At 40.2% G+C, this 112,423-nt stretch overlaps 2 protein-coding genes across 4 annotated transcripts; both read left to right on the top strand.

Annotated features, from left to right (window-relative positions):
* Positions 1–22,573: 22,573 nt before the first annotated feature.
* LOC120301862 (cysteine-rich venom protein catrin) lies at positions 22,574–36,333 on the top strand. Its single transcript, XM_039329581.1, has 8 exons — positions 22,574–22,839; positions 23,973–24,034; positions 28,209–28,322; positions 29,984–30,071; positions 30,786–30,934; positions 31,825–31,919; positions 35,095–35,183; positions 35,684–36,333. The coding sequence occupies exons 2-8, from the start codon at positions 23,975–23,977 to the stop codon at positions 35,809–35,811; spliced, it is 723 nt and encodes a 240-aa protein (XP_039185515.1). The 5' UTR covers positions 22,574–22,839; positions 23,973–23,974; the 3' UTR covers positions 35,812–36,333.
* A 4,792-nt stretch (positions 36,334–41,125) lies between these two features.
* LOC120301863 (cysteine-rich venom protein catrin-like) lies at positions 41,126–100,676 on the top strand. Of its 3 annotated transcripts, none has more exons than XR_005555052.1 (8): positions 41,126–41,301; positions 72,637–72,735; positions 73,868–73,929; positions 79,182–79,295; positions 81,933–82,020; positions 91,031–91,125; positions 99,667–99,755; positions 100,364–100,501. XR_005555052.1 is itself a non-coding variant. In XM_039329582.1 (8 exons), the coding sequence occupies exons 2-8, from the start codon at positions 73,870–73,872 to the stop codon at positions 100,489–100,491; spliced, it is 783 nt and encodes a 260-aa protein (XP_039185516.1). In that variant the 5' UTR covers positions 72,533–72,735; positions 73,868–73,869; the 3' UTR covers positions 100,492–100,676. The 3 variants fall into 3 exon arrangements, 1 of the variants encoding a protein (XP_039185516.1); XM_039329582.1 differs by lacking the exon at positions 41,126–41,301 and adding an exon at positions 89,933–90,141 and having other exon boundaries at positions 72,533–72,735; positions 100,364–100,676; XR_005555051.1 differs by lacking the exon at positions 41,126–41,301 and having other exon boundaries at positions 72,543–72,735.
* Positions 100,677–112,423: the final 11,747 nt, after the last annotated feature.

Consider the following 112,423-nt stretch of genomic DNA (forward strand, 5'->3'; position numbering starts at 1 on the left):
ATTTTTGCTGCACACGGGCTCCCAGATGTCATCGTCTCTGACAATGGCCCTCAATTTACTTCCTCCGAATTCCAAGCTTTCTTACAGGCTAACATGATTCGTCATGCCACGTCTGCACCCTTCCACCCATCCACCAACGGTATGGCTGAACGCATGGTCCGCATCACAAAGGACGCCTTGAAAAGACTCACCTATGGGGACTGGCATCACAGGTTGGCTGACTTTCTCCTTTCTTACCGCACCACACCGTCCACTTCTACAGGGAGAAGCCCAGCTGAACTTCGCTGGGGGCGCAAACTTACTACGAAGCTTGACCGGTTGCATCCGGACAGACTGTCTTCATCTACCTTACATCCTAGGACACCTAGACAACTACTTGTGGGTGCCCCGGTTTGGACTCGCAATTACGGGCCTGGTCATACATGGGTCCCCGCTTCTATTTCCAGGGTCACAGGTCCTCTATCCTACGAGGTAGCCCTGGACAACGGTCGCGTCCTGCGTCGGCACATCGACCAACTCCGCCCTAGGCGGGATCTTTCAGATGAGACTCCTGAGTCTTTTCCGGGGGGGAGGGGGACCCTTTAGAGCAAAGGGAGGGGCACGAGCTGCTGCCCACCTCCAATGATGGAGCCACAAATGGCCCATTCCAAGATTCCGCGAGTGCCCCAAACAGGAATTCTAAGAGCCTATCCAACTACCAGGCATTCACGCCTACTCCAGCCAGGGAGTCACCCCGGGGGTACAATCACTATTCACCTGCACAGCACAGTACTCCAGTCAGGGAGGATACCCGGGAGCATCCCAATAAATCATACCCCGCAAGAGAGCTGGCACATAATCCCCAGAGTTGGCCTGACCTTACCACAAGTCCTACAGGGGGTCAAACATACAGGGAGGTGGTCGAGGAACCAAGTCCCGACCGCAACACCTCTAGCCCAAATCAGGGAGTAACTGAGTTTTGGGAAGGTACAGAAACCCACACGAGCCCGGACACAGAACGGGGTTTAGGGATTGGACAGCCTCCTGACAGGTCTTGGACGGACCTAGGAGGTTCTACAGAGACGCCCAGCAGTGGCTATCACTTCAAGGGGCCCGAGGGCCTACAGCTAGGCAGGTCAACCAGGTCACAAAGTGACAGAAGCCCTGGCCTGACGAGCCCGGTGGGCGAGCAAGCAGGCCAGGCATTGGGGCATAGTCCTTGGAAGGCACCAAGGCAAGATAAGGAGAACAGGTTCACGTCTCCCTTCAGTCAGGATACACCTGTCAGAAACCCAGAGCTGAGAAGGTCACAGAGAGCAAGGAAATCTCCTAAGTACTTAGAGGATTACATAACATTGCTGGCTAAACAAAAGCCAGTAAACAGAAGGAGCACTGGGGAGTAGAACACTGCATCAAGAAATAATTGTATGTTGGTAGTAGTCTTAGCCCGAGGGAAAGGGGTGTTATGTCCCGAGCCTTGCAAATGGGCTCGGGGCGTTTGCAGGCAGTCCCGGGCAGGTGCAAGCTGCCCGGGACCAGACAGGCTGTCGCCAGCGCCTGTGCGCATGCGCGGGTGCTGGCACGGGAAAAGTAACACATTGACCCGGGAATTGCCTATATAAGAGGCTGGGAGGTTTTGGGCATTGCTGAAGCCTTCACCTGTAAGCTGAACACAGAATAAAAGAAAACCTGAGAACTACAACTGCTTCTCACGTCTGCTTTTTGCCAAGGACTCAACAGTTTGGGTGATCATCTTCAGCACCACGCAGAGGAATTTGTTCAACACCTAACAAACAAAGTTGCTTGGATTCATTTCCAGTTGGAATCATGTGTGATGCAGGTCCATGTGAGATGCCTGGGGAAATGTCTGGAAACAGTTTGATCCTTTGGATCTGATAAAGTGGGCAGGGTCCTCAAGGCTATCACTGCAACCTCCTGTCAATTAGATCTTTGTCCCTCTTGGTTCTGAAAGCTTCCAGAATGGTGACTGTCAGGTGAGTTCAAGCAGTGGTAAATCCTCTATTGTAGAAGTGATGTTCCTAGGGCATTTTAAGGAGGCCCTGGTTTACCCCCTCCTTTAAAAACATCACTTGATCCCACTTGCCTGGACAATTTCCATCCAGTTATTTATCTTCCCTTGGGAAGATGATAGAAAAGTTGCTTGGCAGCTTCAGAGGATATTGGATGAAATAGATTATCTACACCTCTTCCAGTCAGGATTCAGGCCTGATAATGGGACAGAAACAGCATTGGTCACACTTGTTGATGATCACTATAGAAGGTGGAACGGAAGTAGTGCAAGCATCCTTGTTCTCCTTGACCTCTCAGCAGCCTTCAGTACCATCAACCATTATATCCTTTTGGACCTGCTCTAGGGTTTGGGTTGGGCAACACAGTCTTGCACTGGTTTGGCTCCTTTTTCCAAGGCTAGTCCCAATCAGTTTTGATAGGGAGTGAGAGGTCCAGCCTATGGCCATTCCTTTTTGGCATGCCACAGGACTCGGTGCTGTCCCTACTCCTTTTTATCATGAAGCCACTGGGTGAGATCATTCACCACCATAGACTGAGGTATCATCAGTACGATAATCCTCAACTTTATACACATACACAACAAACACACACACACACCAGTGATCCAAGTGATGCAGTTGCTGCCCTCTCACAGTTTTTGGAGGCTGCAGGGGTAACAGACTTTGACTGAACATTGGCAAGACCAAATGACTTTGGGTGCATAGAGCTTCAAGATACAGGATTTTAACATTCTTAGTTCTGGACAGGTTGCACTACCCCAGACAGACCTGCTCTGCAACTTGGGGTTTCTCCTGGCCTTGCAATTCCAGCTCAAAGACCTGGTGGCTAGGAAAGCCTTTGCACAGCTTTGTGTTATGCACCAGTTGTAACCTTTCCTGGATCAGGAAAGCAGCAGCCAATCACTGTCCTTCCTGCACACTGATCTTTATCTATCTACATATTTATGTATCTGTATGTGTGGGTGCATGCACTCATCAAACAAACCCAAACAGAAGCACACAAAGATAAATGTGTATTTACTAGGTTGAAGTATCAAAGTATAGATATGTCCAAGCACAAGAAATAAAAAAAATTGCTTTCCATCATGCACTCTAATAGGTTCTATACCACTCCTTACCACACTAAAGAAATACCAGAGTGATTAAGATTTTTGCTATCTCATAGTTTCTATTGAAATGATTGTAATAGTTTTTATTGAAATGATTGTAATTCTTGATGTGATTTTAGACTGGTAAATGACTGAAATAAATATAGATATGTATATACACAATCTTTATTAAATATTGCTGGATTTGTTTTTTATAAAGTAATGTGACCTCTTTTACATATACTGACTAGGAAACTCGACACTTGCTTGCCTTTCTCTCTTTTAAATTATAACAATTGCAATAGCACTCAGACTTATATACCACTTTATAGTGCTTTACAGCCCTCTCTAAGCTGCTTGCAGAGTCAGCACATTTCCCCCAACACTCTGGGTCCTCATTTCACCAATCTTGGAAGGATGGAAGGTTAGTCAATCTTCAGCCGGTCAGGATCAAACTGCTGGTAGTTGGCAGAATAAGTCTGCAATACTGTATTCTAACCACTGTGCTACCATAGATGTTATCAAAAGATGTAGAGGAGATACTTGTACTTGTACTTTTCAGGATACCTCTCAATGGGTTTAAGCAGTGTTTCCAGTAGCATTTGAGAAATGAGAGCAGACCCACCAAAACTGCTTCAAAACTGCTTCCTATGATCAGTAATAGTAAAAGGAACTGAGGGATCTCCAACTAGTCTCTAATGCAGACTGTCTAGAACAGAGGTCTCCAATCGTTCCAGGCTCGCAGCCCAAAGGGAAGGAGAGCAGCTTCCAAATTGGTGTATGTGTTTATGTGGACGCAAATGGGTCCATGCGCACTGGTGCGGCACTAGCGGCCTCATTTGCGCATACGCAAACGGACCACACAAATTTGAGAAGTCCTTAAAAGCTCATCCATTGAGGTCTACAAAAGGGAAGTAAGGAAGGGGTATCACACTGGAGTTAGTTGATAGATTAAGAGAAAGTCACACACACACACACACACACACACACACACACACACACACACACATCCTGCTCCCATCTTTCAACTGTAATTTTATTTTTTGTTGTGATTCTATTCTATTTTATTCTTTTTAGACATATTTATGTTTTACCATTTTACAGCTTTTACTATCAAGATCAGCAATAAATAAATAAATAAACAAGTAAGTAAGTAAGTAAGTAAATAAATAAATAAATAAATAAATAAGAGACTTATTTAGAAACTCTTATATGAAGACAACCTAATTTACCCCAACATGTTGTAAGTTTAATGTTGCAGCTAAATATATCACAACACTGGCAGAGTATTTAATTTGTATGTAAGACCTTGATATACTTCTGTGAAGTTTGATGTATATAATGTTCAATCTTTTGAACATTAAAGTCATGACTTACTGCGTAACTTTTCCCACTGTTTTCACTTTCTGATCCTTTAAGTAGGGAGAGTTATTTTTTTAAGGAGAATTGGACTTGGTCCCAATATAATTTTCCATTGCAACACTAGCTAGGTTATTAAATAAAATTATAACAAGTCTGAAGATAGGGCAAATTATTACAAACTATGACTGGGACAGTATTGATCCTTTCTTCAACCAATAATTGAATACTTGAACAAACTGATAATACAGAGGAGTGGTTGGTGAATGAGATTGCCAAATTGACCTGTTTGATGAGAAAAAGACAATTATCTACATTTATTGCTGACTGGAAACCTTATGGATTTTTTGTGTAAAGCAGAAAAACATACTTAGGCACTATAGTTTTGACAAGTAGATGGGATAGATTACACAAAGAAGAGAGTCACAACATAATTTTTGAGAAATAGGAAAATCTATAATTGTATTTATAAGTGCTACAAAGCAGATTGGAAGACACTTACCTTTTTTCGTTATTTTTTATTTTTCTTCTGTCTTTTTTCTTTTTGCATTTTAGCTTTCTCTTTCATTGCTTCCCTTTCCCTTTTCTTTTTTCCTTTTTACTCTTATTTTTAGCTTGCATTAATGTTTACTCTTTTAAAAATATTTCAATAACATTACATTTGTAAAAACGTGGTACAGAACAAGTTTCATAAATATTAGTTCAGTCCCAGCAAACAATGGTAGCTTTCAAATTCTCGCATTGCTGCATAGTTGGAAAAGGCTAATTTTCTTTTGGTTCAGATCTTTTTATTACTACCCAAAATTCAAGTAAGTTGCCAGCAAAATGTGGCTCTAAAAATAAAAAGCCTGGAGGAGCAATAGTAGAATGGGAATGAAAGGACACTTTCCTCTGGATGCTCCTAGTCGTTTGATAAACATCTGATTCTTTATGCCTATTCAGTTTAGTGTAGAACAGGGGTAGTCAACCTTGGCTCTTTTATAACTCGTGGACTTCAACTCCCAGAATTCCTGAGCCAGCTAAGCTGGCTCAGGAATTCTGGGCATTGAAGTTCACAAGTCATAAAAGAGCCAAGGTTGACTACCCCTGGTGTAGAACATTCGTAAGAGAAATCCCACAACTGTCCTTTAGAGATAACCACGAAATGGTTATATACATCTCCAGCAGGTGATGCCCCCTCTCATAATGGGGAAATTCTTTCTGGGTTGTAATAAAAGGAGCCCTGTGAGAAACACTGAATCTTCCTTTATTTTGATATAATTTGGCAAAAGCACATAGCCCCCCTCCCCCATCTTTTTCTTGTCTTTCTCACTCCCAGTCCTTGCTTTTATTTTACAAGGAAAAACTGATTCTAGATTTTCTCAGGTTGTCAGAAGAAGCAAAAAAAAAAAAAAAAAAGGATGTAATTTGGAAAGAAGATGACATTCCCTTAAATGAGCATGGTAAACTTTGCAAATATTTACAAAATATTAGATGTTCGATTTTATATGACATGTATGTCATTTCTTAAGCTTTAAGTAAACCTGCTCTGATTTGTAAGCCTTAAGCTTACTCAAAGACCCGAAGAGCGGTGTAGCCTGGATGTTGTAGCATGGCCATGGTGAAAAGGATGGAAGATGTGGCAGCATCCCTGGTATGGTACTGAGACCAAAAGATACTATGAATATCCTATGTATAGATTTGACAGCAGTATCCAAATAGTTACAAGTGTTTGGGGTCCATATTAGGACAGATGGTTACTATGACCATTCTGTGGCTAAATGTGGTTGAGATAGTCAGACTAATATAGGGGTGTTTGAGGATCAATGATCCCTAGCCTAAAATTTGACAGAAACATCTTCAGACTTCCTTGAGTCAATCCCGATAGACGTCCTTAGCAGGTAAAGCTGATTTATGAGCCCCAGGTTTGTGGGAAGGCCAGAGAGGTATCCCTGGTATTTGTCAAGGGGTAAAACAGAGCCAACTACAACAGCTGAACCTGGCAGGACATGGAACTTCAAATCTGTTGTTATGGTAAACAATACATTGAGGGTGGTAATGAAAAGAGGGTCCATATTATTGCTTGTCATGCTACCACTAAAGTTTAGATGGTATGGTTGGCTAAGATTACCTAGCTATTCCGTTTGGGAATTAGGATATCTAAACCCAAGACTTTCTGAAGAGCATCTATTGTATAAGGTTGAATTAGAATAGAGCTGGAAGGGACCTTGGAGGTCTTCCAGTTCAACCCCTGCTCAAGCAGGAGAACCTATACCATATCAGACAAGTGACTGTCCAGTCTCTTCTTAAAAATCTCCAGTGATGGAGCGCCCAGGATTTCTGAAGGCACGCTGTTCCACCGGTTAATTGTCCTCACTGTTAGGAAGTTTCTTCTTAATTCCAAATTGCTTCTCTCTTTGATCATTTCCAACCATTGTTTCTTGTCCTGCCTTCTCGTGCTTTGGAGAATAATTTGACCCCCCTCTTCTTTGCGGCAGCCCCTCAAATACTGGAATACTGCTATCATGACACCCCTGTTTCTTCTTTTCTTTAGATTAGGCAAACCCAAGTCCTGCAGCCATTCTTCGTATGTTTTAGTCTCCAGGTCTTTGATCATCTTAGTTGATCTTCTCTGAGTTTCTTCCAAAGTCTCAACATATTTTTTGTAGTATGGTGACCAAAATTGGTTGCAGTATTCCAGGTGTGGTCTTACTAGGGTTTTTTTAAGTGATAATAATACTTAATGTGATCTTGATTTGCCACTTTGCCAGGCCATAGATGGGTGTGCCTCTAAAAGATATAATGTGTCTTAATGGCCTGGCAAAGTGGTTAAGCCTAAAATTCAAACATCTAGTCAGTAACTCTTCAACCACAGTAAAATCCTCTGAACATTTTGTAATGAAATTGCGTCCAATAAAGGTGAAGAATGATGAGATTGTGATCTCATTTGATGTAGTATCCCTATTCACCTCCATTCCCCAAAATCTAGCCATCTCTACTTTTAGAAACCTTCTACAAAAAGGAGAACTACAATACCCCAATTCTCCTAACACAGAGGATTACATACAATTACTGGATTTCTGCCTTCAAACCTATTTTACTTTCAAAAACACAATATATGAGCAAGTAAAAGGCACACCCATGGGGTCACCCATCTCAAGCATTATTGCTGAAGTGGTATTACAAGATCTAGAACGTGTGGTGATGACTGATTATCAACCCAGTTTTTGGGTTAGATATGTTGATGACACCTTTGCGAACATCAAGTGATGTGACACCACCAAATTTTTGCAAAAACTTAATTCCATCTATCCAGACATTCAATTTACAGCAGAAGAAGAGAATAACAACACTTTACCCTTCCTGGATGTATTGATCCATTGCCTTCCGGATAGCAATCTGTCAACCACCGTCTATCGTAAAACCACTCACACAGATAGAATTCTTCACTACCAAAGCTGTTGTGTCCTGAGCCTGCAAAGGCAGGCTCGGGACATTGCAATGGTCCGGGCAGTTGCAAGCTGCCCGGGACCAGACTGAGTGGCGCCAGCTTTGCACACATGTGCGAGGCACGGAAGCGTGCAAGAATGTTACCTTTTTGCCCAGGAATTCTATTAAAGGAGTCAGAGAGGCCTGCGAGCCTCAGAGCTGTGACGGAGAGAGAACTAGTTAAATAAAGGGCTGTTGGAATTACAGAATGTGCTGTATTCATTCACCATTAACTCGAGGACTCAACACTGGCGACGAAGGTGGGATGGCTTACAAAAACAAAAAAGAAGAATTGTAAGCTTACCCCAAGAGTCCTGGAGAGAGGAAGACGGTGTTAAACTCAGCACCTGGCCTGCCAGTACAGCGTCGCTGGAGGTAAGCTGGCTGATAGACCCCTTCCTAACATAGAAGCAAGAATGGCGAAGATAGGGAGACTGTCTGAATTCGATGTCACACACCCAGAAAGATGGGAGTCTTATGTTGCCAGAGTAGAAAATTACTTTAGAGTAGATCAAGTAAGAGAAGATGGCTTGAAGGCCGCTACTTTGCTGTGTGTCTGTGGTCAAGATGCACTTGAAATTGCTGAAAATTTGGCAGCCCCTGCTCCTCTTGAATCTGTCACTTACACAGATTTAAAAAAATTATTGAAGGAATACTTTCAGCCCAAGTTGTCTGTTATTGCGTAGAGACACACACTTTTGAACAGAGGGATCAAAGAGCTGGTGAATCAGCTAAAGAATACATTGCAGCCTTGAGAAGAGCAGCTAAGCCTTGTGATTTTAAAGACTTAGAAGAAAGGTTGAGAGACCGATTTGTATGTGGGCTTAGGAACAGAGACTTGCAACAGAGACTCTTTGCAGAGGAGGACATTTCATTCCAAGATGCCTTGAGAGAGGTCACTGCAGAAGAAGCAGCAGGTGGGCAGTCAAGAACATTAGACCTATCAGGAACAACCCAGAAGCCGTCTCCGTGCACCATAAGGGAGTCCAGGAGAGCTCAGAAGAAGATCCTGAAGATGAGGTGGATCATCTCTACCCAGCCAAAGAAAGGAAGCAGAAAGAAGGCAAAGAAAAGTCTTCAGCTGTACCCAAGTGCTTCGGGTGTGGAGGTCGCCACAAGAGGACCGACTGCAGGTTCCGTTCTGCAATCTGTAGAGCATGTGGGAAGCAAGGCCACATAGCAGCTGTGTGTCTGGGCCATCAGAAGGTACAACCCCGAGAAGAATTGTGCCTGAAAGGTACCAGGGTCCCCAGACAAAACAGGGTGGGTTTCTGTGCATCACGTAGAAGCATTTATAGGACAGGCATACACAGGCCACTTAAAAAGAAACTGTCACTTAAGGTGAAGTTGCAAGGAGTTCCATTGGTTATGGAACTGGACACTGGGTCTGCCTTTTCAATCATTTCTATTCACACTTTCAGAAAGATTTGCTCTAGCAGTGGGTTCCAGGCCAAGCTTAGGCCATCCAATATAGTCTTAACAGACTTCCAAAATTCCAAAGTGTGCGTTAAGGGGGAGGCCACCCTTAAAGTACAATACAAGGATTTTGAAGGACCATTAGATGTATTGGTAGTTGGGGGTGAACGCACGAGTCTCATTGGATTCGACTGGTTTGAGGCCTTGGGAATACAAGTTACAGGGCTTCATAATTTGCAAACATTAGGTCTACAAGAAGTCTGCAAAGAATTTGCAGATGTCTTCATCCCCCAGCTGGGAGCATACAAAGGCCCCCCAGTTTCCTTGAAACTGGACCCCACTGTCACTCCCATTAGAGTGAAAGCAAGGAGAGTACCCTTTGCTTTGAAAGGGAAAATTGATGCTGAATTGGACAAATTGATTCAGCAAGATGTCTTAGAACCTGTTGTCTCCAGTCCATGGGAAACTCCCATAGTCACGCCTCTCAAGGCTAATGGGGACATTCGCATCTGTGCAGATTACAAATGCACTCTAAACAAGGCATTGCAACAGCATGTATATCCTGTACCTGTAGTCAGCCACATTTTGGCCTCCCTCAAAGGAGGGCGTGTTTTTGCAAAGCTGGATTTAGCACAGGCTTATCAACAGTTACCTGTTGATGAAGCTGCTGCTGAAGCACAGACTATTGTAACTCATGGGGGGGGCATTCAATGTCAAAAGACTACAATTTGGAGTGAATGTAGCACCTGGAATTTTCCAAAGTGTAATGGAAAACACCCTGAGAAGTATACCAGTGGTTTGCCCCTATTTTGATGATGTCCTAATAGCAGGAGAATCCACTCAAAATTTAGCTGAGAGATTGAGGGCTGTTCTGCTGCATTTCAGGAAAACAGGTCTCAAGCTTAAAAAAGACAAATGCAAAATTGGAGTGTCTTCTACAGATTTCCTGGGATTCAGAATAGATGCCAGGGGCATTCATCCTGCTGAGTCTAAATTAAAGGCTATACTGCAAGCTCCTAGGCCTAAGTCTAAAGCTGAATTACAAGCTTTTCTGGGCCTCTTGAATTTTTACAATGCATTCATACCTAACAAAGCTAATGTAGCTGAGCCACTTCATAGATTCTTAGACAAACAGGCATTGTGGCATTGGTCACAAGCACATGAAGAAAGCTTCAATGAGGTCAAGGCCTTACTTACATCAAATGATGTGCTTGCACATTTTAATGAAACTCTTCCTGGGTGCATCGCTTGTAATGCTTCCCCTTATGGGGTGGGAGCTGTACTTAGCCATTTAAGAACTGATGGAACTCAGGTTCCTGTTGCATATTACTCCAGAACCTTGTCCTCTGCTGAGCGAAACTATGCTCAGATAGATAGAGAAGCCTTGGCCATTGTTGCTGGAATTAAAAAATTCCATGATTTTCTATATGGCAGATACTTCACGGTCTATATTGACCATAAGCTTCTATTGGGGTTGTTTACTACAAACAAACAAACTCCCCATATCATCTCCCCTAGAATGCTGAGATGGCCTATCTTTCTGTCAGCCTATGACTTTTCCCTGGTTCACAAACCTGGCAAAGAAATGGGCCACGCTGGTGGCCTTAGTAGATTACCTTTACAAATGGTAGAGGCTGACCCTGCCCCTGCCATCAACATTCTTTCCATTCAGGCGTTGCCTGAGTCTCCCTTAAATGCAAGGGATGTGGCTGCTGAATCAGCCACGGATCTCACACTCACTCATGGATTGTCCTGGGTCTTGTCTGGATGGCCTGAGAGTTGTCCAGGTACTGAGTTTCAGAGTTTCTGGCTCAAGAAGCATGAGTTATCCACTTTTCAGGATTGTCTGTTGTGAGGCAGCAGAGTTGTTATTCCTATCTCAATGAGATCTAGGGTCTTTGTTTCCCTTCAGGAGGGCCATCCTGGCATTGTCAGGATGAAGGCGCTTGTGCGCAGCCATTTATGGTGGCCATAGTTAGACAGGGAGATAGAGGCTCAAGTGCATGGATGCCACTTGTGTCAGCGCTCACGCCCGGAAATGCCTCAGGCTCCTGTACATAGATGGGAGGAAACACAGTCACCTTGGTCTAGGGTACACATAGATTACGCTGGGCCGTTTCAGGGTCAATTCTTCTTGGTCCTTGTTGACAGCTATTCAAAGTGGCTTGAGGTTGTACTGTCTCTTCCACCACTGCTGCCAAGACCATTCAAGTACTGAGAGGGATTTTTGCTGCACATGGGCTCCCAGATGTCTTGGTGTCTGACAATGGTCCTCAATTCACTTCTTTCGAGTTTCAGGCTTTCTTGCAGACCAACATGATTCGTCATGCCACCTCTGCACCATTCCAACCTTCCACCAACGGTATGGCTGAGCGGATGGTCTGCATCATCAAGGATGCTTTGAAGAAACTGACCTATGGGGACTGGCACCACAGGTTGGCAGACTTTCTTCTTGCTTACCGCACTACACCTTCAACTTCCACTGGGAAGAGCCCGGCTGAACTCTGTTGGGGGCTCAAACTGATCACCAAACTTGACAGGTTTCACCTGGACAGACTGCCTCCTAAGGTCATCCAACCCAGGGCACCGCGGTGTCTGCAAATGGGTGCCCCAGTATGGACCTGGAACTACAGGCCCAGTCACTTGTGGGTTCCTGCCGTAGTATGCAAGGTTACTGGTCCATTATCCTACAAGGTCTCCTTGGACGATGGTCGTGTCCTTCGGCGGCATATCGATCAGCTGCGTATGAGACTGGACTTACCCTCTGCAACTCCTGGGCTTCCTCCAGGGGGGAGGGGGACCACTATGGCCAAAGGGAAAGGTGTTGGCAGCAGCCGGGGCCAAACGGAGAGGCCAAAGATGGCCTGTTCCAGGGTTCCGCAAGTGTTCCAAACAGGAATCAGGAGAACAAGAAATAATACAGGCACCAGTGCCTACTCCAGCCAGGGAGTCACCCAGGGGGCATACTCATCATTCACAACTACCATTCAGTACTCCAGTCAGGGAGAATAACCGGGAGCATCCTAATAACCCAAACATTGCAAGAGAACTGGCACACAAACAGTCAAGTTGGCCAGTACTGCTACTGCTTCCAAAAGGAAGTCTTCACACAGGGAGGTGGTCAGAGAGGCAAATCCCAATTCTGGCACCTCCGGCATAGATTGGGGGGCAACTGAGTATTGGGGCACTGCAGAAACCCCAGACAATCCCGTTACGTGGCTTGGGAGTGAAGGGATGCATTCCCTTGATAGGTCCATTGTCAACTTGGAGAGTTCTACAGAAATGCTAAACATTGGCAGGCATACAGAGGAGCCCGAGAGCCTATAGTTAGGCAGGTCAACCAGGTTCATGGGGGAGCAAAGTCCTGGTCTGACGAGCCCGGTGGGAAAGCAAGCAGACCAGGCAACTGGACACAGTTCACGGGGACCACCAAGGTTTGAAAGAGGGAGCAACTCCACTTCATCCTCTGCACAAGAGGAAGTAGGGGGTTCTCAGAACCTGAGAAGGTCACAGAGAGTAAAAAGATCTACCAAGTATCTTGAGGACTTTGTAACTCTGCTGTCAAAGCAAGGAAAGTGAGAGGGTGCCTGCTGTTGTTGGAAAACTGGGAGTGTGAGTATTGGGTAGTTAATTCCAAAACAATAGCCCAGTACTATTTGTGGTGTGGCTAGTGCACAGCTGCAATAGATGTGCAGGTTTTGGGTTGGCACACCACGCTCATGTTGAGGTCGCGTATAACTACCTATATAGTTAATAAGTCTCATCCGGGGGAGAAGGGGTGTTGTGTCCTGAGCCTGCAAAGACAGGCTCAGGACATTGCAATGGTCCCGGGCAGTTGCAAGCTGCCCGGGACCAGACTGAGTGGCACCGGCTTCGCGCGCATGCGCGAGGCACAGAAGTACACCAGAATGTTACCTTTTTGCCTGGGGATTCTATTAAAGGAGTCAGAGAGGCCTGCAAGCCTCAGAGCTGTGACGGAGAGAGAACTACTTAAATAAAGGGCTGTTGGAATTACAGAATGTGCTGTATTCATTCTCGTTAACTCGAGGACTCAACAAAAGCAATCATCCCATATCACATAAAACCAGCTGCATAAGAACACTATTCAAAAGATTCAAGACCCACTGCAGCACAGAAACAGCAAAGTCTAAAGAGAAAGCATATCTCCTCCGCATATGCAAACAAAATGGTTACCCACCAAGTTTCATCAGACGTTGCTGCAAGGATAAAACACCACGCACAAACCATAATTCTCCAACCACTACAACTTGGGAAACAATCCCATATATCAATGGAATTTCAGAAGCAACTGCTAGGATTCTTGCCCCATACAACATCAACGTCGCACACAAACCTAACCAAACATTACATTCCAAGCTAATGCGACTTAAAGAGCCATCACCAACAAGTGATTTGTCTCCCATCATATACAAAATTAACTGCAACACATGCCAGTGTAACTACATTGGAGAGAAATCTAAAAGGCTTAAAACTAGAATATATGAACATATTCTAGCAGTAAAAAGACAAGAACAACGCTCCCAAGTCTGGACCCATATAGCTGAACATGGCCATACTTTCAACTTCAAAGGAGCAGAAGTCATCGCTCAAGACTCCACCAAGGCGGCCATCTTTAAAAAGAAGCTTGGTTTTCTTTTTCTTTTTTTTAAATATATTTTATTAGATTTTATATGGGTAGGGAAAGGGTAGGATTGGTGCAGGTACAGGAAATTTTCTTCTGATGTTTCTAAAAAGTCTTTTCTATTTTCAGTATTGTCACTCCTTTTTCTGATTTTTCTGTTGGCTGGATCTGTTGATCAATTGGGTCCTCTGTCTTAGTTTTTAGTTGTTCCACTTTTCTTGTTATTTTCTGCATTGTTAGTTCTTTGGTTGTAGTCAAGATCTGGGTTTATATATTTAAGCTGGCATCTTGTTCCTTTATGTTGAATCTTATTTTGTCACAAGCTGAAAGAATGGTTTTATGTATTGATTTCAACATGGAAAGGGTTTTTTTCCTGATCTTCATCCATATTCTCTTGATAGTACGTTAAGTTGAAGACTTTAGAATCAAACAATAAAAATTGTTTTTTTATAGCTAGATATGGGAGACCTATTTCACATGTTATAGGTGGTCTTTATAGTTGAAATTGTTTGTCAAGTAAGTTTTTGTAGTCCAAGGTATTCCATCATCTCATATAACAACAAATGCTTCTCATGTAAAGAAATAGAAAAGCAATTCCCCAAGTATAGCTCTGAAACTCAGTAAAAGTTTACATTCAAAGTTCAAACAGGCCAGATATGCCACCCAGAAGTTCCTTCTTTGCAGATGAGTTTTGCACAGGTGGTAACTGTCAAGGTCAGAGAAGTTTTTTCTGGAGTCTGGGCTTCAAGCCAAGTATTTTTAGGCAATAACAAATTGTAATACCATACTTCGCCACAAGCTATCACCGATACCTTTTAAAGCTTTTTATGATAGTTTTTCAAGTCTTATTTTCTTTTTAAGATAAAAACAAACATCTCCAGTAAGAATAGGAAAACCTTTAGTCCCCAAGTTTCAAAAGCATATACATCCAATTAGATTAAAATTGTTCTTATAGTTGCTCTGTTTCCCCTAGGTAGTTAGCTGCCGCTTGTCTTAGAGTGTGGGATAGAAATTCCTTTCCCTTTCTCCTCACAGGGGGAAAAATACTTTGGGCAACTTTTACAGGAAAAAATACTTAAAGTCTTCAAGAGAGGATCAGATCTCACCTAGTTTCATCTGTGTTGCTTTAAAAATGCTTGGTTGGTGATTCTGACTGTCAGCAGCTTAGTGATAAGCCATATTGCTATAGCCGGTCTTTCCCCCGCTGGTTTAGAGGGCTTCCCCGGATCAAACAAAAGGGTCCCCTCCTTGCTCGTCACCCCTACAGGGTGACTTTCAGATGTGAAAGATGAAGCTCATCTTCTAGTGTCCACAGCACTGCGATGGCAAACTGGAAGTCCAGCATGATCTATTTTTAACAAACCCGTGCTGGCTATTGGTTATAATTTTGTTTGCTTCTAGTTGTTCACAGATCTGTTTTTTGATTATCTTTTCCAGGATCTTGCCAGATATTGATGTTAGACTGATTGGTCTGTAGTTTCCTACGTCTGGGTTTTTTTTTTCCCTTTCTTGGAGATGGGAACCACATCAGCCCTTTTCCAATCCTCAAGTACTTCCCGGGTGCTCCAGGATTTTTGAAAGATATGGTGCAATGGTTCTGAGATAACATTTGCCAGCTCCTTCAGAACTCTGGGATGTAATCTGTCGGGTCCTGGTGATTTATATTTGTCAAGGTCGGATAGCTGTTATGTTACCATTTTCTTGCTTATTTTAATTTTTGTTTCTAGTTTATCTTTTGCAGTAGGTTTCTTTTTTTTTTTGGTAAATCAAGGTTATCATTCTCCATACTACACTATTAGCATATGAGTATAGAGTTTGAATGATCACAAAGCTACAGTTTATATACTTTCAATATTTTTACATTATCTTGAAATGTAACTGCAGGGGTGATAACATTATAAGTAGTCCTTGCTTAACAACCACAATGGACCCCAAATTTTGCTCATATGTCATTGTGTTACTGCCAGTAGGGAAAAGAAGCGTATTACTAAAATAATCAAGAATGCCAGCAAGGACTGTGATGTGGAGGCTATTGTACATCTTGGTACTAATGATCTATCCCAAAAAGATGTACTCTCTGTGCAGAACGATTTCTAGAGCTTGGGGCAGGAACTTAGCAGAACAGGCTGTAAGCTTACTTTTTCAGAAGTTTTACCAGTATATAAGGAGCAAAATGGAAAAGGCCAGTGTATAGCACAATTCAATATGTGGCTAAAGGAGTGGTGTAAAGGGGAAGGGTTTGGATATATTAGTCATGATCTCTGTAGCTGGTCCAATGAAAAAATGTACAAAAGAGATGGTTTGCATCCATCAAAGAAAGGGACTGAGTTACTCGGCTATAAATTCACAGATTTTCTGGAGGAATATTTAAACTAAACAGCGGAGACAATGAGTTAATTGATACAGAACATCCCTGTCCCGGCAATTTAAAAACTATAGGGCTATCAGTGCATGTAACATAGATGTATGTACGGACAAGAATATCTACCTTGCTGTCAAGCAAAATCAAGCTTCTAATAGCGAGTGTCACACAAAGTGTACTAACCAAATAGTTAGTAAGACAATAGGGGAACTCAGGCACCACACAGGTTACATTGAAAGTAAACACACGGTCAGTCATGAAGGACTCGAATGTCTATATACCAATGCACAGAGTATGAACAGCAAACAGGGTGAACTAGAAATTCAGGTTAATGAGGGCAGATATGATATTGTTGCCATTACGGAAACATGGTGGGATGAAACCCACAAATGGAACACACAGCTAGAGGGATTTAAATTATTTAAAAGAAACAGACCAAATAAAAGAGGAGGCGTAGTTGCTCTATATGTAAGAAATAACTACATCCCTACAGAAATAGATCACAACAATGATGAAAACTGTCTTGAATACATTTGGGTTAATATAAAAGGGGGGGACAACATTACCATAGGTGTATACTACAGGCCACCTAACCAAACAGAGGAAATAGATGAACTTTTTGCTAGTCAGCTAACTAAGGTATGTAGGAAGCACATCACAATAGTAATGGGGGACTTTAACTACCCTGACATCAACTGGGAGACAAACTCTGCACCAAGTGGAAGATCAAACAGATTCCTGTCAAACCTAGCAGACAATTTTATCTCCCAAAAAGTAGAAAAGGGAACTAGGGGATTAGCCATTTTGGATCTAATTCTCACTAACAGAGATGAAATGATAGAAGGTGTTGAAGCCACAAGAACCTTGAGAGGAAGTGATCATGCAATATTGGAATTCAACATTATGGAAGCACAAGCAATAGAACACAGTCAAATTAAAGTCTTGGACTTCAAGAGAGCTAATTTCAATAAACTTAGAGAGGGCTTGGGAAGGATTCCATGGATTAGAATCCTCAAGGGGAAAACAACTCAAGAAGCTTGGGAAATTTTGAAAAATGAGATAATAAAAGCCCAGTCCAACACAATACCAACAAAGAGGAAAAATAACAACTCTCAAAAGAAATCAGTATGGCTGCATAAAGAACTCTCTGATAAATTGAAAGATAAAAAGGACAAGTATAGAAAGTGGAAAGAGGGGCAAATAACTAAGTCAGAATGTCAACAAATAGCCCGAGCCTGCAAAGATGAAGTGAGAGCTGGGCGCTATCTAACAAGATGAAATTCAATGGTGAAAAAAGTAACGTTCTACGTTTAGACAAGAAAAATCAAATATACAGGTATAGTATAGGGGGTACCTTGCTCAATAGTAGTAACTGTGAGAGGGACCTTGGAGTCCTAGTGGACAATCACTTAAATATGAGCCAGCAGTGTGCTGCAGCTGCCAAAAAACCCAACACAGTGCTTGGCTGCATTAACAGAGGGATAGAATCAAGATCACATGAAGTATTAATACCACTTTACAATGCCTTGATGAGGCCATACTTGGAATACTGCATCCAGTTTTGGTCACTGCGATGTAAAAAAGATGTTGAGACTCTAGAAAGAGTACAGAGAAGAGCAACAAAGATGATTAAGGGACTGGAGGCTAAAGCATATAAGGAACGGCTGCTGGAATTGGGTATGTCTAGTTCACGGGTTGGCAACCCGCGACTCCGGAGCCGCATGCGGCACTTTGAGCCACCTCCTGTGGCTCCGGAGCCTTCTCCACCATTTTCATAGAGAGAGAGAGAGACAGAGACAGAGAGGCACTTGTGCTTCCCTTCTCTCTCTCCCTCTCTCTCTCTCTCTCTCTCTCTCTCTCTCTCTCTCTCTCTCTCTCATGCACATTTGCTCCTTGCTCCCGATTGGCCCTGCAGCCGTCTGCCCTGCCCCCTGGGAGAAGGGTGGCCAGGAAGGGCCTTTCTGGGGCTGGCCCAGTCTGAGGTGCATGTGGCCAGAGAGCCGCGCGGGGAAGCCCCAGGATCCATGCTGGGAGCGGCCCAGCAGAGCCTCCGTTGAAAGGGCCAACCCTCCCGCAAGCTGTGGCCCTAGTGGGCCAAGCAGGAGCAGAGCCGGAGATGGAGGGTGAGTGGGGAGGAGGGAGGTGGCTTACCTGCACTAGGTGGAGGGGCAGCCGAGCCCGCCTCGTGTCTCCCCGGGCTGGGCAGCAGGCCTGGCGGGGCCAGCGGCCGGCAGGGGCATTGGTTCCTGCCCTTCCCCGGGCCGGGCGGTAGGCCCAGTGGGGACAGCAGTTGGCGGGGGGATCGGTTCCTGCCCCTCCCCGGGCCACTGAGCCAGTAAAATCAACGGACGTGGAGGTGCTGCACCTGGCTTTTTGATTCGCCGCAGACCTCCATTGACTTCCATGGGGATTCTTGGCAATGAATGGGGCCGATTGAAATCGCTTCAAGAAACAAGCTGCAGGATGGCTTTGAGTGGCAGAGACACAGAGAGCTGCAAATGATCTCCACAGGAGATGCAGCAAGGGCAGGAGACGAGAAAGAGTCCGCTATGTCTGTGCACAAGCCCCGAAAGCTTTCTTCCTCTCCCTGCCTTTCTTGCTGGCCCTCTGATGTAAGCATCTGCTGGGTTTCCTCAACCTCCCCCCCCCTGTTTTATTTTAATCCCACCATCGCCTCCCTCTTTCGCAAAGTTGACATTCCGAGGACTCGTAGCTCGCTTCTCTCCTGGAATCACTTGGCAAAGTTTGAAAGAGAGGCTGCCTGCTCCCACCTCCCACGGAGCAGAGTTGCTGCTTCCTCGCCTCCCAGCGAAAGAACCCCAGAGAGCTGGAAGGTGTCCTTTCTCCCACTTTCCGCTTCCCGTCCTCCCTTTTCCAAGCACCCCTCCCAGAGCCCACCAGAAGCCTCAACTCCAGCCTCCTGCAGCAGGCTGAGATAGGCGAGCCCCAGCGACCGTCTGCTGCTGCCTCAGAACATTCACCACAGCAGCTCTTTCTCCCCGTCGGCTTCCTCCTCCACTCCCTTGGAACCTTCGCGCCAAAAGGCAGCAAGAAGAAAGTCCCAGAGAGGGAGAGCGCAGGGTGAGGGGATGGCGGTCTTTTCCGAAGGGAGGAGAAGCCAGGACTGCAGAGCCGTTCATACCAGAGCTGGATGGGGGGCAGGGCCGGCGCACGTTTCGCCTTAAGCTCCACTCTTCAATCAAGCCCTGTGTTCTGTGCGCATGCGCATGCGCGGGCATGCGCGCACACATTTTGCGGCTCCCAGGGGGTTTTTTGTGAGGGAAATGGATCCAAGTGGCTCTTTCACTGTTGCAGGTTGCTGACCCCTGGTCTAGTTTAATGAAGAGAAGGACAAGGGGGGATATGATAGCAGTATTGCAATATCTCAGGGGCTGCCACAAAGAAGAGGGAGTCAAGCTATTTTCCAAGGCACCTGAAGGCAGGACAAGAAGCAATGGATGGAAACTAATGAAGGAGAGAAGCAGCCTAGAACTAAGGAGAAACTTCCTGACAGTTAGAACAATTAACCAGTGGAACAACCTGCCTCCAGAAGTGGTGAATGCTCCAACACTGGATGTTTTTAAGAAGAGACTGGATAGCCATTTGTCTGAAATGGTATAGGGTTTCCTGCCTGAGCAGGGGGTTGGACTGGCTGACCTCCAAGGTCCCTTCCAACATTATTATTATTATTATTATTATTATTATTATTATTATTATTATTATTATTATTATTATTCTCAATCATCGCACAGTCAGCCAGATGTTCAGACTGGATTTGGCATTTTGTCTACCTATCGAGTCCTTACCCAGGACCTGGGATAGGCAGATATAGATGTTTGATGGTATTACAGGTATCGTCGCAGGATGGAAGCAGTTCCTAATAAGGCCGCCTTTTGCAATTGACTAATAGCGAATTTGTCAATGCCAATGGTGTTCAAGTGGTGCTCCAGTTGTTTTGGGATTGCACCCAAGGAGCCTATGACTATTGGTACTACCCTTGCTTGCTTTTGCCACAGTCTTTCTATTTCTATTTGTAGGTCTTTGTATTTTGTTATCTTCTCCAGTTCTTTCTCTTCTATTCTGCTGTCTCCAGGCACTGCCACGTCCACTATCCAGACTTTTTTGTCTTTCTTATCGACAATTGTTAAGTCTGGGGTGTTATGTTGCAGGTGCTTGTCTGTTTGAATTCTGAAGTCCCAGAGCAGTTTAATTTTATCATTTTCTATGACTTTCTCTATTTTATGATCCCACCAGTTTTTGCTTACAGGCAAATGATATTTTTTGCAGATCTTCCAATGCACCATTGTTGCTACTTTGTCATGCCGCTGCTTGTAATCAGTCTGTGCAATCTTCTTGCAACAGCTTACCAAGTGGTCCACTGTTTCTTCAGCTTCTTTGCATAGGCGGCACTTACTGTCTGTTGCTGTCTTCTCAATTTTGACTTTGTATGCATTTGTCCTTAAGGCTTGGTCTTGTGCAGCCAGAATTAGTCCCTCGGTCTCTTTCTTCAATTTTCCTGCTCTTAGCCATTGCCAGGTTTTATTATTATCTGCTTTCCCAGCTATTTTTTTAATGTATTGGCCATGTAGTGCTTTGTCTTCCCATGCCTCTATTCTGTTCTTCATTTGGTCTTTCTTGTAGGCCAGTTTGGTCTCTCCAGTAGTTAGTAAGCCTTCCTGATATACTAATTTCAGTGCATCTTCATCATTGTTCTTCAGATATTCTTCCAAAGCCATTTTTTCTTCTTCAACCATCTGATGTACTTGTAGCATTCCACGCCCACCTATTTGCCTTGGTAGATAAAGTCTATCAATGTCACTGCGTGGATGAAGGGCATGATTCATTGTCATTATTTTTCTGGTCTGCCTATCCATTGCTTTTAGTTCTGCTTGAGTCCAGTCCACTATTCCAGCTGTGTACCTAATGACTGGGATTGCCCAGGTGTTGATTGCCTTTATGGTATTTCCTCCATTGAGTTTGGATTTTAAGATCTTCTTCACTCTCTTGATGTATTCACCTCTAATCTTTTTCTTGACTTCAGTGTGCTTGATGTTGTCAGCTTGAAGGATACCCAAGTATTTGTAGTACTCTTCCTCATCCAGACTCTTAATGTTATTTTCGTGGGGCATCTTGATTCCTTCAGTTTTCACTATTTTTCCTTGTTTGATAGTAAGTGTGGCACATTTGTCCAAGCCAAACTCCATTACAATATCTTGGCTATATATACGGACAGTGTTGAGCAGCGATTCTATTTCAGATGATGTTTTTCCATACAGCTTCAGATCATCCATGTAAAGGAGGTGGGATAGTCTGGCAGATGTTTTTGATGTTTGATAGCCATGTCCTGAGTTATTCAGTATTGTTGACAGAGGAAACAGTGCAATAACAAATAGTAATGGTGATAATGAATCTCCTTGAAATATTCCTCTCTTGATATTAACCTCTCCCAGCTTTTCACCATTGATCTGCAACTGTGTCTTCCATTGTGCCATCGATTTTTGCACAAATTTTCTGATGTTTCTACTGACTCCTGTTATTTCTAGGCACTTGATTATCCAGTCATGTGGCAGAGAGTCAAATGCCTTTTTGTAGTCAATCCACGCCACATTCAGGTTATTATTATTATTATTATTATTATTATTATTATTATTATTATTATTATGGATCATCGCACAGTCAGCCAGATGTTCAGACTGGATTTGGCATTTTGTCTACCTATCGAGTCCTTACCCAGGACCTGGGATAGGCAGATGTGGATGTTTGATGGTATTACAGATATCGTCGCAGGATGGAAGCAGTTCCTAATAAGGCCGCCTTTTGCAATTGACTAATAGCGAATTTGTCAATGCCAATGGTCAAGTGGTGCTCCAGTTGTTTTGGGATTGCTATTATTGGTACTACCCTTGCTTGCTTTTGCCACAGTCTTTCTATTTCTATTTGTAGGTCTTTGTATTTTGTTATCTTTTCCAGTTCTTTCTCTTCTATTCTGCTATCTCCAGGCACTGCCACGTCCACTATCATTATCATCATTATTATTATTATTATTATTATTATTATTATTATTATTATTATTATTGTAGTCATTAAGCAAATTCAGTATATCCAATGTGTATTTTTTGCCACTTTTGCTGGAAAAGGCAAAAAAGTTGCAAATCATAGTCACATGACTGAGAATGACTGGACATAAATTCAAGCTGGTTGCCACATACTCAAAATACGATCATGTTACCAAGGTGGAAGGCAGGTAACAGTCGTATTTTCAGTGATGGGTTCTAAGTAACTAATTTTAGTCTGTTGCAACATCAGTTGTTAAGGGATTGATTAACAACCAAGAAGAAAAAAAGAACTTGAGACAAATCCAAACTTCTGTCTTACAAGGCTCACTCTGAATTACAGGAAGCAGTGAAGGTACATAAACCTGGTACTGTCTGTCTGACTTTCACGATTTTCTGAAAGCAACAAAGAAGTTATCTTTACATTTATTCAAAACAATAGGTAAGATTTATTATTTTACTGCAGGTTGTTTAAATCCGTTGTTTGTAATTAAACAAGCTTGGATAACTTCAGGGGGAGAAGAGCAATTAGTATTTATGCAACTTCTATGAAATTGTTTTATTTTGTTCTATTTTTGAGAATATGTTACATCTATTACCATAATACATTAGGTTTTATACTAGCTTAAATAGCATGGCTTTCTTTTTTAAAAAAATCTGACACTGCTGGGTTTTTTTTTAGTTTTCCAGTGATCCTTTTAGGCATCCCTGGGATCTTCCCTTAGTAAACTAACATTTCTAAGATTCTCTGGAAATAGCTGGTTTGATGCCCCCAAATATTTTATGCATAGTGCTATCGTTCTAACCAAACAATTTTAATTTTTTTAAAAAATGTATTATTAAATTTATACACTGCCCATTCCGCTCTGTGTTTTAAAGTTCATCTCAGTTTCTGCTTTATGTAGTTTCTCACTGGATGCTACAGCCATGGAAAAGGGCCACAGAAAAGCCAACTCCACATACAATGGTGTCACACCATTTCTTAGCACACCTGAGATGCTGAAAAGTCAATTAAGTATCAAATTAATCCAATCTCTTTCCATGCTTTCAAGATAAAGGCTGCCAGGGCAAATTCTTGCAATCAGGAACAAATTCTGATTGCATTGTCTCAGGAGCAATCACTATTGCCAAATGTGTTAGTGTGTAGCTTTTGCATCTGCTGATATAGTTGATTACACTTGATATAAGGCAAAAGATTGAGAAGCAACATATTCTAAATGAGCTGTTTCCAACCTGGAATCCTTCAGACATCTTGAACTTTAGATCCAATAATCTTTGATCAGTGTGATTTTTTGATTGGCTTTTATGGAAAGGGCTGGGGTGAAAGTTATCTTTTACTGCAGCAAATCAATAAGGGAAAACTTAAGGAACTAGTGTGGGTTTATAGATGATTTACATATCCATGGAATGAACCATGGATATGTAGGATGCCTATTGGAGTACAAGGGAATAAAAGAGAAAACACATAGAGTAAGTTTTGTGTCTAGGAGGTATCTGAACTATTTACAGAAAGTTGAGACAAATCCCATTAAGGAGATAAAACATTGATATGTCTCAATGTTCTTTTGTTTTTAGAAATGATTGCCTTCATTGTCTTGCCAATTCTTGCTGCAGTGCTGCAACAGTCTTCTGGAAGTGTAAGTTTAATAATTTTGTATCACGTATAGCAGATTTAATATATACAGTACATAACTTTCTCCTCTTACAATTAATCATTCATTAAACTGCCTAATATGTGTTGGATTGTTCCATATGTGTCATGAGCGGTAGAAATAACCTTGAGGAACAAGAGGAAGAGATGTAGCTGAGACAACAGTCAGTTAAATATGAATCTAGCACGTAAATATAATTTGAGAAAGCTTCTCAGACAAGACCACTCTTAGCTTTCAGTAAGAAGAAGGCTGGAAAATGCATTCAGACTTTCAAGACTCTTGCTGTAACACTGTAACTGTCATGGTTCCATCTAATGAAACACTTCAAAGAACTTCCAGGCATTGTTTATCCTAAAAAGACTTTTTCATTCATGCTAGCATTTTCCCTCCCTTATTTTGCTGTCATGATTCACGTTCTCCAATTAGTTTGAAGGGCAAAGGTTCTCTTCCATTTGCAACTCATACATTCTTCCTTCTCCCCTCCCAGCGTCTTCTGAGTTAATTCTAAAAATACCACACAGCTCTGCATATTTTGTCAGAGCAAGAACATCCAATGTTAGCAGCTTTGACATCAACCTTGTAATCAAACGGAATTAGATTCATTACTATGGTTTCTTGGTCTGGTCGGTGAAGCTTGATCAGTCTAACTGTTCATTTTAATTCATAAATATATTACAGGACTGAACACACAAAGCAAAACACAATCATGCTGAACAGGGCAGTCAAATAGATTTAATGAAAAGAATAATTTTAATTCCTGTGGTCTATAATAGAACTCAAGTCCCAATCTGCTGGAATAGCCCCCCCACAACTGAGATTTTAGGGATCCCTACCCTTTTAAGCCTTCTGGGGGGCAGTGAAGATCTGGTTTTGTCCCCCTCTCCAAGTGTAGGGCTAGGATGGGGGTTCAATGAGGCTGCTTGGTCTGACACTTGGTGGGTAGGATTGCTCTCTTTTTATTCCTGTTGTGAGCCACTTAGGATCATTATATAGACATCCATATAAGTTCTTGATATAAATCCGTAAATACCATTGCAGTATTCCTTTGAAGAATAGATTAGGGGGAAATGATTAATTTATTTTAACTTGGTTCTGTGATCCCCTTTTCCTATCTTATGGCTAGTCTCTTTTCTTTTCTTTTTTTTTTTTTGTAAAAAAAATTTATTTTCAATTTTGCAATACAATACAATTTTAAAAATACTTCAGATAAAAAATAAAACAAATTAATACACACCATCTTCGGTATTGCTCACCCATTTCCCCCAAACCGCATCCGCCCTCTAACCAACTTGCCTCTTTCCCTCTTCTTTCTCTCTCACCCCTTCTCCTCCACCTTCCTACTTACTTCTCACCTTCTTCTATCCTTTCACTCCGGATGCGGTCCAGGGGAAATGCCCGAGCAATTCCTCTCTCCAAATTGAAACCTCAATATTATATACAATAAAAACTATTTCTACTTATCTGAATTACTAAAATTTCAACCTATCCTTCCCCCACCCCCCTCCCCCACCCCCCTCCCCCCTGACTTCCCAGAGCTAAGTACAGGGTTATACAAATATACTAAACATAATCTATTTAAGTTTACTAATTATACAATAACCAAAATCATACTAACCCTTAACTCTCTTCAAACTTTAACATCATAAGTTTATAAACAAATTCATTACTCATAAAATAAATGAAACTTTGTAGTTCCATACTTCTTCTGAACATATTCTATCCATCTTCTCCATACATTAAAATATCTCTCTTGTGAATGGTCCTTTAAATAAGCAGAAATTTTGGCCATTTCTGCTAAATTAGAAACCTTAAATACCCATTCTTCTAAAGAAGGCAGAGTATCCTTCTTCCAATATTGACCCACCAATAATCTTGCTGCTGTTATTAAATTCAACATTAAAATAGTTTCTTTAACATCAAAATCCACAAAAATACCCAAAAATAAACTTAATCTTCCTTTTAAAAACCTTTTGAATGTTCCACAAAATCATAATCCAGAAGGCTTTAATATTTTTACAAGTCCACCAAACATGAAAATAGGTTGCATCCAAGCAACCACATCTCCAACATTTAGGTTGCAGGTTCGGGTACATACAAGACAACTTTTTAGGATCCAGATGCCAACTATAAAACATTTTATAAAACTTTTCCCTCAAATTTTGAGCCTGCATAAATTTAATATTTCTAATCCAAATTACCTCCCATAAGTCCAATGAAATCGGTTCCTGAATGTTCTGGGCCCATTTAATCATACAATCTTTTACCAACTCTGAATCCAAATCCAATTTTATTAACTCATTATAAATTCTTTTAATGTGGGTATGTTTCTGGTCCTTAATCTGAATTACCAAATTTTCATCTACTAAAGTAATTCCCATTTTCTTATCTAAAGTCCATCTCTCCACTATTTGCAAATATTGAAACCATGATTGTAAAATATTTGCTTGCCTTAGCACATCTGAAGACTTTAATTGCCAATCAGTACCCGATCAAATAAGTAACTCTTCATACGAAATATTATCAAAATTCACCCCCTTAGAAACTCCCTGAATTGCTTGTCCAGGAATCCCCCAAATAGGTATTTTATAGTTTAATTTACAATAATACTTCTTCCATTCTCCAAGTTAAGCATTTCTTAAAATATGTGACTTAAAAACCCAATCTACTTTCTTATCAAAAATTAAATATGCATGCCAACCATATAATAAATCCCAACCTTCAAGAGCAAGAATATTTTTATTTGTTAAATTAAGCCAGTCACTTACTAAAGTTAAAGTGGCCGCATCATAATATAATTTTAAATTAGGTGCTTTAAGTCCACCTCTTTCTCGAGCGTCTTGTAAAATCTTAAACTTTACCCTTGATTTCTTCCCACTCCAAATAAATTTATTGATACCCTTCTGCCACTCATCCAAATTAGCATCCTTTTTTAAAATAGGTATCATCTGAAACAAAAAAAGAAACTTTGGTAGAACATTCATCTTTACTACTGAAATTCTCCCCAGTAATGATAGTTGCAGTTTTTGCCAATCATTTAAATCTTTTTGAACTTTAACCCACAAGCGTTCATAATTATTCTTATACAATTTTCTATTAGATGTTGTAATATATACTCCTAAATACTTAACCTTATTAACTACTTCATAACCTGTTGCTTCAGCTATAAAATTTTCCCCTTCACAGACATATTTTTTAATAATATTTTAGTTTTATTCTTATTCACCTTAAAACCAGAGACCTGTCCATACTGTGCTAAAATTTCAACCAAATCTTTGACCGAATCTGTAGGATGGGATAACATCACAACCAAATCATCAGCAAAAGCTCTCAGCCTATAATCAATCTTACTTATTTTTATTCCTTTTAATCTAGATGAATCTCGAATTTTAATAAGTAAGATCTCCATTGTTAATACAAATAACAAGGGGGATAAAGGACAACCCTGTCTTGTACCTTTTCCTATTTCAAATACGTCTGTTAGTCCCCAATTAATTATAATTTGTGCCGATTGTTGCTGATATATGGCCTTGAGAGCACACAAAAATTTATCTCCAAAATTCATTTCCTCTACAACTTTCAATAAAAATTTCCAATCTAATTGATCAAAAGCTTTCTCACATCTATAAATTTTAAAGCAGCAGGGATTTGGTTGTTCTTATCCAAATACTCTATTAAATTGACAATTTGTCTTACATTATTTTTCATATATCTTCCCATTATAAATCCAGATTGGTCAGTATGAATCAGTTGTTTCAAAACCTGCATTAATCTATTTGCCAATATCTTTGCAAAAATCTTATAATCTGTATTTAAAAGAGATATAGGCCTGTAATTTCTGGGTTGGGACAGATCCTGGTCTTCCTTTGGAATCAATGATATAAAGGCCGTTCTCCAAGATGGAGGTAACTCTGCTCCAGACAAGATATCATTAAAGAGTTCCTTTAATGGTTCTGTCATTTCTTCATCTCTTTTCAAATACAAAGACAAATGGGGCCACTGTTTGATAGCTGGGGATCAGAAGAAAGTTGCATGGAGTAGAATCGTGATAGAAGGAGATAAGGCAAAGTCATTCACTGAGTCCTGAGACCACTAGTTGCTTGTTCTGTTTAAAGTCATACAATTTTAATTGTTTTTATTTTATTTTGCTTGCTATCTTAAGGTTGATTTTGATTCTGAGTCACCCAGGAAACCAGAAATACAAAACAAGATTGTTGATTTGCACAATTCTTTAAGGAGATCTGTGAATCCAACTGCTAGCAACATGCTAAAAATGGTAAACTAAATGTAATTGTATTTGTCAGAGAGTTTGGAAGTATAATTGTCTTACTAGTGTAAAAATTATGTGATTTACCAAATAGGATAAGAGAACATACCTACTATTTATTGATTGAGTGATTCTCATTTTGGCCCATATGCATTTAGGTGCATCTGTATTTATATTTGAATCTGTCAGTTATAATATCACTCAGAGAAATATACAATGAAAAAAAAGATCATGAAAACATATAATCAAAGTAGGAAATTGAGAGGAAATTAATAGGGTCTTCAGCAATATTAAGTATCTCCCCATAGCTGTATTTTTTATATCTTTTCCAATATTGGCTATTGTACCTTTAATTGCCATAATCACAGCAAAGGCTAGACTTGCAGAGTTGAACATTTCACATAAATTGCAGTCTCAAGGTCCTTTAGTTTGATATAAATCCCATGGAAATCAATAGCACGTGCTCTAGTAATTTTACCTACACTGCATACATACATACATACATACATACATACATACATAATTGTAACTACATAGCATAGGACTCACTGGAGAAGGGCCTAATGCTGGGAAAGATTGAAGGCAACAGAAGAAGGAGACAACAGAGAATGAGGTGGCTGGATGGAGTCACTGAAGCAGTAGGTGTGAACTTAAATGGACTCCAGAAGATGATAGAGGACAGGAAGGCCTGGAGGAACGTTGTCCATGGGGTGACGATGGGTCGGACACAACAAGCATAGTACAATACCTACGACATCTGGATTTTCCTTCTTTTACATGAAAATTAGTTAAAATACTGCCAGTTACATCCAAGCACTGTGGTTTCAATTGCCATCAAACATAAAATAATAGGGTTGGAAGGGATCTTGGTGGTCTCTGGTCCAACCGCCTGCCCATGGTAGGAGATCCTATATACCATTCCAGACAAAATGGCTGTCCAGTCTGTTCTTAAAAAGGATAATACCAGTTTTCTGTACTGTTTTGTACAATGTGATTTTTTTTATTTTATGAAAAAACTTGATTAGCTTTTTTCAAAAGTAAAACCAGTTTTACAAAGTATTTTATCCATTAAAATAACAATGCATATTGGCAAAGCAAATGGCCCAGGTAGATCTTTGATTTACATGGCAATATCACCAGAAAACAGAATAAAAAGCCCAAATGTAATGATTTATGCACACCACTAGAGTTTTGTGAGATAGACATCTATATATATTTGAAATATAAATATAAATAAGCAAGCTACAATAATAATGGTTGAAAGGTTCCAACCATAATTATCATCTCTTAACCTTACTTTTTCTTGGATTGGAAAATACCATATTTTTTTGGGCTTCTGCATGCAGGAGCATTCAACATACACTCATTAGAGAACTCCATCTTAATCAGAATTTTAACACTGCTGGTCAGAAGGAAACATTAATGGCATTCATCAGGGTGCAACATAGGTTGCTTGCACTTGGTGTCAAAAAGGGTGGGGAGGAAGCCATACACTCCCACTTCAACTATTCAAAGGATGTTTTAGTGAATATTGCTGTAACTTCTGAGTTCTTAACTACCAGAGTTGAAGGAAGCCAAAAGGTAGTAAAAAAGGATCAAATGTTTTCTGCAATTTTAAATTATGCCTCTTTCATTGATTGATTGTTGCTGTTGATTTCTATTCTGTTCAGGAATGGTATCCTGAAGCTGCTGCTAATGCAGAACGTTGGGCATACAGATGTATTGAGAGTCACAGTCCACGCGATTCAAGAGTTCTTGGTAAGTCAATCTAAAAACATAGTATAGCTATAGCTGGTTAGAGGATTAATAGTATATTTCACATTAAATACCACTTACAATCAATCTTATTCGTCAATATTAGCAGCAAGAGTAATACCTATGAATCACTCTATAGTTGCCACTCCCATGTAGATAATGAATAGAATAGAATAGAATAGAATAGAATAGAATAGAATAGAATAGAATAGAATATTGAGTTGGAAGGGACCTTGGAGGTCTTCTAGTCCAACCCCCTGCTCAAGCAGGAGAACCTACGCCATCTCAGACAAGTGACTATCCAGTCTCTTCTTAAAAATCTCCAGTGATGGAGCGCCCACAATTTCTGAAGGCAAGGTGATCCACTGATTAATTGTCCTCACTGTTAGGAAGTTTCTCCTTAATTCCAGGTTGCTTCTCTCTTTGATCAGTTTCCAACCATTGTTTCTTGTCCTTCCCTCTGGTGCTTTGGAGAATAATTTTACTCCCCTTCTTTGTGGCAGCCTCTCAAATACTGGAATACTACTATCATGTCACCCCTATTTTTTCTTTTCTTTTTTCTTTTCTAATTGGGGGGTAGAAGAATTGAGAAGGTAATAATTTTCTTAATTTTCCTCCCCCCCCCCGTGAGTTTTGCTGTCCTTCACTTCTTTCAAAACATGTATTCACCTGTGGTTTTTTTTGCTGTTGCTTTTTTTCAACCCTCCCCATTTTTAGAAGGAATAAAATGTGGTGAAAATATATATATGTCATCTGTTCCTATAAAATGGACTGAAATTATTCACGGTTGGCATGGTGAAAACAAAAATTTCAAGTATGGCATTGGAGCAGACCCACCATATGCTGTAACCGGCCATTTCACTCAGGTAGTACTTTTTCATATCTTTGCCATTTCTATGTTCACAGGTATAAACCCACAAAAATGAATAAGATTAAAAAAGTAGACTCCCTTGAATCAAGTTCCAATCCTTGGCTGATCCTGAATCACTGAGCTAAACCAGGCCTGGCTGCTGCACAGGAAAGCCATGACTTGAAGGTAGACTTGAAAATTGAGAAAACACCCCACAAAAAGATAATAGCACAATATGTGTGGTGCTGTGGCCATGAAAACCAAGCAACTGTGTCCTTACAATCATTAAGTAATTCCATAAACATGAGCATCTGGGCTAAGAGCCATAGTCCCAATGCATGTTAAGGAAAGGTAAAACTAGACTAGATTAAAGTGTTGTACTGTTTTGTTTTTTGAATTCTGATATAGGATTGCAAACATACTAAATGTGTTATTTGTTATTCGCATTTAGTGCCTCAGATCTTGGCTTTCATGCAGCTAGGAAGGAAGAACTAACTTGCTGGTAATAGCAAGTTACTCGGCTTGCTTTGGATGTGATGGGGCACTTTAGAAAGAGATGGTCTATAAAGTTCAGGATGGAGCATTTTCATATTTTACATTTTAAATACATACATTTAAAGCACACAGGATGAAGCCTCATTTGTTCTAATATTTATTTGCTTCTGCAAACTATAGAAATGAACACACTTTTTAATTCAGAGAAAGAAAATGATTGGAAATGTTCATTGTACACTCATTGTTATTGTGGTATCCCACTTCACTGACTAGGAGCAGGCAATTATATATAGTACATTTTCTTACATCCCTTATGCAATTTTCTTTACATGCCCCTATACAATCCGAATGTTTATTATCAATATTAAGCTACTAGCATGTTAACCTGTGTGCATATTTTTGTATCTACAGGTAGTTTGGTACAAAAGTTACCGTGTTGGTTGTGCTGCTGCCTATTGTCCTTCATCGGAATACAGCTACTTTTATGTTTGTCAGTACTGCCCAGCGTATGTATCAACTATGATTTCCTTATTTGTCACATTTACAGCAAGTCTAATTAGAATGATTCTGATTGCCCTGGAAAAGAAAACAATGGGCTTAAATCAAATGTTGTTTACTATCTTACACTCAAACAAAATATAAAGCAGGGTATGATAAAAAGAACAAAATAAATGCGAATGTAGCAGTAAAATATCACTACCCTAGATCAGTGGTTCTCAACCTTTTTAATGCCCCGACCCCCGACCGGTCGTAAGTCGAGGATTTCTCAACCAGTCATAAGTCGAAAACTACTTAACTGGTGCAGCACCGTTTGCAGAATGGGACTTTTGGCAGGCTCAGCAGGGCAGAGACAGCCTGGACAATTCCTATTGGCTTTTGAAAGCCAATAGAATTAGACTCTATTCAAGAGAGTCTATTCTATTGGCTTTCAAAAGCCAATAGAATAAAAGGGAGTAGCACAGCTAAGGAAAAGGGGAAAACATGGTGGACTGCGTTGTTTGGCGACCCCCGTGAAATGGTCGTTTGACCCCAAATGGGGTCCCAACCCACAAGTTGAGAACCACTGCCCTAGATAGACTTATACGTCAGCTAACTGCAATATTTTTTGCATGCTAATAATTCAAGTTTAGCCATTGTATGTGAGTTTTTGGAGAGGGCATTTGTTCAGTATAAGATATTGAAGATGAAACATATCAAGACACCAAGGATTACCTGAAATAGGGGTTCCAACAAAGAATTTCTAAGAGTTCTAAGCAATGGGCCTGAAGCATATGGACAAATCCTTTCTATGTAGGTAGTTTTTCTAAATCTGCCTTTGAAGTTGGCTGATGGTAGAATATGAAATTGAAGCAATGAAAAATCTCCCAGATCATTTACTGACCTTGCCACTTTGAAAGAATATAATTTCCTAACGCTATCCTCAAAAGTAATTTACTATGTTCCACTTGTGCTTCTACAAGAAGAATCCTTTTTGCTAAGAATGAACATGGCCTCATCCTGTCCCAAAGCCAGTGATGCTCTAGGATAGAATCCAAAATGGCACAGGTTTTCTTCAATAGTCTTCTCTAGTTGCTGTGGGCTGAAATGTTATCTAATAAAAAAAGTTTGAACTGCTAAAAAATACTGGTCTACAATAAGAAAATGGATCCAAGAAATAATAGACCAACCCATAGACTGGAAACCAGAGATTTCTTTGTTGGATATTTTAAATAGAAAATATAGTAAAGAAATATGGTACTTAATTTTACATATAATAACAGCGGCAAGAATAGCATATGCACAGTGCTGGAAAAATGAGAATATACCATCAGAGGAAGAAGTGATAAGGAAAATCCTGGACTGTGCTGAGATGGACAAATTAACAAAAGAGATAAAAGAAAAGGAAGACGCAGAGTATTATATAATATGGAACAAGTTGTATGTCTGGTTGGAGACTAGAATTAATAGAGGAGAATAAATATGGAAAGGTCAAAAGTGAAAATATGTGTATAATAATGTATAATAATATTAATATGAATTATTCTTAGTAAGAAGTAGAACATGAAGGTAGAAAAATGTAAATAAGAAATAACAGGGCTATAAGGACAAATATTCTAAAGAAGAATAAGGGGGAAATGTAAATATTAGATTACCGTTGTATAATTGCTGTAAAAAAAGAAGTATATGTACTGTATGACAGTACAATGCAAATCCCATCCTTTTTTTCTTGTGCCCTGATTAAACACAACATGTTAAGCCACAAAGTTGTGCTCTAACATCACTGTTCCTTCCTGCAGATGCTTTTAGCAAGCAATAGAATCAAAAATACTTAAATTTTCATAAGATTGGCTGACATACACAGTTATATTTCAGGAATATATCTTCCAATTATTTATCTGTATTGTTTCTGTGCTGGGTTATGAATAGATTTAAATCAAAACTGACTTTGGAATTTTTAAATAAAAGGCTATACAGGTAGTCCTCATTTAATTACCACAATTTGGACTAGCAACTCGGTCATTAAGCCAAGTGGTCCCAAAGGGGAATCTTGACTGTGTTACAGTGTCGATCTTACTTTCCTTTACTTTTACAGACCTGCAAAGTTGTAAAAGCAAGGATTGACTGCAACGTTAATTTTTTGTTGCCATCAAAAGTTTGCTATCTAAGTCAATCACTGAATGAAGACTACCTATATAATTCTGCAGACAATTTCCCTTCTGTGTTGGTCATGATGTGGTAGGATGTTATGATATTGCTTGGATATCTGTTTTTAATATAATACTGTTTCTTTAATTCGTGAAGCTGAACAGAGTCATTCTGGAATGGAGTAGCCAAGAAACTCTTTCAATTCATCCATCCATCCAGAAAATAAAAAAAAAATAGAAAGCTGTGGATGAATAGATATTTTCTTTCTCCTTCTAGACCTGGATGTAACCCAAGTATTGAATGCAGCCCCCAGAACACCAAATTACTATTTTTGATATGAGTAAAGGGACAAATTATTTACTACATGGACATATACAATATACAATATTAGATTTTACTTATTTTAATTTCCTTAATTTTTCATTGTTTTGTATTCATTTTGCTTACTTTTTCATTCATCTTATTCTTTTTAACTTGAGTGGCAATTCCAGGAACGGAACTGGAAATCTTCAATCTGCAGTCACATGTTTGTCACATGGTCCCTCTCCAACTATGGGCAATACATGGGAAATAACCTGCAGAGAGACAGCATGGATGATAGGCATAGAAGGCAGACTTGCATCCTCAAGCTATCATGGCATATGATTGGCAGGAAAGGGGGAAATCCTTTCTGTATTGGTTAGAGAGAACTGAGAAAGATGGAGAGATGGGAGAAGGAGAATGTTTCGGAGGAGAAATGAAAGAAGGGAAGAAGGAAGACATTAGGAGGAAGTCAGAGTTTCCCTCAATTCTTTCTCTAACAAGCCAGAAAAATCCTTTTTTGCTCTCTCATAAAACTTGACAGGGTTTACTCCCTTTTGGAGAAGACTTCAGAAGTCAGGTCTTCCCCTCTGATGGTAGTGCTGTCTGCTCTCTCAAAACTGGAAACTCAAACCAGAGAAACCAAGACAACGCAACCAAAGTCAATTATCTATTGAAATGGCATGGGTGTTTCATCAATAACAAATGGAACAGTAATAATGTATGGCACCTTTCTGTTCATCTTTTTCATTCCAGAGGAAACATCATAGGTAAAACTGCTACTCCATATAAATCCGGGCCACCTTGTGGGGATTGTCCTTCCGCTTGTGACAATGGACTATGCAGTAAGTTTTTTTTAAAGTCAATTATTAAACCAACATTTTTAAAGGTCATGTCATGTCAGCAAAGAACAGATTTCATATGAGGAGCTAATCATCTCTAGGTAGAATAACAGGTTTAATGGAAGATAGCCAACTATCCAGTAAGATAGTTGATGAGCCCAGGTAATTGAATCAGGGAAGACGAGGACGATATCAATCCATTTCAGCTTAGAAAGAACTTAAAATCCATACCAGCTTTTTGTTAGATTTTGTTCAGGACTATTGATGAAAGTAATAATTCAGCAGCTGCATATAATTATTCTAATATATACTCTAAAATAATTACTCTAAGTACTATTTTCATTTTTAAAAATCTTCAGCTTTGAATCCACCCCTTAAGAAAAAAAATAAGTTTGATGTTGAGCTCTAAAACACTGCATGAAATTGTAAAAGAGTCCCTAGCAAGCTGTACTTTTAGTGATGTCTCACTTTTATTTACGTTTTTCTCTTTTTAAAATTTTCAGCAAATCCTTGCACAAAAGAAGATAAGTACACGAACTGCAAAAGTTTGGTCCAACAATCTGGCTGCCAGACTAAACAGATGCAGTCAGACTGCTCTGCTATTTGCTTATGCCAAAATAAAATAATATAGTGGGCTTCCCATTCAATATTTTTTTATTTTTGCCAGAAATATCTTAAAATCATGGCATCTTTTAGTATCAGCAAATTCTTACTTGACATTTGATTTCATATACTTTGCATGAATGTCCTATGAATGCCTAAGGGAAACAGCAGCAGGAGTAAAGGCTAGGGATGAAAACTGTAAGTTCAAAGAGTCACAGGAAAAATCACAAGCCTATGTAGCATCAAAAAAGGTTGATTAAAAGAAAATACTGAAGGCCTGAAAATAACATCACCAAAATTCTTTGCACTACAACTATACCACAAGGATTTCTTAAATGCTTATATTAAAACTAATCTAGAACTGATCTGATGCCATTCATGCAAAATATATGCCAGGATTTGGTGTTTTTCATGTTTTAATTGGTTATGGTTCATAGTTTGATATGATTTTATATTATTTTTAATTTTTGATTGGGAGCCACCCAGATGGGCAGCTTTATAAATGTAATAACTAATTAAATAAGTAAACAAATAAATAAATTCTGTAGAAGAGCAAAATGCCTCATTGATTGGTCAATGTATTGTGTATATGTATCTATATGTCTGTTTGTGTGTTTGTAATTTGATATAACAATCATCTATCAAAATATTATAAAAAGGTAACCTTCATAAAGCAGTCTAATATCCCTGATGGCACTCTTAAACCAGACATTTTAAACAAAGTCTTCCTCAGTGCTGTGAATCTTCTGGATAATTTGTAGTAGTTTTCTACTTAAAACAAAAATAGTTACATAAAAAAAACCCACCTTGTAATGCAGAGTTTAAACATCACAAATTCAATATCATTTTGAAACAAACATGAAAGGTAAAATCACCCTGTTGTTAGACTTAGTGGTGGGATTCAGCCAGTTTGCACCAGTTCAGGAGAACCGGTAGCTAATTTTTTGTTGCCCAGACACAGAATGGACTTCCGGAAGTGGCATCCACACAGAGAACCAGTTGTTCATATATTTGAATCCCACCACTGGTTAGACTCAACACCTAGTGACCGTGGAGCTATGTCTTTATGATTTGCTTGGCAACATATGGAAATGGCATTGTATTGCCACCTTCTATGTATTTTTAATTTCCCAGTCTTGTTCAACCTAGCCCTAGAAGTTTTTCATGGCTTCCCATCCAATTACTAACCCAATCTGACTCTGCTTAACCATCTCACTATGATTCCGTTTATGACTGAGCTCTTTCTTCACTGAAAACAGAACTGCCAGTATGAAATTGCTCTGACAGAAATCCATGGTGAGCACATTCTTGAAGTACTAGATATAATTTTTATTAAAAAGGGCATTACAGAGCTTAAAAGATACAAAAAGTGTCAGCAAAACTCCTGTGAGAAAAGATTTTATATAGGATATGTGTTTGTGTGCGCACACGGGGAGGGGGAAGAGTATATTCTCAAGTTTGTATAGCTATCTATCTCACAAATGTGACTCAATAGCTTAAAACAATTAAATACAACAACATGGGATAAATGGATCAGCATTTGATATACAGTGTAACTATCTCATAAGATCCCCATTTCTTTGGGGTCCCCAGTGCTGCTGAAGAGGGATTTCATAAATGCCAGTAGGATTGGGGCTAATATCATCTCAGGGAGATTGACATTCCAAAGAACGGGTGCTAAAGCAGAAAAGGCCTTCCTTCTTAGCAGACAATATCCACAATACCCATAACATGCCTCTCCTACTAGGCCTCATGGAACCGGAATATGTAATTGGGGAAAGTCAGTCCCTCAAATAATCTGGGTTCATGCCTGTGGGATTTTAGAAATAAAGCCAGCATCTTCAATTGAACAAGAAAGCAAACCAGCAACCAATGCAGCTTGCAGAGCAAAAGTGTAACATGTGCCATTCTTGGGAGTACACATACTGTAATTGCCTGCACCATCACATTTTGTACCAGTTGAAGCTTCCAGATGTTTCTTCAAGGGCAGCCTTTTCTGGAGTGCATTACAATAGTCCATTTGGTCAGCATTCAAAAGGTAATGAGGGCATGAGTATCTATAAACACCACCCAGGAATGGGCACAACTGGCACACAACACAAAGCTGTGCAAAGTTCCTCCTATCCATGACTGCCACCTGCTCTTCAAGCAGGATCTGTGCATCCCAAAAGGATTCCCCCCCCCAGATTGTGCACCATGTCTATTTGGGGCAGTGCTATCCCTCCATTAGTAAAGATGGTGAAGTCCTAAATCTAGAAGGCCCTAAAACCCCCAACCACTCAGTCTTTCCAAGGTTGAGTTGAAGCCTATGGTTTCCCATTCAGAAATACACAGCTTCCAGGCATTGACATAGGACATCAACAGCATTTCTTAGTTTGCCGGGGTAGAAATATATAATTCCCCCACAGCTTCATGTAGATGTTAAACAGGAATGGAGAAAGTACCAAACCCAGTGTCGTTCCACATAATAAAGGGACTCTCATTCCCAATCAATACCAACCAGTGTCTGCCCCGTAAAAAAGAAGAGAACCAGCACAATACAGTGCCACCCACTCCCAGACCACATAGCCATTCCAGAAAAATACCATAGTTGATGGTGTTGAGGATGGCCAAGAGATGAGATAGAGCCAAGATGAATACACTATCCCCATCCTGCTCCAACCAGAGATCATTCAAAAGCATGACCAATACCATTTCTATCTTTTTAAAAAAGTTTTATTGATTATTTTTAACAGAATTCAATGGTAATTATTCAATAAAACGTGTTGTCTGAATATCTTATTCACTAATACAAATTAAATTCCTAATCCCTAAATATTTTCTCTAACCATTGATAAAATAGGTCCCAAGTTTGATAATATTCTGTTTCTTCTTTTTCTTTCAGTCTCATAGTCAGTCTATCCATCTCTGCGCATTCTAGTATTTTTTTTAATTATTTCTTCATCTGATGGTATTCCTTCATTTTTCCAGTATTGCGCAAATATAATTCTTGCCACTGTTGTGACATGCAAAATCAAATATATGCTTTGTTTGTTAATCTTTTCTGGCATTATACCTAATTTAAAAAGTTCAGGTTTAAAATCTACATGTTCTCCCAACATCTTTTCTAGCCAGACATGTATCTTTTTCCAATAACTCTTTACTTTGTCACAAGTCCACTAAACGTGATAATGAATGCCTGACTTATGTTTACATTTCCAACATCTATCTAACATGTTTTTGAACATTTTTGCTAGTCTTGCTGGTGACTAGTGCCATCTGTAAAACATTTTATATAATTTTTCTTTGTAGGAAGTTGACATTGTCAGTTTGTAATTTCTTTCCCATAAATTTTGCCATTTTTCTAATTCTATATTGTATCCAAAATGTTTTGCCCATCTTATCATTGTTTCTTTAACTTGTTCGCTTTCCATTTTCAAAGTAAATAGAAAATTATACATTTTCTTAATTAGTTTCTCATCAAAAGTTAGCAATGTCTTATCAAACACAGTTTGTTCCTTATAAAATCCATACAGTTTAACATCTTTATGATATCTAGCTTGCATTTGTAAATGTACCCACCATGATAAATTGATACCCTGATTTTCCATTTCTTGTTTAGATTTAAAATTCCCTTCAGAGTTTAGAATATTTCTATATGTCCAGATTTTTTCAAAGTTCACTAAATTTGGGTGTACAAATTCTTCCATGATTGACAACCACCCTGGAATTTTCAAATATATTTTACATTTTATTTTTTTCCATGTTGTTAATAATGCATTTCTTATATATTGATTTTGGAAATATTTATGAATTTTATTTTTCCCATACCATAAAAAAGTGTGCCACCCCAATTGTAAATCATGCCCCTTCGGATATAACAGTTATCCATTCTTTTACCCATGTTAATGCAGATGCTTGATAATATAAAACCCACTCTGGTAAACCAAGACCTCTATTTTCCTTGGCATCTTGTAACATTTTCATCTTAATTCTAGCTTTCTTTCCTTGCCAAATAAATTTCAAGATTAATAAATTTAAGCCTTCAAAGAATTTTTTCTCAAGTTTTATAGGTATTGTTCGGAATAAGAATAAGGTTTTCGGATTTATACAAGAAGTTTTATAGATGGCACCTTCCCCCTACAAGGCTAGCAAAAATAGATAAAAAAAACCTCACTGACATGCTGGAAGTGTAGAAGGCTTTTACTATCACATGTGGTGGGAATGTTCAAAGGAGCAAAATTTTTGGAATGGGATAAAAAATTGGCTGGAAGAAATATTATTACAAAAAACTGATTTAAAACCAGAAATCTTCTTATTGGGGATTATTAATGATAAACTCAGCAAAGCATCTTTTTACTTACTATTGCATATTTTAACCGCAGCAAGATTGACATACGCCCAAAAATGGAAAGGAAAGGAAACCGCCACTGAGGAAGAAATAATAAATAAAATTTTATCCTGCGCCAAAATGGACAACTCTAGAGATGAAAAATAAAACTGAAACAGAGTATTATGAAATTTAGAAAAATTGTACGATTGGTTAGAGATAAGGAGGATCGCTGAGATGATTATCGATTGACTAGTTGATATTATAAGGACTTCTTATTAGTACCTATATTAGGACACAACTGAATGATATGTAAATACAACATTGATGATTGAAAGATGGTTTATCAAAAAATTTACAGATGTTATACGCACAGTTTGTTATACTCTGTCCTGTTATAGAATGTATTTTAAGTTTCTGTTTTTCTTTCTGTAACATAAGGTAATATTAATAGCAATGTTGAAGCCAGGGAAGTTGAAGTCCACATGCCTTAAAATTGTCAAGGTTGAGAAACACTGGACTAGAAGAACTCCCAGGTCCCTTCCAATTCTAATATTCTATGTTCTGTAACCCAAGGAATTACAAACTCTTCATTCTGATTTTAGTGATGGGGAAATTACTAGAACATACCTTGGTATTCCTATGTTTATGTGGTAGGTTAGCAAGAATCTATCGATTTTTTTTTTTTCTTAAAACAGCAACGCAATAGAACAAGATCAGGGACTTAGCCCTGGCTGGCAACTAATGCTATACACCCCTCATTGATCATGGAGAAGAAATGCTGGCCAATCTGCTTACGTTTCTATGCTTATGTCTGAAATAATTACATTTATTTCTGAAAATTAGAGAAATGCTTGAAACATATCTCCTTTATAGGTTATAACATAAAAACCACAAATACAGTAAAACAAAATGGCATGGAGTGTCTGCTTAGGTAAGTAAATAGTTAAGCAACAGTGCTAGAGCTACGGATGAATTTTTGGCAAAATCCCATATACCATACAGCAGTGATGCCCTCACTGAACTTAATATATTACTTGGTTGAATCATTACCTAATTGGTGAGCACCAGACTACCATACAGTCTTAGCCCAAACCATTCCTAAAAGTGCACTTAAAATTAATCTAAGGAGGCTGGAGGAACATTTGTGGATTCCATTGACCAAAAAGCTTCATTTGACGGATCCAGGAGAGAGCCTTTCTGCTACCGGTATGTCACCTCCCTCTAGTCTAGAACATCATTCCCCTGAGGTGAAATTGGCCTCAACCCTCTTGCCCTCCCAGGAGGCCCTTAAAACTTGATTCTGCCATCAGGTCTGGAGATCTCATGGAACTATGGAGCCCTTTGAATGGTTGCATGCATATAAGTTGAGAATGTACTCTCCCCATCTTTTTGTTATTATAGTTATTTTAACCATTTTAACTTTATTTTACATGTTTTAATTCTGTGAATTGTTTGGCTTTTACTTGTGTATGTCACTCTGATCACAAGTGTAGGATGGGTGGCTATATAAATTGAATAAATCAGTAAATAAAACCTGAAAAGCTAGCTGAGATATTATATTTAAAAAGTCTATAGTGCTTAAACACTTTACCCTATCCTGTAATGCTGGACATAAAGTTGTGACAACCTAGAAATCACTACTTTATTTTGCTCAGTTACGAAAGGGAATTCAAAGAGAAGTCTGTATTTTTATGAGGAGATCTTGAGAGAAAAAAGAGTGAATTAGAAGGAAATAAAATACCCGGTTTGAGTGGTTAATCCGCACAGGATTACCAAAGCTCACTGTGGTTGTATTCACATGACAAACTTCTTAATGCTTTAGCTAATTAACCCAGCAGTCATAAATTAACCATGGCCTCACATGATAGTATTTTCTCGTTCAATGCAACACATCCTTCTTTCCTTGACTGTTCAACCATAGCAGTAGCATTTAGCACTTAGACTTCTATACTGCTTCACAGTGCTTTTCAGCCTTCTCTCAGCATATTGCCCCCAACAATCTGGGCCCTCATTTTACTGACATTGGAACGATGGAAGCCTGAGTCAACCTTGTTTACTTTTACCTTTGGTTTTGTTTGGATATTCTACAGCCTTTATAATCCCAGGAGAAAAAGGATTAAATTGCTGTTGAAACTGTTCTTGCTCTTTTAATCTCAGACAGTCTTTTTAAACTAAAAGCTTATCTCAGAAAAATAAGCTATATTCTTATTCTGAATATATTTTTAATGTTATTCTATATTTTTGCATGATAACACTTTATAGTTTTTCTTCTGTTTTTATTAGTGTTGGATTAAACTTCCTCATATAAGAATGTCTCTTCTGGAGATTGGTAGTCTTCCTTTTTAATCTTTAGGACTGGCAAGAATGAATTGAGTGATATACCTGCCTTATTTATTTGTTTATTCGCTTGTTTATCAAATTTATTAGCTGCCCATCTTACCACCAGGTTAACTCTGGCAGATTACAATAATAAAAGATAAATATATACATATATTAAAACATAAATAAATACTTTCATAAACTACTTTGCTGGTCAGCAATCCCTTTTATGGTGGCCTGCATGAGTAATCATCAAACCAGCAAGAGAAGCAGGTGCCTTCAAAAAATTGACATGCATTTCATAGTATCATTGTAAGGTGGTGCTGATAAATTTGCATAGGCATTCAAGGAATGATAAAGTGATAATAGAAGAGTTGGACCCTGGGCTTGATCCCCAGCATGAAATAAAACAATCATTACTGAGGGAAACAATTAAAACTTATATGGAAGAATTGAATTAAATAGACTTTGGTGTTTAAAATATTCAACTAAAAATGAATATACATTTTATTCAAGAATGCATTGGTATTTTTTAGGCTTGATTTTTTTAAAATATCATTGACTTTAAATCACCAAATTCAAGAATGCAATATTGATGTTTGTTATGTATGCAATCATAGTGCAGTTACCTTTAAATTTGTCTTTCAGAAACTGGTTAAGGTATCAAGAAATTACTATATCAACATTTCCCTATTGAATGATAAAGAATTTGTACAACAAATGCCAGTAGAGACCTTACAATATTCTGATTTGAATTCAGAAACATCAAGTGCCCAACTTTTTGAATGGGAAAGATTTAAAACATTTATTCAAAGTCAAATTATTCCTTATGCATCATATAAAGATAAGATTAAAAATAAAAGAGAAAATAATTTGGAAGATTAAATACTACTACTACTAATAATAATAATAATAATAAAGTTGGAAGGGACCTTGGAAGTCATCTAGTCCAACCCCCTGTTCATGCAGGAAACCCTATACAATTTCAGACAAATGGCTATCCAATCTCTTCTTTAAAACCTCCAGTGTTGGAGCATTCACCGCTTCTGGAGGCAGGCCCTGAGATATTGGAACACTGCTAGCTTTTTTTGTTATTTTTGACTTTGGTCGCAAACCTTAATTCATTTTGAGCCTTAGCTTTCCTCACTTCATCTTTGTAGGCTCGGGCTATTTGCTGATATTCTGCCTTCGTTATGTGCCCCTCTTTCTACTTTCTATACTTGTCCTTTTTATCTTTCAATTTATCAGAGAGTTCTTTATGCAGCCAGGCTAGTTTCTTTTGAGAGCTATTATTTTTCTTCTTTGTTGGTATTGTGCTGGACTAGGCTTTTATTATCTCGCTTTTCAAAATTTCTCAAGCTTCTTGAGATGTTTTGCCCTTGAGGATTCTCATCCATGGAATCCTTCCCAAGCCCTCTCTAAGTTTATTGAAATTAGCTCTCTTAAAGTCCAAGAATCTAGTCTGACTGTGTCCTATTGCTTGTGCTTCCATAATGTTGAATTCCAATATTGCATGATCATTTTCTCCCAAGGTTCCTATGGCTTCAATATCTTCTATCATTTTGTCTCTCTTAGTGAGAATTAGATCCAAAATGGCTAATCCCCTAGTTCCCTTCTCTACTTTTTGGGAGACAAAGTTGTCTGCTAGGTTTGACAGGAATCTGTTTGATCTTCCACTTGATGCAGAGTTTGTCTTCCAGTTGATGTCAGGGTAGTTAAGGTCCCCCATTACTATTGTGATGTGCTTCCTACATACATTAGTTAGTTGACTAACAAAAAGTTCATCTATTTCCTCTGTTTGGTTAGGTGGCCTATAGTATACACCTATGGCAATGTCATTTTTTCCCCTTTTATATTGATCCAAATGCATTCAGGACAGTTTTCATCATTGTTGTGCTCTATTTCTGTAGAGATGTAGTTATTTCTTCTACAGAGAGCAACTCCACCTCCTCTTTTATTTGGTCTGTTTCTTTTAAATAATTTAAATCCCTCTAGCTGTGTGTTCCATTTGTGGGTTTCATCCCACCATGTTTCCGTACTGGCAACAATATCATATCTGCCCTCATTAACCTGAATTTCTAGTTCACCCTGTTTGCTGTTCATACTCTGTGCATTGGTATATAGACATTTGAGTCCTTCATGACTGACTGTTTACATCCTACATAACCTGTGTGGTGCCTCAGTTCCCCTATTTTCTTATCACCTGTTTGGTTAGTACACTTTGTGTGGCACTCGCTATTAGAAGCTTGATTTTGCTTGACAGCAACTGAAATATTTATGAGCACAGATGATTAGATGCCCATATTTTGTACAGAATGAACTGGTTTTTTTTCATTTCTGTTAAAAGCTGAAAGCATTAAATGGAAATCTGATTGTGAGAAGCTTTCCAAAGGCAGACCTGATTATTAAGGGGAAGGAATAGATTTTATCTAATGTCGCAGGTTGATATGAGGTATTTATCCATCCCTTGGTAACCATTACTTATGTCTGATCAATATAGTTTAGCTTGAAACAGTTTTCCATGTATGTCCCACTTTATGCAAGCTTACAAATGCCTCATCTTGCCATCAGATTGATGCAACATTCACCCAGGCACAAAAAGAAGCTAAAACAAGGTCATTGCTAATTTTTTAAAAAGAAAGTTAGTACTATTATAATTAAAATTAACTATTACATCATTAAAGTGCTTGTCTGATTTGGCAATGTATTAGCCCAGCCAGCCTGACATTCATTTTGAAATAAGAAACACTTGTTGCATTTTTTTGCTGATGATCATAATTATTAAAGAACATCTTATTTGTCAAAACAAGGCAGGTGTTTCCCTTTCAGAGATGTGGCCAGGCAGGTTTAGGATTAGGCACCAGCTGGGACCCCAGGGTAGGAGAGGTGGGATGAAAGTGGTCATTCAGAATCTCTCTTGGCCTTCAGGGGCCTTGCTTCTCAAGTCTCATGAGATCAGTTTGAATTGTTGCTAATGCACCTGGCTGCACAGCAACCTCTCTGCTTCAGCTCCTGGAGACCATCTCGAGGTTGGCAGTGGAGCTCCCCAGAGTTATGGTTCTGGGGGACTTCAACCTACCATCTCTTGGTTTGGCTTTGGAAGCAGCCCAGAAGTTCATAGCCACCATGGCAGCCATGGGCCTATCCCAGATCATCTTGGATCCAACTTAGGACAGTGGTCACATACCAAATATGATCTTTTTGTCAGAGCAATGGTGACATGATTTGGTAAGGGAATCTAACCTTATCCCCTCTGTCATGATCAGATCATGCCCTGGTATCCTTGGGATTCTCCTATACCACCACCATCCCTTCATAGGTGTTATGTCCTGAGCCTGTGCAAGCAGGCTCGGGGCATTGCAAACGGTCCTGGGCAGGTGCAACCTGCCCGGGACCAGACAGGTTGTCGCCAGTACTTGTGCGCATGCGCAAGTGCTGGCGCGCCAAAAGTTGCAGATTTACCCGGGGATGGCCTATATAAGAGGCCAGGAGTTTGGGCGTTGTCGGCGTCTTCTAACTGTAAGCTGAACACATGAATAAAGAAGTTTCCTGAGAACTACAACTGCTTCTCGTGTCTTGCCATTTCGCGAAGGACTCAACACTGGCGACGAGGATGGGATGCCTTACATCAACAAAAAGGTGTAAGCTTACCCGAGTGAGTCCTGAGCGGCAGGAACGGCGTTGACTCGGCAGCTACCCGCCAATTCAGTGTGCATTCGGGGGTAGGCTGGCTGATAGACCCTTCCTGATACAAAAATGGCAAAGATTAGAAGGCTTTCGGAATTCGACGTCTCACATCCAGAGAGGTGGGAGTCCTATGCAGCCAGGGTGGAAAACTATCTCAAAGTGAACCAAGTGAGGGAAGAAAGTTTGAAGGCTGCCACCCTGCTGTGCATTTGTGGTCAAGACGCATTCGAAATTGCTGAGAACCTTGCAGCACCTGTTCCTTTAGACTCTGTCAGCTACGCAGATCTAAAAAAGCTACTGAAGGAGCACTTCCAGCCTAAGATGTCCGTCATCGCATGGCGCCACACCTTCGAGCAGAGGGATCAACAACCCGGAGAATCGGCCAAGGAGTACATCGCCGCATTGAGGAAAGCCACCAAACATTGCGAGTTCAAGGACCTCGAAGAACGACTGAGGGACAGATTCGTATGCGGGCTAAGGCATCGTGAGTTACAACAGAGACTTTTTGCTAAGGAGGACTTGTCTTTCCAAGATGCCTTGAGAGAGGTCACCACAGAGGAAGCAGCGGGCGGTGCCGTCAAGAATATGCGGCCGATCAGGAACAGTCAAGATGCTGCATCCGTGCACCAGGAAGAAGTCCAAAGAAATTCTGAGGAGGATCCGGACAAGGAAGTCGACCGTCTTCACCCCACAAAGGAAGGGAAACAAAAAGGAAGCTCTTCAGCTCTCCCCAAGTGCATCGGTTGTGGAGGTCGCCACAGGAGAACCGACTGCAAGTTCCGCTCCGCTATCTGCAGGGCGTGCGGAAAACAAGGACACATTGCAGCTGTGTGCCTGGGCCGTCTGAAGGTACAACCTCAGGAAGAATTGCGCCTGAAAGGTACCAGGGTCCCCAGCCAGAAAATAGGGTGGGGTTTTGCGCTTCACGTAGAAGCATCTATAGGACAGGTACACACAAGCCAATTAAGAAAAAGCTGTCACGTAAGGTGAAGCTACAAGGGGTTCCATTAGCTATGGAACTGGATACGGGGTCTGCCCTTTCAATCATTTCCATGCAAACGTTTAGGAAGATTTGTTCCGGTAGTGGAACTCAGGCCAAGCTGAGGCCTTCTGACATTGTGTTAACAGACTTTCAAAACTCCAGAGTGTGTGTTAAGGGGGAGGCCACCCTTAACGTACAGTATAAGGATTTTGAAGGTCCACTAGACATATTAGTAGTAGGGGGTGAACAACGAGTCTCATAGGACTCGATTGGTTTGAGGCCTTGGGAATACACGTCACAGGGCTCAACAGCCTACAAACACTCGACCTACAGGAAGTCTGCAAAGAATTTGCAGATATTTTCAGCCCCCAGCTGGGCACATTCAAAGGACCTCCTGTGTCCTTAAAGCTAGACCCCTCTGTCACTCCCATTAGAATTAAAGCAAGAAGGGTCCCTTTTGCTTTAAAGAGTAAAATTGACACTGAGTTGGATAAACTGATCCAACAAGGAATTCTGGAACCTGTTGACTCCAGTCCCTGGGAGACCCCCATTGTCACGCCTCTCAAGGCAAATGGGGACATTCGCATCTGTGCTGATTACAAATGCACTCCGAATAAGGCATTGCAGCAACATGCCTATCCTGTTCCTGTGGTCAGTCATATTCTGGCCTCCCTCAAGGGGGGGGCGTGTTTTTGCAAAGCTTGACCTAGCTCAAGCATATCAACAGCTGCCTGTTGATGAAGACGCTGCTATAGCTCAGACTATTGTGACCCACAGAGGGGCTTCCAAGGTAAAGAGAGTTCAATTTGGAGTAAATGTCGCTCCTGGAATTTTCCAAAGCGTAATGGAAAACACACTACAGGGTATACCAGGGGTTTGCCCCTATTTTGATGATGTCTTAATTGCAGGAGACTCCACACACATACCTGGTATTGGGAAGCATGGCACTACACTACAGATTATCCCTGCCGGTAATAGAAGCTGACCCTGCGCCAGCTATCAATATTCTCTCTATCCAAGCCTTGCCCGAGTCTCCCCTGAATGCCAGGGATGTAGCCGCTGAATCGGGCACAGATCACACACTTTCACATGTTCTTTCTTGGTTTTTGTCTGGATGGCCTGAGCACTGTCCTAGTCCTGAGTTTCAGAGTTTCTGGTCAAAAAGGAACGAGTTGTCCACCTCTCAGGGTTGTCTGCTTTGGGGAAGCAGAGTTGTCATTCCCACCTCAATGAGGACTAGGGTCTTAGGTTCCCTCCACGAGGGTCATCCTGGCATTGTACGAATGAAGGCTCTTGCGCGCAGCCACTTGTGGTGGCCTGGCCTAGACAAAGACATTGAAGCTAAGGTGCATGCACGCCACCTTTGTCAACTCTCGCACCCTGAAATGCCCCAAGCTCCTGTGCATAGATGAGAGGAAACACAATCTCCATGGTCTAGGGTGCACATTGACTACGCTGGGCCCTTTCAGGGTCAATTCTTCTTGGTCCTGGTTGACAGCCATTCAAAATGGCTTGAGGTTGTACCTGTCTCTTCCACCACCACTGCAAAGACTATTCAGGTACTGAGGGGGATTTTTGCTGCACACATGAGTTATGTGTTATTATGGTGAAAGGAATAGTTTTAGCCCAGGGGGAAGGGGTGTTATGTCCCGAGCCTGTGCAAGCAGGCTCGGGGCATTGCAAACGGTTCCGGCAAGTGCAAGCTGCCCGGGACCAGACAGGTTGTCACCAGTACGTGTGCGCATGCGCAAGTGCTGGTGCGCCAAAAGTTGCAGATTTACCCGGGGATGGCCTATATAAGAGGCCAGGAGTTTGGGCGTTGTCGGCATCTTCTAACTGTAAGGTGAACGCATGAATAAAGAAGTTTCCTGAGAACTACAACTGCTTCTCGTGTCTTGCCATTTCGTGAAGGACTCAACAATAGGGAAGCCAGATCCATTTAAGCGGTCCACCCCAGCAACTGATGAACTCAAATGGGTTCCAGAGGAAAATGGGGGATATCCCAGGGGCTTTGCCACACGACCCTGCTGAAGCCTTGATGTAATCCTGGAATCAAAGGGTGGCCAAGCTCTGGAAAAAGATCACCCCTCTCTTAATCCATCACTCCTAACTCTCCCATGTTTCACAGAAGAGATGTGGGTTCTGAAATATGTTATGGACACTGTAGGAAAACAAAGGATGATTCCTACTGAACATATTAGAGCTGCTATTAAGGCTTATCAATGGCAATAAGAGCAGTGAAACAGCATTATTTCTTGTTGCATCTACACCTGGAGGTCCAGTTCCAGAACACCAGGTCCCTCCTGGAACAGGAGGGTTTGGGTGATCATCTTCAGCACCATGCAGAGTAATTTGTTCAACACCTAACAAACAAAGTTGCTTGGATTCATTTCCAGTTGGAATCATGTGTGATACAGGTCCATGTGAGATGCCTGGGGAAAAGTCTGGAAACAAGTTGATCCTTTGGATCTGATAAAGTGAGTAGAGTCCTCAAGGCTATCACTGCAACCTCCTGTCAATTAGATCCTTGTCCCTCTTGGTTATGAAAGAGTAGAAGTAGTGTATACCTTTTTTAATGAAAATTATCAGCACTTTTGATCAGTGATGTCATCAAAGTAAACAAGCCCACGTGCTGATTACGTCAACAGGTCATGGCCCTAAAAGGAAGTGACGTACTCAGCCCCCACCCTCTGGATGTGACGTTTTGGCTTAATCCCATCAAGATTGGCAGTCAATCCTCTGGGTACATGATTAGGTTAACCCTAGACTAATTCTGTTATTGTTGTTAATTGCGAAGTCGTGTCCGACCCATCGCGACCCCATGGACAACGTTCCTCCAGGTCTTCCTGTCCTCTACCATCTTCTGGAGTCCATTTAAATTCACACCTAATTCTTTGGACATTCAAAACCAAAAAAGAGCTAAGTAAAAGTGAATAATTAGCAGAGGCCTGTGTTTTTGGGAAACAAGCCCTACTTTGGGGAGCTGTTTGTGTTTTTGGGAAACAAGCCCTACTTTGGGGAGCTGTGAAATAAAAAATAAAAAAGCTTTTTATTTCTAATCATTCTAGCCTAACGATGCTTTTAATTTTTGTGGAGTTTTAAAAATCAGTGCCTCAAAAGCTGGGGAAAAAGAATCCCCTGAAAGGCAGCCAGAGCCTGCATTTAACCCCTTTTTTCTAAAAGATATTTTTTTCTAAAAGGTATTTATTTCTAGGTGGCTTTAAAAACATTATCTCGAACGCAGGGGAAAAAACAAACAAACACAGCCCCTTTTAAAACCCACAGCTGGTTTTTACCTTTGTAAAAAATCTAAAGACACATATTTTGCCATTTGCACCCTGAATAAAATTTATTCTGCCCCCCTCCCCACTATAGCAAAAGACAAGGAATATTAACAGGAATTAAAATGCTCACAAGAGGCAAGCAGCCAACCAGGCTCACAAGAGGCAAGCAGCAAGCAGCCATGCGTGTTTCTGTCTGTCTGCTAGTAAAAAAAAAGGGGGGGTTAGGCCTTGTTTGGGATGTGCCTGGGCATATCATGCTCCCCGTGATCTGGGCATGCACAATGCTCAAGGGTATGTCATTGCAAGGGGCAGGGGAGTTTGTGCAGGCAGGGACATGCCCGGGCATGTCATGCTCCCCGTGATCTGGGCATGCACAATGCTCAAGGGCGTGTCATTGCAAGGGGCAGGGGAGTTTGCTCCCCGTGATCTGGGCATGCGCAATGCTCAAGGGCGTGTCATTGCAAGGGGGCAGGGGAGTTTGTGTGGGCAGGGACATGCCCGGGCATGTCATGCTCCCCGTGATCTGGGCATGCACAATGCTCAAGGGCGTGTCATTGCAAGGGGCAGGGGAGTTTGCTCCCCGTGATCTGGGCATGCACAATGCTCAAGGGTGTGTCATTGCAAGGGGCAGGGGAGTTTGTGTGGGCAGGCCTGAACAGCTAGCGATTTAATCCCAGCAGTCTTTTGAAGATGGCAGCCTCTGATTCCAAAGCTGTTTTTACATCAACAGCAAAAGATAGCGTCAGACACTCTGATACAAGGCCCCAGCCAACAGAATGCAACAAAATCTGTTGCATGGGTTATGATAAAGAAAATTTTTTATTCAGACCTGTGTTGCATGGCTGTAGCATGGTGTGTTGTAACTTTAACGATGAGATGCAGAGTACTTACCGGACAGCCTGTGAAATGGTGAAAGATACTACATTATCTCCCAGCAATGGTAAGTAAATATGTTTTTATTTATGATAATGTAAATGATGCTGGAGTGGATACACCGCTAACAGGATATGCTTTATATTTTGCAGACTCTGAATTAGTAATACCTAGACAGCAAACACTTCAAGACACCCCACTTTTAGATTCCTGTGGTAATCGCCGTGGTCAGAAAGCTTCTGCAGATTTTTCTGATCTAGACTATAACAGGGATTATGAGCTATCCCAGAGACCACACTATCTACCTTGTGAGTTAAAGAGCTGCAATTTGTGTAAAGACTGGTTTGCTTGTGACTGCGGACGTGATTTGTGGGGCACAGGCGGGTCAGAGTATTATAAAATAGCGTGTTATAGTCCTTTATCTTCTGATTCTGAGAGTGGTGATGAGGGATATTTTTTTGATGGCGGAGCCGTGCACCCTCTGAATTCTGTATAACCAATAAAAGACTGTGTTAATGTCAACACTTGAACATTTGTCAGCGGTCTTTCAGTATAACGATGCATGAAAAGCTTTTAAGTTGTATTTATTATACACCGGGGTGTGTAGGGAGTTATGGAGGTGTGAATGCCCTTTTTCAGGAAGCTAGAAAACATGATAAAAACCTGACCATGAAGCAAGTCAAGACGTGGCTGTCAGGGGAAGATGCTTATATGCTTCATAAGCCTGCAAGAATTAATTTTCCTAGAAATAAAACAGTAATGTCTGGCTTAGATCATCAATGGCAGGCTGACCTCATAGATGTCTCCAAATGTTCTAAGGAGAATCATGAAAAAAAGTACATCTTAGCAGTTATCGATGTGTTATCTAAATATGCCTGGGCCTCCCCTTTATTTGATAAATCAGGGAGGGAAGTTACATCCACCTTCCAGAATATCTTTCAAACAGGACATGAACCCCAAAAATTACAGACAGATGCAGGTAAAGAGTTCTTGAATATTCCAGTGAAGAAACTTTTAGCACGTTACAGCATTCATCATTTTGTCACTCATAGCGAAACTAAAGCAGCCATTATAGCGAGGTTTAATAGAACCCTAAAAAACAAACTCTGGAGATATTTCACAGCTAGAAATACCCACCGGTATGTGGACATTTTAGCAGATACTATTCAGGGGTACAATAACGCTTACCATCGTAGCATCGGTACTGCTCCTAACACCGTAAATTTGTCTAACGAAAGGGGTGTGTGGATGAGACTTTATGGGGCAGCTTTAAAAAGGAAAAGAAAGGAAAAATGTCTTAAGATGGGAGATCATGTCAGGGTATCCAGACTGAAGGGTAAGTTTGAAAAGGGCTATCAGCAAACCTATACGGATGAGATATTCATCGTCAAAGAACTGCAGACAAGGGGGGAAAGAGTGGTGTATAGATTAAATGATTACACTGGTGACCCTGTAAAGGGGACTTTTTACTTTGAGGAGCTCCAAAAGGTTCCTGCTGACCAACAGAGCATATACAGAATAGAGAAAATTATGCAAAAAGAGGGCGGGGGAGACACAGAGAATTTTTAGTCAAATGGACTGGATGGCCAAAGAAGTTCAACAGTTGGGTTAAGGAGACTGAAGTACAACATCTTTGATATGGCAGAGTTTTACATCACCCTTCCCAGCAATGCATCAGCAGCAATTTTCCCCCAAAACAGAAATTCTAATTTTACTATACAATTAGCAAGATCGTTGGATCTTCCAGGGTCATGGGAAGTAGGGCTAGCAGAGATACAGTATCCGCATAGTTGGCACACATTAACTTCTCCTGGATATTTTGAAATTGCTAATGAGAGAAAGAGATGGCATTTTTCTTTGAGAAGCGGATACTATAGCAGCATCAGACAACTGTTAGAAAATATGAACAAGCTTATATCAAATGCCAAGGACGGCCCTAAGACAACCCTACAGTATGATGCAGTGGGTCGAAAAATTAACCTTAAAGGTGATGAACCGCACACCATTCTATTTAGCGGAGAACTTGGACAGCTGTTAACTATGTTCCCTGGATTCAACACCTTATATGTTTACACAGACATTGTAGAGCTCCAGATAGTGGGTGACTACTATGTGCCATTACTGCGCTGTGTGCCTGTGCAAGGGAAAGACAACGATTTCATCACAATAACCTATGACCGTCCACATTATGTACCAGTCAGCAAACATCACATCGATACCGTTACTATAGAAATCAAAACCGACCAGGACAAAAACGTGCGTTTTTATAACGGGAAGGTGATTGTCAAGCTTCATTTTAGGCCTTGGAAAAGTGAAGGATGGTTGTAATCAAGGAGCATGGGAACCCTCAAGACTACGTGGCTTACTACAGGGCACAAGCCGGTGGAGACCTTCCAGGCTTCCAAGGAGCCCCCATTATGTACGGGACAGGGTTAGGGGGTCTGTTCCGTGGGCTTTTTCAAAAAGCAATGCCTTTTTTGAGGCGTGGATAAGAAATCATTAAGCCGCATGTGAAATCTGCTGCCAAAAACATTGTCAGAGATGTTGCGGGGAATCTTGTATCCCAAGTTGTTGAAAGGGGGCAGGATGGATCAGGGTTGTTCATAGCCAGGAAGAATTATGCATCGGGCCCGCCTATTCCGTTTAAAAAGAGAAGGGTGAAAAAGTAGGGTAAATGAGCTACTGCTTTTTACACTTCTTTTTCATTGTGTAAACAGTAGGCCAATCAGGCGGGAAGAGGCCTGTTCTCAACCTGCAGGATTCTGGAGTGGTGGCTGCCAAATCTACCAAAAGGTACCCATGTGGTTTGCGAGTGGCATCTTGGAATACTTCTAAAAAATACTTTGTGTTAGTGGGATACATCTGCCTGGCCAGTGTGACAATTTGCATCTGATCACGGGGGCTGCTGAACAAAACCAAATATTTGGAATTCAGAGCTATTGTTCTCATTTTCTTACCTTGAAAGAACAGGTTTTGTAGTATGAGAATAATGCTCAGGTTTCTGTGATGGACGTACTGTGTAAAAGCCTTCTCTATTTGATCGCTGTCACCGGCTGATGCCATGAGATCATCTATCACAGCTAGAGTGATTTGATTTGGCGGAAACAAATCATCATCTTCAAAAGAAGACGGAAGCCCCTCCATAAACTTAATATAAGGGATTTTATTAAGCAGTTCTTTGTACAGAGGTTGCCAACAACTATAAAACAATACAATATTTTGAGGCATTTGAGACAACACAACATCACCATGTTCTAACATTTGTTTGATAAAAAAAGATTTGCCAGAATTGGACGGGCCGCTTATAATACAGGAGAAAGGGTGTACAAATTGTGCAATGTTTTCTGCCATCCTTAATAAACGTAGGGCAGCGTACAGTAATCTTCACTCTTTAATAACCTCTTATTATACACTACTTTTAGAGTTTTTCGGAGGACCCGCGTTTCTAGGGTCCAATGTTTCTTAACCCTAACAATCCCCAACTGCTCTACCCCAATCTCCTATTTTCTCTCTGCACCAGACACACAATAATCATCTACCAAATCTTTCAAGCTGTCAAAATTAACCTTGTTGCTATTACCACAGTTTAGCGTGATCCCCTTCACTTTTAACACCGTTTTCCCGTTGGACAAAGCATAAGCATACGTTTTGGGACCGGCCGCAACAAACTCTGTTATCGTAGTGTTTGGCGGAATCTCACTTGTCAGCTGTCCTAAATAATCACCCAAAGGAGGTGTCCACGCCCCCTCTCTACTTACAAAAATGACTGAATCGGTGTCATGGTACAGGCACCTATCGCCCAGCCCATCCAGTAATCTGTATAATTCCAGCCGGGCATAAGCAGTAGTAAAGCTGGCGATAAATACATTAGTGCATGTCGATTTGGTGGGGTGGTTCTTGGCTGTTTTCCATGTCACAACGGCTGTCTCTGTATCCACAAACTCACGTGAGGAAACATCATAATAGGGCACAAAAATGTATTTGAATAAATCCTCAGGGTTTGTCACCACGGATGTGGTCAGGTGATTGGTGCTCTGACCAAACTTGCCCCACAGCAAATTTAAAAACAGCTTGGCAATCTGTCTTTTAGCAGGATTTACTTCAATGTGGTCACGTCGTAAGCGGACACCTTCCATCTTTTCATAATCCTGAATATATTGCTTTTCATCCTGTTCTGTTTTGCACCAGTCAGGGTAACCACTGGCCTCCTGTTTCTGTCTGAGATGCGTGTTCATATAACCTGAAAATAGCTCATTTGATGTTCTTTCAAAATGCCAGATCTCATAGATTTCAACAATTCTGTAACTTTTTTCTAAAGCTACATTCAATTCAACGGTACACCATGTCCCAGTCAGAGCTCTTTCCTCATCACTGTGTTTACAGGGGGTGGTTTGCAGTTTTTCTGTGCAGGTTGCACACAAACTAAACATTAATTTGCCCCCTGATTTGTGGGGTAGGATTGGGAAATAGAGATTCCTTGGTGGGTACACTTTGACTTTGGCCAACCCAAAATATTGCTTTATGTCCCCAAAGTTTTGGTAGATGATTTGCGGATGGCCAATTGGGTACTCCTTGGTCTTATTCACAAACGGGTACAAACTGGTGAAATCATAGTATAAGATTTGTTCACCGGGTTTTGGTTTGTAGTACAGGCATGTAGCATTTGTTCTACCACCAAAAAAAGCATCTCGAGGATTCAAAGGAGTTGGGAGCTTATTCTCAACTAGAAACTGCTTCAAAGAGGTGTCATCCTCCACCATGGCCCTCCATTCACGTTCCCAGACGCAGCGCACAGCATACCCCTGGTCCCTGAGGTACTCTTCTTTAATCTTAGTACGGTTGTGCAGGCCTCCATATGTTGAATCAAGTAATTTGTTGAAGTCTTTTTCAGAGTAGCAGACAGGGCACCCATGAAAAAAAACAACCGTGAAATTCAAAAGCTGTGGGAGTTCCATTTATGACAGCAAAACCATCCAAAAAATATTTGCTTACTTGCTTTTCACCCCCCTTCAGGGCATGCTGGATATTGAGATTCTCAGTGTGCTCTATATGCAACAACCATTGAATCGCTGGAGCTGAATACCTTTTCTGTGTCTTGTGATAATTGTCCAAAGGAGCTAATGCAATGGTATAGCTCTTCAAATACATGAACCGGTACTGGGCCATACAGACAGATGCCAATGTGATATGTTGGAAGGGGTCAATGCATCGAATCGCTATCTCCTCAACAATATCCCCCCCGACCCCCCTGAAACATTCTCGCTCAGTCATTTCCATCACCTGTTCCCTAAATCGAATACAGGCCTCTCTTAATATATCTACATCTTGTCTGCAATAGTAAGCCAGAGCCTTCTTTAGTTTAAATACAGTACCTGTATTAGCAGAGTGCCATTTCATGAATTCTTCTCTCTCCCTTGGCATCATGGTTTCAGGGCTGTAATACTTGGTTTCAGGGAGTGGCCCCACATAGTCTTGATTGGCCATTGTATTGAACAAGTGGGGGAAATATCCTTTGCAGCCTTGAAACCCCATAGCTTTGGGTAATTTGCTTAATTTAAGGGGCAAAAATGAGAGGCTATCAATAAACCGGATCTTATAATCTGGCAGGGTGATACACGAAAGTTTTTCCCCCCCCTCGACTTATAAGCTGAACCCTAACCTTTTCACGGATCAACTGCTTCAGTACTAGGTACCCGTCATAACCTTTGGAGTTGTGAGCGATAAAAGTACATCCTTTAAACTTATGATTTATAAAATTCTTTACAAACTGCTCCAGGCATCTAACACCATAACAATCCCACCTCACAACATCTTTATCATCCTCATCCTTCAACATATCCTTGGCGCAGGCATAATTAGGTATATGGATGCCTGTCTCTTGACAGCATTCAAAATCATAAACGATGTATCTTTTGCCAATTTGCGGCTGGTCCAACGAATTTAGAAAGCATAAATGCCCTTCCAAGCTTTCAACCTTCTCAAAGCACTGTCAACACTTGGTTTCCTTGCACTTTTTGTGGGGGCTAAAGATGTAAACCCCACACGTTTCACAATATTCTTTACTCTTGCAGTCAACTTTTCCCTCCATAGCAAGCTGTGTGTGTCTTTCAAGACACACCTTAGACCGGCAAAACTCTTTGCACCTACAGCAGCGTGCCTTCTCCTCCACCACCTGCTGGCATTCTTGGGTGAGGCAGGCTCTGCACATATATTGACAGCCATGACTAAATTTGTGGTGGTAGGGTGTGTGGCAGAATTTACAGAAATAGCCCTTGATATTTTTGATGCCATAATAATGCTTGTCATGTAACAATATAAACACTATTTTTTCTTGCTGGGGGCTACCTGTGACAAAAAACCGCCAACCGTCCTGCATATAAAACAAGATCTTTATAGTGACCCTTAAAGCTTCTTCAAAGAGGTGTATCTGAGAAAAGTCAATTCTGTTTTCTGTGGAAACACCCAGTCTATTGTGAAGTTCCCTGGCCCTGGTAATAATTTCTTGATTTCTAACATCCCCGCCAATCAGCCAGAGCAAACAGCTAGCAAAACACAGAAATTCACCTCCCACATTGAAATCTACTAGGTGCTGTCTTTTTTTCTCCAGCACTCTGGTGAGCAGCACAGTGTTTAACTTCCTAAGACCTCCCCCCTCCTTGTTCTTCACGACGGTAACCACTAATTGCAAATTACCCCCCCACAATATCTCGGCCTTACTTTGCAGCAGATTTTCAATACTGGTCAGAAAATCATCAGCATTTAAATCATTGATATTCCTCCTAAGAGAAAAGAGAGGATGATTTAACCCCTCTGCATCCAGCCAGAGTTGAACAAAATCGTTTAGACCTATATCTCTAGCAACATTATTCAAAAGAGGTTGTATCACATTATGAATAGCCTCTATAGCATCTACAAAAGACTGGATTCAGTCAAGATTAATAAATCTATAGCGTTGATAATATTCCACAGCCCTGAAATTCCTGATAGGCTTCTCCCATTCCTGTACCATATCCAGATAAACATTGTTCATATTCTGAGAGTTTGCAGAGTTAGGGGCTTGTAGCTGTGGTGTAGATTGACATATCTCCCCTTCTGATTGAGATGCTGGCATGGAATCACATTTATGACTGTCTGCTGGGGATGCGGGAAGTCCACCTCCATGCATTTTTGCTTTTTTGCAGGATGGCTCTGGTTAAACAAACAAACAAACAAAAGGTTACCACCAACATTCCTAATAATGTAATACCGCTCCCCTCCCTTTAGTTTCTAAAAAATAATACTAATGGTTTTGTAGTTGGATAAAATGCTAGATATTATACCTCCTAACAACATTCGTGTTGTGTAGCTTGTGCATGGCTGGGCCTCTTGGGGCTCATGGGGTAATGTAAGGTCTACATAGGGCTGGTCATCCTCCCATTCTGAAAGGAAAAACCCCCAATGTTCAGAATGTTGCAGAAATGTTTACCAGAATCTAAAATGTATGAAAATATGAAAGACAAATACCTTCATACACCCTCAAACATTCTGAGTCTGTCAATTGTTTTTCTATAGCAATAGCAACATCAGTAAATAGCTGGTCATCCTCCCATTCTGAAGGAAAAGAAAAATCCTATGGTCAGATTTGTTGCAGAAATGTTTACCAGAATCTAAATGTGTGAAAGTATGAAAGACAAATACCTTCATAAGCCCTCAAACATTCTGAGTCTGTCAATTCATTCTAGTGAAATAAAACAATCAATCAGTCAAACAAGCAAGCAGACAAGAATATTCTAAAACTCCATTTTGCATCTAAGTGTTTCAAAAAATAGCCATAAAACTACTTACAATAGTGGCTTCCATTCTGAAAAGGGTCTTCTTAGCAGATCAAATGGCTCCGGAGGTACAGATATGCCAGTAACCAGCAAATGTGACTAGACCAGTATGGACCCTGCTTTTGTATACGCTGGTGATGTCACAACTTAATCACATCAGAGGAGGTGTGTTTTTCACAACTTTTGCAAAGCTGCATTTAAATAGCACGTAATGTTACAAAATAATCACACCAGAGTTGATGAGTTCTTCACAGCTTTTGCAAATCTGGCCAGCCCCGCCTCATCGGGAAAACCCAATTGAATAATACTCCTTGAGTTTTGATTAAATTGTGTTTAACATCTGCCAAAGTTAAACAGGGGTCAGCAAAAGAAAAACATAATAGATATTTCATGTGATTTGTAAAGCCCATTTTATTATAAATTTCATAGCATTAAGAGATTCTTGTGATTAATTTATGTTACATTTTGGCATATGAGCCTCTTCAGAGACAATGGCAATTCAGATTCAATCTTTGACATTAATGACAGTGGTTTACGGCTCTTTTTGATGCGCTGTATGAATGTCTTGACCTCATCAAGGGAACCCTGGGTGAAATATAAGTTATTCATTTTCTCAGAAATACTGATGATGATCCAGAGAACATGAGGCATAGAAAATCTAAAGCATAAGCTTTTAATATGTTCTGTTTCACTGGTACCATCCACATGGTCTTCATCTGATTGTAGACATCCCATTAAGCAGTGGTGTAATATTTTAATAATACACGATTTCAGAATCTGAGGCATGCTGACATTTTGAGACTCTGCCGTTTCTAAAGCAGGTAGATTTAGGGTAGCTGTTTCAACCAATCAAAATACTGTTTTCTATTTGCAAAATCTGCAATAACAAGGCTTTATAAGTTTGTTCTCTTCAATGAAACTGTATAACTCAGGTCCTTTTCTTATTCTACGCCCACGCTTGGGTGGTTTGGGGGTCAAATTTACATCAAACAAATCTCCATCAGAGGCTGCCATCTTCAAAAGACTGCTGGGATTAAATCACTAGCTGTTCAGGCCTGCCCACACAAACTCCCCTGCCCCTTGCAATGACACGCCCTTGAGCATTGCGCATGCCCAGATCACGGGGAGCATGACATGCCCGGGCATGTCCCTGCCCGCACAAACTCTCCTGCCCCCTTGCAATGACACGCCCTTGAGCATTGCGCATGCCCAGATCACGGGGAGCAAACTCCCCTGCCCCTTGCAATGACATGCCCTTGAGCATTGCGCATGCCCAGATCACGGGGAGCATGATATGCCCGGGAACATCCCAAACAAGGCCTAACCCCCCCCCTTTTTTTTTTTTTACTAGCAGACAGACAGAAACACACATGGCTGCTTGCTGCTTTCCTCTTGTGAGCCCGGTTGGCTGCTTGCCTCTTGTGAGCATTTTAATTCCTGTTAATATTCCTTGTCTTTTGCTATAGTGGGGAGGGGGGCAGAATAAATTTTATTCAGGGTGCAAATGGCAAAATATGTGTCTTTAGATTTTTTACAAAGGTAAAAACCAGCTGTGGGTTTTAAAAGGGGCTGTGTTTGTTTGTTTTTTCCCCTGCGTTCGAGGAAATGCTTTTAAAGCCACCTAGAAATAAATACCTTTTAGAAAAAAATGTCTTTTAGAAAAAAGGGGTTAAATGCAGGCTCTGGCTGTCTTTCAGGGGATTCTTTTTCCCCAGCTTTTGAGGCACTGATTTTTAAAACTCCACAAAAATTAAAAGCATCGTTAGGCTAGAATGATTAGAAATAAAAAGCCTTTTTTATTTTTTATTTCACAGCTCCCCAAATTAGGGCTTGTTTCCCAAAAACACAAACAGCTCCCCAAAGTAGGGCTTGTTTCCCAAAAACACAGGCCTCTGCTAATTATTCACTTTTACTTAGCTCTTTTTTGGTTTTGAACGTCCATAGAATTAGTCTAAGGTTAACCTAATCATGTACCCAGAGGATTGACTGCCAATCTTGATGGGATTAGGCCAAAACGTCACATCCGGAGGGTGGGGGCTGAGCACGTCACTTCCTTTTAGGGCCATGACCTGTTGACGTAATCAGCACGTGGGTTTGTTTACTTTGATGACGTCACTGATCAAAAGTGCTGATAATTTTCATTAAAAAAAGATATACACTACTTCTACTTGAAAGCTTCCAGAATGGTGACTATCAGGTGAGTTCAAGCAGCGGTAAATCCTTTATTGTAGAAGTGATGTTCCTAGGGCCTTTTAAGGAGGCCCTGATTTACCCCCTCCTTTAAAAACACCACTTGATCCCACCTGCCTGGATAATTTCCATCCAGTTATTTATCTTCCCTTTTTAGGGAAGATGATAGAAAAGTTGCTTGGCAGCTTCAGAGGATATTGGATGAAATAGATTATCTACACCTCTTCCAGTCAGGATTCAGGCCTGATAATGGGACAGAAACAGCATTGGTCACACTTGTTGATGATCGCTATAGAAGGTGGAATGGAAGTAGTGCAAGCATCCTTGTTCTCCTTGAGCTCTCAGAAGCCTTCAGTACCATCAACCATTATATCCTTTTGGACCTGCTCTAGGGTTTGGGTTGGCCAATGCAGTCTTGCACTGGTTTGGCTCCTTTTTCCAAGGCTAGTCCCAATCAGTTTTGATAGGGAGTGAGAGGTCCAGCCTATGGCCATTCCTTTTTGGCATGCCATGGGACTTGGTGCTGTCCCTACTCCTTTTTATCATGAAGCCACTGGGTGAGATCATACACCACCATAGACTGAGGTATCATCAGTACGATAATCCTCAACTTTATACACACACACAACACACACACAAACACACCAGTGATCCAAGTGATGCAGTTGCTGCCCTCTCACACTTTTTGGAGGCTGCAGGGGTAACAGACTTTGACTGAACATTGGCAAGACCAAATGACTTTGGGTGCATAGAGCTTCAAGATACAGGATTTAAACATTCTTAGTTCTGGACAGGTTGCACTACCCCAGACAGACCTGCTCTGCAACTTGGGGTTTCTCCTGGCCTTGCAATTCCAGCTCAAAGACCTGGTGGCTAGGAAAGCCTTTGCACAGCTTTGTGTTATGCACCAGTTGTAACCTTTCCTGGATCAGGAAAGCAGCAGCCAATCACTTTCCTTCCTGCACACTGATCTTTATCTATCTACATATTTATGTATCTGTATGTGTGGGTGCATGCACTCATCAAACAAACCCAAACAGAAGCACACAAAGATAAATGTGTATTTACTAGGTTGAAGTATCAAAGTATAGATATGTCCAAGCACAAGAAATAAAAAAAATTGCTTTCCATCATGCACTCTAATAGGTTCTATACCACTCCTTACCACACTAAAGAAATACCAGAGTGATTAAGATTTTTGCTATCTCATAGTTTCTATTGAAATGAGTGTAATAGTTTTTATTGAAATGATTGTAATTCTTGATGTGATTTTAGACTGGTAAATGACTGAAATAAATATAGCTATGTATATACACAATCTTTATTAAATATTGCTGGATTTGTTTTTTATAAAGTAATGTGACCTCTTTTACATATACTGACTAGGAAACTCAACACTTGCTTGCCTTTCTCTCTTTTAAATTATAACAATTGCAATAACACTCAGACTTATATACCACTTTATAGTGCTTTATAGCCCTCTCTAAGCTGCTTGCAGAGTCAGCACGTTGCCCCCAACAATCTGGGTCCTCATTTCACCAATCTTGGAAGGATGGAAGGTTAGTCAACCTTCAGCCGGTCAGGATCAAACTGCTGGTAGTTGGCAGAATTAGCCTGCAATACTGCATTCTAACCACTGTGCTACCATAGATGTTATCAAAAGATGTACAGGAGATACTTGTACTTGTACTTTTTAGGATACCTCTCAATGGGTTTAAGCAGTGCTTCCAGTAGCATTTGAGAAACGAGAGCAGACTCACCAAAACTGCTTCAAAACTGCTTCCTATGATCAATAATAGTAAAAGGAACTGAGGGATCTCCAACTAGTCTGTAATGAAGACTGTCTAGAACAGAGGTCTCCAATCGTTCCGGGCTTGCAGCCCAGAGGGAAGGAGAGCAGCTTCCAAATTGGTGTATGTGTTTGTGTGGACGCAAATGGGGCCACGCACACTGGTGCAGCACTAGCAGCCTCATTTGCGCATACGTAAATGGGCCATATAAATTTGAGAAGTCCTTAAAAGCTCATCCAGTGAGGTCTACAAGAGGGAAGTAAGGAAGGAGTATCACACTGGAGGTAGTTGATAGATTAAGAGAAAGTCACACACACACACACACACACACACACACACACACACACACACACATCCTGCTCCCATCTTTCAACTGTAATTTTATTTTTTGTTGTGATTCTATTCTATTTTATTCTTTTTAGATATATTTATGTTTTACCATTTTACACCTTTTACTATCAAGATCAGCAATAAATAAATAAACAAATAAGTAAGTAAGTGAGTAAGTAATAAATAAATAAGAGACTGATTTAGAAACTCTTATATGAAGACAACCTAATTTACCCCGACATGTTGTAAGTTTAATGTTGTAGCTAAAGATATCACAACACTGGCAGAGTATTTAATTTGTATGTAAGACCTTGATATACTTCCGTGACGTTCGATGTACATAATGTTCAATCTTTTGAACATTAAAGTCATGACTTAACTGCATAACTTTTCCCTCTGTTTTCACTTCCTGACCCTTTAAGTAGGGAGAGTTATTTTTTTAAGGAGAATTGGACTTAGTCCCAATATAATTTTCCATTGCAACACTAACTAGGTTATTAAATAAAATTATAACAAGTCTGAAGATAGGGCAAATTATTACAAACTATGACTGGGACAGTATTGATCCTTTCTTCAACCAATAATTGAATACTTGAAAGAATTGATAATACAGAGGAGTGGTTGGTGAATGAGATGGCCAAATTGACCTGTTTGATGAGAGAAAAGACAATTATCTACATTTATTGCTGACTGGAAACCTTATGGATTTTTTGTATAAAGCAGAAAAACATACTTACGCACTATAGTTTTGACAAGTAGATGGGATAGATTACACAAAGAAGAGAGTCACAACATAATTTTTGAGAAATAGGTAAATCTATAATTGTATTTATAAGTGCTACAAAGCAGATTGGAAGCCACTTACCTTTTTTCATTATTTTTTATTTTTCTTCTGTCTTTTTTCTTTTTGCATTTTAGCTTTCTCTTTCATTGCTTCCCTTTCCCTTTTCTTTTTTCCTTTTTACTCTTATCTTTAGCTTGCATTAATGTTTACTCTTTTAAAAATATTTCAATAACATTACATTTGTAAAAACGTGGTACAGAACAAATTTCATAAATATTACTTCAGTCCCAGCAAGCAATGGTAGCTTTAAAATTCTCGCATTGCTGCACAGTTGGAAAAGGCTAATTTTTTTTTTGCTTCAGATCTTTTTATTACTACCCAAAATTCAAGTAAGTTGCCAGCCAAATGTGGCTCTAAAAATAAAAAGCCTGGAGGAGCAATAGTAGAATGGGAATGAAAGGACACTTTCCTCTGGATGCTCCTAGTCGTTTGATAAACATCTGATTCTTTATGCCTATTCAGTTTAGTGTAGAACTAAGGTGGCTCAGGAATTCTGGGAATTGAAGTTCACAAGTCATAAAAGAGCCAAGGTTGACTACCCCTGGTTTAGAACATTCATAAGAGAAATCCCACGACTGCCCTTTAGAGATAACCATGAAATGGTTATGTACATCTCCAGCAGGTGAAGCCCCCTCTCAGAATGGGGAAATTCTTTCTGGGTTGTAATAAAAGGAGCCCTGTGAGAAACACTGAATCTTCCTTTATTTTGATATAATTTGGCAAAAGCACATAGCCCCCCCCCCCCTCCGATCTTTTTCTTGCCTTTCTCACTCCCAGTCCTTGCTTATATTTTACAAGGAAAAACTGGTTCTAGATTTTCTCTGGTTGTCAGAAGAAGCAAAAAAAAAAGGATGTAATTTGGAAAGAAGATGACATTCCCTTAAATGAGCATGATGAACTTTGCAAATATTTACAAAATATTAGCTGTTCGATTTTATATGACATGTATGTCATTTCTTAAGCTTTAAGTAAACCTGCTCTGATTTGTAAGCCTTAAGCTTACTCAAAGACCCGAAGAGCGGAGTAGCCTGGATGTTGTAGCATGGCCATGGTGAGAAGGATGGAAGATGTGGCAGCATCCCTGGTATGGTACTGAGACCAAAAGATACTATGAATATCCTATGGATAGATTTGACAGCAGTATCCAAAGAGTTACAAGTGTTTGGGGTCCATATTAGGACAGATGGTTACTGTGACTATTCTGTGGCTAAATGTGGTTGAGATAGTCAGACTAATATAGGGGTGTTTGAGGATCAATGATCCCTAGCCTAAAATTTGACAGAAACATCTTCAGACTTCCTTGAGTCAATCCTGATAGATGTCCTTAGCAGGTAAAGCTGATTTATGAGCCCCAGGTTTGTGGGAAGCCCAGAGAGGTATCCCTGGTATTTGTCAAGGGGTAAAACAGAGCCAACTACAACAGCTGAACCTGGCAGGACATGAAACTTCAAATCTGTTGTTATGGAAAACAATACATTGAGGGTGGTAATGAAAAGGGGGGCCATATTATTGCTTGTCATGCTACCACTAAAGTTTAGATGGTATGGTTGGCTAAGATTACCTAGCTATTCCGTTTGGGAATTAGGATATCTAAACCCAAGACCTTCTGAAGAGCATCTATTGTATAAGGTTGAATTAGAATAGAGCTGGAAGGGACCTTGGAGGTCTTCCAGTCCAACCCCTGCTCAAACAGGAGAACCTATACCATTTCAGACAAGTGACTGTCCAGTCTCTTCTTAAAAATCTCCAGTGATGGAGCACCCAGGATTTCTGAAGGCATGCTGTTCCACCGATTAATTGTCCTCACTGTTAGGAAGTTTCTTTTTAATTCCAAATTGCTTCTCTCTTTGATCAGTTTCCAACCATTGTTTCTTGTCCTGCCTTCTGGTGCTTTGGAGAATAATTTGACCCCCCTCTTCTTTGTGGCAGCCCCTCAAATACTGGAATACTGCTATCATGACACCCCTATTTCTTCTTTTCTTTAGATTAGCCAAACCCAAGTCTTGCAGCCGTTCTTCGTATGTTTTAACCTTTGTATCTTCGTTTCTTAGTCTTTGATCATCTTAGTTGATCTTCTCTGGTTTTTTTTCCAAAGTCTCAACATATTTTTTGTAGTATGGTGACCAAAATTGGTTGCAGTATTCCAGGTGTGGTCTTACTAGGGTTTTTTTAAGTGATACTAATACTTAATGTGATCTTGATTTGCCACTTTGCCAGGCCATAGGTGGGTGTGCCTCTAAAAGATACAATGGGTCTTAATGGCCTGGCAAAATGGTTAAGCCTAAAATTCAAACATCTAGTTAGTAACTCTTCAACCACAGTAAAATCCTTTAAAGATTTTTTAATGAAATTGCGTCCAATAAAGGTGAAGAACAATGAGATTATGATCTCATTCCATGTATTATCCCTATTCACCTCCATTCCTGAAAATCTAGCCATCTCTATTTTTAGAAACCTTCTACAAAAAGGAGAACTACAACACCCCAATTCTCCTAACACAGAGGATTACATACAATTACTGGATTTCTGCCTTCAAATCTATTTTACTTTCAAAAACACATTATATGAGCAAGTAAAAGGCACACCCATGGGGTCACCCATCTCAAGCATAATTGCGGTATTACAAGATCTAGAACACTGGTTCTCAACCTGTGGGTTGGGACCCCATTTGGGCTCGAACAACCATTTCACGGGGGTCACCAAACAACGCAGTCCACCATTTTTTTCCCCTTTTCCTTAGCTGTGCTACTCCCTTTTATTCTATTGGCTTTTGAAAGCCAATAGAATAGACTCTCTTGAATAGAGTCTAATTCTACTGGCTTTCAAAAGCCAATAGGAATTGTCCAGGCTGTCTCTGCCCTGCTGAGCCCGCCAAAAGTCCCATTCTGCAAACAGTGCTGCACCAGTTGAGTAGTCCTCGACTTACGACCGGTTGAGTAGTGCTCGACTTACCACCTGTTGGGGATCACAGCATTAAAAAGGTTGAGAACCACTGATCTAGAACATGTGGTTATGACTGATTATCAACCCAGTTTTTGAGTTAGATATGTTGATGACACCTTTGCGATCATCAAGCAATGTGACACTATCAAAATTTTGCAAAAACTTAATTCCATCTATCCAGACATTCAATTTACAGCAGAAGAAGAGAATAACAACACCTTACCCTTCCTGGATGTATTGGTCCATCGCCTTCCGGATGGCAATCTGTCAACCACCATCTATCGTAAAACCACTCACACAGATAGAATTCTTCACTACCAAAGCAATCATCCCATATCACATAAAACCAGCTGCATAAGAACACTAGTCAAAAGAGTCAAGACCCACTGCAGCACATAAACAGCAAAGTCTAAAGAGAAAGCATATCTCCTCTGCATATGCAAACAAAATGGTTACCCACCAAGTTTCATCAGACGTTGCTGCAAGGATAAAACACCACGCACAAACCATAATTCTCCAACCACTACAACTTGGGCAACAATCCCATATATCAATGGAGTTTCAGAAGCAACTGCTAGGATTCTTGCCCCACACAACATCAACGTCGCACACAAACCTAACCAAACATTATCTTCCAAGCTAATGCGACCTAAAGAGCCATCACCAACAAGTGATTTGTCTTCCATCATATACAAAATTAACTGCAACACATGCCAATGTAACTACATTGGAGAGACATCTAAAAGGCTTAAAACTAGAATATATGAACATATTCTAGCAGTAAAAAGACAAGAACAACGCTCCCAAGTCTGGACCCATATAGATGAACATGGCCATACCTTCAACTTCAAAGGAGCAGAAGTCATCGCTCAAGACTCCACCAAAGGCGGCCGTCTTTAAAAAGAAGCTTGGTTTTCTTTTTCTTTTTTTTAAAATATATTTTATTAGATTTTATATGGATAGGGAAAGGGTAGGATTGGTGCAGGTACAGGAAAATTTCTTCTGATGTTTCTAAAAAGTCTTTTCTATTTTCAGTATTGTCACTCCTTTTTCTGATTTTTCTGTTGGCTGGATCTGTTGATCAATTGGGTCCTCTGTCTTAGTGTTTAGTTGTTCCACTTTTCTTGTTATTTTCTGCATTGTTAGTTCTTTGGTTGTAGTCAAGATCTGGGTTTATATATTTAAGTTGGCATCTTGTTCCTTTATGTTGAATCTTATTTTGTCACAAGCTGAAAGAATGGTTTTATGTATTGATTTCACCATGGAAAGGGTTTTTTTCCTGATCTTCATTCATATTCTCTTGATAGTACGTTAAGTTGAAGACTTTAGAATCAAACAATAAAAATAGTTTTTTTTATAGATAGATATGGGAGATCTATTTCATGTGTTATAGGTGGTCTTTATAGTTGAAATTGTTTGTCAAATAAGTTTTTGTAGTCCAAAGTATTCCATCATCTCATATAACAACATATGCTTCTCATATAAAGAAATAGGAAAGCAATTCCCCAAGTATAGCTCTGAAAGTCAGTAAAAGTTTACACCCAGAAGTTCCTTCTTTGCAGATGAGTTTTGCACAGGTGGTAACTGTCAAGGGCAGAGAAGATTTTTCTGGAGTCTGGGCTTCAAGCCAAGTATTTGTAGGCAATAACAAATTGTAATACCATACTTCGCCACAAGCTATCACTGACACCTTTTAAAGCTTTTTATGATAGTTTTTCAAGTCTTATTTTCTTTTTAAGATAAAAACAAACATCTCCAGTAAGAATAGGAAAACCTTTAGTCCCCAAGTTTCAAAAGCATACACATCCAATTAGATTAAAATTGTTCTTATAGTTGCTCTGTTGCTTTTCTTAGAGGGTGGGGTAGAAATTCCCTTCCCTCTCTCCTCACAGGGGGAAACATACTTTGGGCAACTGTTACAGGAAAAAATACTTAAAGTCTTAAAGAGAGGATCAGATCTCACCTAGTTTCACCCGTGTTGCTTTAAAAATGCTTGGTGGTGATTTTGACTGTCAGCAGCTTAGTGATAAGCCATATTGCTATGGCCGGTCTTTCTCCTGCTGGTTTGGAGGGCTTCCCCGGATCAAACAGAAGGGTCCCCTCCTTGCTCGTCACCCCTACAGGGTGACTTTCAGATGTGAAAGATGAAGCTCATCTTCTAGTGTCCACAGCACTGCGATGGCAAACTGGAAGTCCAGCATGATCTATTTTTAACAAACCCATGCTGGCTGTTAGTTATAATTTTGTTTGCTTCTAGTTGTTCACAGATCTCTTTTTTGATTATCTTTTCCAGGATCTTCCCAGATATTGATGTTAGACTGATTGGTCTGTAGTTTCCTAGGTTGGGGGGGGGGTTTCCCCTTTCTTGGAGATGGGAACCACATTAGCCCTTTTCCAATCCTCAAGTACTCCCCGGTTGATCCAGGATTTTTGAAAGATATGGTGCAATGGTTCTGAGATAACATCTGCCAGCTCCTTCAGAACTCTGGGATATAATCTGTCGGGTCCTGGTGATTTATATTCGTCAAGGTCAGATAGGTGTTATGTTACCATTTTCTTGCTTATTTTAATTTTTGTTTCTAGTTTGTCTTTTGCAGTAGGTTTCTTTTTTTTTGTAAATCAAGGTTATCATTCTCCATACTACACTATTAGCATATGAGTATAGAGTTTGAATGATCACAAAGCTACAGTTTATATACTTTCAATATTTTTACATTATCTTGAAATGTAACTGCAGGGGTGATAACATTATAAGTAGTCCTTGCTTAACAACCACAATGGACCCCAAATTTTGCTCTTATGTCATTGTGCTACTGCCAGTAGGGAAAAGAAGCGTATTACTAAAATAATCAAGAATGCCAGCAAGGACTGTGATGTGGAGGCTATTGTACATCTTGGTACTAACGATCTATCCCAAAAAGATGTACTCTCTGTGCAGAATGATTTCCAGAGCTTGGGGCAGGAACTTAGCAGAACAGGCTGTAAGCTTACTTTGTCAGAAGTTTTACCAGTATATAAGGAGCAAAATGGAAAAGGCCAGTGTATAGCACAATTCAATATGTGGCTAAAGGAGTGGTGTAAAGGGGAAGGGTTTGGATATATTAGTCACGATATCTGTAGCTGGTCCAATGAAAAAATGTACAAAAGAGATGGTTTGCATCCATCAAAGAAAGGGACTGAGTTATTCAGCTATAAATTCACAGATTTTCTGGAGGAATATTTAAACTAAACAGCGGAGACAGTGAGTTAATTGATACAGAACATCCCTGTCCCGGCAATCTAAAAACTATAGGGCTATCAGTGCATGTAACATAGATGTGTGTACGGAGAAGAATATCTACCTTGCTGTCAAGCAAAATCAAGCTTCTAATAGCGAGTGTCACACAAAGTGCACTAACCAAATAGGTAGTAAGACAATAGGGGAACTCAGGCACCACACAGGTTACGTTGAAAGTAAACACACGGTCACTCAAATGTCTATATACCAATGCACAGAGTATGAACAGCAAACAGGGTGAACTAGAAATTCAGGTTAATGAGGGCAGATATGATATTGTTGCCATTACGGAAACATGGTGGGATGAAACCCACAAATGGAACACACAGCTAGAGGGATTTAAATTATTTACATTACCATAGGTGTATACTACAGCCACCCAACCAAACAGAGGAAATAGATGAACTTTTTGCTAGTCAGCTAACTAAGGAATGTAGGAAGCATATCACAATAGTAATGGGGGACTTTAACTACCCTGACATCAACTGGGAGACAAACTCTGCACCAAATGGAAGATCAAATAGATTCCTTGCAAACCTAGCAAACAATTTTGTCTCCCAAAAAGTAGAGAAGGGAACTAGGGGATTAGCCATTTTGGATCTAATTCTCACTAACAGAGATGAAATGATAGAAGGTGTTGAAGCCACAAGAACCTTGGGAGGAAGTGATCATGCAATATTGGAATTCAACATCATGGAAGCACAAGCAATAGAACACAGTCAAACTAAAGTCTTGGACTTCAAGAGAGCTAATTTCAATAAACTTAGAGAGGGCTTGGGAAGGATTCCATGGATTAGAATCCTCAAGGGGAAAACAACTCAAGAAGCTTGGGAAATTTTGAAAAATGAGATAATAAAAGCCCAGTCTAGCACAATACTAACAAAGAGGAAAAATAACAGCTCTCAAAAGAAATCAGTATGGCTGCATAAAGAACTCTCTGATAAATTGAAAGATAAAAAGGACAAGTATAGAAAGTGGAAAGAGGGGCAAATAACTAAGTCAGAATGTCCACAAAAAGTCTGAGCCTGCAAAGATGAAGTGAGCGCTGGGCGCTATCTAACAAAATGAAATTCAATAGTGAAGAAAGTAAGGTTCTACATTTAGGCAAGAAAAACCAAATATAGTATAGTATAGTATAGTATAGGGGGTACCTTGCTCAATAGTAGTAACTGTGAGAGGGACCTTGGAGTCCTAGTGGACAATCACTTAAATATGAGCCAGCAGTGTGCTGCAGCTGCCAAAGAAGCCAACACAGTGCTTGGCTGTATTAACAGAGGGATAGAATCAAGATCACGTGAAGTATTAATACCACTTTACAATGCCTTGATGACGCCATACTTGGAATACTGCATCCAGTTTTGGTCACCACGATGTAAAAAAGATGTTGAGACTCTAGAAAGAGTACAGAGAAGAGCAACAAAGATGATTAGGGGACTGGAGGCTAAAGCATATAAGGAACGGCTGCTGGAATTCGGTATGTCTAGTTTAATGAAGAGAAGGACAAGGGGGGACATGATAGCAGTATTGCAACATCTCAGGGGCTCCACAAAGAAGAGGGAGTCAAGCTATTTTCCAAGGCACCTGAAGGCAGGACAAGAAGCAATGGATGGAAACTAATGAAGGAGAGAAGCAGCCTAGAACTAAGGAGAAACTTCCTGACAGTTAGAACAATTAACCAGTGTAACAACCTGCCTCCAGAAGTGGTGAATGCTCCAACACTGGATGTTTTTAAGAAGAGACTGGACAGCCATTTGTCTGAAATGGTATAGGGTTTCCTGCCTGAGCAGGGGGTTGGACTAGCTGACCTCCAAGGTCCCTTCCAACATTATTATTATTATTGTTATTATTATTATTATTATTATTATTATTATTATTATTATTATTATTAATGTAGTCGTTAAGCAAATTCAGTATATGCAATGTGTATTTTTTGCCACTTTTGCTGGAAAAAGGCAAAAAAGTTGCAAATCATAGTCACGTGACTGAGAATGACTGGACATAAATTCAAGCTGGTTGCCACATACTCAAAATACGATCATGTTACCAAGGTGGAAGGCAGGTAACAGTCGTATTTTCAGTGATGGGTTCTAAGTAACTAATTTTAGTCTGTTGCAACATCAGTCGTTAAGGGATTGATTAACAACCAAGAAGAAAAAAAGAACTTGAGACAAATCCAAACTTCTGTCTTACAAGGCTCACTCTGAATTACAGGAAGCAGTGAAGGTATATAAACCTGGTACTGTCTGTCTGACTTTCACGATTTTCTGAAAGCAACAAAGAAGTTATCTTTACATTTATTCAAAACAATAGGTAAGATTTATTATTTTACTGCAGGTTGTTTAAATCCGTTGTTTGTAATTAAACAAGCTTGGATAACTTCAGGGGGAGAAGAGCAATTAGTATTTATGCAACTTCTATGAAATTGTTTTATTTTGTTCTATTTTTGAGAATATGTTACATCTATTACCATAATACATTAGGTTTTATACTAGCTTAAATAGCATGGCTTTCTTTTTTAAAAAAATCTGACACTGCTGGTTTTTTTTTTATTTTTCCAGTGATCCTTTTAGGCATCCCTGGGATCTTCCCTTAGTAAACTAATATTTCTAAGATTCTCTGGAAATAGCTGGTTTGGTGCCCCCAAATATTTTATGCATAGTGCTATCCTTCTAACCAAACAATTTTAATTTTTAAAAAAATGTATTATTAAATTTATACACTGCCCATTCCGCTCTGTGTTTTAAAGTTCATCTCAGTTTCTGCTTTATGTAGTTTCTCACTGGATGCTACAGCCATGGAAAAGGGCCACAGAAAAGCCAACTCCACATACAATGGTGTCACACCACTTCTTAGCACACCTGAGATGCTGAAAAGTCAATTAAGTATCCTGTTAATCCAATCTGTTTCCATGCTTTCGAGATAAAGGCTGCCAGGACAAATTCTTGCAATCAGGAACAAATTCTGATTGCATTGCCTCAGGAGCAATCACTATTGCCAAATGTGTTAGTGTGTAGCTTTTGCATCTGCTGATATAGTTGATTATACTTGATATAAGGCAAGAGATTGAGAAGCAACATATTCTAAATGAGCTGTTACCAACCTGGAATCCTTCAGACATCTTGAACTTTAGATCCAATAATCTTTGATCAGTGTGATTTTTTGATTGGCTTTTATGGAAAGGGCTGGGGTGAAAGTTATCTTTTACTGCAGCAAATCAATAAGAAAAAACTTAAGGAACTAGTGTGGGTTTATAGATGATTTACATATCCATGGAATGAACCATGGATACATAGGATGCCTATTGGAGTACAAGGGAATAAAAGAGAAAATACATAGAGTAAGTTTTGTGTCTAGGAGGTATCTGAACTATTTACAGAAAGTTGAGACAAATCCCATTAAGGAGATAAAACATTGATATGTCTCAATGTTCTTTTGTTTTTAGAAATGATTGCCTTCACTGTCTTGTCAATTCTTGCTGCAGTGCTGCAACAGTCTTCTGGAAGTGTAAGTTTAATAATTTTGTATCACGTATAGCAGATTTAATATATACAGTACATAACTTTCTCCTCTTACAATTAATCATTCATTAAATTGCCTAATATGTGTTGGATTGTTCCATATGTGTCATGAGCGGTAGAAATAACCTTGAGGAACAAGAGGAAGAGATGTAGCTGAGACAACAGTCAGTTAAATCTGAATCTAGTGCAGAAATTAATTTGAGAAAGCTTCTCAGACAAGACTATTCTTAGCTTTCAGTAAGAAGAAGGCTGGGAAAAATGCTTTCAGACTTTCAAGACTTTTGCTGTAACACTGTAACTGTCATGGTTCCGACTAATGAAACACTTCAAAGAACTTCCAGGCATTGTTTATCCTAAAAAGTCTTTTTTATTCATGTGACAAAATGTCGGCATGGCATGAAGAGAGGATGCTAAGATCTGAAATCTCCACCCCCCCCCCCCCCGAGCAGTTATTTTTGCTAGCATTTTCCCTCCCTTATTTTGCTGTCATGATTCACGTTCTCCAATTAGTTTGAAGGGCAAAGGTTCTCTTCCATTTGCAACTCATACATTCTTCCTTCTCCCCTCCCAGCGTCTTCTGAGTTAACTCTAAAAATACCACACAGCTCTGCATATTTTGTCAGAGCAAGAACATCCAATGTTAGCAGCTTTGACATCAACCTTGTAATCAAATGGAATTAGATTCATTACTATGGTTTCTTGGTCTGGTTGGTGAAGCTTGGTCAGTCTAACTGTTCATTTTAATTCATAAATATATTACAGAGCTGAACACACAAAGCAAAACACCATCATGCTGAACAGGGCAGTCAAATATAATTAAAGCTGACAGATTTAATGAAAAGAATAATTTTAATTCCTGTGGTCTATAATAGAACTCAAGCCCAATCTGCTGGAATAGCCCCCCACACACACACACAACTGAGATTTTAGGGATCCCTATCCTTTTAAGCCTTCCGGGGGGCAGTGAAGACCTGGTTTTGTCCCCCTCCCCAAGTGTTGGGCTAGGATGGGGGTTCAATGAGGCTGCTTGGTCTGACACTTGGTGGGTAGGGTGGCTCTCTTTTTATTCCTGTTGTGAGCCACTTAGGATCATTATATAGACATCCATATAAGTTCTTGATATAAATCCGTAAATACCATTGCAGTATTCCTTTGAAGAATAGATTAGGGGGAAATGATTAATTTATTTTAACTTGGTTCTGTGATCCCCTTTTCCTATCTTATGGCTAGTCTCTTTTCTTTCTTTCTTTTGTAAAAAAATTTTATTTTCAATTTTGCAATACAATACAATTTTAAAAATACTTCAGATAAAAAATAAAACAAATTAATACACACCAGCTTCGGTATTGCTCATCCATTTCCCCCCAAACCGCATCCACCCTCTAACCAACTTGCCTCTTTCCCTCTTCTTTCTCTTTCTCCCTCACCCCCTCTCCTCCACCTTCCTACTTACTTCTCACCTTCTTCTATCCTCTCACTCCGGATGCGGTCCGGGGGAAATGCCCGAGCAATTCCTCTCTCCAAATTGAAACCTCAATATTATATACAATAAAAACTATTTCTACTTATCTGAATTACTAAAATTTCAACCTATCCTTCCCCCACCCCCCTCCCCCACCCCCTCCCCCTCCCCCCTGACTTCCCAGAGCTAAGTACAGGGTTATACAAATATACTAAACATAATCTATTTAAGTTTACTAATTATACAATAACCAAAATCATACTAACCCTTAACTCTTTTCAAACTTTAACATCATAAGTTTATAAACAAATTCATTACTCATAAAATAAATGAAACTTTGTAGTTCCATACTTCTTCTGAACATATTCTATCCATCTTCTCCATACATTAAAATATTTCTCTTGTGAATGGTCCTTTAAATAAGCAGAAATTTTGGCCATTTCTGCTAAATTAGAAACCTTAAATACCCATTCTTCTAAAGAAGGCAGAGTATCCTTCTTCCAATATTGACCCACCAATAATCTTGCTGCTGTTATTAAATTCAACATTAAAATAGTTTCTTTAACATCAAAATCCACAAAAATACCCAAAAGAAATACCTGGGGAGTAAACTTAATCTTCCTTTTAAAAACCTTTTGAATGTTCCACAAAATCATAATCCAGAAGGCTTTAATATTTTTACAAGTCCACCAAACATGAAAATAGGTTGCATCCAAGCAACCACATCTCCAACATTTAGGTTGCAGGTTCGGGTACATACAAGACAACTTTTTAGGATCCAGATGCCATCTATAAAACATTTTATAAAAATTTTCTCTCAAATTTTGAGCCTGCGTAAATTTAACATTTCTAATCCAAATTACCTCCCATAAGTCCAATGAAATCGGTTCCTGAATGTTCTGGGCCCATTTAATCATACAATCTTTTACCAACTCTGATTCCAAATCCAATTTTATTAACTCATTATAAATTCTTTTAATGTGGGCATGTTTCTGGTCCTTAATCTGAATTACCAAATTTTCATCTACTAAAGTAATTCCCATTTTCTTATCTAAAGTCCATCTCTCCACTATTTGCAAATATTGAAACCATGATTGTAAAATATTTTCTTGCCTTAGCACATCTGAAGACTTTAATTGCCAATCAGTACCCGACCAAATAAGTAACTGTTTATACAAAATATTATCAAAATTCACCCCCTTAGAAACCCCCTGAATTGCTTGTCCAAGAATCCCCCAAATAGGTATTTTATAGTTTAATTTACAATAATACTTCTTCCATACTCGAAGTAAAGCATTTCTTAAAATATGTGACTTAAAAACCCAATCTACTTTCTTATCAAAAATTAAATATGCATGCCAACCATATAATAAATCCCAACATTCAAGAGCAAGAATATTTTTATTTGTTAAATTAAGCCAGTCACTTACTAAAGTTAAAGTGGCCGCATCATAATATAATTTCAAATTAGGTGCTTTAAGTCCACCTCTTTCTCGAGCATCTTGTAAAATCTTAAACTTTACCCTTGATTTCTTCCCACCCCAAATAAATTTATTGATACCCTTCTGCCATTCATCCAAATTAGCATCCTTTTTTAAAATAGGTATCATCTGAAACAAAAAAAGAAACTTTGGTAGAACATTCATCTTTACTACTGAAATTCTCCCCAGTAATGATAGTTGCAGTTTTTGCCAATCATTTAAATCTTTTTGAACTTTAACCCATGAGCGTTCATAATTATTCTTATACAATTTTCCATTAGATATTGTAATATATACTCCTAGACCAGGGGTAGGCAACCCAAAACACTCAAAGAGCCACTTGGACCCGTTTCCCACCAAAAACAAAACACTGGGAGCCGCAAAACCCTTTTGATATCTAAAATGAAGATAACACTGCATATATCCTTTTTTACCTTTATTATAGGTGTGTGTATGTGTATGTGTGTGTGTGTGTATGTGTATACACACACACACACACACACACACACACACACACATATACACATTAAAAATAAAAGTAAAAATTGACTCTTGGGAATATCCATATTATTAAAACAATGATCACCAAGAGAATGCTTTAAGAGAATAAAATTACATACACACACAGGTAAAAAAAGGATATATGCAGTGTTATCTTCATTTTAGATTTCAAAAGGGTCTCTCTCTCTCTGTCTCTCTCCCTCCCTCCCTCTCTATCTGCCCTTGGTCTGCCACTCCTCTTCCCCCACTCTCTCTCTCCCTCTCTCTCTCTCCCTCTCTCTCTCTTTCTTCCCCCCCCTCCTATCTGCTGCTCACCTGGCAAGCTTCAAGCTGTTGTCCAACAACCTCCGGGTAGGCAACCTCGTCTCTTTTATGACTCATGGACTTCAACTCCCAGAATTCCTGAGTCAACCTAGCTGGGCTAGCTAGCTCTCTCTCCTGCCCTTCCTGCTTCCTGCTTCCTTCAGAGACGCAGCAAAGGGAGGAGCTCCGCCCAGAAAGCTTTTCAGCTCCTCGGAGAACACTGTGAGTGCACTCTCTTTTACACACACACACACTCTTTTACACACACACACACACACACACACACACACACACAACACACACACAAAACACACACACACACACAGAGAAGCAGGGAAGTGCAATTGCCTCTCTCTGTCTCTGTCTCTCTCTGCAAAGGCAGAGGAGGCTGGGAGCCACAGGGGAAGGCTCAAAGAGCCGCATGCGGCTCCGGAGCCGCAGGTTGCCGACCTGTGTCCTAGACACTTAACCTTATTAACTACTTCATAACCTGTTGCTTCAGCTATAAAATTTTTCCCCTTCACAGACATATTTTTCAATAATATTTTAGTTTTATTCTTATTCACCTTAAAACCAGACACCTGCTAAAATTTCAACCAAATCTTTGACCAAATCTGTAGGATGGGATAACGTCACAACCAAATCATCAGCAAAAGCTCTCAGCCTATAATCAATCTTACTTATTTTTATTCCTTTTAATCTAGATGAATCTCGAATTTTAATAAGTAAGATCTCCATTGTTAATACAAATAACAAGGGGGATAAAGGACAACCCTGTCTTGTACCTTTTCCTATTTCAAATACGTCTGTTAGTCCCCAATTAATTATAATTTGTGCCGATTGTTGCTGATATATGGCCTTGAGAGCACACAAAAATTTATCTCCAAAATTCATTTCCTCTACAACTTTCAATAAAAATTTCCAATCTAATTGATCAAAAGCTTTCTCACATCTATAAATTTTAAAGCAGCAGGGATTTGGTTGTTCTTATCCAAATACTCTATTAAATTGACAATTTGTCTTACATTATTTTTCATATATCTTCCCATTATAAATCCAGATTGGTCAGTATGAATCAGTTGTTTCAAAACCTGCATTAATCTATTTGCCAATATCTTTGCAAAAATCTTATAATCTGTATTTAAAAGAGATATAGGCCTGTAATTTCTGGGTTGGGACAGATCCTGGTCTTCCTTTGGAATCAATGATATAAAGGCCGTTCTCCAAGATGGAGGTAACTCTGCTCCAGACAAGATAACATTAAAGAGTTCCTTTAATGGTTCTGTCATTTCTTCATCTCTTTTCAAATACAAAGACAAATGGGGCCACTGTTTGATAGCTGGGGATCAGAAGAAAGTTGCATGGAGTAGAATCGTGATAGAAGGAGATAAGGCAAAGTCATTCACTGAGTCCTGAGACCACTAGTTGCTTGTTCTGTTTAAAGTCATACAATTTTAATTGTTTTTATTTTATTTTGCTTGCTATCTTAAGGTTGATTTTGATTCTGAGTCACCCAGGAAACCAGAAATACAAAACAAGATTGTTGATTTGCACAATTCTTTAAGGAGATCTGTGAATCCAACTGCTAGCAACATGCTAAAAATGGTAAACTAAATGTAATTGTATTTGTCAGAGAGTTTGGAAGTATAATTGTCTTACTAGTGTAAAAATTATGTGATTTACCAAATAGGATAAGAGAACATACCTACTATTTATTGATTGAGTGATTCTCATTTTGGCCCATATGCATTTAGGTGCATCTGTATTTATATTTGAATCTGTCAGTTATAATATCACTCAGAGAAATATACAATGAAAAAAAAGATCATGAAAATATATAATCAAAGTAGGAAATTGAGAGGAAATTAAGAGGGTCTTCAGCAATATGTCCCCATAACTATATTTTTTATATCTTTTCCAATATTGGCTATTGTATCTTTAATTGCCGTAATCACAGCAAAGGCTAGACTTGCAGAGTTGAACATTTCACATAAATTGCAGTCTCAAGGTCCTTTAGTTTGATATAAATCCCATGGAAATCAATAGCATGTGCTCTAGTAATTGTACCTACACTGCATACATACATACATATATAATTGTAACTACATAGCATAGGACTCACTGGAGAAGGGCCTAATGCTGGGAAAGATTGAAGGCAACATAAGAAGGAGACAACAGAGAATGAGGTGGCTATATGGAATCACTGAAGCAGTAGGTGTGAACTTAAATGGACTCCAGAAGATGATAGAGGACAGGAAGGCTTGGAGGAATGTTGTCCATGGGGTGATGATGGGACGGACACGACTTCGCAATTAACAACAACAAGCATAGTACAATACCTATGACATCTGGATTTTCCTTCTTTTATATGAAAATCAGTTAAAATACTGCCAGTTACATCCAAGCACTGTGGTTTCAATTGCCATCAAACATAAAATAATAGGGTTGGAAGGGATCTTGGTGGTCTCTGGTCCAACCGCCTGCCCATGGTAGGAGATCCTATATACCATTCCAGACAAAATGGCTGTCCAGTCTGTTCTTGAAAAGGATAATACCAGTTTTCTGTACTGTTTTGTACACTCTGATTTTTTTTTTATTTTATGAAAAAACTTGATTAGCTTTTTTCAAAAGTAAAACCAGTTTTACAAAGTATTTTATCCATTAAAATAACAATGCATATTGGCAAAGGAAATGGCCCAGGTAGATCTTTGATTCACATGGCAGTATTATCAGGAAACAGAAAAAAAAGCCCAAATGTAATGATTTATGCACACCACTAGAGTTTTGTGAGATAGACAGCTATATATATTTGAAATATAAATATAAATAAGCAAGCTACAATAATAATGGTTGAAAGGTTCCAACCATAATTATCATCTCTTAACCTTATTTTTTCTTGGATTGGAAAATGCCATTTTTTTCTTTGGCTTCTGCATGCAAGAGCATTCAACATACACTCATTAGAGAACTCCATCTTAATCCAGTACTCTTCAACATCTTCATCAATGACTTGGATGAAGGGATAGATGGGGAACTCATCAAATTTGCAGACGACACCAAGCTGGCAGGAATAGCCAACACTCCAGAAGACAGGCTTCAGATACAGAAGGATCTGGACAGACTTGAACACTGGGCACTAACTAACAAAATGAAATTCAATGGTGAAAAAAAGCAAGGTTCTACATTTAGGCAAGAAAAACCAAATGCACAAGTACAGCATAGGTGGCACCATCTCAATAGTAGTAACTGTGAGAGGGACCTCGGAGTCCTAGTAGACAATCACTTAAATATGAGCCAGCAGTGTGCTGCAGCTGCCAAAAAGGCCAACACAGTGCTAGGCTGCATTAACAGAGGGATAGAATCAAGATCACGTGAAGTATTAATACCAGTCTTTAATGCCTTGGTAAGGCCATACTTGGAATACTGCATCCAGTTTTGGTCACCACGATGTAAAAAAGATGTTGAGACTCTAGAAAGAGTACAGAGAAGAGCAACAAAGATGATTAGGGGACTGGAGGCTAAAACATATAAGGAACGGTTGCGAGAATTGGGTATGTCTAGTTTAACGAAGAGAAGGACAAGGGGGACATGATAGCAGTATTCCAATATCTCAGGGGCTGCCATAAAGAAGAGGGAATTAAGCTATTTTCCAAAGCACTGAAGGCAGGACAAGAAGCAACGGGTGGAAACTAATCAAGGAGAGAAGCAACCTAGAACTAAGGAGAAACTTCCTGACAGTGAGAACAATTAATCAGTGGAACAGCTTGCCTCCAGAAGCAGTAAATGCTCCAACACTGGAAGTTTTTAAGAAGAGACTGGACAGGCATTTGTCCGAAATGGTGTAGGGTTTCCTGCCCGAGCAGGGGGTTGGACTAGATGACCTCCAAGGTCCCTTCCAACTTTACTATTATTATTATTATTATTATTATTATTATTATTATTATTATTATTATTATTATAGAATTTTAACACTGCTGGTCAGAAGGAAACATTAATGGCATTCATCAGGGTGCAACATAGGTTGCTTGCACTTGGTGTCAAAAAGGGTGGGGAGGAAGCCATACAATCCCACTCCAACTATTCAAAGAATGTTTTAGTGAATATTGCTGTAACTTCTGAGTTCTTAACTACAAGAGTTGAAGGAAGCCAAAAGGTAGTAAAAAAGGATCAAATATTTTCTGCAATTTTAAATTATGCCTCTTTCATTGATTGATTGTTGCTGTTGATTTCCATTCTATTCAGGAATGGTATCCTGATGCTGCTGCTAATGCAGAACGTTGGGCATACAGATGTGTTGAGACGCACAGTCCACGCGATTCAAGAGTTCTTGGTAAGTCAATCTAAAAGCATAGTATAGCTATAGCTGGTTAGAGGATTAATAGTATATTTCACATTAAATACCACTTACAATCAATCTTATTTGTCAATATTAGCAGCAAGAGTAATACCTATGAATCACTCTATAGTTGCCACTCCCATGTAGATAATGAATAGAATAGAATAGAATAGAATAGAATAGAATAGAATAGAATAGAATAGAATAGAATAGAATAGAATAGAATATTGAGTTGGAAGGGACCTTGGAGGTCTTTTAGTCCAACCCCCTGCTCAAGCAGGAGAACCTATGCCATCTCAGACAAGTGACTATCCAGTCTCTTCTTAAAAATCTCCAGTGATGGAGCGCCCACGATTTCTGAAGGCAAGCTGTTCCACTGATTAATTGTCCTCATTAAGTTTCTCCTTAATTCCAGGTTGCTTCTCTCTTTGATCAGTTTCCAACCATTGTTTCTTGTCCTGCCCTCTGGTGCTTTGGAGAATAATTTTACTCCCCTTCTTTGTGGCAGCCTCTCAAATACTGGAATACTACTATCATGTCACCCCTATTTCTTCTTTTCCTTTTTCTTTTCTAATTGGGGGGTAGAAGAATTGAGAAGGTAATAATTTTCTTAATTTTCCTTCCTCTCCCCCCCCCGTGAGTTTGCAGGAGAAATAGTATTTGAACAGTGATTTCTTTCATTTTTTAAATATTATATATTACTACATTTATAGTCCACCTTCCCCCCATGATGTTAAAGATATTATCCTCACCACAGCTGTTTCTGATGGTAGATGCTGAGCCCAAAGATGTTCAGAGATTTCCATGGTCAAGTGGAGAATTAAACTTTAATCTCCCTAATCTCAATACCACACTATGTATTAACATATAATTTCCTCCCAAATAAACTATATTATTTGATGTTCATCAGAAAACAAATGATTATCAACTTGCACAATTAAAGGTTCTGGAGAAGCACTACAGAAAAAAAAATCTGGGGGCAAAATGTTCATTTCCTTGCCAATAGTTTAGCAAGACTGTGGTGGTCTCCCATGGAGAATGAGACACGCACGCAGGTATCTCGGGATGGGAGCCCAGAGCTGACTCCAACACCCTCTTTTATTGTTACTATAGTTTTTACATCACACAGCGTAATCAAAAGACGTATATAGGGGTGGTTACAATGTATCGCATAACAGACACTCTCCAGATGCAAGGCTACGCAGGTGTTCTTATCAGAGCCTGTCCAAATGGCTGATGAATTTATTCTGTGTCTGGAGCAGTCCATTTGTTATCTCAAGGCCTTTGTGGGAGCATTTCTATGGGTATATTTGTGCAATTAATCCCACATCTCCTGCTTTTGTGTTTTTTTTAATGTTACTCACTTCCAGTTCCAGAAGGGATCTTGATTCACTAATTAAGGCGTCCTTCCTAGTGGAGGGCATAACATTTTTGCACATTTGCAGGAGGGAGGGAATACATTGAATGCAACAACATAGCAATACAATTAATATCAAAATGGTTACTATAATAGAAATCAAAGATCATAGCCAGGATCCATCCGGTAGCCAGGACCAAAGGACACCCCAAATATCCACGGTGCCTGATCCATCGCTGTGTAAGGGATTATTTTGGAGCATAATTTCCATTTTCCTGGCTGTAGCAGAAATATTAGGTTGAAAATCATGTATATACATACAACAATGAGAATGAATTAAGGCACATACACCACCTTTTGCTGCTAAAATAATATCTAAAGCATACCGATTTTGCAAAACTACTTCCCTTAATTCCCCCATATCTTGATTAATCATTTTAATGCTGTTGATTGTTTCATTAAACATATGAGCAGTCCAATTGTTAAGCAAATGAAGGTCCCTATAGTTCATGGCAACTCCTAGATTGGGTAGTATTCCTCTGCTGATTTGAGTCTCTAAACTACCACCCAATGTTAGGGGTGGATCCGAGGAGCCAGTATCACGTTTGTTCCACAGGCGTCCATCAGGGAGATGAGGCAAAGCATATACAGCAGGGGTCAAAAGGCCCAGTGTACAGGTGCCTTTCCAATCCTTAGGCACCTGACGATAGGCTCTATGGCCACATAATAGCCACATATCGGGTAATTCATAATAACCCTGGTGAGACTCATTAGCAAATGTTATTATGGATTCCATGTCAAGGCAAGCCATGTAGGTACTGACGTTTGTCCATTGATTGCTTCCATAAGTGTCATTTATCTTAGTAAGGTTGCTTTTGATGGATTTGCATTTCTTTGCTGAATTCCATATAATAACTTGTTGACAATTACTATAAGTTCCCAAATAAATGGCAGTACGGAATAGTCCTGTGCTATAAAAACAAAATCTGGCAGGTTCCATTATACGAGCGCCCACAGCATATGTCATATTCAATGTCTCTGTAGTTATGCTCCACAGCTGCTTCCATCCTGTTTCATTGAATGGAATGGCATGGAAAATAAGGCCACCACGACTGTCACCAGGAATTTGCATGCAAATCCAACAGTTCGTGACGTTAAGTGTAAGAGCAGTGCGCCTGGCATCCCGTACAAAAGCATTAAAAGCCCACAGTCCCTGATCCTCATATGCCTGGCTGAGGTGGTGTACGTTGAGCCATATAAGGACGAACTCAACGAGCTGGAGTCCAAATGATCTCGCCATGGTCGTCTATTGCAGCGTAGCCTCGACCCCAGGTAATGAGGGAGGCAGGCCCTTTCCAGGTGGGATCAGGCAAATGTCGATAGTATACTTGGGGGCGTGAAGAATCTGTGGGAGAAGCAGAAAAATGCCTGCTTGCAGCAGTTGAGCCAGGGGTGCCAGAAACATTCAAAAAGTTTAAGGTAAAAAGTACAAGATTAAGAGTATTTTGTATCCCAGGCAAGCCGGGGGTATTTTCCCCTTTCTTTTTTGCATGAATTTCTAGAGCCCTTTTTACGGTCTGATTGGCTCATTCCACGATCGCTTGACCAGTGGAGTTATATGGAATGCCAAATTTATGAACAATAGACCAGCGAGAGCAAAACTGCGCAAAGGAGGTGCTGGTATAAGCAGGAGCGTTGTCAGTTTTAATTTCTTTTGGATTGCCCAGGGTAGAAAAGGTACGAATACAATGATTAATAACATGTTTAGCAGACTCACTCCTTTGGGGGTGGCCATAATAAAACCTGAATAGGTGTCAATGGAAACATGCAAATATTTCCAGGGGGCAAATGGCAAATATTGCATAACATCCATTTGCCAAAGTTGACAGCTCTACGTCCCTCTTGGGTTGACCCCTTGAGGAACAGAGTGTGCTTGGAGGCTGCAGGTGGGACATTGTTGTATGATAGCCGCAGCCTCCGTAGCTGTTTAAGAAAATTGTTTCATTAAAGCCTTCTTATTTTGATGAAAATATGAATGGCTGTCCCATGGGGTTATGGGAGATAAAACAAGGACAGAGACGTCCTGGTGAGTGGAGGCGGCCGAAGCGGCAGCATCCGCCTTGGCATTGCCTTCGGAGATAATACCAGGGAAAGGTTGGTGACTTCTAATATGAGCAGGAAAAAAACAAGTAGAGTGGGAATGAAGAAGGGATTGGAGTGTGAGAAATAGACTGAGGAGAGAGTCATCCAATGAGGGTGACACATATGAATCAGATAAAGAAGTGAGAACTTTATATACATAAAGACTATCTAAAATAAGATTAAAAGGTTCAGAAGAAAAAGTTTGTAAGGCCAAAATTGTAGCGGCAAGTTCAGCACGCTGAGCAGAAGTTTGAGGAGGAGTAATTTTTGTGTGCCATTGTTCACCCTCCTTCCATACACATTAACCATAAGTCTTGCTGCCATCAACATACAGGGTGACAGCGTTAGGAATGGGAGAGGAGGAAATGGGAGAATGCAGAGAAATTGAAACATTATTAAGGAGTTGGAAGCGAGGGTCAGAGGGAATATGACAGGAAACAGATCCTGCCCAGTCAGCAAGAGAAAGTTGCAATACATCTGAAGAGGCAAATAAAGGTTCCCATATAGTAAGAGACATGGGGACATATAAAAAAACAATATCAAATCCAATTAAACCTTTTGCTCGAAAACGGCCCTTTGTAATTAAAAGAGCAAACATATATGGCAGTGGATTGATAGATTTGCGAGGGGTATTGGGGAGGTGAATCCATTCAACAATGGAGACGCCCCCCTTTTGATATTGGAGAAGGGCAGCTGTAGGAATAGAGGGAGTATTAAATATGGCCAAAGACAAAGGCTCATTGGGAATGGCCCGGTCCACCCAGCGGGTGGAGAGGGCACTATTAATTAAGGCAAAAACATGTTTTTGAGTGGGGTTAAGAACAACAACAGAGGAGGGGGAAGTGTGGCCTCGTAAAGCCAAAAACAAGGGTGCCAATTGGGCAGTGGTGAGTGCAAGAAATGGACGCACAAAATTTATGGTGCCCAAGATTTGTTGTAAAGGAACTAAAGTGAGAGGAGAAGGAAGGTGGATGGCAGGGAGCACCGGAACAGAATGAGAGGCTAGGACTTTGTGTTCCAGATATAAAAAGGGAGATTGGGTCTGAACTTTTTCCAGGGTGACAATAAAGCCATAAGAAGCTAAAAGCTGAATGAGTTGGGGAAGGACAGTTTGTACTGTACCAGGAGGACCCAGGGCAGCTAGGAGAATGTCATCCATATAGTGATAAAGCAAAAAGTTAGGATAGGATTTGCTAAAAGGCAACAAGGCAGCGTCCACAAAAGCTTGACATATGGTGGGGCTGTTAAGCATGCCTTGGGGAAGAACAGTCCATTGATAGCGAGGAGTAGGTCGGGACATGTTCGTTGAGGCAAAGAAAAGGGTGTAAAGGAATGGTAAAAAAACAGTCTTTTAAATCAATAATTGCCAAATCATAGTCTTTGGGGATCATAGCGGACCCATGGGTTTAATTATTATGTTAATGAGGCGTAAATCATGAATAATTCTCCAGTTGCCTGATTTTTTCTTGACTACAAATACTGGGGTGTTATAAGGACTGGTAGTTGGTTCCAAATGGCCAGATTGTATTTGCTGATATACCAGTTTCTGCAATGCTTCCTGTTTTTCTAAAGTGAGTGGCCATTGGTCCACTCACACGGGGGTGTCAGAAAGGAGCGTAAGCTTCATGGGTGAAGGAGGCATTATTAGTCTTCCAGAGTTAACTTTGCATTAAATTGAGAGAGTAAGTCTCTGCCCCATAAATTTGTGTGAAGAGCGAGGACGACAGGTTTAAATTTAGCAGAAATGCCTTTTGTGATTCGTTGTGCAGTAAGCCAATTTTTACTGGAGCTTGCTTGTTGAAGTCCTCCCACTCCCCTGACTGCCGGTGAGGAGTCGAGGGGCCAGTTAGAGGGCCATTCAGCTGTTCTTATGACTGAGACATCCGCACCAGAGTCTACAAGACCAGAGAAGAGAATGCCATTGATTAAAAAAGGCATCACCAGTTTTTGGGGAGTAATTTGCTTTGTTAGTGCCAATAAATCAGAGGAAGAATTCCCAGAGTGAGGTGCATATGCAGCCTCTGGAATGGGTGATGCTGCACGTGGTAATAAAACCAAGCGTGCCACCGTATCCCCCTAGTTCATTGTGACAAGGAGATTGGTATAAAATTGGACTTTTAGGGTGTCTCTATACATGGGATCTATCATACCTGGAAGCACAAACACTCCTTGTTCCCGAGCAACAGGTGTGGGAAGGATTATTGCCTCCGTTTCCGGAGGCAAGGGTCCAGAATAAAGGGTTTCAGCAACCGTGAGTAGGTTAGGAAAAGTAACAGAAAGATCATAAGCCAATTTTAAATCAATGCCAGGAAAATATTGCGAAGCAGGAGTGAAGTCTGAAAAGGATGCAGCCTTTGGAGAGGGGTTAGCTGCAGACCCCTCTGTTAGTTTCCCCGATTGGACTGAGAAGAACGGCACTGATTGGCCCAATGAAAACCCTTTTTACATTTTGGGCACACAGTTTTGGGCTTGGCTCCGGGGATGGCAGCGGGTCGAGCCGCGCCACCTCCTGGGGCTCTGCATTGCTTTTTAAAATGACCAGGTTTTCCGCAATTGAAGCAAGTGCCTTGGGGTTGATTCCCCTTTTGGATTGCAGCTGCATGAGTGTCCATTTGAAAAGCATTGGTTCCCACAATGCGGCAGGCTTTAAGAAAGTCCGCTAGGGTGGCCGTGGGACTGGAAACAAGTGGTTTAAGAATGGACTGGCAGTCTGCATTTGCATGTTCATAAGCCAATTTTATGAGGATTTCATTTGCTGCATCTCTGTTTGAAATTTGATGCTCAATGGCAACTTGCAGGCGATTCACAAAGTCTGCATAGGATTCAGTTGCAGTTTGGCGAATGGCAGAAAAAGATTGAATCGGGGTGCCAGACTCATCAACACGAGCCATGGCAGAAAGAACACAACTATTAATGATTGGAAATGCAAAGGGAGTAAAAGTTTGAGCCTGAGCATTAAGGGTAGCAAAATTGCCTTCTCCGACGAGTTGTTCTGCTGTCCATTGTGAACCTGGGTGATTAGCTCTGTTTTGTGCCTCTCTTTTATATTCAGATTCAAAAACTACGTATTGCGTTCCGTTAAGAAGCATGTGGAACAGATCTTTCCAATCTTGAGGCAACATTCGATATGCACTAGCAATTGAATGTATCAGTCCTCTAGTATAGGGACTGGTTATGCCATAATCTTTTGTAGCCTTTTTCAATTCTCGGATCATAGCCAGGAGAAGTGCTTCCCAATCAACCACTATGCCTGCTGCAGTCTGTTGGTAAGTAACAGGGAACAACTCTGTCTCGGATAGTTCCGAAACACTTAAATCACCATTGTTCAAAACCTTTTGAAAAGCACCACGGATGATTCTGGGCCGGGAGACAGGCGGCAACGTGGCAGGAACAGGAGAGGCTGTTTGTTGTTTATCAGGATCCATAGAATTTGCAGGGGCAGAAGGAGGGTTAAAACCAGCTCCAGGGGGGCAAGGGAGTGGCCAACATAACAGACGGACTTTTGTACGGTGGAGGGTCTAATAAAGGCTGATGAGGCGAGTCAGCATGGGTTTGAATCAGGGTATAGGCAATTTTCCAAAGGCACAAAATCTCTGCTGGGGCTCTCGGAGACTGATGGAGGATGGCGCCGATTTTCCTCCATGTATCTACTTTTAAAGATCCAGACTCCGGATAGGATGAGCAGTTAGCCCATATGTAAGCAAGCAATTTAACAGCCTCAGATTTAGAAAGGTGACGGGTTAATTTCTGTTCCTGATCAGTAAGATATTTTTTCCTGCCAAGTAGCCTCATCTCTTCCACATGCTGCTTTTGAGCATGAGACATTCCACCCCCCATACTTACGAAGAGGAGTCAGTTGCCAGCAACTTCGTCGGGTGCACCAAGCCTATTCCAGGCGATAAGTAAAGGGTCGGCAGGGACGTATCCCTCAGTGGATCACGTCGGGGTCACCAGATGTGGTGGTCTCCCATGGAGAATGAGACACGCACACAGGTATCTCGGGATGGGAGCCCAGAGCTGACTCCAACACCCTCTTTTATTGTTACTATAGTTTTTACATCACACAGCATAATCAAAAGACGTGTATAGGGGTGATTACAAGGTATTGCATAACAGACACTCTCCAGATGCAAGGCTACACAGGTGTTCTCATCAGAGCCTGTCCAAATGGCTGATGAATGTATTCTGTGTCTGGAGCAGTCCGTTTGTTATCTCAAGGCCTTTGTGAAAGCATTTCTATGGGTATATTAGTGCAATTAATCCCACACAAGATGAATGCGTCAGTGCTTCTGGAGAGATAAGAAATGCTCAGTTATCTCCTTTTTGCTGTCCTTCGCTTCTTTCAAAACATGTATTCACCTCTGTTTTTTTTTGCTGTTGCTTTTTTTCAACCCTCCCCATTTTTAGGAGAAATAAAATGTGGTGAATATATATATATATATATATATATATATATATATATATATATATATATATATATATATATATATATATATATGTCATCTGTTCCTATAAAATGGACTGAAATTATTCACGGTTGGCATGATGAAAACAAAAATTTCAAGTATGGCATTGGAGCAGACCCACCAAATGCTGTTACTGGCCATTTCAGTCAGGTAGTACTTTTTCATATCTTTGCCATTTCTATGTTCACAGATATAAACCCACAAAAATGAATAAGATAAAAAAGTAGACTCCATTGAATCAAGTTCAAGTCCTTGACTGATCCTGAATCACTGAGCTAAGCCAGGCCTGGCTGCTGCACAGGAAAGCCATGACTTGAAGGTAGACTGGAAAATTGAGAAAACACCCCACAAAAAGATAATAGCACAATATGTGTGGTGCTGTGGCCATGAAAACCAAGCAACTGTGTCCTTACAATCACTAACTAATTCCATAAACATGAGCATCTGGGCTAAGAACCATAGTCCCAATGCATGTTAAGGAAAGGTAAAACTAGACTAGGTTAAAGTGTTGTACTTTTTTGTTTTTTGAATTCTGATATAGGATTGCAAACATACTAAATGTGTTATTTGTTATTCGCATTTAGTGCCTCAGATCTTGGCTTTCATGCAGCTAGGAAGGAAGAACTAACTTGCTGGTAATAGCAAGTTACTCGGCTTGCTTTGGATGTGATGGGGCACTTTAGAAAGAGATGGTTTATAAAGTTCAGGATGGAGCATTTTCATATTTTACATTTTAAATACATACATTTAAAGCACAGAGGATGAAGCCTCATTTGTTCTAATATTTATTTGCTTCTGCAAACTATAGAAATGAACACACTTTTTAATTCAGAGAAAGAAAATGATTGGAAATGTTCATTGTATACTCATTGTTATTGTGGTATCCCACTTCACTGGCTAGGAGCAGACAATTATATATAGTACATTTTCTTACATCCCTTATGCAATTTTCTTTACATGCCCCTATACAATCTGAATGTTTATTATCAATATTATGCTACTAGCATGTTAACCTGTGTGCATATTTTTGTATCTACAGATAGTTTGGTACAAAAGTTACCGTGTTGGTTGTGCTGCTGCCTATTGTCCTTCATCGGAGTACAGCTACTTCTATGTTTGTCAGTACTGCCCAGCGTATGTATCAACTATGATTTCCTTATTTGTCACATTTACAGCAAGTCTAATTAGAATGATTCTGATTGACCTGGAAAAGAAAACAATGGGCTTAAATCAAATGTTGTTTACTATCTTACACTCAAACAAAATATAAAGCAGGGTATGATAAAAAGAACAAAATAAATGCGAATGTAGCAGTAAAATATCACTACCCTAGATCAGTGGTTCTCAACCTTTTTAATGCCCCGACCCCCGACCGGTCGTAAGTCGAGGATTTCTCAACCAGTCATAAGTCGAAAACTACTTAACTGGTGCAGCACCGTTTGCAGAATGGGACTTTTGGCAGGCTCAGCAGGGCAGAGACAGCCTGGACAATTCCTATTGGCTTTTGAAAGCCAATCGAATTAGACTCTATTCAAGAGAGTCTATTCTATTGGCTTTCAAAAGCCAATAGAATAAAAGGGAGTAGCACAGCTAAGGAAAAGGGGAAAACATGGTGGACTGCGTTGTTTGGCGACCCCCGTGAAATGGTCGTTTGACCCCAAATGGGGTCCCAACCCACAAGTTGAGAACTACTGCCCTAGATAAACTTATACGTTAGCTAACTGCAATATTTTTTGCATGCTAATAATTCAAGTTTAGCCATTGTATGTGAGTTTTTGGAGAGGGCATTTGTTCAGTATAAGATATTGAAGATGAAACATATCAAGACACCAAGGATTACCTGAAATAGGGGTTCCAACAAAGAATTTCTAAGAGTTCTAAGCAATGGGCCTGAAGCATATGGACAAATCCTTTCTGTGTAGGTAGTTTTTCTAAATCTGCCTTTGAAGTTGGCTGATGGTAGAATATGAAATTGAAGCAATGAAAAATCTCCCAGATCATTTACTGACCTTGCCACTTTGAAAGAATATAATTTCCTAATGCTATCCTCAAAAGTAATTTACTATGTTCCACTTGTGCTTCTACAAGAAGAATCCTTTTTGCTAAGAATGAAAATGGCCTCATCCTGTCCCAAAGCCAGTGATGCTCTAGGATAGAATCCAAAATGGCACAGGTTTTCTTCAATAGTCTTCTCTAGTTGCTGTGGGCTGAAATGTTATCTAATAAAAAAAGTTTGAACTGCTAAAAAATACTGGTCTACAATAAGAAAATGGATCCAAGAAATAATAGACCAACCCATAGACTGGAAACCAGAGATTTCTTTGTTGGATATTTTAAATAGAAAATATAGTAAAGAAATATGGTACTTAATTTTACATATAATAACAGCGGCAAGAATAGCATATGCACAGTGCTGGAAAAATGAGAATATACCATCAGAGGAAGAAGTGATAAGGAAAATCCTGGACTGTGCTGAGATGGACAAATTAACAAAAGAGATAAAAGAAAAGGAAGACGCAGAGTATTATATAATATGGAACAAGTTGTATGTCTGGTTGGAGACTAGAATTAATAGAGGAGAATAAATATGGAAAGGTCAAAAGTGAAAATATGTGTATAATAATATTAATATGAATTATTCTTAGTAAGAAGTAGAACATGAAGGTAAAAAAATGTAAATAAGAAATAACAGGGCTATAAGGACAAATATTCTAAAGAAGAATAAGGGGCAAATGTAAATATTAGATTACCGTTGTATAATTGCTGTAAAAAAAGAAGTATATGTACTCTATGACAGTACAATGCAAATCCCATCCTTTTTTTCTTGTGCCCTGATTAAACACAACATGTTAAGCCACAAAGTTGTGCTCTAACATCACTGTTCCTTCCTGCAGATGCTTTTAGCAAGCAATAGAATCAAAAATACTTAAATTTTCATAAGATTGGCTGACATACACAGTTATATTTCAGGAATATATCTTCCAATTATTTATCTGTATTGTTTCTGTGCTGGGTTATGAATAGATTTAAATCAAAACTGACTTTGGAATTTTTAAATAAAAGGCTATACAGGTAGTCCTCATTTAATTACCACAATTTGGACTAGCAACTCGGTCATTAAGCCAAGTGGTCCCAAAGGGGAATCTTGACTGTGTTACAGTGTCGATCTTACTTTCCTTTACTTTTACAGACCTGCAAAGTTGTAAAAGCAAGGATTGACCGCAACGTTAATTTTTTGTTGCCATCAAATTTTGCTATCTAAGTCAATCACTGAATGAAGACTACCTATATAATTCTGCAGACAATTTCCCTTCTGTGTTGGTCATGATGTGGTAGGATGTTATGATATTGCTTGGATATCTGTTTTTAATATAATACTGTTTCTTTAATTCGTGAAGCTGAACAGAGTCATTCTGGAATGGAGTAGCCAAGAAACTCTTTCAATTCATCCATCCATCCAGAAAATAAAAAAAAAATAGAAAGCTGTGGATGAATAGATATTTTCTTTCTCCTTCTAGACCTGGATGTAACCCAAGTATTGAATGCAGCCCCCAGAACACCAAATTACTACTTTTGATATGAGTGAAGAGACAAATTATTTACTACATGGACATATACAATATACAATATTAGATTTTACTTATTTTAATTTCCTTAATTTTTCATTGTTTTGTATTCATTTTGCTTACTTTTTCATCCATCTTATTCTTTTTAACTTGAGTGGCAATTCCAGGAACGGAACTGGAAATCTTCAATCTGCAGTCACATGTTTGTCACATGATCCCTCTCCAACTATGGGCAATACATGGGAAATAACCTGCAGAGAGACAACATGGATGATAGGCATAGAAGGCAGACTTGCATCCTCAAGCTATCATGGTATATGATTGGTGTTGAGTCCTTGGCGGGAAGCAGACACGAGAAGCAGTTGAAGTTCTCAGTTTCCTTTATTCAGCGTTCAGCTTACAAGTAGATGGCTTCAGCAGCTCTCCAAAACCTCCCAGCTTCTTATATAGACGCTTCCCGGGTAAATGTGTTACTTTTCCCGCGCCAGCACCCGCGCATGCGCACGGCGCTGGCGACAGCCTGTCTGGTCCCGGGCAGCTTTGCACCTGCCCGGGACTGCCTGCAAACGCCCGAGCCGTTTGAAAAGGCTCGGGACATAACACCCCTTTCCCCCGGGCTAAAACTACTACCAACATACAACATTTATTTTATATGACATTTTGCTCCCCAGTGCTCCCACTGATTACTGGCTTTTGCCTTGCCAGCAATGTTATGTAATCCTCTAAGTATTTAGGAGACTTCTTTGCTCTCTGTGACCTTCTCAGCTCTGGGTTACTAGCATGAGTTCCCTGACTGGAGGGAGATGTGAGCCTGTTCTCCTTATTTTGCCTTGGTGCCTTCCAAGGACTGTGCCCCCATGCCTGGCCTGCTTGCTTGCCCACCGGGCTCGTCAGGCCAGGGCTTCTGTCACTTTGTGACCTGGTTGACCTGCCTAGCTGTAGACCCTCGGTCCCCTTGAAGTGATAGCCACTGCTGGGCGTCTCTGTTGAACCTCCTAGGTCCGTCCAAGACCTGTCAGGAGGCTGACCATTCCCTGAACCCCGTTCTGTGTCCGGGCTTGTGTGGGTTCCTGTACTTTCCCAAAACTCAGTTACTCCCTGATTTGGGCTAGAGGTGTTGTAGTCGGGACTTGTTTCCTCGACCACCTCCCTGTATGTTTGACCCCCTGTAGAATTTGGGGTAAGGTCAGGCCAACCTTGGGGATTGTGTGCCAGCTCTCTTGTGGGGAATGATTTGTTGGGATGCCCCCGGGGATCCTCCGTGACTGGAGTGCTGTGTGATGTGTGTGGAAGGTGAGTATGCCCCCGGGGTGACTCCCTGGCTGGAGTAGGCGTGAGTGCCTGTTGTGTGGGTAAGCTCCATGAATTCCTTTTCGGAGCAATTGCGGAACCCTGGGATGGGCCGTTTGTGGCTCCATCAGTGGAGATGGACAGCAGCTCGTGCCCTTCCCTTTGCTCCAAAGGGTCCCCCTCCCCCCCTGGAAAAGACCCAGGAGTCTCATCTGAAAAGTCCCGCCTAGGGCGGAGTTGGTCGATGTGCCGATGCAGGACACGACCGTTGTCCAGGGCTACCTCGTAGGAGAGAGGACCTGTGACCCTGGAAATAGAAGCGGGGACCCAGGTATGACCAGGCCCGTAATTGTGAGCCCAAACCGGGGCACCCACAAGTAGTTGTCTCAGTGCCCTAGGATGTGAGGTAGATGAAGGCAGTCTGTCCGGATGCAACCGGTCAAGTTTAGTAGTAAGTTGACGCCCCCAGTGAAGTTCAGCTGGGCTTCTCCCTGTAGAAGTGGACAGTGTGGTGCGATAAGAAAGGAGAAAGTCAGCCAACCTGTGATGCCAGTCCCTGTAGGTGAGTCTTTTCAAGGCGTCCTTTGTGATGCGCACCATACGTTCAGCCATACCGTTGGTGGACGGGTGGAAGGGTGCAGACGTGGCATGACGAATCATGTTAGCCTGTAAGAAAGCTTGGAATTCGGAGGACGTAAATTGCGGGCCGTTGTCAGACACGATGACATCTGGGAGCCCGTGTGCAGCAAAAATCCCCCTCAGTACCTGAATAGTCTTTGCAGTGGTGGTGGAAGAGACAGATACAACCTCAAGCCATTTTGAATGGCTGTCAACAAGGACCAAGAAGAACTGGCCCTGAAAGGGCCCAGCGTAGTCAATGTGCACCCTAGACCATGGGGACTGCGTTTCCTCCCATTTATGCACGGGAGCTTGGGGCATCTCTGGGCGAGATCGTTGGCACAGGTGGCATGCATGCACCTGAGCCTCAAAATCCTTATCTAAAACAGGCCACCACAAGTGGCTGCATGCAAGAGCCTTCATACGAACAATGCCAGGATGACCCTCGTGGAGGGATTCTAAGACCCTAGTCCTCATTGAGGAGGGAATGACAACTCTGTTTCCCCAAAGCAGACAACCCTGAGAAAGGGACAACTCGTTTCTTTTGGACCAGAAACTCTGAAACTCAGGACTAGGGCAGTGCTCAGGCCAACCAGACAAAACCCAGGAACGGACACGTGAAAGTGTGTAATCTGTACCTGTTTCAGCGGTAACATCCCTGGCACTAAGAGGGAGCTCGGCAAGGCTTGGATTGATAGAATGTTGACAGCTGGCGCAGGGTCAGCTTCTACTACTGGCAGAGGCAATCTACTGAGGCCATCAGCATGGCCCATTTCTTTCCCAGGCTGGTGGAGTAAAGAAAAATCATATGCAGACAGAAAAATAGACCACCTAAGCATTCTAGGGGAAATGATTTGGGGAGTCTGCTTACGTGTGGTAAACAGTCCCAGCAGAGGCTTATGGTCAGTAAAGACCGTGAAATGCCTGCCATAGAGAAAATTGTGGAATTTTTTAATTCCAGCGACAACAGCCAGAGCCTCCCTGTCTATCTGAGCGTAGTTGCGCTCAGCAGAAGACAGTGTTCTGGAGTAATATGCAACAGGAACCTGAGTTCCATCAGACCTGAGGTGGCTCAGGACAGCTCCTACCCCGTAAGGGGACGCATCACATGCGATGCACACAGGAATAGATTCGTTGAAATGTGCAAGTACACTGTTAGAAGTGAGCAAGGCCTTGACTTTGTTAAAGCAAGCCTCATGTGTATGTGACCACTGCCACACTGCTTGTTTGTCTAGTAGCCTGTGAAGAGGCTCAGCTACACTATCTTTATGTGGAAGAAAAGAATTGTAGAAATTCAGGAGGCCCAGGAAGGCCTGAAGTTCGGCCTTGGACTTTGGCCTAGGTGCTTCTAAAATAGCTGTCAGTTTGGATTCAGCAGGGTGAATTCCAGCAGAATCAATTTTGAACCCCAGAAATTCAGTAGAAGGCACCCCAATCTTGCATTTGTCTTTTTTGAGCTTGAGGCCTGACTTCCTGAATCTTAACAGAACAGCCCTTAGCCTTTCAGCTAGAATGTGTGTGGAGTCTCCTGCAATTAAGACATCATCAAAGTAGGGGCACACCCCTGGTATACCCCGTAGTGTGTTTTCCATTACGCTTTGGAAAATCCCAGGAGCGACATTCACTCCAAACTGCAGCCTTTTTACCTTAAAGGCTCCCCTGTGGGTCACAATAGTCTGAGCTATAGCAGCATCATCATCAACAGACAGCTGTTGATACGCTTGAGCTAGGTCAAGCTTTGCAAAAACGCGCCCCCCCTTGAGGGAGGCCAGAATATGACTGACCACAGGAACAGGATAGGCATGTTGCTGCAATGCCTTATTAAGAGTGCATTTGTAGTCAGCACAAATGCGAATGTCCCCATTTGCCTTTAGAGGCGTGACAATGGGGGTCTCCCAAGGACTGGAATCAACAGGTTCTAGGATTCCCTGTTGAATCAGTTTGTCTAACTCAGTGTCAATTTTACTCTTTAAAGCAAAAGGGACCCTTCTTGCTTTAATTCTAATGGGAGTGACAGTGGGGTCTAGCTTTAAGGACACAGGGGTCCTTTGAATGTGCCCAGCTGGGGGCTGAAAACATCTGCAAATTCTTTGCAGACTTCCTGTAGGTCGAGTGTTTGTAAACTGTTGAGTCCTGTGACGTGTATCCCCAGGGCCTCAAACCAATTGAGTCCTATGAGACTCGTTCGTTCACCCCCTACTACTAATAAGTCTAGTGGACCTTCAAAACTCTTGTATTGCACGTTAAGGGTGGCTTCCCCCTTAACACACACTCTTGAATTTTGAAAATCTGTTAACACAATGTCAGAAGGCCTTAACTTGGCCTGAGTTCCACTACCGGAACAAATCTTCCTAAATGTATGCAAGGAGATAATTGAAAAGGCAGACCCTGTGTCTAGTTCCATAGATAATGGAACCCCTTGTAGCTTCACCTTGAGTGACAGCTTTTTCTTAATTGGCTTGTGTGTGCCTGTCCTAAGGATGCTTCTTCGCGAAGCGCAAAACCCTACCCTATTCTGGCTGGGGAATCTGGTACCTTTCAGGCGCGGTTCTTCCTGAGGTTGTACCTTTTGTCGGCCCAGACACACAGCTGCAATGTGTCCTTGTTTGCCGCATGCCCAGCAGGTAGCGGAGCGGAACTTGCAGTCGGTTGTCCTGTGGCGACCTCCACAGCCGATGCACTTGAGCGGAGCTGAAGAGCTTCCCTTCTGTTTTTCTTCCGTCGTGGGGTGGAGACGGTCGACTTCCTCGTCCGGATCCTCCTCGGAGTTCCTTTGGGCGTCTTCCTGGTGCACGGATGCAACCTCTGGACTATTTCTGATCGGCCGCATGTTCTTGATAGCGCCGCCTGCTGCTTCTTCTGCGGTGACTTCCCTTAAGGCATCTTGGTAGGACAGTTCTTCTTTAGCGAAAAGTCTCTGTTGTAGATCTCGATGCCTTAACCCGCACACGAATCGGTCCCTCAGTCGTTCTTCGAGGTCTTTGAACTCGCAGTGCTTGGCGGCCTTCCGTAATGCGGCGATGAATTCTTTGGCCGACTCGCCGGGCCGTTGATCCCTCTGCTCGAAGGTGTGGCGCCATGCGATGACGGACATCTTGGGGTGGAAGTGCTCTTTCAGTAGCTTCTTCAGATCTGCGTAGCTGACAGACTCTACTGGAACAGGTGCTGCAAGGTTTTCTGCGATGTCGAAGGTGTCTTGACCGCAAACACAAAGCAGGGTGGCAGCCTTCAAGCTCTCTTCCCTCACTTGGTTTGCCTTGAAGTAGTTCTCCACCCTGGCTACGTATGACTCCCACCGCTCTGGATGTGAGACGTCGAATTCCGAAAGCCTTCCGATTTTTGCCATCTTTAGATCTTCAGGAGACGGGTCTATCAGCCAGCCTACCCCCGAATGCGCACCAGATTGGCGGGCAGCTGCCGAGTCGACGCCGTTCCTTTCCGCCGCTCAGGACTCCTTGGGTAAGCTTACACTTCTTCCTTTCCAGGTAGTGCAAGGCATCCCACCTTCGTCGCCAGTGTTGAGTCCTTGGCGGGAAGCAGACACGAGAAGCAGTTGAAGTTCTCAGTTTCCTTTATTCAGCGTTCAGCTTACAAGTAGATGGCTTCAGCAGCTCCCAAAACCTCCCAGCTTCTTATATAGACGCTTCCCGGGTAAATGTGTTACTTTTCCCATGCCAGCAGCCGCGCATGCGCACGGCGCTGGCGACAGCCTGTCTGGTCCCGGGCAGCTTTGCACCTGCCCGGGACTGCCTGCAAACGCCCGAGCCGTTTGCAAGGCTCGGGACATAACAATTGGCAGGAAAGGGGGAAATCTTTTCTGTATTGGTTAGAGAGAATTGAGAAAGATAGAGAGATGGGAGAAGGAGAATGTTTCGGAGGAGAAATGAAAGAGGGGAAGAAGGAAGACATTAGGAGGAAGTCAGAGTTTCCCTCAATTCTTTCTCTAACAAGCCAGAAAAATCCTTTTTTGCTCTCTCACAAAACTTGACAGGGTTTACTCCCTTTTGGAGAAGACTTCAGAAGTCAGGTCTTCCCCTCTGATGGTAGTGCTGTCTGCTCTCTCAAAACTGGAAACTCAAACCAGAGAAACCAAGACAATGCAACCAAAGTCAATTATCTATTGAAATGGCATGGGTGTTTCATCAATCACAAATGGAACAGTAATAATGTATGGCATTTCTGTTCATCTTTTTCATTCCAGAGGAAACATCATAGGTAAAACTGCTACTCCATATAAATCCGGGCCACCTTGTGGGGATTGTCCTTCCGCTTGTGACAATGGATTATTCAGTAAGTTTTTTTTAAAGTAAATTATTAAACCAACATTTTTAAAGGTCATGTCATGTCAGCAAAGAACAGATTTCATATGAGTAGCTAATCATCTCTAGGTAGAATAACAGGTTTAATGGAAGATAGCCAACTATCCAGTAAGATAGGCCTAGGCAAGACATCTGGATCAACACATACATGAAGCATGCTATCGTGGGATAACCAGACATCCAGAGTTGCCTCAATGGTGCTTCTATATGCTCCCACACTAGTGGTTGATGAACCCAGATAATTGAATCAGGGAAGACGAGGACGATATCAATCGATTTCAGCTTAGGAAGAACTTAAAATCCATACCAGCTTTTTCTTAGATTTTGTTCAGGACTATTGATGAAAATAATAATTCAGCAGCTGCATATAATCATTCTAATATATACTCTAAAATAATTACTCTAAGTACTATTTTCATTTTTAAAAATCTTCAGCTTTGAATCCACCCCTTAAGAAAAAAAATAACTTTGATGTTGAGCTCTAAAACAATGCATAAAATTGTAAAAGAGTCCCTAGCAAGCTGTACTTTTGGTGATGTCTCACTTTTATTTACGTTTTTCTCTTTTTAAAAATTTCAGCAAATCCTTGCACAAAAGAAGATAAGTACACGAATTGCAAAAGTTTGGTCCAACAAGCTGGCTGCCAGGATAAAAAGATGCAGTCAGACTGCTCTGCTATTTGCTTCTGCCAAAATAAAATAATATAGTGGGCTTCCCATTCAATATTTTTTATTTTTGCCGGAAATATCTTAAAATCATGGCATCTTTTAGTATCAGCAAATTCTTACTTGACATTTGATTTCATATACTTTGCATGAATGTCCTATGAATGTCTAAGGGAAACATCAGCAGGAGTAGAGGCTAGGGATGAAAACTGTAAGTTCAAAGGGTCTGTCAGAATCCAATTATATTTCATCTTTAAATTATCAAATATAGAAACTCCCAATTCTACCTTCTCTGGATTCTGCCATAAGAGGGAGAGAAGGGGGAGAACAAAGGGGCTTTATGGCCCTCACTTCCTTCTTTACACTTCAAAGAGCTGAATGCTGAATGTGTGTTTATTGTAACCTCGAAGCGTTAACATACCAAAGGAGGGAAGTTGCCTTTCATGTAGTTATCTGAAGTCTCCATCCAGACGGAAGAAAGAAGAAAGGGAGTGGAATTGTGATACTTGAAACTATCACTGGAAGGGGGGTTGATTGGGTGGGACTACTGGGGAACCCCTTAAAACCTTGAATGGGAGAGCTTGGACCCCAAGTCCTGTCTAGCATGCCTGCAATCATTTTCTCTTAATAAAGGATTCCTGTTGGAAGAATTATTCCAAGAGTTCTGTCTTCTTAAGATGCAAAGTGGGGTGGGTCCTTACAGGGTCACAGGAAAAATCACAAGCCTATGTAGCATCAAAAAAGGTTGATTAAAAGAAAATACTGAAGGCTTGAAAATAACATCACCAAAATTCTTTGAACTCCAACTATAGCACAAGGATTTCTTAAATGCTTATATTAAAACTAATCTAGAACTGATCTGATACCATTCATGCAAGATATATGCCAGGATTTGGTGTTTTTCATGTTTTAATTTGTTATGGTTCATAGTTTGATATGATTTTATATTATTTTTAATTTTTGATTGGGAGCCACCCAGAGTTGATCGAAAGATGGGCAGCTTTATAAATGTAATAAATAATTAAATAAGCAAACAAATAAATAAATTCTGTAGAAGAGCAAAATGCCTCATTGATTGGTCAATGTATTGTGTATATGTATCTATATGTCTGTTTGTGTGTTTGTAATTTGATATAACAATCATCTATCAAAATATTATAAAAAGGTAACCTTCATAAAGCAGTCTAATATCCCTGATGGCACTCTTAAACCAGACATTTTAAACAAAGTCTTCCTCAGTGCTGTGAATCTTCTGGATAATTTGTAGTAGTTTTTTAATTAAAACAAAAATAGTTACATAAAAAAACCCCACCTTGTAATGCAGAGTTTAAACATCACAAATTCAATATCATTTCGAAACAAACATGAAAGGTAAAATCACCCTGTTGTTAGACTTGGTGGTGGGATTCAGCCAGTTTGCACCAGTTCAGCAGAACCGGTAGCTAATTTTTTGTTGCCCAGACGCAGAATGGTCTTCCGGAAGTGGCATCCAAACAGAGAACCAGTTGTTCACATATTTGAATCCCACCACTGGTTAGACTCAACATCTAGTGACCGTGGAGCTATGTCTGTATGATTTGCTTGCCAGCATATGGAAATGGCCTTGTATTGCCACCTTCTATGTGTTTTTAATTTCCCAGTCTTGTTCAACCTAGCCCTAGAAGTTCTTCATGGCTTCCCACCCAACTACTAACCCAATCTGACTCTGTTAACCATCTCACTATGATTCCGTTTATGACTGAACTCTTTCTTCACTGAAAACAGAACTGCCAGTATGAAATTGCTCTGACACAAATCCATGGTGAGCACATTCTTGAAGTACTAGATACAATTTTTATTAAAAGGGGCATTACACAGCTTAAAAGATACAAAAAGTGTCAGCAAAACTCCTAAGAGATAGAGGTCTCCTGTGAGAAAAGATTTTATATACAGTATGTGTGTGTGTTTGTGTGCGCACACGGGGAGGGGGAAGAGTATATTCTCGAGTTTGTATAGCTACCTATCTCACAAATGTGACTCAATAGCTTAAACAATTAAATACAAATTAAAATAACAACATGGGATAAATGTATCAGCATTTGATATACAGTGTAACTATCTCATAAGATCCCCATTTCTTTGGGGTCCCCAGTGCTGCTGAAGAGGGATTTCATAAATGCCAGTAGGATTGGGGCTAATATCACCTCAGGGAGATTGACATTCCAAAGAACGGGTGCCAAAGCAGAAAAGGCCTTCCTTCTTAGCAGACAATATCCACAATACCCATAACATGCCTCTCCTACTAGGCCTCATGGGACCGGTATATGTAATTGGGGAAAGTCAGTCCCTCAAATAACCTGGGTTCATGCCTGTGGGATTTTAGAAATAAAGCCAGCATCTTCAATTGAACAAGAAAGCAAACCAGCAACCAATGCAGCTTGCAGAGCAAAGGTGTAACATGTGCCATTCTTGGGAGTACACGTACTGTAACTGCCTGCACCATCACATTTTGTACCAGTTGAAGCTTCCAGATGTTTCTTCAAGGGCAGCCTTTTCTGGAGTGCATTATAATAGTCCATTTGGTCAGCATTCAAAAGGTAATGAAAACACCACCCAGGAATGGGCACAACTGGCACACAACACAAAGCTGTGCAAAGTTCCTCCTATCCATGACTGCCACCTGCTCTTCAAGCAGGATCTATGCATCCCAAAAGGATTCCCCCCCCCCCCCAGATTGTGCACCATGTCTATTTGGGGCAGTGCTATCCCTCCATTAACAAAGATGGTAAAGTCCCAAATCTAGAAGGCCCTAAAACCCCCAACCACTCAGTCTTTCCAAGGTTGAGTTGAAGCCTATGGTTTCCCATTCAGATATACACAGCTTCCAGGCATTGACATAGGACATCAACAGCATTTCTTAGTTTGCCGGGGTAGAAATATATAATTCCCCCACAGCTTCATGTAGATGTTAAACAGGAATGGAGAAAGTACCAAACCCAGTGTCGTTCCACATAATAAAGGGACTCTCATTCCCAATCAATACCAACCAGTGTCTGCCCCGTAAAAAAGAAGAGAACCAGCACAATACAGTGCCACCCACTCCCAGACCACATAGCCATTCCAGAAAAATATCATAGTTAATGGTGTTGAGGATGGCCAAGAGATGAGATAGAGCCAAGATGAATACACTATCCCCATCCTGCCCCAACCAGAGATCATTCAAAAGCATGACCAATACCATTTCTATCTTTTTAAAAAAGTTTTATTGATTATTTTTAACAGAATTCAATGGTAATTATTCAATAAAACGTGTTGTCTGAATATCTTATTCACTAATACAAATTAAATTCCTAATCCCTAAATCTTTTCTCTAACCATTGATAAAATAGGTCCCAAGTTTGATAATATTCTGTTTCTTCTTTTTCTTTCAGTCTCATAGTCAGTCTATCCATCTCTGCGCATTCTAGTATTTTTTTTAATTATTTCTTCATCTGATGGTATTCTTTCATTTTTCCAGTATTGCGCAAATATAATTCTTGCCACTGTTGTGACATGAAAATCAAATATATGCTTTGTTTGTTAATCTTTTCTGGCATTATACCTAATTTAAAAAGTTCAGGTTTAAAATCTACATGTTCTCCCAACATCTTTTCTAGCCAGACATGTATCTTTTTCCAATAACTCTTTACTTTGTCACATGTCCACTAAACGTGATAATGAATGCCTGACTTATGTTTACATTTCCAACATCTATCTAACATGTTTTTGAACATTTTTGTTAGTCTTGCTGGTGACTAGTGCCATCTGTAAAACATTTTATATAATTTTTCTTTGTAGGAAGTTGACATTGTCAGTTTGTAATTTCTTTCCCATAAATTTTGCCATTTTTCTAATTCTATATTGTATCCAAAATGTTTTGCCCATCTTATCATTGTTTCTTTAACTTGTTCGCTTTCCATTTTCAAAGTAAATAGAAAATTATACATTTTCTTAATTAGTTTCTCATCAAAAGTTAGCAATGTCTTATCAAACACAGTTTGTTCCTTATAAAATCCATACAGTTTAATATCTTTATAATATCTAGCTTGCATTTGTAAATGTACCCACCATGATAAATTGATACCCTGATTTTCCCTTTCTTGTTTAGATTTAAAATTCCCTTCAGAGTTTAGAATATTTCTATATGTCCAGATTTTTTCAAAGTTCACTAAATTTAGGTGTACAAATGCTTCCATGATTGACAACTACCCTGGAATTTTCAAATATATTTTACATTTTATTTTTTCCCACGTTGTTAATAATGCATTTCTTACATATTGTTTTTGGAAATATTTATGAATTTTATTTTTCCCATACCATAAAAAAGTGTGCGACCCCAATTGTAAATCATGCCCCTCCGGATATAACAGCCTTTTATTTCTAAGAGTTATCCATTCTTTTACCCATGTTAATGCAGATGCTTGATAATATAAAACCCACTCTGGTAAACCAAGACCTCTATTTTCCTTGGCATCTTGTAACATTTTCATCTTAATTCTAGCTTTCTTTCCTTGCCAAATAAATTTCAAGATTAATAAATTTAAGCCTTCAAAGAATTTTTTTTCAAATTTTATAGGTATTGTTTGGAATAAGAATAAGGTTTTCAGATTTATACAAGAAGTTTTATAGATGGCACCTTCCCCCTACAAGGCTAGCAAAAATAGATAAAAAAAAGATTGGCATACGCCCAAAAATGGAAAGGAAAGAAACCCCCACTGAGGAAGAAATAATAAATAAAATTTTATCCTGCGCCAAAATGGACAGGTTAACTCTAGAGATGAAAAATAAAACTGAAACGGAGAATTATGAAATTTGGAAAAATTGTATGATTGGTTAGAGATAAGGAGGATCGCTGAGATGATTATCGATTGACTAGTTGATATTATAAGGACTTCTTATTAGTACCTATATTAGGACACAACTGAATGATATGTAAATACAACATTGATGATTGAAAGATGGTTTATCAAAAAATTTACAGATGTTATATGCACAGTTTGTTATACTCTGTCCTGTTATAGAATGTATTTTAAGTTTCTGTTTTTCTTTCTGTAACATAAGGTAATATTAATAGCAATGTTGAAGCCAGGGAAGTTGAATCATGTCCATTTTTGTTTTTAAAATGTACATTTAATAAAATTTGTTTTAAAAAAAAGGAATAAGATTTTCGGTAGTATGTTCATTTTCGCTGTAGCAATTCTTCCTAATATTGACAATTGCAAGTTTTTCCATTTTTCCAAATCCAGTCTTATTTGATTCAATAGTTTTGTATAATTATCTTCTTTTATTGTTGAACATCTTGCTGTTAAATATATTCCCAAATAGTTGACCTTTTTAACTATTTGCAATTCTGTTTTTTCTGACATTTGGGTTTTTTGCTTATCTGTAAGGTTTTTAACTATTACTTTGGTTTTTCCTCTGTTTATTTTCAGTCCTGCCATTTCTCCATATTGTTCTATTTTTCCCAATACTTTAAGAATCATCTCCAAAGGTTCTTCTAAAATAAATACCAAATCATCAGCAAATGCTTGTAATTTATATGTTTTGCCTGTCAAGGTTCTGACTAATGAAACACTTCAAAGAACTTCCAGGCATGTTTATCCTAAAGCCTTTATTAACAGTGTTACAAAATGACGGCACATCATGGAGGCATGCCAGAATCTGAATTCCTCTTGCTGGCATCTAACTTTTCTTGCTAAACCCCTCCCTTATCTTGCAGTCACAAGTCACATCTTCCAATTAGCCCAGACGGCAAAAATTCACTTCTGTTCCCTTTCCCAGGCTTTTGTTATTATTCTCCTCCCTTTTCTCTGTCATCTGAATTAACTCTAAAAATACCAGACAGTTCTGCATATTTTGTCAAAGCAAGAATATTCAATATTAGCAGCATTGACATCGCCTTTTATTTCTAGTCCTTTAATTCCTATATCTTGTCTAATATTTCTATTTAGAACTTCTAACGTGAAAATAAATAACAATGGAGATAATAGACATCCTTGTTTTGTGCCTTTTCTTATCTCAAAGTTCTCAGTATAATCTCCATTAACAATCACTTTTGTTGTTTGTTTATTGTATATTGTTTTTTATCATGTTTATAAAGTTCTATCCAAAGTTCATTATTTTTAATTGCTGAATCATAAATTGCCAGGAAACATTATCAAATGCCTTTTGAGCATCTAGAAATATTAGTGCCAGTTTTTCCCTGGATGTAATTCATAATATTCCAATACATCCACTATCACTCTTAAACTATTTTTAATTTGTCTCTTTTGGCAAAAAAAAAAAAAAAAAACATTTTGGTCTGAATCTATAAATTCAGTTAAAATCTTTTCAGTCTCTCTGCCATTATTGAAGTAAAAATTTTATAATCCACATTTAGTAACGATATCAATCTATAATTTTTTATCTGTGTCAAATCTGAGTCATTGCAAATGTCTTTCAGTGGTTCACTTAGTTAGTATATCTTATAAAGCTTTATATAACTCCACCGGTAGTCCATTTGTCATTTTTTTTGTCTTCTTATGGGCTCTGTTATTTCCATCATTGTTATTTTTTCCTCTAACATAATCTTACAGGTTTCTGAAATTTTGGGAAGACTATTTTCTTCCAGATATTGGCTCATTCTCTCTCTTGAAATTTTTTCTGTGTCATACAGTTTCTTGTAATATTCTTTAATTATCTTTTTTATTTCTTCATTTTTAAATTGTAGGCAACCTTTTTCATCTACTAAATTATTTATCATTTTCTTCTCCTTCTGTTTTTTAAGTTTATAAGCTAACCATCTTCCTGGTTTATTTGCATTTTCAAAAAAGTTTTGCTTTGCTCTTTTTATTTGCTGTGCCAATTTTTCTGAATCCAACAGATTTAATTTGTGTTTTATTGTTTCCATTTCTCTTTTCAGAATCTTCTTTTGCGGGTTCATTTGCAGTTCTGATTCTAGTTTTTCAAATTTTTCTTTTAATAGTATATATTGCTGTCTTTTCTGTTTGTTTGTTTTTTGCCATGTATATTATAGCTATATCTCTAAAGCAGGGGTAGGCAACCCAAAACACTCAAAGAGCCACTTGGACCCGTTTCCAACCAAAAACAAAACACTGGGAGCCGGAAAACCCTTTTGATATCTAAAAGGAAGATAACACTGCATATATCCTTTTTTACCTTATATATATATATATGTATGTTTGTATACCCCTTTATGGATTACTGCCTTGTCGTGGCGAAGGGGCTTGCATAACTCAATGAAGCTATAAGCTATGCCGTGCAGGGCCACCCAAGATGGACAGGTTATAGCAGAGAGTTCTGACAAAATGTGATCCACTGGAGAAGGAAATGGCAAACCACTCCAGTATCTTTGCCATGAAAACCCCATGGACAGTACTAAAAGGCAAAAAGATATGACACTGGAAGATGAGCCCCTCAGATCAGAAGGTGTCCAATATGCTACTGGGGAAGAGCAGAGGGCTAGTACTAGTAGTGCCAGAAAGAATGAAGCGACTGGGCCAAAGCCGAGAGGACACTCAGCTGTGGATATATCTGGTGGTGAAAGGAAAGTCCGATGCTATAAAGATTTTTTCTCCATAGGAACCTGGAATGTAAGATCCATGAATCAAGGCAAGCTAGACGTCGTCAAAAAAGAGATGACAAGACTGAACATCGACATCTTAGGAATCAGCGAACTAAAATGGACAGGAATGGGTGAATTTAACTCAGATGACCATCAGGTATACTACTGTGGGCAAGAATCCCTCAGACGAAATGGAGTAACCTTCATAGTAAATAAAAGAATAGGAAAAGCAATACTGGGATACAATCCCCAGAATGACAGAATGATCTCAATTCGAATCCAAGGCAAACCATTCAATATCACAATAGTCCAAATCTATGTTCCAACCACTGGTGCTGAAGAGGATGAAATTAACCAGTTTTATGAAGCCCTACAGAACCTTATAGAATTAACATCAAAAAATGATGTCCTTATCATCATGGGGGATTGGAATGCTAAGGTAGGAAGCCAAAAGATAACCGGAATAACAGGCAAGTTTGGCCTTGGAGAACAAAATGAAGCAGGGCACAGGCTAATAGAATTTTGTCAAGAGAATACGATGGTCATAACAAACACTCTTTTCCAACAACCCAAGAGACGGCTCTACACATGGACATCACCAGACGGTCAACATAGAAATCAGATTGACTATGTGCTCTGCAGCCAAAGATGGAGAAGCTATATACAGTCAGTAAAAACAAGACCAGGAGCTGACTGTGGCTCAGATCATGAGCTTCTCGTTGCAAAATTTAGGCTTAAATTGAAAAAAGTAGGGAAAAGCACTAGGCCACTCAGGTATGAACTAAATCATATTCCTGATGAATATACAGTAGAGGTGACAAATAGATTTAAGGAATTAGATCTGATAGACAGAGTGCCTGAAGAACTATGGATGGAAGTTCGCAACATTGTACAAGAGGTAGCAACTAAAACCATCCCAAAGAAAAAGAAATGCAAGAAAGCAAAATGGCTGTCTGAGGAAGCTTTGCAAATAGCTGAGGAAAGAAGGGAAGCGAAAGGCAAAGGAGAAAGAGAAAGATACACCCAATTGAATGCAGAATTCCAGAGAGTAGCTAGAAGAGATAAGAATGCCTTCTTAAATGAACAGTGCAAAGAAATAGAAGAAAACAACAGAATAGGGAGGACCAGAGATCTCTTCAAGAAAATTGGAGATATGAAGGGAACGTTTCATGCAAAGATGGGCATGATAAAGGACCAAAATGGCAGAGACCTAACAGAGGCAGAAGAGATTAAGAAGAGATGGCAAAACTACACAGAAGAACTATACAAGAATGAGCTTAACATCCCAGATAACCACAATGAGATGGTCACTGACCTCGAACCAGACATCCTAGAATGTGAAGTGAAATGGGCCTTAGAAAATCTGAGCAACAACAAAGCTAGTGGAGGTGACAGTATTCCAGCTGAGCTATTCAAAATCTTAAAAGACGATGCAGTAAAAGTGCTACACTCAATTTGCCAGCAAATTTGGAAAACTCAACAGTGGCCACAGGATTGGAAAAGGTCAGTTTACATTCCAATTCCAAAGAAAGGCAATGCCAAAGAATGTTCAAACTATCGCACCATTGCACTCATTTCACATGCTAGTAAAGTTATGCTTAAAATCCTACAAGCTAGACTCCAGCAGTATGTGGATCGAGAACTACCAGAAGTACAGGCAGGATTTCGAAGAGGCAGAGGAACTAGAGATCAAATTGCCAACATACGCTGGATCATGGAGAAAGCTAGGGAGTTCCAGAAAAACATCTACTTCTGCTTCATTGACTATGCAAAAGCCTTTGATTGTGTGGATCACAACAAATTGTGGCAAGTTCTTAAAGAGATGGGAGTACCAGACCATCTCATTTGTCTCTTGAGAAACCTATATGCGGGTCAAGAAGCAACAGTGAGAACCGAACACGGAACCCTGATTGGTTCAAAATTGGAAAAGGAGTCCGGCAAGGCTGTATACTGTCGCCCTGCCTATTTAAACTTATATGCAGAGCACATCATGAGAAAGGCAGGGCTAGATGAATCAAAAGTTGGAATTAAGATTGCCGGGAGAAATATCAACAACCTAAGATATGCAGATGATACCACTCTAATGGCAGAAAGTGAAGAGGAACTAAAGAGCCTCTTGATGCGGGTGAAGAAGGAGAGTGCAAAAGTTGGCTTGAAACTCAACATTAAGAAAACCAAAATCATGGCATCCGGCCCTCTCAATTCCTGGCAATAGATGGGGAAGAAATGGAGGTAGTGACAGATTTTATTTTTCTGGGCTCCAAGATCACCTCAGATGGAGACTGCAGCCAAGAAATTAAAAGACGCTTGCTCCTGGGGAGGAAAGCTATGGCAAATCTAGACAGCATACTAAAAAGCAGAGACATCACCCTGCCAACAAAAGTGCGTATAGTCCAGGCCATGGTTTTCCCAGTTGCAATGTATGGCTGTGAAAGTTGGACCATAAGAAAGGCTGAGCGCCAAAAGAATTGAGGCCTTTGAACTATGGTGCTGGAGAAGACTCCTGCGAGTCCCTTGGACTGCAAGGCGTTCAAACCGGTCAGTCCTAGAAGAGATCAACCCCGACTGCTCTTTAGAAGGCCAGATCCTGAAGTTGAAACTCAAGTACTTTGGCCACCTAATGAGAAGGAAGGACTCACTGGAGAAGGGCCTAATGCTGGGAAAGATTGAGGGCAATAGAAGAAGGGGACGACAGAGAATGAGATGGCTGGATGGAGTCACTGAAGCAATAGGTGTGAATTTAAATGGACTCCAGAAGATGGTAGAGGACAGGAAGACCTGGAGGAATGTTGTCCATGGGGTCGCGATGGGTCGGACACGACTTCGCAATTAACAACAACAACAATTTAATGAAAAGAAGGACTAAAGGCGCCTTCATAGCAGTGTTCCAACATCTGAGGGGCTGCCACAAGAAGAGGGAGTCAAGCTAGTCTCCAAAGCACCTGAAGGCAGGACAAGAAGCAACGGATGGAAACTAATCAAGGAGGGATCAATCTAGAATTAAGGAAAAATTTCCTGACAGAACAATCAGTGGAACAACCTGCCTCCAGAAGCGGTGAATGCTCCAACACTGGAAGCTTTTAAGAAGAGACTGGACAGCCATTTGTCTGAAATGGTATAGGGCAGGGGTGTCAAACTTGCAACATCACGTGATGTGTCGTGATGTATCGTGACTTTTTTGCCATTGCCAGCAATGGGGTGGGCATGGTTTTGCTATGATGCATCCGGCCCACGGGCTGGCAGTTTGACATCCTTGGAATAGGGTTTCCTGCCTGAGCAGGGGGTTGGACTAGACAACCTCCAAGGTCCCTTCCAACTTTATTATTCTGTTAAAGAGTTTATAATTTTAGAAATATTACCTGGTTTTAACATTTTAAAAACAAAATATACACTCAATCTATAAACAGGAGGAAATGACATAGTGGCAGAAAATATCAGTAAAATGGTTGACTGCATGTGTAACAATATGCAGAGAAAAAACAAGAAAAGAAATGTCTTAAAAGCTACCAGCTTTATTCAACAATAGCTGGTAGCTAATATGAATTAAACAATTCTAGCAAAGGTGACTAATTAAACTAGTCTTTCTTAGCCTTCTCACCTTCATATGTTGAAAATAATAGTACTTTTTAATCTTACTTTGAATTAAAATACAAATAGCAATCTGAAGACTATATAAAATGGAAACAGGCAAACAAATCAGAATAATTTGAAAAAAAGAAGTAAAAATCATTCATTGTTTCACATATTTGTTTAAAATACAACAACATTTGTGAAATAAAATCATTTTTTCACTCTGTAGGTTGGTGCTAATATAAATCTACGCTCACTCAGCCCAGCTTTTTGGGAGAAAGTTGGTGTTTCACAGTATTTTCATAAAACATCAAAACATTTCATGGAAAAAAACAATAAATTTCAAATATATACTAATGCAGTTCCATGCTAAAAAAATATGACTCAGAAGTCATTTTTATAGATTTACAGTTTTAGATTACTGAAATATGAGTTGAATCTAAATTATAATTTAATCAAGCCAGATTTATAAATAATATTAAGCCAAAAACAAATCAGTTTATTGGCAATTTATATGTTAACCACATATTTTTCTCCCTAGCTTTTTTTTTTTTTTTTTTTTTTGATCAACCAAGTGTTTATCAGGTGATTGGGTCAGGCATTGACTAACTGGCCTGTTGCCCAAACATGACATCATGGACAATGCAGTGGTGGCAAACCTATGGCACGAATGCCAGAGGCGGCACTTAGAGTCCTCTCTGTGGGCATGTGTGCCATCGCCCCAGTCCTAGGCCTTCAGCTGGGTTTTATAAAACCTTTTCACTTTAGGCCTCCGCCGCCATGTACAAAAAAAAAGGTTCAATCAATCAGTCAATTTCAACT

The sequence above is a fragment of the Crotalus tigris genome, unplaced genomic scaffold (genome assembly GCF_016545835.1).
Source record: "Crotalus tigris isolate CLP2741 ecotype Arizona unplaced genomic scaffold, ASM1654583v1 scf7180000024401.5802323, whole genome shotgun sequence".
NCBI lineage: Eukaryota > Metazoa > Chordata > Lepidosauria > Squamata > Viperidae > Crotalus > Crotalus tigris.

Excerpts from the sequence above, each read along its gene's own strand:
- LOC120301862 (XM_039329581.1), top strand. The coding sequence starts at position 23,975 with ATGATTGCCTTCATTGTCTTGCCAATTCTTGCTGCAGTGCTGCAACAG. Across the intron at positions 24,035-28,208 it reads TGCAACAGTCTTCTGGAAGT|GTTGATTTTGATTCTGAGTC; the intron begins GTAAGTTTAATA and ends TGCTATCTTAAG. Across the intron at positions 30,935-31,824 it reads TAACCGGCCATTTCACTCAG|GTAGTTTGGTACAAAAGTTA; the intron begins GTAGTACTTTTT and ends TTGTATCTACAG.
- LOC120301863 (XM_039329582.1), top strand. The coding sequence starts at position 73,870 with ATGATTGCCTTCACTGTCTTGTCAATTCTTGCTGCAGTGCTGCAACAG. Across the intron at positions 91,126-99,666 it reads GTTTGTCAGTACTGCCCAGC|AGGAAACATCATAGGTAAAA; the intron begins GTATGTATCAAC and ends TTTTCATTCCAG. Across the intron at positions 99,756-100,363 it reads TTGTGACAATGGATTATTCA|CAAATCCTTGCACAAAAGAA; the intron begins GTAAGTTTTTTT and ends TAAAAATTTCAG.